Source organism: Linepithema humile, chromosome 6 (assembly GCF_040581485.1).
Source record: "Linepithema humile isolate Giens D197 chromosome 6, Lhum_UNIL_v1.0, whole genome shotgun sequence".
Classification (NCBI taxonomy): domain Eukaryota; kingdom Metazoa; phylum Arthropoda; class Insecta; order Hymenoptera; family Formicidae; genus Linepithema; species Linepithema humile.
The window spans coordinates 13,345,236-13,462,666 of record NC_090133.1 but is presented as its reverse complement, the minus strand read 5'-3'; the positions used below and the strand labels follow the sequence as shown (position 1 = coordinate 13,462,666).

Genomic DNA, 117,431 nt, shown 5'->3' with positions numbered 1-117,431 from the left:
TCCAGGTTTTCCACAATCCATTCGCGCAATGACCGTAACTTCGTCATGCGCTCCCCCCATTCTGCGGTATCTTTACTCTCAATTTCGGTAACCTTATTGTCGCGACGCTTTAGCGAGTGCACCGGCTCTAACTCCCTTCCTAAGTTAAGGAACGCGGGAGATGTCCCTAAGGACGAATGAAACGCGGTGTTGTACGCGAAGCGAAATTCGGATAAATGTTCGTCCCACTCGCGATGGTCCTTTTCTATAAAAGAAATGACCATTGTCTTAAGAATGCGGTTTACTCGCTCTACGGGATTAGCCTGAGGATGATAGGGCGGCACCGTTGTGTGCGTAATATTACGCCCTTCGGCAAACGCCTTCATAGTTTTATTGATAAATTCGGTACCGTTATCCGTCAATAAAAATTTTGGAGCGCCCCACCGAGAGATTACTAAATCTTCGAGGGCCTCTTTAATTTTGATTCCGGTAGCAGATCTGAGTGCCTTGCACTCCATCCATTTTGTGAACAAATCCTGAATAACAAGAATGTACTGAAATCCCGATTTACTATGCGGCAATGGCCCTATGATATCGGCAGCTACGGTTTTCCATGGGCCGTCCGCAATTCGGCGACCCATAAGACCTGCTGGACCCGTTTGTTCGACCTTGGTGCGCTGGCAAATATCACACGCTCGCACGTAATCGGTAACATCCCGAAACAAATTCGGCCAGAAATAAGAAACGGCGATACGCTGATAAGTTTTCTCTACGCCCAGGTGACCTGCCTGCGGCGCGTCGTGCGAGTCTTTTAAGGCTTCTCGGCGCAATTCTTTCGGTAGGACTAATTTCCACCGGTCGAGGTCTTCGACTATCTCGGAAATCACGCGTTTCGGCCTTAAAAAGTACAACTGCCCGTCCACGACCTTCCATTGCGTGTATTTACTCGGACTTGATATCACCTCTTTATATCTTTTGCGGTACCAATCATCCTTTGTATCTATCCCCGGAGCGGTATCGGCAGCGGCAAGCGCGCCAGCGGTATCAGTTTCGGTAACCAAATTAACGGTATCGGTAACGGTATCTGAATTTTCCACGGTAACTTGAGTTTCGAACATGCGAGAGAGTGCATCAGGCACGTGATGTAAGGCACCTTTTCTATGAATTACCTCGTAATCGTACTCTAATAATTCGAGAGCCCATAGAGCTAATCTACCTGTTGGATTTTTTAAATTATGTAACCAGCGTAGACTGCTGTGATCGGTAACAACTGTGAATTTATAGCCTTCCAGATATGGTCTGAATTTCTTTATCGCCCAAACGACTGCTAAGCATTCCTGCTCGGTAACTGTGTATCTTGTTTCGGGGCCTGCCAGAGCTCGACTTGCGAAAGCTATTACCCTTTCATCGCCATCAATATTCTGAGTCAAAACGGCATCTAATCCTACAGAACTAGCGTCAGTCTGCAATACGAAAGGTTCTTCAAAATCTGGACACGCAAGTGTTGGTGCGGTAACTAAATGGTCTCGAAGCTGATCGAAGGCGCGAACCTGATCACTCCCCCATTCCCAGCGCTTGCCTTTTTTCAAAAGGCGTGTCAATGGCTCGCTAAGAGTGGCAAATTGCGGAATAAATCGTCGATACCAGGACGACATGCTTAAAAATCGGCGCAATTGCTTGATATTTAGCGGCGCGGGATATTCAAGGATCGGTCGCGTCTTTTCAGGGTCGACCATTAGCCCTTCTTTTTGCACGAGAAATCCCAAATATCGCACCTGAGCACGGCAAAATTCACATTTGTCGGGATTCATGGTAAGACCGGCAGCGGTAATTCTATCCAATACTTTATTCAGCCAGATCATATGTTCCTCAAAAGTAGGCGTTACTATTACAATATCATCGAGATATGCAAACGCAAAAGGTTCCATTTCGGGGCCTATTAACCGATCTAACAACCGTTGAAAGGTTGCAGGAGCCCCCGTTAAACCGTACGGCATCCGCGTAAATTGGTAGAGTCCTTTACCCGGAACACTAAACGCGGTAATTTCTCGGCTGTTCTTAGCCAACGGTACCTGAAAATATGCCTGACTCAAATCTATAGTTGAAATGTATCGAGCTGATCGCAATTTGTCCAGAATTCCTGCCATATTCGGTAACGGATATGCATCCTTTTTCGATAAACTATTCACCTTTCGAAAGTCTAAGCAGAATCGGTACTTGCCATTTGGTTTTTTGACCATGACCACCGGGTTCGACCATTCGCTAAACGAAGGTTCTATTATTCCAGCGTCTAACATTTTATCTACTTCCGAACGAATGGCTTTTTGGACCTTAGGCGACACTAAATAACAACGCTGCTTCACGGGCGGATTACTGCCTATATCGATCTTATGTTCTGTTAGGCTTGTAATACCGGGATTCACAGACGGTTCCGGGAGGGTTTTCAAAAAAGTATCTAACGTATGCTCCTGTTTTGACGTTAATTCCGTCAATCCATAATATGAGCCTTCACGAGAAATTCGGTTGGTAGCGAGACGGTAGCGAACGTTTGGATTTTGCGCAAAGTACCATTCACCTGTTGCGAAATCCAACCCTATACCAAATTTCGTTAAAAAATCCACCCCCAAAATGCATGGCACTGCCAACGTCGGCAACAATGCAACGGTAACCTCACGACACTGACCTTCTAATTCCAACGGTAACTTGATTTCTTCGTGAATGTTCGCGATCTGTCCATTCGCTGTGCGAATTTGTATGCCTCTCCCCTTAGAAGTCACGAGTCCTAACGTACGAATAATTTTTATTCCCTCTCGACCAAGCAAGGTTCGATTGGCTCCGGAGTCCACGAGGGCCGAAAGTGTATAATTATCTATACGGATCGTAAAGTATCGCAGAGGCGGCAATTCGTCTCGCTCGAACGTAACGTAAGAATGTAATAGTGTTTCGGTATCTGTTAATCTAGTTCGGGTCTCTCCCTGTGGATCTGGAGTCGTAGGGACCCTACCTACTGGCTCCGGTCCGCGTTTCCCGCACACGTAGGGCAGGTTCTTACGGTAACATTTGGTTTGCCACACCGGTAACAATACATGCGGCGCTGCTCGGTACATTCGCGTGCGCAATGTCCGAGTTTAGTGCAGTTCCAGCATTTAACATTGCTGGCCGCAGCGGTAGCGGAAACGGTAACTTTAGTTGACGAATCGGAAGCGGTATCGGTAGAGGTATCTTTATCGGTATCAGCCTTCGCCTTATTCGCGGTTTTGGCCTTCTTTTTCTTCTCCTTTTTAGTGGAGGCAGCGGTAGCAACGGTAACAGGATTCTTCGGTTTTCTTTTCGGAGCGCGGTACGCTAAGTCCGGGAAAATAGATTGTTCCGGCGGTAACGGGGGTCGGTAATTTTGTTCCGCGAGGTAGCTTCTTTCTACGCGGCTTGCTAGATATTCCAAGGTGGAAAAATCTCCGAATTCTTGCCGGCGGATCGCGATTTGCAAACGCGGTAGCATATTGCGGTGCGCAAAATTAAGCTGTTCCGCTAAGGGCCAGGGGGGCGTCATTCTATTTAATAACGCGCGTAAGCACGTCAGGTAATCGGCAGCTGTCTCGTGCTCCCCCTGGGTACGCCTGAAAATTTCGTCACGCAGCGCGTACTGAAAATCGGGATCCCCGAATCGCGCTCTCCATCCGGCCTCAAAATCATCCCAATTTCGCCAATTTGCGCTCTCTAACCTCACCCAATAAAGCGCCATGTCCGATAAGAACAGCGGTAAACACTTAAATAAATCCGAATCCGATATCGGCACGATCGCACGAGCTTCTTTTATCCTTAACAGGAATGCTTCCGCGTCGCTACCCCGCTTTCCCGAAAACTGTAGGTTCCACTTACGCATTAGATTGTATGCCTCCGCAGTGGACGCGCGTGAAGGACGCGGTTCGTAGATTTGCGGGGGAACCTCCGGAATTTTTGGGGGACGCGTAGGATACGCTCCTCCCACCGCGGCATCTTCCTTTTCCTCCCCAAATGTGAAACAGGGGTGTCCCGGGTAACTTGGGTCTTCCCTTCGGGGGGTGGATTCACCCGACATCGCGCCCTTGTCAAGCGACATCGCGGCGTCCTCAGCCGGGCTAAGTGCCGGAGACGGGGGAGACTTTTCCTGCTGAGCGTTCTCGTACCGCGTAAGTCGCGCTCGTAAAACCGGCAAAATTCCCTGAATACTTAATCCCCTATCCGATAAGTGTTGTCGCGCTTGTTCGATAATCAGTTCGTAAATCCACTGATGAGGATTACTATCCTTCCTCATGTGGAGAAAGAAAAATTATCCGGTACTATTCCCTAAACCCACTTGAATATTCGTAAAAAAAAAAAACGTAGTCAAGACGCAAAACAACTCTCAAAAAAAAAATTATAATCTCAGTAAGAGACGGTACGAACGAGAAAGAAAGACGAGAAAGAAAAAAAACGACGCTAAATTGATTCGTACTAACCAAAAGTACTTAGTTACCGAACGAGAATTCGCCACAATAGAACGCAATACCGGAAAACGCACACGCAACAACAAAAGAAGAAACCAACGATATATGATAAAAGAAAAGAACGAAAAAGAAAAGAAAGAAAAAAAAAAAAAATAATTAACGCCACTAACAAGACGAGAGGAAATCGAAGATACGAAAGAACACCAAAAATAGAAAGTAAGCTTAATTTATTACTCTCAACTGACTCACGAGACGATAATCGCCGACAAACGAAAAGGGACACGGAAAGAGAAAGAAATCACGCCGAGAGCCGATTCTCGACGGCGTATTCACAAATCTCCACGAAATTTCAATAAGTCTCCCGAAAGAAAAAAAAAAAATTAAGGATAATAATAATGCCGCTACTCTTGCGCGATCTTACTGCAATTAAGCTTCACGTATGTTTCCTTCGTTATTCGTACGCGAGAAAGCATAAAAGAGAAAAGGACATACAGAAAAAAGGAACGAGAAAAAGAAATGAAAAGGAAATTAATAACGGTAGCTTAATCCAAAAAAAAAAACAACACACGAAAGTGACCGTATGCTCGAGTAACCGACACGAGAAAAAAAAATAAATCATAAACACAATTGATACGGTAACGAATAAATACGAGAAACAAACAATTTCAAACGACACGAAAACTGTACGTTTCAACGACTTTGATACGCCAAATCAGCCAAATTCAATGCGAGTCCGTTAAACCCACGATCGAAATTTTCATCATGTGGCAATATCAATATAATAACGGTAACGATATTTTCAATCCGACCTCCGTCAGGCAATCTATTGCTTAAAAAAAAAATATTATTTGGTATGACTCGAGAGAAAGAAGAGGAAAAAAAAAACTTTTTACAAACAGAGAAAAGAAAGTTAGCAGGCTAAGGTTGCTGTCATATAATTTCAAGATTAATATATCGGAAACGAAGCGTTAATTACTAGCGTTATCGTGAAAAGAAAGAAAAAGGAAAAAGATGAAAGAAAGAAAGACGTTTTTAGTTGCGGAATACGGAACGCAATAATCAATCCACGAATGTTAACGAAAAAGAAAGAAATAACGAGAACGGGCAAAAAGGAAATAATTGATTTTGAAAAGACAATAATTATGCACTTAAAAAAAAACGAAACGAAAAGAAGGGCAGATAAAAGAAAAAAAAAGGTAATTATGACGTGATCACGCAAAGCTGAATTAACTAATTCCTTAAGTAATAAAAATCAAAAGAATACGTTGAGACGGAAGTTTAAACGCAACGAATATAAACACGGCCTTATACGTTGAGGCCTAAGAGAAGAGAAGTAACAAACAAAATCCAAAAAAAAGGTAATACATGAGCTATCGACAATAATCAAAAGAAAGCAGCTGAGATCAACGGTATCAAATAATAAACAAGTTTGTCAAGCAGTCATAATACCGATTCTCTTATCAAACAATATTATACGAATGATTCGTTATAACGGAAATTTACGAGATTAACGAAAAGATCTCGAAAATCAAGCCTCGCGTATAATTAATATCGGAAAGATACGATAAACGGCTCTCTATAACACGCTCGAAATCAGTCAGGCGGAAATAATGCCGAACAGGTTGAGACTTTAAATGTCTCCGTTTTTCTATTGATCTACTTAATTTCTGCGAAATCGGTCTAGACGGTATTATATAAGCGAGCGCGTGTATGAGTGTTTATGTCGCGTTCGGCCGCGAGCGAGCGACGGGTAGAAAAACTCTACAGCTGAGCGGCACGCGCCAACACAGCGAGCGGTATCACACGTATACGCGACGGCACACAAATTCCAGAGTCCTTTTCTTTTCAATAGGCCTTAGAATATACTTATTGCAACTTACTTGCATAGGACAGCATATAGATATTGTGGACGATACGTACATTTGTCATATACACAGACGGAAGAACATGAACTGTAATAAGTGGATTAGTACATTGACAAAGACACAGATATAACTAATTGAGTTACGCTCTCTCACTCTTCAGATTTTGCTTTCTATTAATTTTTCGATGATTTTTTTTTTTCCGGCGTGGGCCCCACGTTGGGCGCCAAAATTTGCGACGTGAACTGGCCTCGGAATCACGCCAGATCCGAGGGAGCACGCCCAATGGAAATTGGTAGCTCGCGGTATCGGCAATAAATGCTCGATTCGGTAACTTACGGTATCGGAAGCAGATGCTTGATTCGGTAACTCGCGGTACTCCACGCTCGTCGGGAGCAAGGTAACTCGCGAAATCGGCAATAACTGCACGATTCGGTAACTCGCGGTACTCCACAAAATTCGGGAGCAAGGTAACTCACGCGATATCGGTAACCGGAAATGGGCGCCAGGTGCGAGTAATCGCACCGCGGTATCGGTAACTTTAACTGTTCACAAAATTGCTCGGCCGCTCCCCGCTCAGTATATGGCAGAGGGGCGCAGTTCTTTTACTTAACGTTAGATATCTGGAGTGAGAGGCTAACGCAAGGATAACTCAATAATTAACAGTTAACAATGATGTATTTCAGTGATTTAGTTTACAAGGGTAAAGATGCTTAAACTATTCGGCCGGAGCCGATACGGCGGAAATAGGTTGATACGATGGTAGGGCCCTTCGCCCTATAAATTCGGTAACGAGAATCGAGTTCGATGCCTACATCAAATCTCGGGAACGCGATTGCGATAATTCGCCGCTGATCCGACTATATACAGCCAACGAAGGACTTATGTTTTGATCATCTGATACGGCCGGTGAAGGCCAAATAAATATACTCTAAACGACGGTAACCTAACGGCCAGAAATAAAATGCCGCGGAACGGCTATTTTTCGCGGGTTTTCCCGTTTCTCGCCGAGACGCTAACTTTACGGTAACCGCAATCTCGCGGAGAACGTTCCCGAACCAAAATCCGCCCGCGGACATTCACCCACGGTACTTCCGGTACGGTAGTAATGCGACAGAAAGACGGTAACAATCGGTAATTTCAAAAGAACGGTAACGGTAGAACGGTACGGTAACGAAACGAACGACAAACGAAACGGTAACGAGAAGAGACTGTCGGCACTTAATTCCCGCAAGTCGGAGAGACTTTTTACGCGATATCCGGAGCCGGCTGGACATGCGGTAATTGAGCGTAATTGAGCGCTCACGGTATCAAAACTATGGTTAATGTTGTGAGAGACACAAAATACAGAAATAACTCACGCTACCAGCCATAACCGGACGGAACTCTACGGCTACCCGAGAGGCGGCTTACAATGAGTGGACGTCTTCGGCGTCTTCGGTGTCGTCGAGCTGAGTCCTGGGTGTCGTCCTCACGCACTTGCGGCACACCGAACAGTGGCTCTTCTCGGCTCTGCACGTAGGTCCTCTCCAAATCCGCGTCGCCTTTCTGCGCATCCTGCCGATTTTCCGAAAAGGGGGGCCCCTGAGAACCGCCCACAGTTCATCCAGGGCGCCCCCCTCCGCTCTCTGTGGTTTCCTCAAATCTTTCGGCCGTTAACGTGTCGATGAGTCGATGTTCCCAGAAGAGACTGGTTAGGCTGGCCGGGCCATACTCCGGTCCTTCCGGGTGCAGCATCTTTGGGGTCCCCGGCGCCGTCTGCAGCCGGGCGAGGTCCGCTGCTGCGTGTTTCTGCGTTTCTTAGACTCTGTGGCTGAAACCAAAGCGGAGTTAGATAGGGCTTGGATGGCGGAGGCGACGGGATCGCGGTACCTGACCTTATGCCGTGGGGTCACTGACGCGTGACACCCGTCGATGATCCCTCGGCGTCCGGTCTTCCTGGCGATGCTGCATCTTCGCCCTGAGGCACAAAACACGCAACGCCGCCCGCACGGAGTCTCGCCTTACAATTTAAAAACGATATTAATGACATAAAACGGGAATGACAATACAAACAACGCGTACAAATTGTGGAGTCTCGCGGGTTGCTCTCTCCACGCGAGGAGCAACACCAGGACTCTTTGCTCCCTCGGCCGGGCTATCGCCCTTGTGACGGCGCTCGAAAAGCGTCACGTCACAATATGGTCTAAGATTTTCATGATGACATCCATTCATAACCTAAATTTCTTCTTATGCTTTATATAAAAAGTTGATAGTAAGGTATTTGATTACCAAAAAGCTAGTAACTAGTACGAAAAAAATGGGACGTGATGGATTTTTCATTCGAACTTTCTATTTGAGTTTTGCATCCAAGTTAAGTGTATCCATGATCCGAGTTTTAGTAACTTTCCCTCGATTCGAGAACTCGGACCGATTTCTAGCATCGTGGACATTGGCCTTTAAGAAATACTTTCTTTACACCTATACCAGAGAGAAACCTGAGAGGGGCCACGCTGCCGTTTTTCGTACGACGCTTTTTCTAGGCCATACAGTACCAGGACTCGATTTAATAATGATTTTGGTGGAAAGCCGAACGGCGAATACGCTGCCTGATGGTGCTCAGCGCTCACGGAGCTATCATTGGCGGCGTCGCATGTTTTCTAATAAAATGCATATTTCCGCAAATTTTCAATAAATCGATCTAAAAATTTCCAGAAACCTTCCTTCAATAGTAAGGAACAAATGTCTCACTGGAGGTTGTTTCGAATTTCAAATTTCCTCGATACTTTTTGTCAGCAAAACTAAAAAAACGTGGTACCGACTGGCCTCAATTTGCAATTAATTATTATTAAACAATAAGCGATTTTCAGCTTCTTTATTGTTTTGTAGGCATCGCTAGACTATACTGCATGCATATACCGAATTTCAAACAATTTCAACAAAATTTGACCAAATTACGACGATTTATATCTTAAAATCTTATTGAATTTAGAGATAAAAATTTTTCAGTTTTTTTATTTTTATTAAAAATAAGCATCAAACAAAAAAAAACTGCAAATAGAAAAAAATTCCGTTTTGTCATTCTCTATAAGCCTATATTTAAAAAAAATTAATTTTGCGACTTTCAAAATTTTCATGCTCTGAGACGTTTGGACAATACTTTTACAGGACTTTGAGCGCTGGGCGAATTCTTTGATCCGAGCCCTCAATTGTTAATACAATATTGTGAATTATTTTTGGATAAAGTTTCAAATAGGTGAAACGCCCGATTTTTTTGAAACTGCACTATTTTATGTATTTTGGCGCGCTGATTACGAATATGATAATGAAAATCGCCGACAAGGTCATTTTCAAGGTCAAAACTCCAAAAAAAGTGAAAAAATATTACTTTTTTGAGATTATTTTGAGAAATAATGATGTAACGAAAAAATGTCTCAAATAAAAGTTGTAGTTCTTGTAAAAATACATTATTTATACACATATAATGTAAAGGCTCTATAAATTCAACAAATATAATAGAAGGGGCGTCCAGAGCTGTCGCAGGATGTTAGTGCTACATTTTTAATTTTAATTTTTTAAAGAATTATTTTAATTTTATTATTAATTTTATTTTAATTTTATTATTAATTTTATTATTAATTATTATTTTAATTTTCCTAATATATGAGAGATGAAGTGTTAGAATCGTGGGGTCTGAGTAGTTTAGTGGTCAGAACATTCGCCCGGCAAGCGGAAGACCCGGGTTCAATTCCCGGCTTAGCCACTCGCGCCCTGATATTTTTTCTCTCTTCCTTTCTCTCCAATAATTCCTATATGTAAGTAAATGTTTCTCGATATGAGAACAATATACTTATAATTTCGTACACATTCGTATCTCGATGTGAGATCGGTGTACAATTTAACTGTCTCTTGTAGATTAATTTATTAAAATAATTCTTTAAGAAATTAAAATTAAAAATGTAGCACTAACATCCTGCGACGGCTCTGGACGCCCCTTCTATTATATTTGTTGACATTATTTATGTTCTATGCATTTTTTGTGTAAAACTGATAATTTTCGAGAAAATTGACGTTAAAGATTAAAAACTTTGGTAAACAGGTAGGCCTTAGCTTGCATACGCATGCCGTTCAAGAATGTAGCGGCGCGTGTGCGTATACAATTTATGTATATTTATTAAATCTTTGCCTTGCTAAAAATCTAATGAGTCTACAATATACTAAAAATACTAGATACTGAAAAGATTAGCAAGACCCCAACGCAAGGTGTGTGCGCGCAGAAAGTTTATATGAATTAAATCTTTGCCTTACTAAAAGTATGATGAGTCTACTATATACTAAAAATTTTAAATACAGGAAAGATTAGCAAGACCCCAACGCAAGGTGTGTGCGCGCAGAAAGTTTATATAAATTAAATCTTCGCCTTATTAAAGGTATGATGAGTCTACAATATACTAAAAATATTAGATACTGAAAAGATTAGCAAGACCCCAACGCAAGGTGTGTGCGCGCAGAAAGTTTATATGAATTAAATCTTTGCCTTACTAAAGGTATGATGAGTCTACAATATACTAAAAATATTTGATACTGAAAAGATTAGCAAGACCCCTACGCTAGGTAGAGAGCATATTGTGTTTCAAAGTTATTTTCTATAATAGACACTAGCTATATAATAGGCGGGGGGAGAGGCTCCGCCCCTCCTCCCTGCACCCCCCTCCCCGCCTGCACTCATTTCCACCTCGGGGGGCTTCGCCCCCCGAACCCCCCGTGTTTCATCCTACTTACCAAAGTTTTTAATCTTTAACGTCAATTTTCTCGAAAACTATCAGTTTTACACAAAAAATGCATAGGACATAAATGATGTATTTTTACAAGAACTACAACTTTTATTTGAAACTTTTTTTTGTTACATCAATATTTCTCGAAATAATCTCAAAAAAGTGATATTTTTTCACTTTTTCTGACCTTGTTTTGACCTTGAAAATGACCTAGTCGGCGATTTTCATTATCATATTCGTAATCAGCGCGCCAAACTACATAAAATAGTGGAGTTTCAAAACAATCGGGCGTTTCACCTATTCGGAACTGCACCCTTATTTTTAACATGCGTTCTACGTTAACAGAAATTTTATTAAATGAAAAGCGTTTATAACTTGGAAAGGAAGCATTTCCGTAGCCACATTTATAAGATTTTTTTTCATCCTTACACCTTGTATATCTCTCTTTTGTAAACATAGAATATAATAAAATGTGGTATAATAGGGCTACAGGCGAAGATCCACTTTAAAAAAATCTAGCGCGCTATTAGTGGCACCTCATGGGTGGCGTGGAAGACCACTATTAGTTATTACTAATTAATTATTCATAAATCTTTCTTTTTTCAGTTGATAGAGGTAAATGCCAAATAAGGCGAGTCGCTAGAATATTGAAGGTATCGTATTTGAAAATTGCTTCTTACAACTTTTTTTCCGTTTTTACACATTAGTTTCTAACAGTAATCGATTAAATTATTAAATATTTTTGACCAAAAAATATTATTTTTTTATTTATTTATAATACTTGTATATGTCAAACTTGCATTTTATTGCAAAATTGTAAAATTATTTTTTATTTTTCTATTGACAATAGCAAGTATTCAGTATTTCTTTCTAGAGTTATTAATTTAACATATGCGAATATTTTCAATAAATATAAAATAATATATTTTAGCAAAAAAACATTATCCAATCATTTATTTGATTGTGCACAGTTAGAAAGAAAAGCGGAAATGCGGAAAAAAGTTGCAAGAAGCAGGTCTCGAACGCGTGATGTAATATTCTAGCGCAGGGATACGCAACTGGCGGCCCGCGAGGCTTTCTAATCCGGCCCTCGATCAAAGCTGCCAGTCTCGCAACTTTGCCCGTGACGTTCAAGCTTGACCTCCAGAAAGAAAGAATAATAAACTGAATTATTAAAGCACAGCGCCGAATTGTTTTTTTACTTTTACATATAAATTATTTTTTATCGGAGCGTATTTTCGAATGACAAACGTTACGAGAGAAAATACTTTTTTATAAAAAATGTGTGTATGTACACAGTAAAAAATAAAATGTTAATTTTAACATTTTTTGCATGTCATTTTTTGCACTACATAAAAGAGTAGTTACAATAATTCATAGAAAATGTTAATAGAACATTTTCGTTCGTATAATATGAATAAAAAAATTGATTCATTTTAACATAATTCTTTAGTTATCTAAAATAGTAACATAAATAATATGTTAATATTTTAACACAAAAAATATGTAAGTTTTAACATATATATATATATGTAACATATATGTATATGTTAAAACTTACATATTTTTTGTGTTAAAATATTAACATATTATTTATGTTACTATTTTAGATAACTAAAGAATTATGTTAAAATGAATCAATTTTTTTATTCATATTATACGAACGAAAATGTTCTATTAACATTTTCTATGAATTATTGTAAATACTCTTTTATGTAGTTTTTAAATAATTTATATGTAATTTTTACATCACATTTAAAGTCACAATAACAAAACTAAATGTAAAACATTGTGTCAATTACTTAACATTTTTAATTTGTCAATAAGTAACACAATGAATAAGAGTTATTTTAACTTAAAATTTAAAGTGGACTTTCTGGGACATGCAAAAAATGTTAAAATTAACATTTTATTTTTTACTGTGTACTTTCCCTTAATATTTGGATATTAAAATATATAAATTCAACTTTATGCAAGTATTTTAGAAAAGGATACTATAATAAGAATAAAATATACTTTTATTTTTATTTTTTTTATTTTTATATTGCATAAATCTTTACTATACATGTACATACAACCTTATATAATCTTGTACATGTACATACAACTTTATACAACCTTATACATATACAATCTTATATATGTACAGACTTAGATAGCTAAGGACACAAAAAATATTCTGTAATTAACATATTTGTATTTTCTATTTCGTACATCTTGTATGATTTTAAATGTTTTAATTGTAATAAAGAAAAAACAAAATATTTATTATCATTTTCTTTTAAAATTATGTACCCTAAATATTTTTTACAAACAGAAAAAGTTTTGTAACTTTGACACACTGCATAAGGTTTTGAATCAAATACAAATAAAGAAACTACCTTAGAAAAATTAGGCAAATGCTCATGAAAAGAAGTACATATAAAATTATTAATTTCAATCTCATTTCCAAATAATTTGACAGAATTTCCAAAACATATTTTTACATCAGATTTTAAATTTAAGAACTTTGAAATAACATTAAAATATGTGGTACTTCCTATTGTAGTAACATTACATTTCTTAAGAAAAGGAAAAAGTTCAAAAATATTGCAATTGTTCCATTTAAATAGCATATCTTGTTGATGACGGAAAGCAAGAGTTTTGCAAACATTTTTAAAATTTTTTAATTTGTTTGAAAGATCTTTCAAGTAATTATGTTTGCTTTCAAACCTCATAGTCCAAAAATGTCTTGGAGGACCCATTCTTTTAATAACAGTTGGCAAGTGTGTAATCATGTGATGTTTTGGTCTTAAATGAGTATTATATTCAGTTAAAAATAATTTATGATGATTTTCGATTAGATTTTCAAAATCAGTCATCAAAATATTATGAAGTATAGGAGCAAATGCTATTTTGACAATTTCTATTAACAAAAGAATTACTTTCCATTTATTGTAATTTGTGCTATGATCAAGTTTTTTTGTAATATCACTGATTATTAAAGGAAAAAATATTAATAAGCAATAAGTTTGGGCAGCTCTTTGACCTATTAAATGGCCTGCTTTATTAAGATAGATTGGACTAGGTTTATTAGCTCTATTTTGAAGACCGTAATCAAAAGTATTTATTTTATCATTAATTTCTTCTATCGAAGTTAATTTTTCTTGTATTAAAAATTTTAGAAACAATTTAAGTTTGTGACGATGCGCCTACCACTCATCGTCCCTAGCGACCGACCAGACGTAGGCTCGACGCCTATGACGCCCACGAGCGCTCGCGCCCATGCGACGCCCCAGCGTGGGGACCGCTCCCACTGCGCGACCGATACTCGCGGGTGGGAGGCCCGAGCCGGGTATATAAGCCGGCTCGGCCAGCATAACGAGACCTGTCCCGATCCGGTATCCGACCAGACCACATCTCTGGGTGCTCCCGGGATATACCTGCTCCGACTTTCCGCCGACAGGGCCGGGTTCTCCCGCTCTGCTGCCAGGGTTTCTCCCGGCGTTCGGTCTCTCCGATTTTCCGCCGACAGGGCCGGGTTCTCCCGCTCTGCTGCCAGGGTTTCTCCCGGCGTTCGGTCTCTCCGATTTTCCGCCGACAGGGCCGGGTTCTCCCGCTCTGCTGCCAGGGTTTCTCCCGGCGTTCGGTCTCTCCGACTTTCCGCCGACAGGGCCGGGTTCTCCCGCTCTGCTGCCAGGGTTTCTCCCGGCACTCGGTATCTCCGATTTTCCGCCGACAGGGCCGGGTTCTCCCGCTCTGCTGCCAGGGCTCTCCCGGCGTTCGGTCTCTCCGACGTCCCACCGACAGGGCCGGGTGCTCCCGCCCTGAAGCCAGGGTTCTCCCGGCTCGCGGCGCGCTAGGCCGTCCTAAAGGAGACGGGTGCTCCCTCTCCTAAAACCAGGGTTCTCCCGGTACGCGGTTGTATTATATAGAGTGTAGTTAACGTTAGTGTAAGTGAACGCCATAGACCTTAAGAGGGAACGTCCGCGCAGAAGCGCACTTTGTATTCTTCACCACAATTGACTGAATAAACGCAGCTTTAATATATTTCATGGAGTGATCGATCAAGCTTCCCTCCTTCTCTCGAATCCTGACTCCGGCGAGCAGATCCGCGGCGTCGAGAAAGGCGAACCGTTACATGGCGCCCGAACAGGGACCTGACTAGAGGAAGCTACGATCGGCATAAGAATCCATGCCACGGTGGATCGACTATATCTCCAAGCGAGAGGCCATCGAGGAGCTAGCCGCGCAAGGACTATCGACCGAGGGAACTCTCGACGAATTGCGAAAGCGGCTGCGGCGATTTGTGGCACAGAACCCCTCACTGTTTGAGAACCGCGTTGCCACGGGATCCGGGAATATGCCGCTAGACACCGCTAGCACAAACCCCGGCCCGTCCACCGTCGTAGAAACACCCATGGCCGACCCAGCAAAGGTCATGAACCAGATAAGGAAATGGGGGCTCCACTTCGACGGAAAGGACCCGCTGGCCTTCCTCGAGCGCGTGGACGAGTTGCGGCAAGGATACGGGTGCCGAGACGATCAGCTGTTGCTGGGGTTGCCCGAAATGCTAAAAGGCGACGCCCTCTTGTGGTATCGAAATAACCGCGATACCTGGACCACATGGAGGGAGTTCTGCGACCAGCTCCGCGGGCATTATTTGCCGCCGGGCTACCAGCGCCGGCTCCGGCGGGACATACAAGGCCGTTATCAACGGCCGGACAAGCCATTTCAGGCCTACGCCACGGCGTTGTTGACCATGATGCGCCGGGCTGGGGGCTACACCGCGCGAGATCAAGTAGAGCAACTACATGAAAACATGGGCCCGGAGTACCAGCTGTACGTTCAGCTGACCGACGCTACCACAGTGGGCGAGCTAAGCACCAGAGCCGCCCAGTTGGAGGCCATAAACCACCGTCGGACCGAACGGACCGGAACTCCCGGCTGCAAGACCGCCGCGGCTGCCGCTTACAGCCGGGATGAATGTTGCTGGCGGTGCAAGCAGCGTGGGCATACACGTCAGGACTGCCGACGGCCGGCCAAGAAGTTTTGTTCCCGTTGCGGGAAGGATGGCGTCCTGACTCGCGATTGTCACCCACCGTCGGGAAACGCCAGCCGGGCCGGGGACGTTGCGGCCGCCGCCCAGCCCGCCTCCGAATGAGGTACCAGCCCCGACCGCACCTCCGAGTTCGGATTCTACAACATACGCGCTGGGCGCTGCTGGACTCAGGTTCCGAACTCTCGTTCGTCGATCAGGCAACGGTACGCCTGTGCGAAGGCAGCCCGTACCACCTAGAAGCCGCGACCGATCGGGTCGATCTCGCCGACGGGACCAGCGTCCCTATCACCGAAACTATAGTCCTGCCCATCTCCGTGCAAGGAAACACATACACTCACCGCTTTGCGGTACTACCCCGCCTGGGTAGTCCGATGCTGATCGGTGTCGATCTGTGGGCAAAACTGGGCATCACTCTGCCTCCTCCTCCGCGAACCGAGACATCGACCACGGCAGCAACCAGCCTGGTGGCCGCCAGCACCCACGCCTCGCCATCAGAAGAGGCGCGTCTGAGAACCTTTCTAGAACGCGAGTTACCGAGCTTTGAGGCCATCAAGGGGCCGACCGATCGCGGGGCCCACCATATACGGCTCAAGCCCGTGACGCCCATCAAGCAGCGATATCGCCCCCGAAACCCGGCCATGCAAGCTATTATCGATCGGGAGGTCGAAAGCATGCTTGCCGAAGGCATAATTGAGCCGTCCAACAGCCCGTGGAGCTCTCCGGTTGTGGTCGTACGGAAGCGGGACGGATCCCACCGATTCTGCATCGATTTCCGCAAGCTCAACGCCGCATCAGTAAAGGACGCCTACCCGCTGCCACATATTGCCGCAACACTGGACAAACTCCGTGGGGCCCGGTATCTGTCCACACTAGATCTAAAGAGCGGGTACTGGCAGATTCCACTCACGCCAGAGAGCCGACCAGCAACCGCGTTCACGGTCCCGGGAAAAGGATTGTTCCAGTTCCGAGTTATGCCATTTGGCCTGCACTCCGCACCGGCTACTTTCCAACGGCTACTCGACTCCGTCCTAGGTCCGGAATTGGAACCACACGTCTTGGTGTACTTGGACGACATCGTGATCGCAAGCCGGACCTTCGAGGAACATCTACAACACCTGGCCGAAGTTTTCCGGCGCCTACGCCAGGCCAAGCTCCGCCTTAATCCCGCCAAGTGCCACTTCGGACGGGAGAGCCTGCGCTATCTTGGTCATATCATCGACCGAAATGGAGTCCGCACCGATCCGATCAAGGTGGCCGCCATAACCGGATGGCCTGCCCCCACCACAGTCCGCAAGGTCCGCCAGTTTCTGGGGATGGCCTCGTGGTATCGGCGATTCATACCGGACTTCTCGACGGTCACCGCACCACTGACCCATCTCACCAAGAAGAATGTACGGTGGTCTTGGGGGCCCGAGGAAGACCTCGCGTTCGGACGGCTCAAGGCAGCGCTGACTTCGTCTCCCGTGCTAGCCTGCCCCGACTTCTCGAAACCGTTCCTGCTGCAAACTGACGCCAGCTCACACGGCCTCGGGGCCGTTCTGACCCAACAGCTTGCAGAGGGAGAACGGGTGATTGCCTACGCTAGCCGCACTCTCAATGGCGCCGAGCGTAACTACAGCGCCACCGAGCTCGAGTGCCTGGCCGTAGTTTGGGGCATTCGTCGAATGCGGGGATACCTGGAGGGATACCGGTTCGTCGTCATCACGGACCACCAGGCCCTCAAGTGGCTGCAACAATTAGAGGCCCCGACCGGCCGACTGGGCCGCTGGCTGTTCGAACTGCAGCAGTTCGATTTCTGTATACGATACCGGCGCGGGACGCAGAACCAGGTGGCCGACGCCCTGTCACGCGAGCCGCAGGTCAGCGCAATTACTCCACGTCCCGCCTGCCCGTGGTACCGACGACTCCTCTCGCGGGTGCGGAGTCAGCCCGCAGAATACCCTGATTACGATATACGCGACGGACAGCTGTACCGGCACGTGCTACACAGCCTGGATTTCCACGACGCACCCGCCTCCGACCAGTGGAAACAATGCGTCCCTCGAGACCAGAGGGAGGACCTCCTGCGGCGCCTACACGATGATCCCACGGCCGGACACCTGGGCGTAGCCAAGACAGTCGCCCGCGTCGCGTCGCTCTATTATTGGCCTAGAATGTTCCGGGAGGTCGCGCGATATGTCCGCCGCTGCCCCCCCTGTTTGGCATACACGCCACCGCGGCAACGACCAGCCGGACGGCTACACGCCACCCCCGTCACCGAGCCGTGGCAACAGGTGTCCGTAGATTTGGTGGGTCCTCTACCCCGGTCTGCGAAAGGGCACACCTGGCTACTGACGGCCCAAGACCGTTTCAGCAAGTGGATAGAGCTAGTACCCCTGCGACAGGCCACGGCTCCCACTCTCGCCCGCGAAATTACAAGGCGAGTTATCTACCGGCACGGGTGCCCGCAACGCATCATATCGGACAATGGAACGCAATTCACATCGCGACAATTCCGGACCATGCTCGACTCCTTCGGGATACGACACCAGACCGCGCCGGTGTACGCACCGCACTGCAATCCGGTGGAACGAGCCAACCGGACGATCAAGACCATGATCGCGCAGTACGTCCAGGAACGTCACCGAAACTGGGACGAACATGTCGACGCTCTACAATTCGCCGTAAACACCGCGCGGCACGAGGCCACCGGATATACGCCAGCCTTCCTTACTCATGGCCGAGAACTGGCCAGGCCGGATCCGCGTGACCGCCGGATACCGATCAACTCCAGGAGCCCGGAGGACGTCTGCCGACAACTCGACGAGGCCTTCGAAGTCGCCAGGATCCACTTGGCCCGCGCCTTCCAGCGACAGGAGCGCCACTATAATCTCCGGCGTCGCGACTGGCGGCCAAAGCTGGGCGACCGGGTGTGGAAGCGGGACCGCCCGCTCTCCAACCGAAGCGAAGCATTTAACGCTAAGCTAGCGCCCAAGTTCATCGGGCCCCTAGAGGTGCGGAGGATCCTGTCACCCGTTATCGTCGACCTGCGGGGCGCACAGGGCAAATGGTACCGTCACGTCCACGTTCAGGACCTCAAAACCGGGCCCACAGACGAGGAAGAACCGTCCGACGGAGAGGGGGAATAGCCGAGCACGCCGACCGACGCGCCCGCCCTACGGCACGACCACTGTCAGGGACACAGTCCCCGTACCGACTCCGGCGCGCTTGCCGTACGGACGAACTACTGCCCGCATTCCTGACTCCCACTCCCGGCCGCTTTCCCAGCGTCGGCACGCCGGCCGAGAACCGACACGTGCCGCATTCCATCCCCACTCCGGCCCCTTCGAGCTTGCCTATATAAAGCCGCCCGGAAATAGAGCTTTTAGTAATCCTTCGCTATGTCCAACGCACAGCAAATAGCGGACGCCCTATTCGGGGAAATCTCCGACAGCGCGAGCGAGTCCGGTCAGACCGAGACCACACCGGATTCCCAGCCGACGCCAGGGCCTCGACCAACCCCGAGCCCCCAGCCAACGGCGGAGCCAGCAGCCAAGCCGCCCGATGCCCCGAAGCGACCTGTTTCTCGGCCGCCCCGACCCGGGGCGTCAGTACAACGCTCGGACCGGGAGAACCGCCGAAAAGCGATCCTGCTCCTCGCCCCGCTGCCACCGCCAAAGCCCAGGCGACGGTCGTGCGTCGCGACCGCCGTTCGCAGCCGACCACCCACCCGGCCGCCCACCGAAGCCAGCCCGGGTAACCCGCCAGGGCCAGCCACGCCCGACTCGCCGCCGGCCTTTGTCGCCGGCCCCGATAAGGCCGCCGTTCCGGCACCCGGGTCTACCACGCCCGGCGCACCGCCCGTCGCCACCGGCCCCAGTCGGCCTCCGCCCAGGCTCATCAGGCGCCCCGTCCCGGCCAGACCAGCCTCAACGCCCGGGCCAGCCATGCCCGACCTGCCACCAGCCAGTTCCGGCCAACCCGCGCTCGCCAGGTCTATCGGACTGGGACCCCGGCAACCTGGGCCCCAAGTGGTGACCGTGACACTGGGCGACGGCACCGAGGTCGAGGTCCCGTTCCTCACCGCCATCCTCGGCCGGAAGTACCGGATCCGCACCGCGACCGGACGGTGGATCATCCGGTTCGACCGCCGTGGCCGTCCCCGTAGCGTACAGCGCTTAGTCTAAGCATAGGTTAAGGAGTACATTGTAAGCCTAGGTTAAGAAAAAAAAAAAAATAATAAATAATAAACACAGAAAATTCAAGTCATTTAAGCCAGAGTCTATTCCTTGCGTTAGCCTAAGAGGGGGGGTGATGTGACGATGCGCCTACCACTCATCGTCCCTAGCGACCGACCAGACGTAGGCTCGACGCCTATGACGCCCACGAGCGCTCGCGCCCATGCGACGCCCCAGCGTGGGGACCGCTCCCACTGCGCGACCGATACTCGCGGGTGGGAGGCCCGAGCCGGGTATATAAGCCGGCTCGGCCAGCATAACGAGACCTGTCCCGATCCGGTATCCGACCAGACCACATCTCTGGGTGCTCCCGGGATATACCTGCTCCGACTTTCCGCCGACAGGGCCGGGTTCTCCCGCTCTGCTGCCAGGGTTTCTCCCGGCGTTCGGTCTCTCCGATTTTCCGCCGACAGGGCCGGGTTCTCCCGCTCTGCTGCCAGGGTTTCTCCCGGCGTTCGGTCTCTCCGACTTTCCGCCGACAGGGCCGGGTTCTCCCGCTCTGCTGCCAGGGTTTCTCCCGGCACTCGGTATCTCCGATTTTCCGCCGACAGGGCCGGGTTCTCCCGCTCTGCTGCCAGGGCTCTCCCGGCGTTCGGTCTCTCCGACGTCCCACCGACAGGGCCGGGTGCTCCCGCCCTGAAGCCAGGGTTCTCCCGGCTCGCGGCGCGCTAGGCCGTCCTAAAGGAGACGGGTGCTCCCTCTCCTAAAACCAGGGTTCTCCCGGTACGCGGTTGTATTATATAGAGTGTAGTTAACGTTAGTGTAAGTGAACGCCATAGACCTTAAGAGGGAACGTCCGCGCAGAAGCGCACTTTGTATTCTTCACCACAATTGACTGAATAAACGCAGCTTTAATATATTTCATGGAGTGATCGATCAAGCTTCCCTCCTTCTCTCGAATCCTGACTCCGGCGAGCAGATCCGCGGCGTCGAGAAAGGCGAACCGTTACAAGTTCAAGTTGGCAAATTCCTTCCAGAAAATCATGCATTATATCAACTGATAAATTTATTCCAAATTTAAAAAATTCTAAATCATTTAAAGCACTGCGTAATTTAATTCCATATACACTATCGTCGTAATGATTAATCGCAAGTTGAATATGATTTTTAAAATTTTCAGGTGTTCTCAAAAGAATATCTTCTTGTTTGCAATTTATTTTAGTAAAATTTTTATGCATGAGACATATTCTACAAAAAAAGTTAGCTTGAAATGATTCAACCATGCCATATAACGTTGCTCCTCCTAAATTGTCATGGCTTAATGTCGCTAAAGTTCCTTTTATTGGATATTCAACTCCTTCAATGTAAAAACCTTCTGTTTCCAAAATTCTTAAATCTTTTACAATTACTTCCAAAACTGAATTTATACCAAAATCTTTTATGTATTTACTATAACACAAAGTTAATAAATGAATATTGTTTAAATTAGAATTGAAATGAGGAGGTAAATTGCATATTACAAAATAAAATCCCCCAATTTTATGAGACAAAGCTTTACTACCTAAGGGATTACAAATTTCAAAGTCGTCAAAAAATATTTCTATTTCAATAGTTAATTTTTCTGAATTATGGAAAAGGTTATTGGTTTTATACATTTCACCATCTACAAGATTATTGTATGTACTACAATTTAAGGTCTTTTTATTGAAGGAATTAAATATTATTTTTTTAAAGGAATTATTTTTAAATAAAAATTTTAAGGTTTCAATAATTGGAACATAAGTAAATGTGCAAGTTAGAGGAACAGTTTTATACATTTTAAATTTTGAATCAAACTTTTGTTTCATGCAAACCCCACAACTTTTTTCTATTGGTTTTACCATACATTTTTCGTACTTTTTTTTACGTTTATGTTTTGTTAAATACCTATCAAAAGTTAAAAAATGTTGATACAATTTCTCAACAGATAACGTTTGATTCATTTACATTATCCAAAAATTTTTCGAATACAGAATTTATCAGTTGAGATAAACATTGCAATATTTTATCAATCGATGTATCAGGTATGCCAAAAGAATATAAGTTTTGTATAAAAAATGAAAAGTTATTATTGATATCTTCCGAAATATCATCAAGAATATTTGTACTTATATCTTCATCTGTATTTAAATTCTTATTAATGTTTGTATTCGACTTATTATTATTATTTATATTTAAATTTTCATCAGTATTACAACTATAATTAGGTGGAATTTCTGTCAAATTATTTGAATCATCTACAGTACAAACTTCTTCAACATTTAGTTTACACTTAGCTAAATGCTTTCTAAATCCCGAATAAGTTTTAAATATAAAAGGACAATTTAAAAAACAACATTTTAAATTTAATTGTGAACCTTCATAGAAAGAATGAATTATTCTTAAATGTCGACATAATTCCTTAATTGAATTTCCAACATAAGTACAATTTGTACACATATAAGGCATCTTAAAAATGAATGTCTCAATTAATAAAACCAAAAAGTTCAATTTTAATCAGTATAACTTATTCAGAGTACCTTATAAGTGTACAATTCAATAATAATACAGTTAAAATATAGAAATAAAATTAATTCATGTATCCATTTGGTTTCGTAGAAGTGTATATACTTCTCTTATACGTGGAGTTACGGGACCATTGTTTATTTTATAAAAATATGTTTCTATAAATCTGTAGAAACTTACCAGATTCGAATCGTATTCTGTATGAAAAACGAAATGACTTTTAAACAAAATGTCAAAAGCCTTCACGAAATTTTGCGCATGAAGTAGAATGAACTTGTTGTCTACGTTTAGAAAGTATTGAGCCACAGCTGCTTTGGTTGAACCTACGGCGACTAAACGTGGTTGAATCTTTTCTCTTGACTCTGATTCCCTTGATTCTAAAGGCGTACCGTTCTAGAACAAAACAAAAAAATGTAGCATTATACCAATATGTAATGACTTTTCTGACATAACTAAAATTATAAAGTATATAAAAATATATAAATAATTATTATTTTCTATATACCTTTTTAAATAAAATAATTTTTTCCAAAACCGCAGTGGATTTTTCTCTTGCAGCTTTATTTTTTCCTCTAGCTGTTGGAGGAAGAAGTCGACATAGTGCTAAAATAGCTCGTGTATGTTTATCCCAAGCTGAAAAATTTCTCAAATTGATAAATGTTGCTTTTTATACAAATTATTAAATAAAACAAATTTACATTAATTGTAAATATATATTATATTAATTGTAAATAAAATTGTATATAATATAAATTAATAAAAATTAATATAAATTAATTGTAAATAAAACAACATTAATTGTAAATATACTCATTACCTTCTCCCAATTTATCTACTGAAGGATGTATTTCATAGTCAGGCTTAGAAAAAATTCTCAAAATAATTTCACAAAAGTTGGTAAATTCTTTTAAGAAGAAGGCATCATATTTGGGAAATAATAGTTTGTATTCTTCTTCAATCTAGAAAAGTCAATTAAATAAAGAATTATTATAATAAAGAATTTTAACTATTTTATTTATATATTATAAATTAGATTAAAAATATAAATATACGATCAAATATATTATATTATGTTATATATTTCATATTTTACATATGTATATAACATATTTGTTAAGAAATTACTTACCAATTCAGGTGTATCTATGAATCTTGGAAATGTGTCGAAGAAATTAGTATTTAAACAAAATTTTCTTCTGTACTGAAATATGTCTTTATGTTTAGAAATAATTTGTAATTTTTGATCCTGTGTGGCACTTTTGAGAAAAAGAATAATATCATCTATTTCAGCTTGGGTTAAGTTTTCATTTTCATCCTGTGTAACGTTTAGATCGTTTCTATTGTTTTCAGAATCTTCATTACACGTTCTTTTTCTTTTTACACCTCTTCTTACATTGGAAAGCCTATTTGCTAAATAGCCTGTTTTAGTTTTTGGATCGTAAAAAGATTCCTAAAAAGCAATAAACAATAAATGTAAAAAAATTTTATCTAAAATTATAGAATATTTCAATACTGTTTAAAAAATGTGCTTTGTATTTACATAGCCTAATGCAGTTTCCGGATCTCGTAATTTTGGGAAAATTTCTACTATAATTTTGGCAAACTGACATTTATCTAATGAAGTTAATGGACGCTTTAATTTTTGTTTCAAAGTAAGCATTTGAGTAACCACTATGTTAATTATCCGTCTTCTACTTGTCTCACTTAAAAATCCCTTCGTATTATATTCTTCAAAAATGTCTTTTCCACACGGATTCTCTAAAATAACTTTTCTGATGATCTAAAAATTATAATATAAGAGATCGTATTAAATAATCTATCTTTAAATATTTTTTAATATATTATAATTATATAAAATAATAATGTTTTAATACTTTTTTTGTAATAATTTCTTCTTTCATTGATTCTTGTTGATGTAAAAATGATAAATTATATATATTTTGCTGAACAGGTCCTGGCGCTTCATCTTCTTCAGAAGTATCGATAGTTAAATTAGAGGAAGAACTTGGTATTGGGGTTGTTGAATAATCTAAATCTATAAAAAAATAGCCGTATATATGAATAATAAGATTTATACATATGCATAACTTATATTTAACATAAAAATAAAGAACTTACCTTGTACAACTGGTTCATCTACTTCAATTATAATAATAGCACCTCTTCCGGAAAACTGAATGTGTTCAATTAAAAATTCACCTGTTAGTAAAGCTTTCTTTTCATCGTAGAATTTAAATTCATTATTCTTTAAATTCGAAAATATTTCTTTTGCTAAAAAAATATAAGAAATAAAAATTGTAAGCAAAAGGAAAAATGTTATCAATCCAAATAATATGAAACGTGTTATATTATTTAAATTGTATAATACCTTTTGCCTCAAACATTTCATAAGTATATGGATAAAGAACTTTTACCCAATGCCTTTGATTTTTATATTCAAAAATAAAACTCATTCCATTTGATGGATTATAATAAGTGCTTTGTAGCAAAGGCTCAGGGAATGAACTGAGATCGTTATCCGCCATTCTAATAATTAATAAATAAGAATTAAAGGCTTTTGAATATTCATACCACTACTGAACTATGACATCAGAGATGAAAAATGATATGAAATTTCCCTGATAGCCAAGCATGTTTTGCAAAATCATGCAACTTAATGCTGAGCATGAATTTTCGACTAGTTGCTGTATATTTGCTAAAAACGTAATGCATAGTCATATGTATTCAACAACACGAGGGCAGATTTGAAACATTTCGTGTCAGCAGATTCAGAGCAAACGGAGAGCAACTGTTGCTCATTTTGTTGCCAACAAAATGACTTCTATTCATGAAAAACATTTTGCTTTGTCATTCATTTTCGACAACATAAGAGCAACATGACGGTGATAGAAAAAGATAATGATGTCTGTGCTTTTGTCGTATATTTGTTAAAAACTATTTAAATATATTAAATTGTTAAAAACTGTTTAAATATGTTAATTGCGTCTTGCAACCATTATTATTATTATTATTTTGTTAATTTTGTAAATGTATATTCTAGAGTGAACGCATAATGTGGAGCAAGTATGGCACAACGACGTATAACTTATTCCTTTCCTCGTCTTCTACTATTATATGTATTGCTGTCTTACTTGTATGTTTCACATTTCTGCCACTAGGAGATGAAGGCGCTACAGATCTTTATTATTAGTACACCAACTAGCAATCCATAGTCCACGATTATATATAACGGTCAAAGGTGTGGCACGTGGCACGCATTGGCACGCATTAGCACGAGATTGCTTTTACCAATATTTTATTAACATTCAAAAGTGATAGTTTTGAATATACATCTTTGAATATATATCTACGTCAACTATACGTTGCGTTATCAATAAGTACGGCCGTACAGGTATTTGGATTTTTAATTGAATATAAATTCCTGCAAGTAAGGTTATGTAAAATTGATATCATATTGTACAATATTTTATCGAAATTTTCCATTATACGCTCCTGTGTAAATATTCTTATCAATATTATTGTAATATTATAATTCTCTATTATTAAAATACATACACTAATCAGATATAATATTGTAGAATTTATATATATTAGTCGGACATTAACATATCTTTAAATATGAGTTTATTTCAAAGACGCCGTAAGCCTATTTTTCAATTAGGGCCAAAGAGGCAATCAAGAGTTCTGTTGCAAATGAGGCGATTTTATCAAACAAGATGTTACGACGAACAGCAGCGTAATTCCGAACAATTAATGTTGTCAGTAGACATGACAGATAATCTTACTAATAATGAAACAGATAATCTTGCTAATAATGAAACAGTGTCTTCTGCTATCGAGTTAAATACGAATGAAAATATTTATGATGATTTAATGCATGTTGAAAGTGAACAAAATCTTGAAGTCAATGACATGTCAATCGTAGATAATGATTATAGTAGTACAATCAATAATGACATATCTTTGGACACTGTAAATCAGACATTTCAAGAATCTTTAGCATCAGCGTTTATAAAATGTAATCTGACCCATACACAGGGGAATATAATCTTAAATACATTACGATCACATAAATGCCATACGTTTCTACCAAAAGATACAAGATCATTACTTAATACGCCGCGTGACAGAATTGCAGTTTGTTCAATGTACCCAGGACAATACCTTCATATTGGTTTTGAAAAAGGCATTAATAATATTCTGAAGAAAACTCCACCGAATCAGATTCCTTCCGTTCTTGAAATAGACTGGAGTACCGACGGCGCGAAATTAAACAAATGTGGGACAATGCAAATTTGGCCGATCCAAATTTCAATAAGCAATATAAGTAACAGCAAACCGGAAATAGTGGGTATTTATATGGGGAATAAAAAACCAGGTGACATTAACTTATTTATGGATGAATTTGTAACTGATGTATTGCAAGTTTTTGAAAAGGGCGGTATAACATTTAGTCATCAACAAATTCCCACTACACTGAGAGCATTCATCGCAGATGCTCCAGCACGTTCTTGGTTATTAAATCATTATGGGCACACATCGAGTCATGCATGCGGAAAATGTAAAGTTGTCGGCATACGATATGAGCAACGAATGATCTTCTTAGGTACGAATCATCGTTTAAGAACCGATGAAGAGTACATTCGGATGACAGACCGCGATCATCATAAAGGAAAAAGCCCTTTATCCCGATTACCTATGGGAATGGTAACACAAGTTCCCGTAGACTATATGCACTTAGTGTGTATAGGAGTCGTGAAGAAATTGTTAACGGCGTGGATTACGGGCAAATATGGTAAAAAGACAAAATTATCAGGCCGAAACCTAGATGTAGTATCAAAACGACTTGAACTTCTTTCCCATTATTGTCCACGGGACTTCGCCAGAAAACCTAGGTCATTGAGCGACTATTCGGATTATAAAGCCACAGAGGGACGACAGTTCATTTTATATACTGGGCCTACAGTAATGCTTGGCATTATGGAAAAACAAACATATATTCATTTATTATTTCTACATACAGCAATTCGTACGCTTTGCAGTAACACATTTTCGAATATGTCTCTGTTACAGTGTGCAGAAGTAGCACTTAAAAAATTTGTTGAAAAATGTCAAGTTTTCTATAAACTTTCTTTTATGTCATACAATGTGCATGCTTTGCTACACCTGGTGGCAGATGTCAAACGCTTTGGTCCGCTTGACAGTTTTTCCGCTTTTAAGTATGAAAATAATATGCAATTATTCAAACGCTCGTATAGAAAACCTCATCAGGCTTTACAGCAATTTGCCCTCAGACAGGCGGAAATAAATAATCATGAGCGGAAAGAACATTCCGCACACAGTAATGCAACAGTTATACAAATGTTCGACCGGCATGGCGAAGGTCCTCTTCCATTAGGATTTTCTCCTACACATTGTCAACAGTACACAAAGATACAAACCGGAAGTATGTATTTTAATGTTACTTCACTTGGCAACAAATGTTGTATTTTAAAGGATTCTTCAGTATGTGTCATCGAAAACATATTAGAAATGAATGAAACGTACCATTTTGTGGTAAAGAAATTCGAAATTATGGAAGATTTTTATGATGTGGGTATTTCATCATCATCATTAGATATTTATAAATGCTCTGCGTTATCAAGCGATTTTTATGTAATACCTATTACTGATGTGCGGGCAAAATGTTACATGATGTTATATTGGAAAACTATTGATGACGAGAGTTCTGATTCCAGCAGTGATTCCGAAACCGATAAGCCGGTTCCTGGTGAATATGTTATATCAGTTCTTTTATAGGAACTTACTTTTATAGGAACCTACAGTAACAAAGAAACACTAAAGGAGATAATGAAAAATAAAAGAGCAAAAACATGAGTATATACACAATCCAATATTATTAAATAAAAGTAATGAATGAATGTTTCCTCGAAATAACTCAAATTATATATAAAACTTGTATAGTATTCTAACATAGTAATATTATTCGTAACACTGTACATATTCCACTCTTACAAGTTCCTTACTGTATTATATTTTATTAGTGTATAAATTATATTACTAATTTTGTGTAAATAAAATTAAACAAGATACGTCTATTAATGCATTGGTCAAGCGTATAAATTACATTGTCAAAATATGATGATATTGATTTCTCTTATCAATGCAGAGATAATCCATTTAAAAATCTGTAATATTTGTACGCAACAAAATGTTTGATAGCTGATAAGAACAGTAGAAATCGCCATTAAAAAGGTGATAAAAGTATTTACTGCGGCATTTAAATGGAATTTTGTGCATAGAGTTTAACTTTTTTAAATTCTTTTTTTTTTATATACATTTAAAGGTAGTGAGACTCATTGAAAGATGAATAACCAACGCAAAACTCATATACGTCGTAAACAAGCATTCTTTTCTAAGGCTGGAGTTGCTAACTATAAGGTTCAGAAGTTGAAACAATTTCGTTTAAGTCAGTAAGTACTGTAGTTGATATTATGAACTATCTTTTATTGATATTACGAAAATTTATTGCAGATATTGGAAAAAATAGTAATTTAAAAAAATTTCTAGTAATAGAATAAAATATTGAATTGCAGAAACATTCAACGTCCTACGAGGAATATTACAAAACCAAAGAGGTATGTGACAACTTCAAGTCAGGACGAAGCACCGTCGTTAAAAAAGAAAAAAAAACCAGAAACAGAGAAACCAATTAATCTCGATAAAGATGTCGATGAAATTCGCAATGCACCAAACGACGCTTCTACAACGATTCTTCCAAGTCAGGAGTCAGAAAGAAGCAACATGTCATCTTGGTCCTTACCGATTAGAGACGACGTAGCAGTTACGAATGAAAAAGTTGCGGTTGACCGCAGTTACACGCAACTGATGTCAGGAACTTCAACTTCCATTACACGTGTTGGTGGTATGTCACTTAATATTCGACATGTGAGATGTAATATGTCTGTAATGATTTATAAAAATATCTTAATTTGTTTAGGAGATCAAATGAAACAGAATCTTCTGTACATTATTTTTCATAAGTCTTGACCTTCCATATGAAAAGCTTTGTAAAAGAAATGTGTTTATAAACTAATTATTTGACTGAAAAATAATGCACTTGAAATTTGAAATGCAATTGAAATCAATTCCTTGAAAACAGAAGTAATTTACGTGGATGTTAATGTAATGGAATGTTGAGATGTCTTAAAATTAATTTTAAAATTTTGATTTTACTGTTTACGTTTGAGAAAAAAGAAATATTTTTTAGGTGAAATCTTTGCAGTCAACAAATGTAACGTCTCTGAAATAGTTTTATATTATAATTATAAAAATCTTTAATAATGAGTTCATTCTTATTACAGGGCAACTCGAAAGCACTAATAGAGCATCCACTTTTACCGAAGATCAAAGCGTGCGTCCTAATGATTCCGGAGCACTAAATCCACTGTTACATTTGCAAAGTCTGCAACAAATGCCGCAAACAAGCGGATGCACTGGAGGATACTCTGAAACTATTATGGGAAATTATCGCTATCAACGGCATGATAGATATGACGGATATGACTATCCGTATCCTTCAAGAGATAATTATCATGAAACAACACAACATGAGCATGCAACACAACATGATCATCAGCATTATTGGAATGCTATAATAGGGCAAGTGATAATTTTTCTATTTATTTATAAAATGTTGAATTTCTTTTGAAATATAAGACTATAGATTTAAATATATAAACGCAGTTTAATAGTTATATCCTTTAGTACATTAGTTACGACTTTTATTCTTTGTATACAATAATTTTTTGATCGAATTAACTGAAATTAGCTGATCTGGTAAACGAAATAAACATTTAAAAATGTTATTAGTGTTCATAAAACAATTAGGGTAGAAACGAAAAAAAGGTTAAAGTTTCAATTATTACGTGTTTTAACATTTATGAGCTATTAATAGTTTTTCTGTGTGGTCTGCGCACATAACTTAAGAGATATAGATATCTTTAAGTTAATATAATATTGACTATTTGACACTTTCAGTTTTCTATTAGCTGGAAAATTCAATTATTACGTGTTTTAACAGTTATGTGCTATTTATAGTTTTTCTGTGTGGTCTGCGCACATAACTTAAGAGATATAGATATCTTTAAGTTAATATAATATTGACTATTTGACACTTTCAGTTTTCTATTAGCTGGAAAATTCAAGTTACATGATCGATATCTGAGTCATTTTGAGTAATGTGATGACGGGATTAGTTTTATACTTGTAGTACATTGAAGAATTCGACATGTATTTGTTCCAAAACCAAAAAAAATCACAAATTTAGTCGTAAATAATTCTACAAGTTACATAAATACTACACATTTTGTATATATGTACATGCAGCGAATGTATAGATATTTTTGGATAAATAGTAGATAAAAATAAATTCTTAGAAATAATATTATTTCTAAGAAATAAAAATAAATATGTTATACGTTTTAGGGAATTCAATAACATGAGAAAGCAGCTAGAAAATATGCCGACGAAAGAAGATTTCATGTAAGCTTTCTGCATATGTATTTTGATAATAATATTAAAGTATATATGTATATGTGTATGAATAATGAAAATGTCTTATATACGGTACATGCGGTCATAGTCAAAATTAATCCGATACTTTTTATACATCCTGTATAATATAATATAAATTTTTATTGTTACTGTAATCAGAGTATTCTTTTCGACACTATTGTGTCCTAAACTTGCCGATTAAACAGTATTTTGCAACGTAACATTATTGCACGATAATGACTAAAAGATGAAACTAGGAAGCCTTCATAGATCAAACTTTATTTAAATCATGTATAGAAATGCCCTTTTTCTTTTTATTTATGCATTTGTGATCGAATACATAGATATTAATGTTATAAAAATACTATAAATGGCTAGAAAAAATGTTAACCGTTTTAATTTTTAAGATGAGGATGTTACTATTATTAATACTCTCTAGGCTATTATACTCTGTTTCAGAACCATCACCCAAAAACTTGATAAACTGTTAAAAAAGCAAAGCAATAAAATGCCAATGAAACCACACTGTATTCCATTAAAATCCGTCAAAGAAGTGCAGAACTTCGACAATATTGACGAAGAACAGTACAACGAAGTGGTAGGTCTTAAAGCATAATATATTACAGTAATCATATTATAGTAATGACATGAATATATAAAGAATCTTTATAGATATTCTAGTGTTTCCCAGAACACAGAATTCTATTTTGTTTCATATATAATTTTTTTTCCTTGTCATTGTGTAGAAATTAAATACATTATCATATTTACATTATCCTATACAATGTATTTTAGGTGACATATCTCAAATACTTGGGAGGACAAACTTTGGACGAAAGTGTAAAATTTTGCATGAAACAAATAATAACGGACGAAGCATTAAATAAATATTCCTTATGGGGCGAAAAGGACCGGAATCTCGAACTTTATAATACTCAGTTATTATATGCAGTATATGGTAATATATTTTTATTTATAATGTTATTAAAATGGCATTAAAAGAATAAAAATTGAAAAACAAATCTTGTATCACTTATTACAATATTCAACTTGTTTTCAATTTATGAAATATTTATAATCACTGGAATATATTCCTTCTTAACGTTTTTTTGTTATTATTCTGTTCATAAATTTAGAAGCGGTAGCAAACAGCCCTTATTTTGCGGTACCTGACCAACAAAAATTTTATGATGCTGTGAAAGAATCCATAAGATTCGCTAAACAACGACTGCGAAATTCTGTTCGTAGACAACCAGGAGAGAAAGGTCGCCGAACAAGGCGGCGCGAGGAAGCAGATGCCATATTTGGCACAAGAAACAGAGAAGAGGAAGAAGAAATAAGCAATAGAGAAGAAGAAGAAGAAGAAGGATGATGATGATGATTAGATAGTAATGACCAGAAATAAAATATTTTTCAATATATATGCATAATTTTCAATTGCAACAATTTATTTATCCTATCATTTCTTATCCCGATTAATTTCACTTAAAAGTTAAAAAATTTTTTATAATTATTTTAGTAATACAAGTTTATATTTGCCGATCGGATTATATTTTCGATATTTTTGCTGTGTGTGTGTGTGTATCCGTTTGAAACCCTTACTCTTTTCAAACATATAAAATAATAAGTAAATAAATCCTTCTTTTTGTTATCACTAGAAAGAAGAATTTACTTATTTATTATTTTACATATCTATTATATATATATATAATATATATGTCAAATAATAAATAAGGAAATTTTTCTTTCTGGTGATAACAAAAAGGAGGATTTATTTACTTATTATTTTATATGTTTGAAAAGAGTAAGGGTGCAAAAAATATATTTAACCGTTTTCGACACGCTGTTGAATTTTTGCTGTAATTTATGACTCGGCATGTGTTGTTGGCAACTTGCTGTCATTTTGCTCTTTATGTACAGCGATAAACCATTGCAGCAAACACATAGCAACTTGACAGCAACACATGCTGAATTCATGTGATATCATACCAGAGGCAAATGACTCACACACCTTGTTCTAAATTTGCTGAAAACTAATGCCCTTTGTTTTCGGCAACGTGGCAGCAACAACACAGACAGGTGGCTATCAGGGTTTGCATACAATTTTTAAATAAAAAGATATTTTAATAAAAATATAAACTATAAATTGCTTAATAGTCGAAAAATGAGAAAATCGTACACACAATATATTTCAATCCACAATACTAACTTCAATGACACCTCAATTTTATTTGTTTCACTTTATTCGTTTCACGAGTAATTGCAAGTAAGTTGCCTACTAAAATCACGAGATAAAATGCTGCCGAGAATGTAGCGTTTCTTCTTCTTTTAATTAATACCTTCCCACAACGAGCGAGATATGGCCAGAAACAAAGTCTAATATAAATAGATTCACAACTAATAACGTTGCCCACGAGGAAGAATGTAGCGTCGTATGTTATCCTGCTTGATCTCACACGGAACAAAACAAAACAGAACTGACGAGTCGTTAGAGACGATACGGGCAGACTAACGATATACACAACTGCCATCTTTCGTAGACCAATGTATCGAATAAATAAAATGTTGTATTAAATATTTCACCTGTTAATATTACAGCTTTTTATGTTAATATATTTCATATAACTTTTTTTAGTGTAAATTAATACATTTTATTTTGAGTTATATTAACATACGAATACTTAAAAAGAAAAAAAATAACATTTAGTTTTTATGTTATATTAACACAAGACAGTAGTTATTTTAACTTAAGCTATTTTTGATAGAAACATTTGATTTTAGTAAATCTGTTTACTTTCAAATATATCAAATAATCATTTTTATAACATTTTTATGTGTTACATTTATGTCAACTTTATAAATTAACACTTTGTGTATGTTTCAAAAATGGAATATTTTTGTGAGTACTTTTAACACAATCATTTTAAATAATTAACATGTGTCAAAGTTAATTTAACATGATTATTTGAAGATTTACTTCAACGTCTTTTAGAATGTTAAATTAACTTTGAGACATGTTGATTATTTAAAATGATTGTGTTAAAAGTACTCAAAATAATATTCCATTTCTAAGAGACATACACAAAGTGTTAATTTATAAAGTTGACATAAATGTAACACATGAAAGTGTTATAAAAATAATAACATATCAGTGGTATGTTAATTTTACATTGAAATAGTAATCAAAACATGGTAACACAAGAAAATTTTAACATATGGACGCACAAATTTTTACTGTGTAGGAAACAGTATTGATATTGTTGCATCTTCAAGATCGTTTAGGTAGTTGAGTTTCTTTTTTTTTTTTGCTTGCCGATCTCTTTGTGGCCCGCTATGTTACCTCTAATTTGACATTTGGCCCCCTAAAACATCTAATTACGTTTCCCTGTTCTAGCGCGACTCGCCTTACTCGATTAGAAACGCTTGATTCATAACATTTATCGTACGCTGTGTCGACCGACCGGCCGAATACACACGGACGCGTGACGTTCTCACTTGTGTGGTGCTCGTAACTATACGAGGGGGCTCTGCCCCTCACGTTGCCTGTTGCACGGAACTCGAGTTCGCATCTCTCTGTGCATAAGAGACTGTATGAATCCCTTTCTAAATTAAAATTATCATTTGGCATTGCTCTTTATGATTAATACTTTTGTTTTAAGAATGGAAACAGAAAAAAACAATTTTTAATGCAGATGTCTTGTAGATACATTATATATTGTCACGTCCCGATGTGGTGGCGGTAACACGTAGTGTTCGCGCCTTTACGCGAGACTCAATCGGTAAGATTCACGGACCAATAAAATAGTAAAAGATCAGAGAAGAATATGAAAACATGAATGTTGTAATTTAATATAAATATTGTAACCAAAACCGCCTTCTAATGGATAGCGAATTCAAATGAGAAATCGTAAGGAAAGCAGTATCGCGTTGATATTTTGTTGCTCCTTACGCGAGCAGTGTATATGAACGATAATTAGGACCGTTTTCTAATGAATAATTCAAATAATAAATTCAAATAAAAAATTCAAATAATAAATCGTAAGGAAAGCAGTATCGTGTTGATATTTTGTCGCGACCCTGCAAAACAGCGTGTATAATAATGATTAGAACCGTATTCTAATGAGTAGTAATTCAGATAGAGACGAATAATGAATCGGAGTAAGACCACAAGAATATAAATATGATAATAATACAGAAACGTAATATGAAATAGTAATCAACCATTGTGACTAACGTGTAGTTATTTAAGTTTTGCTATCACGCAATCAGAATAAAAGAATCGCCAAATACCATTAAATAGACATTGACCAAAATTTTAGGGGAGTAACATTGGATCTCGTTGATCATAGAAACTTTCTCCGTTCTCGGCAAAAGTTTGCATATAATTAAGATACCTGTCTTCGCATTCGTAACACTCGGAAATCGGTTGAATCAACGCGAGATAACAATGGCAAATGATGCAATGTAATCTTGGGCGGCGACGGCCGACGGATGCGTAATGCCTTTCATTCAAAATCACAAATAAACTTTTATATTTAATCGGTTCGCTAGCAATACATTCCTTGCAAAGACGCTCTTTTGCCGTAGGATTCACGTAGCTGGTTTTGCGAACGCAGTTAGCTAAGGAGTACCTATAAAGATATTCTAATCGAGGCGACCGACAAGCGTAGCGTTTCCCCACACACATATCAATTATTTAGGCGTTAATTAATTAGACGATTGATTTAACAGGCTGGTTATAACTAGAGTACGTATTCCCGGCCCTCCGCCAAGTAGCACGCTGGTAGGATCGGGAAGATTAACAATGCTTTGTCCTTCTCGAGTCAATTGATTTGTTAGGCTTATAAAATGATTGAGACACGCGAGACAGTGACGCACTGGAAAAGGTTGAGATACGTTCTGGCCACAAACACGACACTTTGCTAATGGAACTATAGAACCAATATTCAGATGATGTCCGAGGACGTGTTTGAAATTATTGCGTGTTGGTTTCGACAAATCGTGATAACAATTGAGACACAATATCGTGCCAGTATTCTTATTCAAGCACGCGTTATCCAAGATACAGTATACGAAACGACAATTACAATTCGAGTCTGGACACGGAGATGTTATTTCAGTATCTGACATTGTTTCTCCCTCAGATTTTGATTTTGAACCTTCTCATGCAAATGAATTTGGAACGGACTCACCGGTGTTGACTTGTATGGTACCTGAAGCCAGTGATGGCTCAATTTAATCGTGAGGGGGCCGATCGACTCAGGATCGATCTTCCAATAGCAGGCTGATAGTCATGTAGAGATGAATCTTCAAATGCATCATTGTTGCTGGTTATTGTTATTGTTGCTGGTTATTGTTATTGTTGCTGGTTGCGGAGGGAGTGTCTTTCCTATTATGTTGTGGTCGGAGAATCGCTGCACTAGAGCTATTTCGGCACAACACGTCTTTACCTTTTATTGTTCATTGAAATTTAAGGATCGCACACTAAGTTGGAATAATGTTTAAGGATTTGAAATTAAAGATAAAATTCTCAATTTTACCAAATAAATGTAATTATAAATGAAAATAAGAGTACACTGTTTATTTTTTTCTGTCTGTATCGCGAGAATAACATCCTACACATATATAAATACATATTAAAATTATTTCATTAATAACATACATTAAACGAAATTACTCAAATGGACTTATAAAATAAGAATTCTTACAAACATATAAGCACTTATGTTCTAGAAATGGAACGCGCAGTTCGCGGATTAAGTACTTGAACGTATAAATTGATGAACCAAACTTAAACTAACCGTACTGAACTAGGACGAAACTAGAACTAGAATTGGACCGAGACTGAGTCAGAATTGAAAACTGCAACTGCGAATAAGACGAAACTGACGACTTGACCGAAACTGACTCTCTGACTGACTCTGACTCTCGGCGGCCTCGCAGGACCCGTATTTATACCATTCTGGATCTTTAGAGACAAAGGTGTGTCCTATGCAATAGGACCGCACATGGATCTAATCGCGCCTTTGAATATTGAATGTTCGAGGCATGGTTTGTATAAAACTGCAGGCGATACCCGGGCCTAAGTTTTAAGAGTGGTATGGTTAACATAAAACCGTAGGTGATATCCGGGCCTAGGTTTTGAGAGTGACGACAGATAATTTACAGTCATACGCTTTAAGAGGATGCTGGAGTGCCTGACGAACTCCGACGCGAAAGCGCCATCATTTCGATGGAACTAAAAATGAGAGTAATATTATCGGCATAAGTCATAATCTAAGTATGAATGTATTGTGTATGCGTATGTGTGGTGCGTGTATATATTCGCATATTATTGTATAGCGCCTCTCTGATATTATCCTGGAACTAATCTTCTGTTATTTTTTCATCTGTTATACCTGTTCGCGATCGAAATGAGACTCCGATCGGAACAGAGAGGTGCCGGGTGCGCTCAGAGAGAGCGAAGGGTAAGATTAGCGGCAAGGAAAGAACGGAGCAGCGAAAGGAACGAGAAGGAGAGAGACCGCTGGCGGTCGCACGAACCGGCAACCGAGCGAGAGAAAGAGAGCGAAATGGAATGAAGTAAGCGAAAAGTGAGGACCCGCAGACGCGGGGAAACGGATCAAATCGTATGAGCGCGATAAATGTTTGTAGAGCGATGATACTTGCAGAATAATGCACTTTATTGTCAATAATTAATCAAACGAAATTAACAAAAGTTCGCTGGCGATTAAGCCCGTCGATTACGTTCACGCGACAAGCGTCTAAATCTCGCAAAAAAGAAAAGATTCGAGAAACAGCTGATTTCGAAGCCCGAAGTTAAGCTTTCGTATGCTTAAGACGAAAAATGAGAAAACTAATTACTAGCACTCAGCGACTTGAAGCGTCTTCTCACGCGGAATTGAAGAAAGCTTCTGGTTTTGCAAGAATGACCGAGTGAAACGCCTGTCCGGTTGATCGGCTTGCGACCGCCTTTTTCACATCGGAGAGAGGGCCAGATGATCGATGATGATTCGTGCAGATCTAAACTCAAGCGCTAGAGAAGGGAACGCTATCTCTGATGATTTTGAAATTTTCGTCTTTTCAACGTTTCTCTCGTGGCCTTCGCTGTTAGAAGTAAAATAAAAACAATAGCAGCGGCTCACTCGAGATTGTTTACCGAGGCATGTTTTTCCGCGGCGAACGCTAAACATGGTCATATTCTGCCTGTTAATGTGAACTTGTTACAACGTATACGATAACGAATTATAAAGACAAATTATAGAAATATATGACGAAAAAGAAATTATAAAAACGACATAACGCACGCAGCGCGAAGCTCGATCGTTAACATACCGCCCGCCTTGAAATGATCGTTTCGAAAGAATGACGGTAATTATACATCGCAGCAAACAAAAATTTTATAAAAGTTATTTTACAGATAGAATGATCATTTGATGGAGGCGATCAGCTGTTATCTCAAGAACTAGCGCGTTCTAATTTGTCGACTCCATGTCGATCGGTAGAAGACATATTTTTACTAACGGTCGTTTGTACTCGCCGGAGATGGTTTTGACTGTGACAACACGCGTGAGGTTGTCAGGGCCCGCATGGCACTCTAGAATGCGCCCTAGTTCCCATTTGCACGGCGGGAGCAATGAGTTTTTTAGCAGTACTAATTTGCCGACTTGAACAGAATCTTTGGCTACTTGTCGCCACTTCACCCGTTGTTGAAGCGTGTTTACATAGTCATTTTGCCAAATTTTCCAAAATCGCTCCGTCAGCTGTCGCACTAGTTGCCATCGGGACAGACGATTCTCGTTGATTTCCAGTACTGATTGTTCCGGAGGCGTAGTCAAGGCCGATCCTATTAAAAAGTGGCCTGGCGTGAGCGGCTCGTAATCGTCGACGGTATCAGTAAGCGGGGCGAGAGGCCGAGAATTTAGACATGCTTCGATGTTACAGAGCACGGTAGCGAATTCTTCGAAGGTCAGAGTGTGAGACCCAACTATCCTACGGAGGTGGTGTTTTACGCTTCGGACACCTGCCTCCCAGAGCCCGCCGAAATGTGGAGCCGATGGAGGAATAAAACGCCATGTTACATTATCCGTGGCCGTGCGATTTAGAAATTCAGGCTCGCGAAGAGCCGCTCGGAAGGCTATAGATAACTCGCGCTCGGCCCCCACGAAAGTAGTTCCGTTGTCGGAGTACATGGACTCTGGAAGTCCTCGTCGTGCGCAAAATCGAGAGTAAGCTCCTAGAAATGCCGAGGTGGCATAGCCCTCGACGACTTCTAGGTGGATAGCGCGAGTCGCCATACATATGAAAACGGCGATGTACGCCTTGTGTGATTTAACGCCGCGGCCGGACATCGCTCGAATTGAGACCGGACCGGCGTAATCAACACCGCAATGCAAGAACGCGCGTGCGGGAGGCGCGACTCGCACCGTCGGCAAGTCGCCCATCAGCTGCGTTTGCGTCGCCGCCTTTTCTCGAGTGCAGACTATGCACTGATTTATCACCGCTTTTACCACGCTTCGAGCTCGGATTATCCAGAATTCGCGACGCAATGTTGCGAGCGTGAGTTGAGTGCCGGCGTGAAGGGATCGCAGATGAGCGTGATGAGCTAGGAGCGTCACCAGTGGATGCGACGCGAGAATGACGGGATGTTTGCGTGGAAGGGCAATGAGAGCGTTGGACAACCGCCCGCCAACGCGAATTAATTTATCTCTGCCCAGAAAAGGATTAAGAGAGAGGAGTCGGCTCTTTGAGGACAGGGCCTTTTGATTTTGTAGCGCCTTTCGATCTACTGGAAATAATTCCTCCTGAACGCGCTGAAGCCAGAAATCTCGCGCGGTTCGGCATTCGCTCGCCGAAAGGGCGAATGGAGCTTCATTGATCGTTACCTGATGCGTTGCCCGGTGACGAAGCCGATGAGCGAAGCGCATGATGTACGCGGTAACGCGTATGAGTTTAGGCCATGAGGAGTAGCGTTTCGATAGATCCCACGGCTCCGGTGGATTTACTACATGAGCGGCGGCGCAAAGTCGCTGTTCGAGAGGCGCTTTGGACGAAGAGTCAACCAGTGCGGGCCATTCAGATGCCGGAAGACGCAACCACGTTGGTCCCTGCCACCAAAGTTTGTGGGTAGCGAGCTGGCTACCGAGAATTCCGCGAGATGCGCAATCGGCAGGATTGTCCCCGGTTGGAACATGCTTCCAGGAGGCAAATGGAATCCGGGATTGGATTTCGGACACGCGATTTGCCACGAAAGTTTTCCACCTCGACGGCGGTTGATTCACCCACGCAAGCACGACGGTTGAATCCGTCCAGCAATGACATGAAGCTGTGGTGAGACGGAGAGAGTTACGCACGAATTCCATCAACCGAGACAGAAGGACGGCCGCGGCTAGCTCCAACCGAGGAATACTTAATGATTTGATCGGCGCGACTTTTGATTTTCCGACAAGCAACGCGGAAGTTATCTCCCCAGAGATGGATGTGAGCCTAAGATAAACGGCGGCGGCGTAAGAAGTGGTAGACGCGTCAGAGAAGCCGTGAAGCTCGCATTCCATTGTATCGGATCCTTGCTGTATCCAGCGAGCGAGTCGCTGCCCGTTTAGGTCGACCAGCGACGTTTTTATGGACTCCCACTGGCTTACCAATGTTAATGGAATAGTTTCATCCCAGTCCACTTTAAGCTGCCACAATTTTTGCAGAAGGATTTTGGCTGAAATTGTCACGGGCGTGCTCCAACCGAGTGGATCGAACAGCTTCGCGATGGTGGATAAGATCGCCCGTTTTGTGTTTGGAATCGAGAGAGGAAGTGACACGCGAAATTCGAAGACGTCCGACGCCGGATTCCAGCTGATACCGAGAATTTTTATGTGCTCATCATTTTGTAGAATTTTAGAGCAAGCTAACCCGTGATTTTCGACGGCGATGTCGCTCAATAATTTTGACGAGTTGCTGACCCACTTTCGCAATTCGAACTGACCTCGGGCTAACAGTGTGCACAGCTGTTCGCGTATTTGTCGAAGCATCGGAATGTCGTCCGCCCCGAAGAGGACATCATCGACGTAAATATGATCTTGGAGCACCGAGACCGCCAAGGGAAACGCATCTCCTTCGTCTTGAGCAAGCTGACGAAGCACGCGAAGTGCTAAAAAGGGCGCCGAAGCCGTACCGTATGTCACCGTGAGCAACTGATACGCTTGTACGCTGTGGTCGTTATCACGGAACCACAAGATTCGCTGGTAGTCGACGTCGCGAGGATCTACTCGTATTTGGCGATACATTTTTGCGATATCGGCGGCATAAACGTAGCGAAACTGTCTCCATCGTAGAATTACCGCCGCTAAGTCGGTCTGCAATTTCGGACCCGCGAGCAAATGATCATTTAGCGTCGATCCATTCCCAGTGCGGCTCGAGGCGTTAAACACGACGCGCAAGTGCGTGGTAACGCTGCTCTCGCGAATAACCGGGTGATGCGGAATGTAAACACATTGCGCTGAGTCGTGCCCGGGAGACGTTATGGTTCGCATATGTCCCATTCGCTCATACTCGCTAAGAAAATCACTGTATTCCGCTTTTAATTGCGGATTTTCATTGAAGCGTCGCTGCAATCCTTGCAACAAGCGCTTGGCGGTCCCATGCGAGCTTCCGATTTCGATCGGAGGGCCTCGCTTGAATGGGAGACGCACGATGTACCGACCGTTCGAATCGCGCGAGTGCGTCGACACAAAATGCTCCTCGCAATGCTGCTCCTCGGGGCTGAGTAGTGTCTGGCGCGGCAGCTCCTCGATCTCCCAAAAATTCTGGAGAAGCTTATCGAGTGATAGATTGTTTGCGCAATGCTGGACGGTGACGTGACGTGAGTCCTCACGAGTCGCCGTCGAGCCCGAGATGATCCATCCAAAGACGGTATTTTGCGCCACAGGTTGGCCGCTTTCGCCCTTTCGCACGCCCTCGAGAATTAGATTAGCATAAAGATCGGCGCCTAAGAGCAGATCAATTGGATCTGCGCTGAGAGGATCCGGATCCGCGAGAGAAAGATCCGCGAGATGATCCCAATTGACGGGAGAGACCGCAGGCGACGGGGCGTAGCTCGTCAGCGACTTCATTATAGACGCGCAAATCTCGAGGGCCGGCTTCGAGTTGTCGCAGGGAGAAAGAATTATTTTTGCGGCGAAACGACAAGAGCCAGCGTCGAAGCTTCCGACGCCTGAAATGGCAACCGGTGCGCGAACGCGGCGCACTTTTAGGATCCGCGCGAGTCGTTCGGTCATAAAAGTTATTTCCGAGCCTTGGTCGATTAATGCTCGAACGACGATGGCGCGACCTGATGCTGTCCGAGCCTGGACTTTAGCGGTTGCCAGCAACACGTGAGGTCGCGAAAGAGTTTTGGTCGTCATATTTAATACAGCAGCAGTCTCAGCGGTCTTTGCTTGCGCATTGGAATCGAGCGGGCTGGCTGTTTCGACTGACGGAGAATCTGCATTAAGGTGTAGCATCGAGTGATGCTTTTGCTGACACGTGCGACAGGCGTATTTGCTGGGGCACGACTTTACTGCGTGTTTTGCGCTCAAGCAGTTCATGCAACGGTTGCTGCTTTTTATGATTTCCGCACGTTGTATCGGGTTTTTCTTAATAAACTGCGGACACTTGTTGATAAAATGAGCCGATTTGCACAGTGGGCACGAGATTGCGGACGTTGCGGACGCCGTCGCGCTCGTTGTCCTTTGCGACCGTGCTTGTTTCGTAGCGCTTGGAGGCGCCAATTCCTCGAGAGCGCGAGCGCGAGAGGCGATGAAGCGATCGAGATCTGCGTATGACGGAATAGCCGTTTCGTCCCCCCCTTTGAGCTTCCACGCTTTTTGCGTAGCAGGATCGAGTTTTTGAGAGACTGTATACACGAGGAGATCGTTCAGAATGTCTTCGTATGATCGCTTGAGTGTTTTTAGAGACGCGATAGCTTGATTGGCTTTATCTCGTAGTTCGTTTAATTCCGAAGCTGACTCGCGTGAAACACTCGGGAGATTACACAGCGACGCGGCATGAATATCGACCAAGCGACGTTTATTCTCATAGCGCGACACCAGAGTTTTCCAAGCGATCTCGAAATTGTCGGCTGTTACTGGAATGTTCTTAATCGCGTCCAGAGCGCGCCCGGTCAAGCTCGAGGATAAGAAGTGCATACGCGCGAACGCGGACAAGTCCTTATTGTGGATAATGAGCGACGAAAAACGATCGCGAAAACTTTCCCATTCGTCGTACTTGCCCGAAAACGGTGGAATGCTGATGGGTGGTAGATGAGACAGCGAAAAGGCTGATGAAGACTCACTGGCGCGATGATTTGCCGAGGTGGAAGTCATCGGCGGTTCGATCTCCTCGAGACGCTCCGCCATGTAGTCCAGAGTCTCCTGATAGACGTCTTCGTGTGTGTCGAAAAGCTGACTCCGGAAGTAGTCGACCGACTCTCGCTTTGCTTCTGGCACGGCTTGCAGCAACGATGAATGCGTATCAATGCACTGAGCCCATGTCTCTTTCAGGGCGGACACTCGCGATCGTATTTTTGCGGGTGTGTAATTGTTTTTCCCGACCTTTCGAAAATTGTCAAGTGACCGGGAGATTGAATGAAACAATGCTTGCTGTTTCGCTAACAGTTCACTCATGGTGATATACGAATTGTTCCCCTTTGTCCAGTCACTTTAACGCGCCGCACTGATTGCCCTTGATCCGGCTCGAAGGACCAAATTTATGTTCGCGATCGAAATGAGACTCCGATCGGAACAGAGAGGTGCCGGGTGCGCTCAGAGAGAGCGAAGGGTAAGATTAGCGGCAAGGAAAGAACGGAGCAGCGAAAGGAACGAGAAGGAGAGAGACCGCTGGCGGTCGCACGAACCGGCAACCGAGCGAGAGAAAGAGAGCGAAATGGAATGAAGTAAGCGAAAAGTGAGGACCCGCAGACGCGGGGAAACGGATCAAATCGTATGAGCGCGATAAATGTTTGTAGAGCGATGATACTTGCAGAATAATGCACTTTATTGTCAATAATTAATCAAACGAAATTAACAACAGTTCGCTGGCGATTAAGCCCGTCGATTACGTTCACGCGACAAGCGTCTAAATCTCGCAAAAAAGAAAAGATTCGAGAAACAGCTGATTTCGAAGCCCGAAGTTAAGCTTTCGTATGCTTAAGACGAAAAATGAGAAAACTAATTACTAGCACTCAGCGACTTGAAGCGTCTTCTCACGCGGAATTGAAGAAAGCTTCTGGTTTTGCAAGAATGACCGAGTGAAACGCCTGTCCGGTTGATCGGCTTGCGACCGCCTTTTTCACATCGGAGAGAGGGCCAGATGATCGATGATGATTCGTGCAGATCTAAACTCAAGCGCTAGAGAAGGGAACGCTATCTCTGATGATTTTGAAATTTTCGTCTTTTCAACGTTTCTCTCGTGGCCTTCGCTGTTAGAAGTAAAATAAAAACAATAGCAGCGGCTCACTCGAGATTGTTTACCGAGGCATGTTTTTCCGCGGCGAACGCTAAACATGGTCATATTCTGCCTGTTAATGTGAACTTGTTACAACGTATACGATAACGAATTATAAAGACAAATTATAGAAATATATGACGAAAAAGAAATTATAAAAACGACATAACGCACGCAGCGCGAAGCTCGATCGTTAACAATACCGATATTGGACGCACACGTATGTAAAAATAGTCGGACAAGAATATTTTTTACATTAGACTTTTCAGCCCAATTTTAATGGTTCCATAACATTCTATTCTGCAGTCCGGAATTCGGGCTGCTCTTATTCAGCGTCTTAAAACTGTTAAACTTTTATAAAAAACGAAAATAGATAGCTCTATACAATATGTTATCCTAAGAGCAGAATAGAAATTAATAAATAGAAACAAATTTTGTTATTAATTCTTTTTTTTCCAAATAAAGTCGAGCAGCCCGAATTCCGTTTTTGTGTACACTTTACTCCTGCAAAAGGGTTTACAATTCTATGCAACCAATAAAAAGATATTCTTGTTCGAAAAAATATAATGTCCGGCCGGTAACTCCAGCATCCCCTTAAAACGCAATAAGGGGTTTACGTTACGCGAAAGGTTTCGTGTTGCGCCTTTCTGGTAACATGTGTCGGGCGCTATTGATACAGCGAGCGATAATTCCGAGAGGTGATAAACTAGAAAGTTTAAACAAAAATTTATGAGTAGAAATCTACTCGCTAAAATATGGGGACGTTACAATATATAAAATATGTATATTTTATTATACGTAGCCTTTACTGAAGATTACAAGAATATACAAAAAGAGTTATTTAATCTGAAAAATTTTCTAAAATCGTTTTATCAAATAAAATTCAATTTATTGAAATATATCATTTATTTTTTTCTGTCTGTATCGCGAGAATAACATCCTACACATCCTACACATCCTACACATATATAAATACATATTAAAATTATTTCATTAATAACATACATTAATGTTTGTAATATATGCTTGAACGGAAAAAATCACGCGCAGCTAACAAAGTACATTAATTATATCTATATGCGAGACGTATTTCTGTTCAATAAATTGTGGATGTAACACGGACATGAATCAACCATGACTCTTTTACCATCCCGGAAAATGGATGTAACACGGACATGAACCAACCAGGGCTCTTTTACCATCCCGGAAAATGGATGTGGCTATGTAGGCAGACTGTAAAATGGATGTACGCGCCGCTAGTATACGGCCTAGAAAAAGCGTCGTACAAAAAACGGCAGCGTGGCCCCTCTTAGGTTTCTCTCTGCCTATACATATATAAGTAGATGACGAACAATAACCTTAAATACTAAAAAAATTAACGCAGGAAATACAAGATAAAAAAAATGGATAAAGTTCCGAAAAGTCTACATCTCCGACTTGCTCCAAACTACGCTTTTTATTGTATTTTTGCGCGCTGATTACGAATATGACCATGCTGATTGGCGACAAGGTCATTTTCAAAGTCAAAACTACTTAAAACCTCAAAAATTATCGTTTCTTTTAACATTATCTTGATAAATATTGATGTAACAAAGAAATGTTTCAAATAAAAGTTGTAGCTCTTAAAAAAATACATTATTTATGTCCTATGCATTTTTTGCATAGCACCAATATTTTTTTAAAAAAAGCAGATATGCAGATATGCAGGAGTAACAGTATTGAATTTTGATAGACGATCAAAAGAAATACAAAGTTTTTATGAATATCATCTACAATATTTTAACATGTGTCCTGTAATGATATGCGAATAGAACATTCGCATATTAGCAATGAATGCTATTGACAGTGAAGAAATAAAATTATCTTTTAGAAATTTCTTAAGCGCTATTTTGCATCTGTTGGAGGAGGTTTAGCGAAAAAACCAGGAACAAAATTTCCTTATTTTTTTCATAGAATACGAATCTGCAATAAAAGGCGTTAAATAGGCGTTTAAAATCTTAAATAGGCGTTTCCATAAAAAAAAAGTCAACTTGGGCCTTATTGAGCCCAAAGTGGGCCCCGGACCCAAAATCTAGCCCATCTGATGGCTTTCTTCAAACCCTACAACTTTTGTTTAAACATTTTTTTCGAAAATGCATTGTTTTCGAGATAGTGTGGTGTCTAAGTTAAAATGGGACACTCTGTATATTGAATTTTGACCTAAAAAGTGAGAAATTATGTGAATTCTTTTTTGCAGCATTTGTTGAAGTAAAATGATTTTTTCACGATACCATTCGCCTTTAACACATATATCATACCTTTAACACATTAATTAACAAAATATATCGAAAATACATTTTTATTATCCTGCATTTTAATAAATCTTTATATAATTCATGTTTTCAACTCGTTTTCAGTGAAATTAAATTTCTCGATGATTGATTGAAGTTTGTAACTATTTAATCTACAAACCGAAAAAAAGTATATATTCAGTATACAGAAAAAAGGTCATTAACATGACTAATTACTATTTAGTTAAAAATTATTTCTTTATTTCACATATTTATATATTTATGTTAACCCTTTCATTGCGATTGGCGTCTATAGGCGCGTATATACAGGGCTGGGCAAAAAGTATTTGAAATACAAAATACAGAATACTGTCAATCTTAGTATTTTGATAGAAGATTAATAGTATTTTATATTTTGTATTTGATAGAAGATTGATAGTATTTTATATTTTGTATTTCAAATACTTAATGATGTATTTTGCCCAGCCCTGCGTATATATAATGTACAGTTGGTGTCTAAGGGCATCTAAGTTCGGTCATCTTATACTATTGACGTTCAATTAACATCGCTCAATATGAACTGTAAGTGCTTATGACTCCTCCAATTATTTTGCCAAGAACTTTTCAGTACTTAAATATTATTTGCGTTGTTTACGAAGTTATGGCATTCACAATATCAGTCGCTGCTGAACGTCTATCGCCTGTAGTATACGCTTTGCACCGAAGATTTTTACAGCGAAAGGGTTAAACATGCATCAGTAATATTAACAGATTTATATAAAATGATTTGATTTCATTGACATATTTAATTTATTGTTAAAAATATGAAATCATAAATTTCATAATTTATTGAAATTTATGATTTTATATTCCTATTCCTATTTTCTTTCTTATTCCTTTTTAAATTTTATATTCCTAACTAATGTATAGATGATCTATATATAGTGATAATATATAGTGACAACGCTAAAGCAAATAAATAATGCAGTTAATAAGTTGGACTGGTTTAATATCATTTCATGTTTACTAAAACATATCGCAAAAGCAAAAAATATTTGTTTGAATTTATCCTTTTTTTCCTTAATGTATATTTTATTGATTTATGGAATCAAATGTGAATGATATACAAACAAACTGTTTAATTTATATTCTCTCGTTTCGAATCTAGTTATAATAAACTTGTATTAAAAAATTAGAAGTTTAAAAAAAACTCAATTCTAAAGATCATTTAAAAAAATTAATAATGAATTAAAACGTTCAGTAATCTTGAGATATTCTATATATTGGATAATCAAAAAAATGTTTGACACAACTGACTTTAACAATAGTATAAACATATTCACTCGCTTATGTGACTGTGTTACAATATAAGAACTGCAATATGCCCCAAGTGATCTCAATAGTAAAAACAAATCAGAATTATACGGATATTATTACTGTTTTTTAAAGCTCTTCAGAATCGGGTAGATGTTGTCGAAGGCTTCATAAATTTCCTTACGAACCTTTGCACCTAGCAACATATAAAAGCACGAAGTATTAAACTCAAAACATACAAATACAGAAATAATATTTTTGTTAATATTAATGTTTATATCCTAGATTTAAAAGTAAGAACATCAAAATCTATTTTTTTTTTATTTTAGCCCAATATTGAATGTATTCTGCTTAACAGTATATAAGGTATAAAATATATAAGATTGCGACAAAAATGGAGTAAAATATATAAAAAATAATAATTTTTAGTAATTTACAACTTTAAATGCATTAAGAAATCTTTTTCTGCCGCATATATGAGACAGTTAGCAAGTAATACATTAGAATCTTTTTTTCTTATCACTTTTATATAATACTTACTTAAGTGAAACTATCAATATTTATGACAAGTATATATTTTTGAATAAAACAATTACATCTGAATTCAACTGTTAAATGCAACTTTATCTAGAATTTTTAAACAGTTCTTCAATATCTTTAAACTTTAATATACCCCAATATCTTTAAAATCAATTAAGTAGACTTTGACATAATTCTGTATAGATAATCCTATATGTGTCCTCGACTGACGTAGAGAAACTTACGAAAATATCATTTCTGCACGTTTAATATGCATTTATTATACAGAACATAATTCTATCATAAGAGTCCATACTAAAATTTAGAAAGTTTTGAAATTTGACATATACATTCGAGAGAAATATATATTTAATGCATTAAAAATTGAACAATTTCTTATATTATTTTTTAATGTATTTCATGTATAAATATTGCTATTTTTATTTTGTATAATAAGACAATATTATTATAAAAAATATTTTAAAAAATATTATATATTTAAAATATTATTATTAAAGACTCATTTGACATAGCAAAAAAGATTGTTTTATACATATAAGTCTTAAATAGCTAAACATATAATTCCCTGTACTTTTGTCATATACCATAAACATCATACATGTTTAAAAATTGTAAAAAGGATTGAAATTGTTAAATAGTATGTAAATGTTTTCATTTAAAAACTTTTGTCTTATTGTAAAACCACTATGATAGAACAGAATCATATATAAAATGGATATATACTCACCAGTTAATACTACTTTTCCTGAAACAAATATGAGCAGTACAATTCGAGGTTTGACCATCCTATATATTAAACCTGGAAATAGCTCTGGTTCATACGATGAGAATTGTCCATGAGAGAGTACTAAACCCTCCAATCTAATTGGAAACTTTACATCACAGCTGCCAACCATATTTTGGATTTTGAAATCTAAGAACTTTGCCTAAATAAAATCATAATTATATCAAAAAAAGAGACAATATTTACTATTATTATTAATTCCTTAATTGCTAAGAAATAAAAACATTTTGTTATCAAACTTCTATAAAAAAATTAAAATGTAAAGAATTTATGTATTTGATTTTTTTTGTTAGGTTTTTAGGTTTTGGATACTAAATTAAAATATAGAAGGAGATAAAGGGAGCAATCAAGGGATAAGAAAAGATAAGAAAGAATAAGAAAGCGATTGAAATAGATGGAATACTAGGGGAAGTTTGGTAATATAGAAGGGGGTAGAGGAATGGGTAGAGGTCTGTGAAAGGATATAAAATGGGGAGGAATAACTGAAAAAATGGAAAGAAAGAATAATAATATCGAATAATATCGACAGTTAAAAGAAAGAAAGAAAAGTTAAGAATTACAAGGTATGACGATAATGATTGCCCTATACAAGGTGCATCCGATGATTTTGACCGAAAAACTGGGACCGAAGAAAGTAGTGACAAATAGAGACAAAAGAAATATTGCTATGTAATCAGATGGGATTCAGGAAAGAGATGGATACCGTGGACAATACATATATAATAAATTATTTAGTGAACAGAAAACTATATCGAAGAAAAAGAAAAAGCTAATAGTGCTGTTTATAGATCTAAAGGCGGCATTTGACTCAATAGATAGAGGGAAACTGATACAGTAACTAATAAAAGAAAGAGGGATTAGGGAAGGACTGATTAAAAGAAACGCAGGGAGACAAGATCAAGAATTAGAATTGGAGACAGGGATGTCTATTGAGCCCGATGCTGTTTAATATAATATATGACAGCTGATATAAAAGAAGGAATGAGAAAAGGAAAATGGGGAGAGTACAGTTGGAAAGGAAGAAAATATACACGCTAGCATACGCGGACAATATGGTTTTGTTAGCAGAGAAGGAGGACGAGATGCGATAAGGATAATTTTAATTATAGTTATAAGTTAACAAAGAAAAAAGATGCGAAAAAGTGCGATTGTAAAAAATTATAACCCAGAAGGGATTAATTTAATAAACCATTCTATTCTATTCTATTGGAATTCCATGTTGGAATTCTATGTTGGAATTCTAAATCCTAATGTAACAATTTCAATATATTTTATATGAAATTATGTATTTTCAGAAAAAATAATTCAGAATCTTTAATTTAAAAGTCTAAATATAAATTTTTTAAATTAATACAAATTGAAAGACATTTCGAGCCATCGCTGGATGTTAGTGCAAGAATTATTAATATTTTTCATACAGAAAATTGATTCGTCTACTAGAGACATTATTAAAGTGTACATGGTCACACTAATGCCTTAACGCATGAAGTTGCACAGGTGTCAAGGCATATCGAGTCGGCGTGTTCCGACTCTACATATTTTTACATCATGACTGGTTATGAACATAACGGCAATGCTATTTTGGCTATTTCAAAGCAACTGGAGCAATTGACAAATAAAGGTTAATATTTATAAAGGTTAATATTTATAATATCAATCAATTGCTCCAGTTGCTTTGAAACAGTCAAAACAGCTTTGCCGCTGTGTTCATAACCATAATCATGATGTAAAAATATGTAGAGTCGGAACACGCCGACTCGATATGCCTTGACACCCGTGCAAGTTCATGTGTTAAGGCATTTGTGTGACCTGAGGTCTGTTCTTTATAGCTGAACTGTTTGCACTAGTTCAGAGTTCTTCTTTCTCCTTCCAATGTAGAGGAAAAAAGATAAACTCTGAACTAGTGCAGCCAGTTCAGCTATAAAGAACAGACCTCTGGTATACATGATTTCGGATTCGAGATACTAAAGTGTACGAAAATTACATACATTGATCTCATTTTCGAGAATCTAAATATACGAAATGAAGAAAAGAAAGGAAGTTATTAGAAAGAAGGAAGAACGAGAGAAAAAATATTAGAGCGCGAGTGGCTCTCTAGTAGACGAATCAATTTTCTGTATGAAAAATATTAATAATTCTTGCACTAACATCCAGCGATGGCTCGAGATGCCTTTCAATTTGTATTAATTTGATTTATATCATACGAGCCTAGTCTTTATATATTAATAAATAATTTTTTAATTCATAAATTTAAAAAATCTAACGTAAAATATCATTAAATTGAAAAAAATTATTAGTATTTTAATTGTTAATTTAAATATAATATGTAAGTTAAAATTTCAGAATACAATAAATCTTATTTTGTATTTTATAAAAGATAATATCCTCTTTTTAAAATTTTGATGCCAAATTTTAATTAAAAAATCATAAAAACTTATAAAAATAAAGTTTGATGAGAATAAAAGAAAAGCAATTTTTAAATTTACATTTGCTATATTAAATCTGCCATATTGAATTTTGAGCATAGATTCAAATTCAGCAATCCCTACCATTAGGTAAAATTTTGGAAAAATCCTATAAATAAAAAATATTGTATTTCCTTTAAAACGACACATATATGCATCATCAAGATTTAAAAGATTAAGTTATTTATAAATTGTAAACAATGCTCAATTTTGATCAATTGTGGAGTGACAAAAACTTACATTATGTTTTGATAACACAACTTGATGATACTTACAGGAAAACCTAACTTTTGAATAATTCTCGCGTACTTTCTAGCAGCAAGGCGCGAATCTCCTTCACTCTTAGCGCCAGTGCAGACCATTTTGCCGCTACTGAATATTAGTGCAGTAGTTCTTGGCTCTCTTATTCGCATAATAACAGCAGCAAACCTTTTTGGATTATATTCAGCATTTCTAGCATGAAGTGCTATTTTCTTCAACTCAAGCTTACAATTTAAATTGACAGTGGATACAATGTTTCTAAAATAAAAGAAAGATATGTATATGTGTAAAGAAATAAAGTAGAAAAAAAGTAGAAAATATAATACTATACTTAATTTCTTTATAACTTACTGCAATTGTGGTAGTATTCCAGGATCAGCAGAAGCTGGTGTCATTGGCGTCATGGGTCCAGGAGTTGCAGGACCTATCGATACTGGCGTTATCTGATTATTTTGAGGTATTATTGGAGACATCATATTTTGCTAAGACATAAAAAAGTAGTATTAAAATCATAAAATACGTTAATATGTAATACACAATATTGCATTTTAAAATACATTTTGTAAATAATTTTATACATTTTTTAAATTTTTCCATAGCATTGATCCTTTTCAATTTAAAGATCTTAATGTCAAAGTAATTACATCTCAAATTTTTATTAAAACAATTAAATCAATATTTATAGAAAAAAATCAACGTAAAAAAACCAAAATTTAGATGCTTAAATTTTGTCGGATTAATTCTTACATTGTAATAAAGCTTATAATTGTCAATCAATTTCCTAAGCACTCATAATTTAACAACCATTGAAAATATAATTCTGAATTCTTTTGAATTTTCATTCCTTAACACTTTGCCGACGGAATATATTCTGTTTTATTGTGTGCGCATTCAGATTTACTCGCTATAAACTAAAGTATTAGCGTATTAGAGTTTCCGAAAAACAAATTGTTAAGTATTAATCTTTGGAAACAATATAATATGTAAAATATACAGAAGATTTGTATTATGTGTGTGAACTGATAATTCCAATTAAAAAAATTCTACATTGTCTCGTAATATCGTAAATAATATTTTTATTGCAATTATTAGTAATTACTAGAATACTGTAAAATTTTCGAATACTGATGACCATAGATTTCTAAGAAAAAAACTTGTTGAAAAATTTATATTTTGTCAATTTATTCATATTTTGTTTTAATATTAATTTTAATTTTTGTTTTAAATATTTTATTAATTTTAATGATTATTGCTTCACAAAATATAATTACTTTATTAAATAAATCTTTGTAAAAAAGTTTAAGCACATATAAATTGTCAGAATATGAAAATTTTGATACTTCTTTCTTTAAAAACCTATAATTAAAATTTTCAATTAAAATTTTCAATTTAATTTAATAATGGACAGTATTAATTAATTATTAATAAAAAATTCATCTCAATATTGTATAAATATTGATGTCGAGTACTTTCTTTGTAAAACATGGCATATATATTAATATCGCATTACCGGTGTTTGCGGTTGCATAAGACTTTGTGGTGTCGCAAATGTTGGAGTTGGAGCATATGTATGCATAGTCTTCTGTGGCGTTAGCATTAACATGCCACTCTGCATGTTAGGGCTCATTGAATGTAATTGTTGCAACTGATATTGTTGTGATTGCTGTTGCTGTTGCAAGGCATTTGGTAGAATTTGTTGATCCTCTTCTGGTTGATGCAAAGGTGTACCAATGCTGGGTATACTAAATCCAGGACTGGGAAGCATCTGATCCATCTTAAATGTTTAATAAGAAAATCCTTGTACACAACTGATGCTATCTGTAATAATAAATCTTATTTCAAATTATGATCAATTTCTTGAGGTTATGATTGCATCGTAGAAATAATTCATAGTTTACTTTCGTCAGTAATAGATCTAAAACATTATTGATTTCTAAAAACTGCTTATTTTTTACTTGATCAAATTACAAATCATAAGAATTTATTTAAATAAAACTGTGTTGCTCTTCGCATTTCAATATTTAATATTCAATACTCAGATTATTAAGCTTTATTTAGTTTTACTAAGCTAAGTAGCTTCGTTAAACATCTATTTCTGATATCATTATTGATATTAAACTTATTGTACATCAAAAACTCACTTTGCTACAATCCAAATTTATTTAACATATAATTTGTATATATGAGCTTTATTTACCTTTATTCAAAATTATCACGTAGCAAAATTATTACGGTACATTAAATATGAAGAGATTAATGTTATAAAGAAGCTTCTTTTCGTATGTATGTATATATATATATATATAAATTTTGTTTCATCAAAATAAATTTAAATAATTCGCTAACTATTTTTTTAAACGTGTACTGTTTTGTTTACAATCATAATCACTGGCATAGTATATATAGTAGTGTAACTCTCTCAATTCAATGTTAAGGGTCGACAGGAGTGAAACTAGCACCTCTGTCGGAATAGAAGTAAAGCTCGAAATCGTAATAAACAAATTTCGATCATAGGCCGGTATTCATAGTCCGTTCTTATATTCAAGATCGTCTTAAGCACGGACTAAGGAATAGAGGGACTGAGTCTAAAGTCCTAGTTTAGGCGAGAGGGGATGGTAACTCAAGCGTGCGGGGGGGACTGCTTTCCGCCATATTGATGTAGCGATTCTCACACAGAGATTCTGTGTCTGTGACATGGTTACACTCGTGTAGTGGTGCCACTAGACATAACGAGTGACAAGCATAAAGAGATTAGGCGATTTTATTATTGTTGTATTATAAATTTTATAAAATACTTTAACTTTTATTACTCTGAGGCTCTGCATACAGTAGACAAAATATTAGAAATAGCAATAAACATTTAATATTAAAAAGAGAAATTATTTTACATCTAACAAGAGAATAAAATATATTAATTAGTTCCAATCTTATTTCTTAATTTATGCATTAATTTTTTCTATTCTTTTTATTTTTAAAATAAATAATTCCAATTTCTTATTTCTAATATTTAATAATTATTTCTATTTCTATTTCCTATTTTGTTTATTGTGCGCAGGATCTGACTTTCATTTCTCACATATACGCAAATAATGAGTTCTATGTGTGGTGATTACTAAACGAATATGGCGGCCCCCCCCCCCCCGCCGCAAACGTGCTCCCCCGGTACAGCTTGTGCACCGTCCCTCTATTCCTTAGTCCGTGGTCTTAAGTAAGATCTATAGAAAGAAGGTTACCTCATGCGCAAAGAGGGACAAGGGGCAAGAGGGGCTAATGCTGTGCGGGGCGAGCGGCAAGAAAGGCAAATGCTGAGCGAGGCGAGCGGCAAGAGGGGCAATGATGATCTCATCGTCAAACAGTAGCTGTCTCTCTCGCACGCTTTAGTGTTTTCTCTCTCGCTCCTTTAATATAGAAATGCTTTGAGTTTTTATCGAAAAAAATACTTTTATTTTGTAAAATATTGATAGCACTGGAAATTGCGTAATAAAAATTGAAAAGTAAATTAGAAAGGCGCTATAAATTACATATATTGCAAATTATAGCGCTAAATATTTAACGTTTATAATGTTAAATATCGCTGCAACAGATGCATTTGTAATACAAATTGCTTTGTACTCGTATTTAGACTGTAATATCAATGAAAATAAAATATAATTTGGGGATATACACAAAAAACATTATTTGTAAAATAGTAAAATAAAAGAAAAAATAGTACATATTTAAAAATTATTTTTAAAATAATATTTACTGTTTATATGCATTATTTACAAAAGAAATACTATAAAGAGATTTATTTTTTATATTTAATTGTGAAAACCTCAAAAATTGTCAAGAAATTGTAACTGTGAAATTCATAAATGTAAGTACAATTCTAGGGTAATATAAAAAGCATTATACACAAATTTATTATAATACAAACTTAAATAATGAAATTGTAATATATGTTTCAACATTGCAAATGTGAATATTTATGTGATAAAATTTACAAAGTATTAACAATTTTCAAATATTTGCTAATAAAATATTATTGAAATGTTTCTGTTGAAATCTTAAAATAATTCTTTAAAACAAATATGATGGGGTATATATTAGGGATCATTAAATATTCGGCAACATTGTGATTATAAAATTTTATAAGTATCTATAATAATAAAAATACATCTATGTTGTATTAATCTGTGAATTGCGTTAAATTAATTAATAATTTTTTTATATTTATTGGCAACTCTTCTTTGATTATCCTCATCTTTCCTCTTATCACCTACGTGCTTGTGATTTTTTTTGGCAATATTATAAAATTTAATGCGTACAGAGTTAGAAACAGTTAGAAAAAAAAGAACTTTGAAAGAGAGAGACAGCTACTGTTTGTCGATGAGATCATCATGCTCTCCCCTTCCTTCGTCGCCCCTCGCCTACAAACTGTTTCTAGCTCCCTCCTTACTTCGTCGCCCCTTGCCAACAAGCTGTTTCTAGCTCCCCCCTTACTTCATCGTTCCTCGCCCACAATCGGTTTGCCTGAGGTAACCTTCTCTCTATAGATCTTGCGTCTTAAGCACGAACTTATATTCGCTTTCTTCGTCAGACACAATCTATGTGTGACGAAGAGAGCGAATATAAGTCCGTGCTTAAGACGATTTTGAATATAAGAACGGACTATGAATACCGCCCATAATTACGGAGAAAAACGTATAACAATTATGATATTCATAGTCAGAAAAAGTATACGCAACTTAGTAAAAAGCGATTTTTTTGGAAAAATAATTTTAAAAGATTTTTTGCTATAAAAACGTGTACTTTAATTTTTTTTTAATTTTTAAGGACCAAATTCCAAAATTGGGCTCTTTACTAACAAGGAAAGGGACCCAAGTGTCCCCCTCCGATTTTGACGAGCTTTAAATATGTTGTAAAGTAGCTCAAAATAAGAGACACGTATTTTTTTTATGTGCTTTCTCGCACGTTTAGGGTTGAAACAACCCCTACAAGCTAAAACGGTTTTTTTGGTTTTGACTGAATATCGTCAAAACTGTAAGAGATATCAAAAAATGTTTCGAATAAAAGTTGCATGGTCTTTTATGAGCTTTATAACCGCGTAGCTCGATTTTTAAAAAATTTTATATTTTTTAATTTACCCTCACCCCTTCTTATTATTTTTACGAATTTCAAAATTTTTGTTATGACAAAAGTTGTAGCATTTTTTACGCTGAATACAACCATATATGATTTTATTATATTTCGAAATCGCATCTTTCAGAAATAAGCTGTCAATGTCGCACTATATGCGTCGCGCTGCGATATATGCATATATATGCATAACGCATCGTTTGTGCCGCTTGTGTAATCGATGTTTGTCGTGCATGTGTAATTGATAAGACAAATAAAATTAGAAATAAAGATTAGCATGTTATGAAACATTCGGAAAAATGTTCTGATCAAAGAACAAAGTTCACTAAAGTTGTTGCCAAAACATCCCCTCTATTTTACACTTTTATAGTCGCATTTCGAGTGCATTTATAGCGCAGCGCGTTGTCATATCCCGTCAGTGCATATTACGCTTTAAAGTTGTGCGCTTGTAGTGATTACGAAAAAACAATATATAAAACAGCATCAAAAAAAGAACAGCAAATTCACTATAAAGCAAGTATTATTTTTTTGTACACAAATAAGGAGAAATATTTAATTTTAACATATATATATGCATAACGCATATATAACGCATAACGCATATATAACGCATAACGATGTTATACGATAACATCTGAAGAACGAGAAATGGCACATAAAATAGAATCTATGCTGAAAGAAATGCGCGATGAGAGATACAAAATGGAAGTAGAAGAATCTTTAGATTATGAAAACGATAACGATATTCCAACAGCAGAGCAATTCGAACTAAGAGATAAAGAGGAAGAAGGTGAGCTATGGACGCAAATCCTAAAGTTATATGTACTACAGATGGACGTATTCCGTATGAATATAAAAAAAATGCAGTCGAATTTTGGAAAAGCAGTATAACAAGGCCAAGAACATTAGAAGGAGTAAAACAAAGATTTCGGAAAGTATATTCATTACGTCAATTACGACGATGGGAAATTCAAGTGAATCAAGGTGGCAGTAGATTCGAAAAATTAAAACAAATTTCGGAATATACATTAAATAATTTTCATACAGCTTTTGAAAATAGAATTATTGTTCACGACGCTGATTTAGCTTGATGGGCTATTCGGGCACAGGAAAATTTAAATGTACCAGAATTTACAGCTTCATCGCGATGGATACGAAAATTTAAAATAATACATAATATTGTATCTCGTAAAATAACAAAATTTATAAGAAAAACATTTATATTGTCTAACGTCGATTTTGAAGAAAAATGTAACACATTTATTGAAAACGTTAAATATCAAATAATAGAATATGGAGTTGAAAATATTTACAACAGTGATCAAAGTGGATTCCAATTAGAACTTCATGCCGGTCGTACATTGGCATATAAAGGAACAAAAAAGATTGAATCTGCAGTACAATCCGTATCGGCAACTACGCATAGCTATACTATACAACCTACTGTTTCAGCCGATGGTAGATTATTATCGCCTCTTTTTATTGTACTGAAAGAAGTTAGTGGAACATTTGGTCCCAGAGTGCAAGAAACAATGTTTAAGGCACCTAATATTTTTGTTACGGCTTCGAAATCCGGAAAATTAACAGCGCATCATTTTAAAATTTGGTTGCAAGACGTACTTTTTCTAAATGTAGGTCCAAAATCTGTTTTACTACTAGATTTATGGACTAAACTTTGGTCATTGTCCAAATATTATTCAAGAATCTAAACCAGAATCCACAGAAGATATTATTTTGTTGACTATACCAGCTGGAACAACAGGAAAAATACAACCATTGGATGTATATGGTTTTCGTTTGTGGAAGAATTTTATTAGACACTTTTCTGATACTGTAATGCTTTTAGGTCTGGAAGTCAATCTGCATGCAAAAAACACCATTTTAAAATTACAGTCATTGACTCAATTTTCATTGCCAAGATTCAGAAATTTATTCAAATACGCATGGTATAAAAGCGGGTACGTAATAAATAAGCCCGAAGAATTCGAAACACCAGTGGAATTTTGTTTCCATAAACAGTCAAAACCAACATGCGATATTTGTGGCGCACCTGCAATAATTACTTGCGCATGGTGCAAAAAGTCACTTTGTATAAATCACTTTTTTCACGAACATCACCTTTGTGATACGTTTGTTCCATAAATTCATCTGTTTTTAATATATGTTAATATATGTATTATATTCAATATATGTAGTATGTTATTGTTGAAGGTAAAGTTGTAATTGTTTCGACATATATTATTATAAAAGAAATAAAATAATAAACAAACAAATGTTTCTAGTATTGATTAATAGAAAAACTTGAAATTAATTGGATTTTTTTGCATTACCATTAAAAAACAATAAATTGCATTTTAATTGTAAGATTTTTATTTATTTATTTCTTTTTCGATATAATCCACTCTTAAAAAAGGCATGAAAAATCGATACTCGAATGTGTCAAAAGTATTGTTGACGCTTATCCGCGACGCTGATTGGTTATCTCGATTATTCTGACAGTTTGATAGTTTAAGAGCAAAGATTATTTTGACGGTTATTTAAAATTTTAAAAATTTTATTAAAATATTTAGATTTCATAATTATTAAATTATTATAATAAGTGCACGGGCGCAGCGCGCGCTTGTATTGTTCTAGTATAACTATAAAAGTATAATATAGAGGAGATGCCTTGGCAACAACTTTAGTGAACTTTGTTCTTTGATCAGAACATTTTTCCGAATGTTTCATAACATGCTAATCTTTATTTCTAATTTTATTTGTCTTATCAATTACACATGCACGACAAACATCGATTACACAAGCGGCACAAACGATGCGTTATGCATATATATGCATATATCGCAGCGCGACGCATATAGTGCGACATTGACAGTTCATTTCTGAAAGATGCGATTTTGAAATATAATAAAATCATATATGGTTGTATTCAGCGTAAAAAATGCTACAACTTTTGTCATAACAAAAATTTTGAAATTCGTAAAAATAATAAGAAAGAGTAAGGGTAAATTAAAAAATATAAAATTTTTTAAAAATCGAGCTACGCGGTTATAAAGCTCATAAAAGACCATGCAACTTTTATTCGAAACATTTTTTGATATCTCTTACAGTTTTGACGATATTTAGTCAAAACCAAAAAAACCGTTTTAGCTTGTAGGGGTTGTTTCAACCCTAAACGTGTGAGAAAGCACATAAAAAAAAATACGTGTCTCTTATTTTGAGCTACTTTACAACATATTTAAAGCTCGTCAAAATCGGAGGGGGACACTTGGGTCCCTTTCCTTGTAAGTTGCGCAGTTATATAAGGAATATATTTTTAAAAAATCATGACAAAATATTACTTCTCTGAGTCACAGTTTGTTTACTACGAAATCGCTAAATCTGAACGATTTCTATGCTAACATGAGGTTTGTTCTTTATTGCTGACAAGGGAACGTTCACAAGTGTCCCCTCCCGATTTGATTCTCCTTGAAATATGTTGTAAAACATACATAATTTGAGGAGACACGTATTTTTTTATAGCGGCCCTAACTCAAATTTAAGGGGTAAAACACCCCTTTGAAAAAAAACAGTTTTTTTCTTTGTGTGTAACTATCGCCAAAACCGTAGAAGATACAAAAAAATGTTTCAAATAGAAGTTGTACGGCTTGTAATGGGCTTTATAACTGTGTAGTTGGATTAAAAAAAAATGTAATTTTTTTTAATTTACTCCTACCCCTTGTTATTATTTTTTCGAATTTCAAAATTTTTGTAATGACAAAAGTTGTAGCATTTTTTACGCTGAATTCAACCATATATGATTTTATTATGTTCCGAAATCGCATCTTTCAAAAATGAGTCATCAGTATTATTATATTAAACCATTATTATATTAAATATAATAATAGAATTTACTATTATTATATTTAATAAAGTAATTTAAATTACTTTATTAAATAAAATAATAAAACAGCTTTAGTTTATGGTTTCATTCTTTTGCAGTCTGGCATTGTTTTTCTTCTTATGATATCATTTTGTCTTTTTGTGTAATTGTTTAAAAGGATGTTAGAGAGTGTATGCGTAATTTTTATAATTAACATTTTTGCAATTGCCGTTACAATTTGGCACACAACATTTGAAAGGCATTGCTATAAAAGAAATACATAATTTCAATAATAAAAAAGTATGATCCAAATCTAACCTATTATGGTCAGTTTTCTAAATACGTTCATAATTCGGTAAATTAATAAAATTATGACTTACCTCAATAATACAGGCATTCATCAACTATCCACAACAAAAAATTCCTATCAAAACACACTACACTATTAAAAAATTTACGTTAATGTCGCATGAAACACAAGATTACGTTAGAAAACTGAAAGATAAATGGCCTACTAGTGATGACGTCATGATTTCAGTGGAGAGGCCTTGTCTATGGTTGCGTTCCGTTTCGCACATTATGCGCACGAATTACATAGAAAACGTTCCGTTTCACTCAATGCGCGCATGAACAGCGCTTAGAATTCCCTAGATCCCCACCACCTGCAATGCATAATACACGCATCAGCTACCTCAAGTTTGAGTTGCAGCAGCTTATGCGTTCCATTCACGGACTAAGGAATAGAGGGACTGAGTCTAAAGTCCTAGTTTAGGCGAGAGCATGGACATAGGAATATAGGGACGGAGCGTAAACTTAGTTGATAGACGAGGGGAGTGAAGCCAAAATGCGGGGGGGTCCGCCATGATACTGTGCCTGAATCTGATTGGTTATCGTTATACGTATGCTGTTGTTATTATACACTAGGGCTGAGTTCCACTTGGTGATCGCAACGCTCGTGAACATTATCTATCTTTTTTTAACTTTCGATGAAAAACAAAGATAAAATGATTCCACAAGCGTTGCGATCGCCAAGTGGAACGTACCTTAGGTAATGCATTTCGTCTAAGTCGAGTTATCAAACATGTTCTGTCAAAGAATTTCTCTTCAAAGTGGACAGAGCAAATACGAGCTGTACTTGGGATAGATGATGAATTTATTTCCAAAATATCTAACCACAATGTACGAGTTTTAGGATCTTTGGAAAAACTAAAAAAAAAAAACAATATTTTTAACAATTTATACTCTTAAAATAAAATATATAATATTATTTTAAACATATAATATTAACTTTAATATGAATAAATAATTTCAATACCTGTGAAATGTTATTTTTACATTATTTCTGCTATTACTTTGTTTCCAATTTTGATAGTCGGATCTATTTTTACAAGACTGTACAAAACACTGCACCATTTTTTATATTCACAAAATATATTTAAAATAACAATTTTAATTAATGTTTTTTCTTGATATAACTTCAAATGCTCATTATATCTGCCCAAATTGCATAATATTTTTGCGTCGAATAATGACCAACTGCACTTGCGTCAAATAGTAGCCAATCAAAAATGTGCACAGTTTACCTCGTCCCCTTCCTTCAGTGATTTTCCTCTCGCGACGTTACACTCCGACCCTATATTCCTATGTCCATGCACACTGGAAGTCGCACGATACTTACATCGCGCTTGCGCAAACTAATAGCCAATCAAATTTAAGCACACTTTACCTCGTCGCACCGTCCCGCAGTAGCTTCCCCCCCGCAACGATATGCTCGGTCCCTATATTCCTATGTCTATGGGCGAGAGGGGATGGTAACTCAAGCGTGCGGGGGGGACTGCTTTCCGCCATATTGATGTAGCGATTCTCACACAGGGTGTTTACGATAATTCAAGTTCGAGTTAGTTTCACTAGGACCGAAAAATGAGATAGACATAACCATCTAGAATCTTTATGATTTATGACAACTCAACGCTGTCTTGTATTGCTTGAGTTAAATTAATTGAATTTGTTGAGTTTATAGAGCAAATTTTATTGTAATAAAAAAATGTTAACTGCAAATCAGTCTATGAAAGAAACAAATAATGTTGGTATGTATGTTGGTATACCTCTTTAATAGATATAATTATATATATATGTATATAATTATATTTATTAAACTCAACAAATTCAATGAATTTAACTCAAGCAATACAAGACAGCGTTGAGTTGTCATGAATCATAAAGGTTCTAGATGGTTATGTATATCTCATTGTCGGTCCTAGTGAAACTAACTCGAACTTGAATTATCGTAAACACCCACAGAGATTCTGTGTCTGTGACATGGTTACACTCGTGTAATGGTGCCACTAGACATAACGAGTGACAAGCATAAAGAGATTAGGCGATTTTATTATTGTTGTATTATAAATTTTATAAAATACTTTAACTTTTATTACTCTGAGGCTCTGCATACAGTAGACAAAATATTAGAAATAGCAATAAACATTTAATATTAAAAAGAGAAATTATTTTACATCTAACAAGAGAATAAAATATATTAATTAGTTCCAATTCTTATTTCTTAATTTATGCATTAATTTTTTCTATTCTTTTTATTTTTAAAATAAATAATTCCAATTTCTTATTTCTAATATTTAATAATTATTTCTATTTCTATTTCCTATTTTGTTTATTGTGCGCAGGATCTGACTTTCATTTCTCACATATACGCAAATAATGAGTTCTATGTGTGGTGATTACTAAACGAATATGGCGGCCCCCCCCGCCGCAAACGTGCTCCCCCGGTACAGCTTGTGCACCGTCCCTCTATTCCTTAGTCCGTGGTTCCATTCGATTGCGTAATTGCATATGGCGATTGATAGCGATATTGTAAAAAGTGTCAAAATAGGAAGAGTCATAATGGAAGAGTCATTGATGATTCACTACTATTACTGTCACTCATTTCATCAATTAAAAACATTGTCACATTGATAGCGCAATTTATTGTGGAATCCATTTTGATTTTCCGCTTCTAATGCGTTCAATATCGTTCCGTTTCAAAGCATGTATCATGCGCATAATGAAACAAAACGCAGTCAATGCGCTAAGCATTAGCGATGCGAACGATGCGTGCTATGCGCAAAACGGAACGCAACCAGTGCCTTAGTTTTACTGAGGTAACCTTCTCTCTATAGATCTTGCGTTTACACGGCTATGTTAATTGGGTTTAGTAACATCCGTAGTTATAAAACTAGCCAATCATAGTCATTTTATTTTTTAGAGGAAATCTATAGTTTATGTAACGTATATTGTAGATTTTCAGTATTGGCAGTAAGGCCGAATTCCCACTAAACGCGTCACGCGTCGCGTTATCCGCCGCGTCACAAATTAACCAATCAAAACATCCTATTTTATCGCATTATTTGCCGCGCGAATAAAATGGGATGTTTTGATTGGTTAATTCGTGACGCGACGGATGACGCCGACACGTACGCGCTCAGTGGGAATTCGGCCCAAGTTTTGGAACGTAGTTTATTTCAGTTCAGTGTAGTGCCAACTTAGTGCAGTAGTATGTTTTTCAGCAAAGGACACAAGTTGACACAAGTATCTCTCTGTCTTTGTTCGATATTCAATGAGCAACAGAGAGAATAATACTTTTGTGTCGCTTGTGTCTCTTGGTGGAAAACTACCGTAATAAAGAAAAATGTATTGTAGAATGGCCTTTAGCGTTTTTAACCTCTCAAATAATGTTTATTATACTTTCTACAGAGTGTCAAGCAATTATTTATAGTTTTGAAACCTATCAATGGAAAGCGTGAAATAAATTATTATTACTATATATATTTTCACTGATATTTGAGGTGAGATCCGTATTCTAAACTTTTATTTATTGTGATAATGTTTTTTTGAAACTAAATTACTATCATCTTACAATTTGCAGAGCTTTGACCGAAGTACACAAATGAAATAGTTTGTCCTATACATAAGAAATTATTAAAATGAACATTGATAAACTTGTTAAAAAGAAGCAACATGCCAAGCGAGATGGCAATCTTCTTCAGTTGGCAGAAATCACTAAAACTCTTGGCGATATGTATTTTGAGAATGGAGAATCCAAGAAGGCTTTGAAGGAATATACAGAGCAGTTAAGTGTCTGTGAAGATTTACAAGACAAATTGAATTGTGCAATAGCACACAGAATGATCGGAGAAGTTTATACAAACTTGGGAAAATATGAGCAAGCTCTATTGCACCAAAATTTGTATTTGGAAGGCGCTAAAGAGATGAAAAATTTAATAGAGAAACAACGTGCCCTTGCTACCTTGGGTAGAACATATTTTTGTCTGGCTGAAAGTTTAATCAATCAGTCATGGAAACGTAACGAAGCTTTAGCCAATGCAGAAATTGCTTTTGTCCAAAGTATGGAGCTGTGTGATCAATTAGAAACTGAAATTAAGTTAGAAGAAAAAACATTGATGCGAGCAAGACTGTTGCTTAATTTGGGATTAACACTAGAAGCACGAGAACAGACACAGCAAACAATTGATTTAATGGAGAAAGCAATTTTATTGTGCAAATCAAACAATTTTCAAGAGGATCTACATCGAACATGTATTTCTTTAGCATCTATATACGAGCAAAGAAGTAATCATGAATTGGCGTTAAATTATATTGAAATTGCTGCTACTGTAAATGATACACGCTTAAAAGCTGAAGCAAAAGTAGTAAAAGCTGAATTGTTTATGCGAAGTGGACAATGGATTGAGGCACGTAAAGTGCTAATTTCTTTGTACCAGAATAACAAATTACTGAAGGATATTAATCATCAAGTAGAAAAATATTTAAAGATTATTGTAACTCTATGCCGAGTTGAAAATAATGTTCTTGTTGAAACTGATACTCAGGCTAAGCAGAAATTATATGAGACTTTAGGTGATGCAGCAGTTGCAGTACAATGTTTTGACAAAGGCGTGGAATATTATCAGCATATGCTGACGTGTGCGGAGAAAACGGGTAATCAAATAGGTATTGCTTTAATAAGTCTGGCTCGAACGCTCAAAGATGCAAGACGGTACAAAGAAGCATTACCATTTGTACAGAGAGAATTCGAACTTTGCACCAGTTCTCAAGAGAAATGTAGATCGGCATTGTTTCTAGCAGATTTATTAAGAGCAACCGACGCAACTAATGCGAAAATTCGAGAGTATTATACTTTAGCACTAAATTCAGCTAACAGCAGCGACAATGTTAAGCTCCAAAAATCTGTTCTGAAAGAATTTGTTAGTTATTTAGAAAGTATAGATCAGTTTGACGAGGCAAATAATGCAAAACAGGAAGCAGGATTAACATCAGAAATATTAAGCAATACAGAGAGTGAAGCATCATCTGAAGAAAGTGATGAAATCGGCACAGATATCTGTCTAGAGGATTTATCTGATTTGGAAGCGGAAGAAAACATCAAGGAAACCAACGTAACAAAAAGAAGAGCAAAGAAAGCGCCTGCAATCAAAAGGAACGAAAAGGGCGAAACGCAACTACATGTAGCGTGCATTAACAATAACATTAGTGGTGTTGAAACATTCTTGTCATCCGGTCATCCTACAAACGTTAGAGATCATTGTGGCTGGACGCCTCTTCACGAAGCCGCAAATCACGGCTACATAGATGTCGCCGAATTGCTCTTAAAACACGGCGCAAATGTCAACGATCCAGGTAGTCTATCCTGCAAAGGAATGACGCCGCTTCATGATGCAGCCTGCAATGGACATTTTTCGATGATGCAGTTGTTGATGCAACACGGAGCGAACGTAGCACTTAAAACTCACGACGGCGACACGGTGTTAGATTGTTTAGAAGACTGGAGAGATCGCGTGGAAGACTTAAGTCCTGAAGATTTAGTAGAATACGATATAATGCACAGAAAGCTTTCTGCTGTTATTTTAGTAAGAAAGAAAAGGAGGTCTGATAATACTCAGATTCTAGACGAAAAGTCTGTGCAATCTGAGTCTCAGAAAATATCTGCTGGCGAAGATTACAAAAGAACAATAGCAAATTTGAGATCTTTTAACAAAACTAATACAGCTGCCCTGTTTAAAAGCAGTAAGAATACGGTCACACCTTTGGTAAACGAAGAACAAATTCTCATCGATGATTGGCTTGAGGACGATATTAGAAGTACGACGAAGAAGAAATTTACGTCAAACAATTACGTCACTACAACAAAGAGAAAATTTATTGACGAAAATATACAAAGCACATCGAAAAAATTGAGAGTAAATGATACGTTTCAGAATGAAGATTTTGGCATGAGTGAAGATAGTAGCGACGATAATGCTGCTGAAATTATTCAACTACTTGAAAAACCCCAGAGAACCAAAAGAAAACGACAAATGTCCTTGACATTGAGTGAATTCACTATATCTCGCACATTGTCGCCAGTTCATCTTGAATCATCCACAATAAGTTCTAAACATCATGACAAAGAATACGTATGTTTACCTATATTTGTCAAAGAAAAAACATTCGATTTAAAAATAGAAATTTGCGAAGATGAAAAGGAGTTTCTAAGATCCATCACAACGGTCACTGAACACTTGTTCAATAACGAAACTGGTTGCATAGTTAAATTGCAATTACAGCCGATAAATGGAAATATTGCAACAAAAGAAAATGTTTTGAAAATTGCAAGAGAAAGTACAGATGACAAAAAATTGGAGTGCGAGGTAGTCGAATTGCGAATACCACCTATCGTCGAACGGTATAAAACTATTTGTTACACTCACGATTTCACTCCTTGCGAAAATATTCTCAAATGTTTGAAAACTTGCGAAAATACCGGTATCTTTCGTGTAAAATCTGACGATGTCAATAAAGACCAGCTTGTATCATTACTGAAAACTTTAGAATACGAAAGAAATCTCAAGCTGTTAGAATTGTCGGGAATTTTGTTGCTAACAGCGGGAACACACTTGCATCAGTGTCTCTCGAATATATTGTTTCTACAAGAGCTCTATTTAAAAGGCTGTGATATTAATTTTACTTGTTTGCGCGAAATAAACTCATTACCTCCTCAGTTAAAAGTCCTGGACCTCAGTTATAATCCGTTAGGTTCGGATAGTCGTGACGTTCTTCGCAAACTAATCGCACCCTTGAGACACTTACAGACTCTTAATTTGCGTTATTGCAAACTTGAAAATTTTCATTTTCCGCTCGACAATCCTAATCTGACGAATTGTAATATTTCATGGAATAAATTAAGTCGCGATGCAATAACTTCTTTTTTGAGCAGAACAATGTTCGATTTGAATCTATCCAATGTTCTGTCTTCCAACCGATTCATTTTGAATTTAAATACAATGAGCATGATTCTATCCCCAAGCATAGAATCCTTGGAGCTTTCATTCTGCGACATAACGGACTCCGATGTGAAAGTTATATTAGCACAGCTTCCTAGGCTGTTAAAATTAATACTTATCGGAAACACAAATGTATCTGTATTATCTGTAAATAGATTGTTAAGTCGTCAGCCTACCTTAACTTACATAGATGTTAGTGGTTGTAAAAATATCATGAGTGGTCCGGAGGCGCAATTAATTATACAAAATCCCGAAGTTTGTACGTTATTAGCGAACATGCCGCCTGATTTATGCGAGTCATGGATTAAACTGTGGCGTGGCGCAGGTGTTGTAACGAAACTGCCTTATAATTTGGCTATTTTTAAACCAATATAATACTTCTAAAAAATAATATTGAAAAAAGTTTGATTTGCAAATTATTAATACAAGAAAAATGACTTATTCTATGTAAAAAATATTTTACGTTTTTTTCTAAAACAAAATAAATTTATATTTTGTAATTATATATTATATAATACACGCACGCACACGTAAACACAAATATTATGTATATAAATAAATATTATTCTTATATCTTGAATATTATATCTTTCTTCTCCCTCGAAATCTTACAATTTTTGTCCGAAATACTTTTTTTCATATTTCCCTTAATTTTCTAGATATTTGTCCAGGGCATTCGAAAATAAAACATTTTGTGTGCACACACATACATACACAGTTCGAATAACAATTAACAATTATTTGAACTTTACTTCTAATATTCGTAAAACAATTTTTTATCACTTAATACGAGGGTAAGTCAGAAATTATCCGCAATATCCGAATTATGTTTTACTTGAAAAAATTGTAGATATATAATTTCTGACTTACCCTCGTAAATTGTTAATAACGCCATATTTTTTACCTTTTTCAAAAATTAACAGCATATTGAAAAGAATCAAATGTATAGTTCGATTTTTGTTATAATAACAATATCGTATAATTGTAAAATAAAGCTTAAATTACAGAAAATTTATCTTAACTCAAACATATAACATTTATTCCCAATTTTGCATTGTATCTCATTGACATATATAAAAGAGTCTTCCGTATTTTCTGCCAAAAATTTGTTTAAATTGCAAGTAAGAAATGGCAGAAATTTCTGCAAATGAGCTCGCTGATCTCCGAGGCACCAGAAAATGCTGATATGATATGAAGTATCCTGTATAAGAAACATCAAATGATTTAAACTTCTTTTATTACAATATCATATTCAATTATAACATTACAAATAAACAAGTGTATGAATTTTTTCCTTGTACTACACTACAGTAGCTTGGACAAGTACACCATCTGTTGTCTTATTGTCTTATATGCGCAATTTGTGAATATCTTTTTCATTCTCAATAAAAATAGATTTTGTGACTTGAATTAGATTGAATTCAGATTTATACTTATTTATCCATGAATTAAAAAGTCTTGGACATATTTTTTCCATCTATGCTACCAAACACTATTGTGCATTATTATGCAGAAAAACTAGATTTTGATGTGTAGTGCAAGGAAAAAATAACATAATTTCTTATTTTTGATATCATAATCCAACATGAATATAGTAAGAAGCTAAGAACTTTAAAAACAAATAAAATAAAACTTGTTGCTTATGTTGTATTGTATGTGCATTTAATAAGAGTGTAAAAAAATATAATTTTATATACCTTATAAAACGATGGCAATTGATATTCAGCTAATAAACCGTCAAGAACTTTCGTTAGATGCTTCAATGTTCCATCTTTATCTTGACAATAAATTCCAAGAAATGTACGAGTTTTCTCTTCATTACAGTATACTTTTACATCTGTGAGTTGTATAACAAATTTATTAAATTTATGACATAGTAGCTTTAGATCCTCTACAAATGATTCAATCCAATGAAACTTTAAAACCAAAGTACGACTGAGACTAATATGAAAATTAAAAATAATATTGCCTTGAATAGACAATTCATTCAGTACAGAATTTATCCACGTATGAAGGCAATCACTGGTTATACCTGAAATCAATTTAAATTCTTTCTGTCATATTCCAAAGATATTTTACATATTTAACCGTTTTAGAGGGATGGAATTTTTTCCTTGAAAATTCTTGCATATTTGAAATCCAAAACTTGTTTACATATATAACATACATCTTATATAAAGTTATCGTGCAGATTCAGAGTCACTATAGTGGCTAGACCAGCCTTCTAAAGGTTAATATTTTTCAACAAATTATATATTCAACAAAGATAAAGTACTTCTTAATATAAATATACATTATTCTTGCTATAATATATAAATTAATATCAATTATACATTTAAAATCGAAATACTTACAATTTATATAAATTAATGTTGCCCAATTACCACGTTCATGTTTAAAGCTTCGTTTTCGCCCATCATGATTCAATGGATCATCAATCATTTCTTCATGATAGATAACTCCTTCCCATGATAAAATACTGGTAGGTATAGCTAGTCTATATTTGATACCAAAATATATTTAAGATATTTGACATATATGTCATTATTTTTTATTACTGTATTCTATAGATATTTTGAAAAATTTCTGGATTTTTCCAATTTGAAGATTATTTTGCAATGGAAAGAAAAATTTCTAAAAGCAAGCAAAGCTTAAGTAATTAACTTGAGATAAATAATATAATTTATGTACCTGTTTACAATTTTGTCCTTATTACTTTTCTTTTTTTCATCATGTTCGTCTTCCGAGTCGGAGGAGTAAGTTTTTATTAAATCTAAACCAGCCATATTTTGTAATTTTGATAGACAATAGAAATCATTTATTATTGTTTCTATCACAAAATATGACAAAAATATAAATGCGAATTGAATCTTTATTATTTAAAAACTTTAATTTTTAGAAATATTAATGCGAATTAAATCTCTGTTATTAAAAAATTTTAACTTTTAATTATATTCAAAAAACATAATTGCAAAAACACAATCAATATTATTACTTGTCACTTCGTTATCAGAGAGAAGACTGAGAGTGGACATGCCCGCATTTTACGTGTTTCTAGTGATCCTCTAGAGAGTGATCGGAATACGTTGTGATCGATTCTGATTGGTTGCCGCCATATTGGTTTCTAAACCGGAAAAAGAGAGAGAAAGAAATAGTGAAAGAGAAAGAGAATAGATAAACAGTAGAAACAGTGAATAAAGCGATCTTTCAGAAGTAGAATTTATACAAAATTGTTTTTATCAGATTACTTTATAAACGTAAGTAATTGCCATTTTTTTAAATATAAAAATAAAAAATTTTTTAAGTAGGAAAATACGATTTTTTTTTTTATGTTAATATACATACATAACCTATCAATTTGTTTTGAAAATTTCTTAATTTTTATTTGTAGAAAAAAAATGACAGGTTGTAGTGCAGATTATTGTACTAATTCTTCAAAAAAGAGATTCAGAATGTACAAATTTCCAAAAGAAGTAAAACGAAGGAAAATATGGGTAGAAAATGTAAATAGAATAGATTGGGTCCCTGGTCCAAGCGCAATGTTGTGCGAAGTGAGTTTTCTTTTTATGAATAATCAAAAAATTAATTAGATAAATTAAATTTATTTATAAATTTATGTTTATTTTATTGCGAAACCTAATTGTAATTTAACACATTATTACTTTAAAAAATGCCTGTAAAGATGTTATAAATTTTTTATCTGTAAAGAAATTATATACCTTTTTAGGTACACTTTTCAGATGAAATGTGGGAAAAAGCATTAGAACCAAATGGTAAACGTCGTTTGAAAGCAACTGCTGTGCCAACAATATTTAGTGATTGTATATGTCCACTTGACAAGAGAGCAGTTGATTTTTCTCTAGATGCACAACACACAATAAGTTGTGAACAAGTTCCTGAACATCTATTATCAGTAGCAGATAAAGAAATGACAAGTAAGAAAAATATTTTAATAAAAAAATAAGAAATTTTATTTTACAAAAAATTTTTTGTATGTTATTACTTTATAAGTTAAGGCAATCAAAGAATTAAAACTTTATTTCATCAATTTCTTAATTTATTATTTTTGATATTTCTTTCTCAATAATATTAAAATATATTTTTGATAATATGCATTAAAATATTTATAGATTTTACATGTAATTTTTCATTATTAAAAGTAAACATGAGCTAAAATGGTCGTGACACAATAATAAGTTTGAAATGTTGTGAATAAAAAAGTTTATAAATAAGTGATAAAAATTTTTAGCTTTGTCACAATCAGTTGAGGCTCAAGAAAGTGGACAATTTGGCCCAAATGAAAGAAGTAAATTAGAAGAATGTCTTCAAAAATTAAAGAAATTATTTAAAAAAGCTGAAAAAGACAAAATTAAATTGAAGAAAGACTTGAAGACAGCAAGAGAACAAATTAAAAAATTAAATTCAGATTAAAAATTTGTTCAAAGAAAATAAAAACGAACGAAAAGAAGTGTCTCTTACGCTAGTAAAAGTGTAGCAATGCATGAATTTGTTAAATAAAAGTTTTTTTCTTTGTATTATTGTTTATTTATTAAGTTACGAAGCTGCTTTATGTGTTTGCCAGCGTTTGCTCTGCGTGCGTGCGTGCGTGCGTGCGTGCGTGCGTGCGTGCGTGCGTGCGTGCGTGCGTGCGTGCGTGCGTGCGTGCGTGCGTGCGTGCGTACAACGGAGTTTGATGATTCTGGTATCAAAAAGCTAACTTTCATTAAATAAATATGTTGTGTATGTCATGTGCTGGGGGAAACAATGGGAGCATGTAGAGTAAGTTATATGTAAGTTTGGACATAAAACATTGCTATGCGCATTTATAATAGTTTATTAAACTTGCAATAATAACTTGCAATGTATTTTTTGTATTCCAGAAACAACACTCTGCTATTAATATTCACCCTGCATTGAAAGGAAGATTGCAATTGCTATAACGAACTTCTACAATAAATGTAACAGGGACATCATCTTTTTATTTTTTTACATATATTTTAGGATATTATTTATTTTTACAAATCATCAATTTTAAGAAATTATTTTCCATCTACGGAAAACGATATCATCGTGTTTTACAAGATTTTTTACATACTTATATATTTTATTTATATTTTTTATTATTCATCAATTTTTTTTTCGTGCACATATTATATTTTGCAAAATAAAATGATTTATGTCAGAGTGACTATTTGAATTTGTGCGCTAAATCGATGGTTCCGGTTTAGAAACCAATATGGCGGCTGGTATTCCAATCACTCCCTAGAGGTCACTACCATTACACATCTACTACTACATAAAGAACAAATCTCTTGATTCTTGGTAATATATGGTTTTATTTTCAAGCAGATAACCTCTGTTAAGTTTAACGTTGTTTCTTAGAGTAGAAAAGTGGAATAGAATTTAAAAGTGAAAGAATTCAATAGAATTTGTGAGCATTATTATTTTCATATAATTGCTTTTACAAAGTAATATCGTAAATCTCTATCATTTGAATATAAATATATATAATTGTGCACGTGTATATAATTTACTAAAAGTAAATAAAAATAAACATCTAAATATGAACACATATTTAGTGATTAATTATTTATAAAACATTGCAACTGTGTATTAACGTATACATGTTAAATAGAAATTGTTATATATTATTGTATCATTATGAGTGAAATCTCAGAATCACAAAGTAAAGATAGTGCAGTTTCTCTTATAACTGAGCAAGAGCGCGATTTGGCTCAGAATGCACTATTAGAATTTCAAAAAGGTTCCTATATATCATGTTTATCACATTTGAATAAGTTAGAAAGTTTAAGGCCTATGGATCTCAAAGTTACACACAACAGAGTTGTAGTGGAATATTATAAAAGTGACTTGAAGAAAACTGAGCTGATGCGAAAGAGTTTGAATGCTATATGTGGTCAAATATCAATAGATTCGAGCAATGCTTTTGATGATATCGAGAAGTGTGTCATGAGATATAATCAAGCTATATTGTTGTATCACACTGGACAATATAATGCTGCGCTACAAATTATGACCAGACTTTTTGTTTTTATTGAACCAATGGGTAAGTATGAGAATGGTTTTAAGTAGAGATTGGATATAGCAGCAAATAACTAAATATATATTGATATATTAATCATATACAGGGTGAGGTAATAACTATTACCACCTTAAATATCTTTGAATCTATAAGGTCCAGAAGAAGATTAGTATAACTAAAGTTGCATGGTTTGAAGGGAACTATCATATGGCGATAATAATTTTGTTCAAGTGGAGGCGCTTTGGAGATATCAAGGTCATTTACATTTTTTAAATAGCTGAATGTAGCTGAAATGATATATCATATTTTTTCTTTAAGACAACTATGTGTTTTTTTTACACCAATCGATTCCTCTCATTATTTTGTGCGTAAAAGTGTTGAGGTATGATAATTGGAAAATGAATATTTAACAAGATATTTTATAGTTTATGTAAAATTATGTCAAATAAAAATATAAAATATCTCGTAAACTATTCAATTTTTGGCCATCCTACTCTTATAACATTTTACGACAAATATTGTGAGGAATCCATTTATATAAAAATATTAGGGTGGTTTTATTAAAAAACATGAAGATGACCTTGGTATCTCTGCGTCTGTGAAGCGCCTCCACCTGGACAAAAATTATTATCGCCATATGATAGCTCCCTTTGTACCAACTTTTGTTACACAAAATCTTCTGAACCTTATAGATTCGAAGATATTTAAGATGATAATAGTTATTGCTTCACCTTATATATTTATATATATAACTACAACAAAGTTAAGGAAAAAGTGTAATTTACTGATTATGGTTGTGTTTCAAAATTTACTAGCAGTACTGAAAACCTATGTATGTAACATGAATTATAGATTTTCAGTACTGGCAGTAAATATTGAAACGTGATCTATTTTTTTATGTATTTGTATTTATTTATTATGTATTTATTTATTATGTATTTTATATATTTGTAATTTTTCTCTTTTATCAATACATTTATACTAAATTATAAAGCCTGTAGTTGTTTTACAAATTGTAGTAATATTATATTTTGATAAATAATATTGTTAATGTATTACTATTTATAGCAGTATATTACTGCCAATTCAAGTGGGAAAATAATTTATATTTGAATAATCAAATATAATACAATTGATTGAATATAATATAATATAATTGACTGTGGTCTATTAAATTTTTAGAATAAATCCAAAAAATTTTAATTTTATTGAAATTTGTTATTTAAACATCTTATTACAGAAATGTAAAATTTTGAATTTTAGCAGTTTGATACAAAAAACACATAAAATTATTGTTAGAAATAAAAATCTTTTATATTTTTTATTATTTTAGTTAAGATTTTACTTTACATATATACATTCTTAAATAAGAATTTTTGATAAATATTTTAAATTAAACGTATGTATAAATTAGAGAAATCTTTATGTTTTATATACAGGGTGTTCCTTAAGTACGTTGCCATACTCAAGGGGGCGATTCTTTAGTTTATTTCAAGTAAAAAAGTTCATATAAACATGTGTCCTAAACGACTTAGTTTCCGAAATACAGGGATCACCAGACTTAAATCCTTTGGATTTTTTCTTGTGGAGACATCTCAAATCATTGGTTTATATCACCCTTATTGAGAATCAGGATGATTTGAGAAATCGTATAGTTGCTTCATGTCAGGCCATATGCAACACACCTGGTATCTTTGAGCGTGTATGTCAATCTTTGAGAAGGAGGATCGAAGGATGTATCATGGTGAAAGATAGTCATTTTTAACAATTCATCTGTTTTCATTTCTAATTTTCAATTTTCTGGCTATTGTATTTTTCAAATATTATCCCTGATGTGTTATAAGCTTACACCAAGTTTCAATAAAATATCTTAAAGCCTATGTGACATTTACATTTTCCTGAAAATTTTAACACTCTGTATTTCGGAAACTAAGCTATTTAGGACCCCTATTAAGCTGGCACCCTTACCATGAAAAATCGGGTTTGGATTTAGTGCAAAATTAAGTGCTAATTTGTTGCTAATTTATTGTTTTAAGCGCGAATTTATTACTTTTACCCATTAGCAGGAAATAACATTAAAGATGGGGGTGCTGACTTGCCATTAAGCTGGCACCCCCACCTCCAAAAAACACTTATAGCGAGTTGTAAATCAAAAAACAAATATATACCAGAATATATACCAGAAATATACCAGAATTTATTGCTAATTAATTGCTCAAAGATACTGCAAACAGATTTTCAAAATAAATTTAAAAAAAAAACCAACATGACATATCGTGAACATAAAAGTAAAATCATGAAAAATAAGTAGCTAACAATATCAGATTGTTATAAAATTGTTTCTTGCATTAAAGGATCTCAAAATAAACCATTTCCAAATTTATTGTTCGCAATTTAACTAAAACAATCGATCCGAACTTGTGACGGTGCTAGCTTGATGACAAGAGTAAAGTACATGAACGCGATTAGTTGCTGTTAATGTTTTGGTCTTAAAATGTTTCTCTAATTTATTGCTCTCAAGATTTATAATATCGAATTTATTGCTCATTAATTAACTTAGAAAAATTGACCCGAACTTGTGGCGGTGCTAGCTTGACGACAAGAGTAAAGTACATGAACGTAATTAGTCGCTGTTAATGTTTTGGCCTTAAAATGTTTCTCTAATTTATTGCTCTCAAAATATGTAATATCGAATTTATTGCTCAACGTTTGACTTACATACTGTTTGACTTAATTTCGATACCCTACACTCGGTTGGGTCGATTTTTCTAAGTCAAACGTTGAGCAATAAATTCGATATTATATATTTTGAGAGCAATAAATTAGAGAAACATTTTAAGACCAAAACATTAACAGCAACTAATTGCGTTCATGTACTTTACTCTTGTCGTCAAGCTAGCACCGCCACAAGTTCGGATCGATTTTTTTAGTTAAATTGCGAACAATAAATTTGGAAATGGTTTATTTTGAGATCCTTTAATGCAAGAAACAATTTTATAACAATCTGATATTGTTAGCTACTTATTTTTCATGATTTTACTTTTATGTTCATGATATATCATGTTGGTTTTTTTTTAAATTTAATATTTTGAAAATCTGTTTGCAGTATCTTTGAGCAATTAATTAGCAATAAATTCTGATATATTTGTTTTTTTATTTGCAACTTGCTATAAGTGTTTTTCGGAGATGGGGGTGCCAGCTTAATGGCAAGTCAGCACCCCCATCTTTAATATTATTTTCCTGCTAATGGGTAAAAGCAATAAATTCGCGCTTAAAGCAATAAATTAGCAACAAATTAGCACTTAATTTTGCACTAAATCCGAACCCGATTTTTCATGGTGGGGATGCCAGCTTAATAGGGGTGCTATTTAGGACACATCCCAGTAAATGAGAAAGTATTGAAAGTTCAGAAATGGGATTGAAAATTACTGAGAAGAATTAAATAGAATTCAGCATCATCGTAAATGATTTCTTCTCAGTAATTTTCAATCCCATTTCTGAACTTTTAATACTTTCTCGTTTACTGGGATGTTTATATGAATCTTTTCACTTGAAATAAACCAAAGAATCGCTTCTTTGAGTATGGCAACGTACTTAAGGAACATCCTGTATATAAAACAAAGATTTCTGTAATTTATACATATGTTTAATTTAAGATATTTATCAAAAATTCTTATTTAAGAATGCATATGTAAAGTAAAATCTTAACTGAAATATAAAGAATTTCTAACAATAATTTTTAATAATAAGTGTCCTTTGTATCAAACTGCTAAAATTCAAAATTTTACACTTTTGTAATAAGATGTTTAAATAACAAATTTTAATAGAATTAATGTTTTTTGGATTTATTTAAAAAAATTTCTGTAATACGGATTTGGCTATTATAATAGAACTTTCTTCTGAATGTGTCAAAATGTCACGTGTGTTGTTATATGTGCCGGTTATTGTGAAAGTGGCCTAAGTTATATATTTCTCGTTTCGAGATATTCAAACTTTTGCGTTTGACCATATTAAAAATATTTTTCCATCATGGCGCAAAATTTATTAAAAATTATAATGTTCTCCTGATGTTAAATTTATGTAAGATCATTAAATTTTATGAATAACTTGCACGAAACTGTGTGTTTTTAACCGTTGAATGACTTATGCTACTTTCAAAATTAATAGTAGTTCTAATTGATGATTTACGATAACAAAAAATTAATAAATTTAATTGAAAAAATAACTTAAAAAGAAACAAATTTATTTACTTTTAGAATTGTATTAACTATTTTAATTGTATTAATTATTTTTTTAAATTATTATTTTATCCGTTTCCATTTCTTGCAAACATTATTTCGTGGTACTAAGTCTATGAAACACAACGATCAAAATAATCTCAATTAGTAATTTAATGTTTCGCAAAATTATTACGGCAATTTAATTATATTAAGCATTATTTACATTATTGATATTACATTTATAAATAAATATGAAATATTTTTGTAAAGTTAAATTTACCTGAACCGCTGTCTGACGACATAATAGAAAAATATGTTGAAAATTATGATAATGTTACTTTTTCTATTGCAATGTAGAAAAAAAATGACTTATGCCACTATCAAAATAAGCATGCAATTACACCTGATAATAATAAAAATGACAACTTTATTTTATTGCTTATTTTATGGTAACTTTGCAAAAATTCTTCCATAATAATGAAATATAGTTGATATAATATAATACTAAATAAAATTCTCATTTTTTTTGGTTTTGTGACTTAGGCCATTTTCATAATAATCGGCACATATTTACAATAATACTGAATTGGTCGAATATCTGTAGACTTTTTAATTTGCTTCTCCCGTAACTAAAATAATTTCTTATCAATATTAACAACTAATTCTCTTCAACGCAAATAATTAACATTTTCTTGTCGTACAAAGAACTCATTCTCGAATCGAATCGGTACACAAAAAGAAATCTCTCTAGATATTAAAAAAAATCTTATTCATTGTCGTATATAGATGTTTATGCATCATGCAATTCTAATTTTATAATTATGTGAATGTAATTGTAATTGATCCTATTTTAGTTTGCTGTTGAAAGTATCTTGAAAAAGTTTAACTTTATTAAAAATAAAGGTGTTGGCTCTAAATCCTCTTTATTATATTTGTAATTATTTTATCAATAAAAAGTTTATATATATTTATGTTAAAAATTAAAATGTTTTGAGAATTTAGTGTTTTTTATGTGTTACAGAACGAAATTTATTAGTTGTCATATAAGTTTAAAAATAATGAAATAGCTATACGCAAAATGTATTTAAGACAGTTTTATACTTACATAGTATTTTTAAGCTGTATTTTTTAACTTGAACATTGAGCAATAAATTTGGGATTTGGATATTTTGAGAGCTATAAATATAAAAAAATATTTTAACACTAAATCGAAGCTAAATTAATTAATTTAATACAGTTTATTCTTAAACGAAATCGCCATACCTATGACTTGTATTTGTCATCTTAAGCATTGAGCAATAAATTTATTTTTGTTAACTTGACAAAAATTAAAAATTGAATTTGGATATATAGCAAAATTAATCTGGAAGTTTGTGTTCCAACTCATTTGTAGAAAATTAATATTAAAAATGAGAGTGTTGATTTGACGTTAAGCTACACTTATACCTCCGAAAACTATGTTTAAAAAAAGCAAATAGTAAAATATATGTATCAAAATTTTGTGTTATTTTTGTGCAATTTTTGTGCTTTAAACATTGTGTAAAAAAATTGAGAACATTGTGTACAGAAAATTAAATTTAAGTTAAAAAATACAAATACAGATAATAGACGTGCCGCTACCAGCCAGCTTCCAAGAGTAAAGTATGTTAAATTAATTAATTGCTCCAAAGTTTTCTACTTTAAAATGCTTTTTATATTTATTGCTCTCAAGATATCCTAGTTTCAAATATAGTGCTTAACGTTTAACTTAAAAAATACAGGTGACAGAAGTGTAGCGGTACCAGTTAATTATCTGTATTTTTTAACTTAAATTTATTTTCTGTCAATTTCTTTACGTAATATTAAAGCACAAAAATAGCACAAACTTTTGGTGTATTTATTTTTTGTTTGATTTTTTCCTAAACATGTTTCTCGGAGGTGTATATTAATGTCCTGTGAATGGGTTGAAGCACAAAATTCTGGATTAGGACAATAAATTAGCACAAAATTAGAACTTAATTTTGTCATATATCTGAATTCAATTTTTAATGGTGGGGGTGCTTAATTGCGTCAGATTTTCGCAAATTTATTGTAATAAAGCTGTTTACTTTTTTGGTGACATTATACATTAAAATTTCCCATATAACGTCTTTTTACAATATTTTTACAATATTTGTCATTTTTAATTTTTTTAATAATTATACTGAATAAGAAATGGCGTACTGCTGCAAAACCAGCAGTCCTGTCCAGCAGATGATTTGCAACTGCTATGCAGCGCTTACTTCTGTTGAATGTGACTAAGATTTAAGCATGAATAACTGGCAATGGCTCCCTTTATTCTTTTTCTTTATTTTAATTTTTAAAGATTTATATTATGCGTAACTGATGCAAAAATAAGTATATAATGTGATATAACTTTCTTATATACAATAATCTTAATTTTTCTTTTTATAATAGCTTGATATGCTTTCTTTCTGATTATAGAGGAAACTCTGGCCCACAAAGTTTGCCTATTACTGATCGAGTTATATATAGTAACGGAACAACCAGATGCAGCTCTAACTGTATTAAATTATGTAGAAAGTCAATTAGTATCTGTTGATAATTCTAAAATATCATCCGTTGACAAGGATGGAGTAATAAAATCTATTAAGGAACAAAAAGAACAGAAGAAAAATGTTAGTGATACGCATATAATAGACGCATTTAAAATTAAACTCTTAAAATGTAAAGCAAGAATATATCTTCTGACTCATCAACTGAAACTCTGCAAAAAAGAATGGAAAGCATTAGTTTCATTGGGCACACCAGCGGTAATATAATTATTTATTATAGTAATATGCAAAAAATACTTTTTTTAATAATTATTATTAACGGATTTATTATTATATGTAGACAGATTTTTATTTAGAAAGTTTATATTGTGCGTGCGCGCGTGCGTGCGTGCAGCCTTTTTAAAACTTAAAATTTTACAATGATATTGCAATAGTTATTGCATTATTACAGTAGTAGAATAAAACTACAAATTAAATTTTTATTAGTACAAACATTAGTTTCTGACAACTGTTATTATAGTAAATGGGAAAAGTATTTGCATACTTGCGATTCTGTAATAATAAATTTACACGTATTAAAAAAATTACAAATATGTACAATTGGTACATTTTTGCTAAAGAAAAATTAATTTATTGATTGTTTTAACTAACTATTTCCTAAATTTACTTGCATATTTCATATTTTTATCTTCACGATTTCAGTGGACTAATATTTTTCAATAAACTTTGTCTTAATGCGATTATGCATTTAATTGCTTTATTATTTTCAGAATACATCAACAATTTTTTTAAAGGCTAATTTGGAATATTTACGAGGAAATTATAAGAAAGCAATAAAGTTACTGAATTCTGCAGCGACAGAAAATTTAGATTTCAAGTACGTTACATATATTAATTAAAGAGTAGGTACAGAATGAAGCACTAATATTGTTCACTTTTTCTAACAATTCTTTTTTAACATGTTAACATGTACAACATGTTATATGTACAACTTATTAAGTTATTTTTTATATAGATTTATTTAAAAAATTTAAAATTAAAAAACTTATACAAACAAAAATGTGAACGCAAAAAATTTTTGGTTTAAATATAAATTTTCAGAAAGAATATTTTTTACGCATAAATTCAATACGAAAAATATACAATACAATCTAATTTAGTCTAATTTAATCTTATAAGTATTAGAAATTATTTTTGTATTTTATGCTTATACATATGTAATATGATAATAAATAGCAAATATAATATAGTAAAGTATAATAGTAAAGTATAATATAGTAAAGTACGATGAGTTGAACGTTTGAATATTGATATAAAATATTAAATATTTTATAAAATATTCACATTTTATAAAATATTTACAGTTTTTGATAACCATTTCTTCATATTTTTATAAGTAAAATGGTGAAATAATTCGATTTATGTAAATTAAAACAAAATGCAATTGCATTCTTCAAGTGTTTGATCTTATACTTGTGAAAAAATTAAAATATAAAAAGTAAAATCATTTATTAAATCAAAACATTCCGCTATAACCATTTCTTCATATTTTTATAAGTAAAATGGTGAAATAATTCGATTTATGTAAATTAAAACAAAATGCAATTGCATTCTTCAAGTGTTTGATCTTATACTTGTGAAAAAATTAAAATATAAAAAGTAAAATCATTTATTAAATCAAAACATTCCGCTATCATTCTTTGTATCTTCATTTAAAAGAAAGTTACATTCTAGATCTTATATAATCACTCTGTACAATATCTCTCGCATTATACTGTGAATCTGCCATAAATATTAAACAATATTTTAATAGCGTGTTCCGAACTTTAATTAAAATTGAAAGTCATAATACAAAAATATAATTTTATAATTATGTTATTATATAACATATATATAATATTAAATTTTATTACATTATTTTTATAAAAACTATTTTATAAATTATTTAAAATAGCGGAAATGTTTCACGTAAAAATTATTGCCTATTTTTTTCCAAAATATATTGCATCTATATATAATTTACAGATTATGTGGCGAATCCTCGGCTGTCTTATATTATAACAATATAGCATGTCTGCATCTTGCAATGGGCAAGCCAAACTTGGCAGCTTTTTATCTTCAGAAAGCTTTGTATGAAAACAAATCTGCAATGGAAAATATACAAGTCAAAGACATCGGTAATTTTTACAATTGTTTTTAGATATACATAAGTCGTATCAATCTGTTTGAATCGATTGACCTATTTTTATTTTTCAAATGCAAGTATTCTACAAGTCATTGTTTCTAATACATATTTTTAACACATTCACGCAGACTAAATCTACCAACCGGTGGATCATGATATATGTTAAGTATTTGCTCGTTTGTGATGATCGAATCATTATTATTATTAATTACGACTGCATTGAATAAAATATGTATAATTTTATATGTAGATGTTAAAAAATAAATTCATGTAATTTTATAATTGAAATAACAAAGATAATATATAAATAAGGAAAAATATCTAATAATGCGCTGAGTGAATGTGTTTTAAGTATCATAATGTTCTACAATCTTGTATTTTGAAACATGTATTTGCCTCTTTTTTGCATTTCGATAAGCACAAAAAGAGGCAAATATATATCTGACTAAAATACCTTGAATCACCTTGAATAACTTATAAACTATGCGTTGTATAAAAAATTGTTGCATGAAAGAGATTATTACATAGTATATATATATATATTTTTTATAAATGGAGATTTATTTTTATTATTTCGGAGATTTGAAGGTCATCTTCATTTTTTTAAATGGAACTTTTAAATGGAACCCTGATTTTTTTATATAAATCGATTCCTTGCAATATTCGGCGTAAAAAGTTATAAGGGTAGGATGGTCAAAAATTGAATAATTTACGAGATATTTTATACTTTAATTTGACATAATTTTACATAAACTATGAAATATCTCGTTAAATATTCATTTTTCAATTATCTTACCTCAACACTTATGCACAAAATAGAGGAGGAATCAATTGAGAGGAATCAATTGGTGTAAAAAAGACATATAGTTGTCTTGAAGAAAAATATGTAGCTGAAATGATATCATATCATATTTTTTCTATTTAGCTTATCTAGACCCTTATAATCTAGTAGTGTCAAAATATTCTGTCTTTTGAGTCTCTTGAATTCGATATTGTTGTTGGTTAATAAGTTTAGACACAAGTTTGTTTGGATGATAGTGTGGCCTTTTTTGGTATCTTTCACTATACTTATTGACCTCTTTTAACTGTATTAATTTTTCGATTGTTGAGGATATATTTGTTACTTATATAATATGGTATGTCTATATAGCATGGTTTTAATAGTTTTTGTTTGGAATCGTTCTAAGATTTCGATATTACTGGCTGTACCCCATAACTGAATACCGTAGGTCCATATTGGTTTCAGGATTGTTTTATAAATTGCTATTTTGCTATTTGACAGCTTGGATTTCCTTCCTGTTAACCAATACCACCATATTTCTTGGGTTCCCATATATTTAGCATCATTGGTCTGAGATATTATTTGGCTATTTATTAGTTTGGTGAAAGTCTTTTTGTTTTCTAGCGCTACGAATAAAACAACAATTTCTCAATGGTAAGTCAATGGTAAAGAATTTATTAATCGATAATATAATTTCCGTCATTTCTTATAACATTTTTACTGTAAGTGAAACGACCGGCACTGGTAAATCAGATAGGAAATGGGTGTCCCCATGTTGCAATGCAAATCATCCAGAAATTAAATGAATTTGGCTGGGAAATCCTTACTCATCCCCCATACTTTCCCGATATTGTCCCATCAGTCTACCATTTATTGCGATTTATTCTTTGCAAAATTATTTAGATGGAAAAAATTTGAATAATTTCGAAGATCTCAAAATGTGTCTCAATGGATTTTTTTGAAGGTAAACCAACAGAATTTTATAAAAATGCAACAGAATTTTATAAAAAAATTGTTTGATAAAGGGAAAAATATTATAAAAAATGACGGAAATTATTGATTAATAAATTCGTTACCATTGAAAAATTGTTATACTCATAGCATTACGCATAGCACTAGAAAACGAAAAGACTTTTTCACCAACTTAATAATTGAATTGACGGACAATTCTCTTTCCGTAATATGAAAGTGATCTGGACCGATTTGATTTCATTGGCTTTTATTTGCCATTTTGGTACCATTTTTCCATTATATTTAAGTTTAATTGTAGGGTTCTTGAGGCTGAGACAGGATTCTCGTGAGCAGAGAGAATGACTGTGTCGTCTGCAAATGTAGCAGTTGTAGATTTACCTTAGTGGGAATGTCGGCTGTATAGAATATATAAAGTATTGATCCAAGTATACTTTCTTATAGGACTCCTGATTTGATGGGGTACAATTTGGAAATATTTTAATTGAATTTTACTTTAAAGCACCTGTTTTGAAGATGTGATTTTAGGATTAAATAAAGACTGGTTGTGGAAAGATGTTCTTAATTTTGTACAGCAAAACTTCATGCTTATACTTTATCGAATGCTTGATTAATGTCTAAGAAAGCTGCAGTACAGTATTTTTTGTTTTCTAGCGCTTTGCTGACAACGCGGTATATTTGTACTATGTCTTTCTCTGAATCCAAATTGATGATTAGGAATTATATGCATTAGATATGGTTTCATTCGAATCAATAAAAGCTTCTCAAACATTTTAGAAACTGGGAGGAAACTTATAGACCTATAAGACTTGTGATCATTTGGGTTTTTGCCCGGTTTAGGAATTAGTATAATCTGCGCAATCTTCCATTGATCAGAGTAGCGACCTGTTCTTAATATTGCGTTAAAAATTGTGATGATTTACATTATTGTTTTGTTTGGTAATCTTTTCAGGATTGATGCAGTAATAAGATCATATTCTGATTCTTTTTTGGAATCAAGGGCTGTGATAACGCGCTAGATTTTTTAAAGACTTATCGGTTTTATAGGCAGGTCCAGATAGAGGTGCGTCTAGGAAATTTAAGATTTTATTTTTTTTTACTTTGTCTGTTGGATAGGGTTGAAATACTTGTTGGAGGTGTTTGACAAATAAGTTAGCTTTTTCTTGATCGCTCCTCACCTATCTACCGGCATCTGCACGTAGAGGCGGAACATGATTTGTTAGACGTTGAAACTTTTTGGTGTATAGTATTGTATAGTGTATAGTAAATCATTAGTAGCCGCAGTATGAGATAGATTTATTAGATAGATCGGCGCAAAGTTTCTTCTTTATAGTTCCTTATTATAAGTTTATGTTCTTATGAGCAAATTGAATTCTTGTTTAACTAATGAAAATTTAGATTGTTGCCATATTCGCCTGAGTTTACGTCTTTTCTCTATTTTTTTCCTAATAATCATGGGATATGTATTTAGCAGCTTAATTTGTTTCGTTGTTGAAGGAATAGCTTTTTAGGCAGCTGAGTGGATAATACTGTTGAGAAGTTCAACTCCTTCTTCAATATTCTTTTCAATTTTGAATGGTATTTTGAGATTGATGTTATTATTTACACCTTGTTGAAAAATGATCAGAGGACAAATTCAAGCATGATTCAATTTTGTTATAATTATCCGGGATGCCTTTAGTTATGGAGAAATTCAACAGATCTGACGTTTTGTTTCTATCAGTGGGCCAGTAGTTTGCCAGTGGAATGGCATTGGAGACTATTATTCTGTATTGAGTTTATTGTTTGCCTCTTGGTAACAAGCCTAGATCTCTAATATTGATGTTTAGCATTTCAGTCTCTTCTGGAAACAAATTTAGGTCCTAAACTTAAGAAATATTCATTAAACTGCCTAGTACTGATTGTGTGCCTTGGTGGATAGTAAGTGGCTAAGATTGCAATAGAGCCATTAGTTCTCTCTGCTACTATTGTAGTTGCCTGTAAATATTTTTTATCAAAGTTTTTGTATGAATAATGTTTAATTATATTTTTAATTAGCTATCCCACCATGAGTGTTTCCTGAAGGATGATTAGTAAAATAACATGCATAGCTTTTTAATTTAAAATAATTTTTGTTAGTGAATCTGATTTCAGATATTAGCATATCTATTTTATTAGATTTGATGAAAAATTCTAAGTCTTGTCTTTTATCTAACAAGCCGTTGGTGTTCTATTGGGAAATTTGACTGAATTTATTTTTGATGTTGTAAGATATTGCTGATTAGTTGAATCATTCGATCAATTATTTTATTCATGAACTTTTCCATTAATGTTTTGAATTTGTTGAAAGTTTTTTCTAATACTTGCGTTATATCTGTGATTTTATGTGTTGGTTACTTATACATATATATAATAATGTTGTATTTTATCTTTTTTTTTAATTTTTCCAACTCTTCTAATTTTTTGATTTTTTTTTCAAATTTTTTGCTTCCGCTGCATCTGTTAAATCATCCATGTCAACATCTTGTAGAAGTTCATCTTCTAATAGTTCTTTGTCAGAATTTTTATTGAGACCGAGCTTTGCCATTCTAAAAAATATTTAAAAAATATTAAAAGAATTTAAAGACGAGGATTAAGAGCCAAAACAGGATGACAGTAGTTTATTGTAATATTTACTTACTTTTTTTGAATTTCTCTGTTTTCTTTTATTAGTCCTCCTTTGGGTTTTAAGTTTGTGCCTTGAGTTTCCATATTGATATAAACAATGATGCAATATTATATTTTTCTATGACAACCGATCGATATAAACAAAATCGTTTACGCGAATTTGACGATAAACAAACCGATCGATAACCATCACGATGACAACGAAAAGAGGCTTCAAAGCTAAATAACATGCCTCTTTTATGGTAGGATTGAGATATTAATTAAAAAGGATTGACGAATAATCGCGTTGCGCGTGGCTAGACTATTGTGTATTACTCCTGCTCTCGCCATGTATTGTTATTTTTCGTTGCCGTGCGATCCTCATCGCTGTCACATCTACAGCCCATGATCTAGCGCGACGCGCGATTATTCAATATTTTTAAATTAATATCTTAATTATTATTGCGAAAATTGCAAAACAGTAAAAGACTTTTTATTCAGTTTACCGCACTCTACGCGCACATGAGCGTTGGCATGAACATTATGAAACACCCTGCATATACTGCTTTTAGTACGATGATATCAGCGTTTTGTTTCACTGCTTGTCTGTTTTATTCTTTTTGGGAGGAGGAGTGTTTGCTTGTTCGTTAATTTCTATATTTTTTATGGGCATTCTCTTGTTTGTTTTCGGAATGATTTGGTTTCTATACTCTTTATATTTGGTACAGCCTTTATAACTCGCTGGGTGATTTCCTTGACAATTTACGCATGTGGCTGTTGTGTCTAAAGTTTTTGTGCAGGATGAGATTAGATGATCTTTGACATATTTGATGCATCTGTGTGGCCTGCTACAAAAGTTTTTTATGTGTCAACTAGTATCTTTTACGTTGTATCACGTTTTTCTTCTTTTGTAATTGCTCAATGGTGATGATTGTATTATTTTAACCTTGTGTTAAAGATATCTTTGTTGTTAGGTTAAGTTTAGTTTCCAGATCTACATAGAATAAAGAGAATGACTCCTCTGTGCTTCTATGTAACACAGAGATGGGAATTAGTTGCAACTTTCGGCTCGATTTTCTGATTGACGCCTACTATTCCTATCTTGTTGCATTTGTGATATGGACATTCCTGAAGCTGAATATCGCGCACCTTAGTTACGTGCGTTATTAGCGCGTTTGACGACTCGTTGCTAGCATGCGAGCGGCAAGGAGGGGGCAGGAGGCGTCAATCAGAAAATCGAGCCGAAAGTTACAACTACCCGAGTAGAAAATGAAATACGGCCCTAGTATGGGCCTGTTAGCTTTTGCCTTATTGCCTCATCAGGCTCTATTAAGGCAGCCTGATAAGGCGCCTGATCCAAAATGTAACGATACGTTCTATATGGCCCTGATCAGGCATTTATAAGGCCCCAATAAGGGCCTGTGAAGGAAAAGGAGAAGAAGGTTAAAGAATTGATTTTTAGACTTTTTTTATTTACATAATATATTTATTTATATAATATATAAAATGTGTGTAAGTTTCAAAATCACAAACAAGTATTATTGACACACATATGATAAAAAAAAATATATTAAATATAATATATATAACATATATTAACTGTATAATATTATATATAAGCGGCAATATACGTTAACAAAAATAATCAAAGAAAATTAACGAAAAAAACATAATATTTAAATAAAAAAATATAAAGTTCTTACTTTTGGAACATATTGCTTTGTCCAATTTATTAAAAGTATTTATATTTATTAAAAGTATATTTAAAAAATATTTAAAAAATTTTAAATATATCTAATTTTATATTAAAAATATAAAAATAATCCAAAATAAAAATATAAAAATAATTTAGCAACAATTACTAACTGAAAAAAAAAATTATTGAAATTTAAATATAATAAAAAATAAAATAAAAATTTGGACAATAAAATATGATAAAAAGCTGCTAAGACATCTAGTTGTCTTTATCTGATGAAGTATCCTCCGTGTTTTTTGTTGTACTGCCTTTTTTGGCTCTAAATAGCCGATGGCCCTCCCAATCTTTTGCGCTATTAATTACCGCGGCCACGCTTTTGCAAATACATTTCTCAGTGACTGGCGAAGCTTGTGAATGGTTATTTTTGTATTCAGCAACTATAATATCTGGAAATAAATTTAAATATATATCAGTCATCGTTGATGACAAAATGACATCTTTTTGATAATACTAACATAACATATATCATTAACCAGGCCCCTCACAAATTTAATAATTCAATATAAATAAAACAATTAAAAAAGAATGTAGAATTCAAAGCATGAAACGTGGATATTATTTCGTAAAAGTCTTTTTTTTATTTTTTAATCATTTCGGTCAATACATAACTATATCCTCAGTACATATAATCTGAATAAATTGATTAAAATATATAATTGAAAAATCCTTTTTCATAGGGCCTTTTAATTATATGTTAATTTTAAATATAAAAATTGAAATTGAAGATTAAAGATTAAAATTTGACTAATCAGGACGAAGAACTTTTACATAGCACAGTCTAACAGTATATTTTCGATTATTAAAAATTACCTTTATAGCAATAAATATGATAATATAAAAGATTATCTACCAGTATTAAAACGAGCTTTTATAAGATATAACACATAAGTGCCATCTTTAACACACGTAGAATGAAAAAAGCTGAAAAATAAAGATATATATATATATATATTAACTTACCCAACGCTGCTGTCAATTTCATTTATATTTTCTTCATTAGCACTTCCACTTATACAGGGTGTCCGATAATTGCTGAATCACCTCTCGGGTGCAGGTAGAGCGGGTTAAACCGAGTAGAAAAGTCCTCTATCGTTTTGCGATTTTTGCAATAATTAATGAGAAATTAATTAAAGAAGATCGGCCAATTTGCGCGAGTCGAAGCGCGCGGCAAGAAGAGACAGCCCGTTGTTACGTGGTCGCTAGGATGCAAGGATCTAGCGTTACACACCGCTCGTATGTGCCGTTGTCATTCATAGAGCGCTCCTCCCAACGATTTATCGCGCGCCTAGTAACCAAATAACAGTGGGCTGTATCACCACGGGTCTCTTCTCGCCGCGCTCTTAAACTCGCGCGAATTGGCCGATATTTTTAAATTAATTTCTCATTAATTATTGCGAAAATCGCAAAATGATAGAGGACTTTTCTATTCGGTTTAAACCGCTCTACCTACACCCGAGAGGTGATTCAGCAATTATTGGATACCCTGTATAAGGCATCTGACAGTTCTCTTGACTTTTATCAGAGCTTTTATTTGTATCAAAATTTTCCATCGATAAACAGCGTTTTTTTACTAATCGTAGATGTCGATGGTTTTGATATTGAATAATTTGTATCTAAAATCAATTTTTGTATGAATAATCCTTTAAATGATCTTTGCGGTTAACTTAAATTGTTTAAAATTGTTTCTCAAATTAAACTATTATAATTTACATTCAGATCCAATAAAACGGATTCAAAATATTCGAATATATGTTTCTAGATTTGAGAACAAGTTTACAGCTTCAGAACATTTATAAAAAAAACAGTAACTTTATCTACAAATAATAATATAGTATATGTACGTATCTTGTTTCCGAATTGCACGAAATCTTTTAACACGCATTCGTGTTAATTTCCGATTTCTTTCTGTATGATCCATTCTGTATGATTATTACTTTATTTCAAACACAATATACACGATACGCACTACACAATATTGTAACGTAACTGTAAATTAAACTGTTTATTAAACTCTTGATGTCAACTAGCTTAACCATCATATAATGGTTAGGTTAGGTTAGGTTCATAAAATAGTCATGCGCACATTCGATAAAGAATTTTAGAGAAAACCTGATCAGGCCAATGTTAGAATTGCCTGAATTTGGCGCTAATAGAGCAGCCATTATCCGGCGTTGACAAAGCCGGATCAGGCTTTCCACAATAAGGCATACCGGAAAATTACCTGATAGCGCCCGGAATAAAATTCAGGCAAACCGTAACCATTTTCTACTCGGGTAATTTCCATCTCTGATGTAACATATTAGTTATGTTTCTATTCTCGTGGCCGAGATTCTCTATTTCTGATAAAATCCTTGATAAGTTGATAAAGTCCTTGCTTTCTGAATTATGTATTTCTTTTATTACAATTTGGTAAGCTCTTTCATGCTCGAGTCTATATGTATGTATGTATAATGACTTATGTTTTTATTGACAAAGTTCTTTCTAATTACTTTATGCGTGTCTATGTCAATGGGAGGGGGGGGGGGGATGATTTTGATGATGTGTCTGGATGCTAGTCATTTGATATTTATTATCTTCTCCTAAAAGTAAGTTTAAATACGATGTTAGTTTAACTGTTTATAACTCCAGTGACAAATATTGAGGGTGTACTTCCGAATGTCCCCTATTCCCGATCGACTGAAATTTTACACATAAATACTATTCGATGTGAGGAATAAAGTACGCGTGATCCCAACTTCGGCTTTAAAAAAAAAAAATTTTTTTTTAAATTTTTTTTAATTGTTTTTTAAACATTTTGATAAATATTAATGTAACAAAAAAATGTTTTAAATCAAAGTTGTAGCTCTTGAAAAAATACATCATTTGTGTCCTATGCATTTTTTGCGTAGAACCTATATTTTTCGAAAACAATGAAATAATGGGAAAGATACCCCCCTCCCCCAACCACCACGCATACACTTTACAACGCGAAGCGAGGTTCAACATGAGCTTACAACTTTTTACGCAAAGCGAGATTCAATCCAAACTCTATGTGTATAGTTTTTTTTATGGTGGAGCCAAAATTTTCTATTATCTTATTTTTTTCGAAAAATATTGGTTCTATACAAAAAATGTATAGGACACAAATGATGTATTTTTTCAAGAACTACAACTTTTATTTGAAACATTTTTTTGTTACATTAATATTTATCAAAATAATGTTTAAAAAAAAAAATTAAAAAAAATTTTTTTTTTTTATTTTTCAAAAGCCGAAGTTGGGACCACGCACACTTTATTTTTCACATCGAATAGTATTTATGTGTAAAATTTCAGGTCGATCAGAAATAGGGGACATTCGGAAGTATATCCAATATTGATTCTGATTTTAGTGATCTTGTGGGTTTAACAATGTTTATCATTGTCTCATCGTCATTGTCAAGGATTTCGAAACGATTTGAAGTTGAAATGGCGTAGTGCGTGGTTTTAGTCTTGATGCGTCTTGAGTTCTTGAACTTGTAAGGACTTACTTTGTCTCTTTTTCTTTTAGATTGAGGTATCTTGTCTTTTTGTCACATTATTGGTGTAGATGTACTAGTTTCTTTGTAGTTATGAGAATTAACGTTCATATTATTGCAAGTAGATGATGAAAGTACGCTTACAAGGGAACGTTCACAAGTGCCCCCCCCCCCCCGATTTGATTCTCCTTGAAATATGTTGTAAAACATACAATTTGAAGAGACACATATTTTTTTATAGCGGCCCTATCTCAAATTTAAGGGGTGAAACACCCCTTTGAAAAAAAAACGGTTTTTTTCTTTGTGTGTAACTATCGCCAAAACCGTAGGAGATATAAAAAAATGTTTCAAATAGAAGTTGTAGGGCTTGTAATGGGCTATATAACTGTGTAGTTGGATTTTCAAAAAATGTTATTTTTTTAAATTTACCCCCACCCCTTGTTATTATTTTTTCGAATTTCAAAATTTTTGTAATGACAAAAGTTGTAGCATTTTTTACGCTGAATTCAACCATATATGATTTTATTATGTTCCGAAATCGCATCTTTCAAAAATGAGTCATCAAGTATCACATTATATGTGTCGCGCTGCATGACGCATCGTTTATACCGCACTTGTGTTGTGCAATAGTCGCAAAATAAATATAAAAATGACATACAATATGTTATCACATATTTGAGGAAAAAAAGTTTACTAAAATTGTTGCTAAAACATCCCTTCCACATTACATACTTATAGATAATCACTGCATTTCGTGCGCAGCGCGTTGTTATATGCAAGTTAGCTATACATGTGTATATAAAATGTGAATATTATTTAATCATAAATTAAGAAAAACGAGTATAAATATATTATTAATTTGAAAACATCACGTTTGAGAGACGTGATTTTACACGAAAGATTAGATTATGTAATCATAAGTTAATAATAAACAAGTGTGAATGGAAGCTATAAATGCGTACAAAAGGCCTACGTTCATAGTCTGTGAAACGAACTTGGTAAAATCGTATCTGCAACTGTTTTTCTTTTCTTAAATTTAATTTTCGGGAAAAGAATTATTAATTAAAACGATTATCAATCCACTCAACGTTGCTAGATTTTTACTAACATCAATAACTACTATGTATCTTATGGAAACGCCAGTAAATAAAGCCGAAATAGAATTAAAAGAAAATATTCAGAAGTTAATATTGGAGAATATTCATCAATTCAACGGATTAGAAGTGACAGAAGAAACATCACTTGATTATGAAAAACCTGATAAATTGCATACTTTTGAAATTATTGAAGAAAATGAGGAAGCATGGAATGAAGATAATTCAAATTCTCACAATTGGCAATGCCATGATAACGACAATTTTGATATTTCTTACAAAAGGCGAGCTGTTGAATATTGGCGGCAGTCGGACAAAGAAAATCGTCCTTTCAAGTCAGTACAACACACATTTAAAAGAATTTCATCTGTACGTCAATTGAGGCGATGGGAAGAACAGTTAGAGCACGGTGGAAATCGTCTTGGAAAATTATCTTATATTTCCAAAGCTACTCATGATAAATTTAATGTAGCTGTGCAGACAGGACTAATAGATTTTCGGATATTGTTCTATTATTGAATTATGATATAAATTTACATCAGCAAAATAATATTATAAAATTGCAATCTTTAATACACAATCAGTTATCATTTCCTTGATATTAAAATTTATTTAAATATTCATGGTTTAAAAGTGGATATACGAATGAAAGACCAGAAACATTTAAAAATCCAGTAGAATTTAGTTTTGAACAAACATCAAGCACATGTGACATTGAAGATTGCAATGGTATAGCTGTAATACAATGTTCTTGGTGCGGAAAATCATTATGTTTAAAACATTTTTTTATAGAGTATTATTATTGTAACATCTATAACGGGTGTGACTAAATTTAATATATATAGCTTTAATAACAATTTTAGTAAACTTTTTTTCCTCAAATATGTGATAACATATTGTATGTCATTTTTATATTTATTTTGCGACTATTGCACAACACAAGTGCGGTATAAACGATGCGTCATGCAGCGCGACACATATAATGTGATACTTGATGACTCATTTTTGAAAGATGCGATTTCGGAACATAATAAAATCATATATGGTTGAATTCAGCGTAAAAAATGCTACAACTTTTGTCATTACAAAAATTTTGAAATTCGAAAAAATAATAACAAGGGGTGGGGGTAAATTTAAAAAAATAACATTTTTTGAAAATCCAACTACACAGTTATATAGCCCATTACAAGCCCTACAACTTCTATTTGAAACATTTTTTTATATCTCCTACGGTTTTGGCGATAGTTACACACAAAGAAAAAAACCGTTTTTTTTTCAAAGGGGTGTTTCACCCCTTAAATTTGAGATAGGGCCGCTATAAAAAAATACGTGTCTCCTCAAATTGTATGTTTTACAACATATTTCAAGGAGAATCAAATCGGGGGGGGGGAACACTTGTGAACGTTTCCTTGTTAGTGAATTACTTTTGTTTCTTGACACTATGTTGTTCAAAAATGGTCCGTCATGAAGTGTTAATTGGATAAGGGGTTTCTTAATTAGTTGTTGCTTTTTATTTTGAATCCCACGAGTTGGGTCGAAATATGAGGTCACTTGCAGGGCATCGCCTATTTCTAGAAGAAGACATTGAATCGATGACGTTCGTCAGATGCGTCAAAGTTGGCCGCTAGCGACTGGATAACTCTTCAGCCATACATTTCGTCGGCCCAGAGCTTGAGATTGGGAGATTTTTTGTAGGGGTTTTTTTTCTCGCAGGTTAGTTAGTGAAGCTAGAACCCCTTTTTCAATGAAACGTGTGGAAAAATTACGATGTGGAGTTATCCTTTCGGATTACGCACTAGATTTTTTTGTAAGAGTTGTCTCTCTTAGCCAGTTTTTCCCGTTTAAAGCGTCGGAAAATTAACTTGCGCTCTCCATCTTCTGCTTCATCTATTGCGGCCAATCAATGATGATGGACTGCAGCATTGTTCGGAGAGGACGACCTGGGACGTTATCCCGGGTGGAGAACGTAGGACTTATTGGCTCAACTTTCTTGAAGCTGATTGTTATGTCAACTAGTTAAAGCTTATTGATACCCTGGCAGAAGCGGTACTGCTAATCCTTAGTCAGCTTTCCCTCCAATAGATAAAATGACGATAGATGAAGAGTTTTCTTTGTTTATTTCGGAGAGCATATCTAATTGGGATCCTCAAACATGGTAAATTTCATGCAGGGTTTGACGGGTTTATCACCTAGAAAAATTATAACAATTAACGGTGGATAACATTTATCACATGTTTATATGCTATGCTATTTCAGTTTGTTATGTTATTTCGAATAGAGATGGTGATATCTTGTGATAGTAATAGAATAAAACAAATATATATTCGAGAAAGTCATTACATAAATGATACTGAAGAGAAAGGAAAGTGGAAGCACCTTAACATGAAAAAATGTTTTAAAAAAATCATTAACCAGTTGAGTGGTAGACTTTTCCGAAAGATTTGTGCCAAAAGTGATAAGAGCCAAAAGTTAAAATTTCGAAAAACGGTGAAACATGGGTTCAAAGTTTTTGAAAAAGCAACTTTTCGGAATGGGTGTGGATCCCCCCCCCTCCCCCCACACGCCCTGGGGGCGGGGGGCAGAATAGGGATGGAAAATGTTAAATGGCACTATGGGTCGAGTAGGGATCATTTGAAAGAGCGTTTCAAGACAAGAACAATGATTTTTGAAAATGTTTACTACGACTTTCCAGTCAAAAGTGGAGGTCGATCAAAAAAGGAGTATGGACTTCCGAAAAGCTATCTCCGATTTGGCTTATATTCAGCCTAAATACTTATTTTATCTAGTAAATAATATTCCCAAATGGATTTTTGGCGCAAATACCCCCTCCGTCCCCCAGCCCCCCCTCAAAGATTCAAAAATAAAACTGTTTTTGTTAATTATTTCAGAAAGTATTTATTGTACGAAAAAAGTTGTCAAACAAAAAATGAAGCTCATAAAAAGCTCTACAAATAAGGCCTTATACATATTTTACCTAACTCTAATATTTTAGTCGTTTTCACAATTAACAGTCGCCATATTGGATCCGCCATTTTGAATTTTGCAATTTTGACAACAGATTCAAATTTAGCAGCCCAAAAAAAACCTTAGGATATCAAGTTTTATGCAGATCTGTTGAAAATTAGTGGAGTTATTTAGAAATGTACATATATGATACATTACCACGTTTGGCACTTTTTTTTTGTACATATATGATACATTACCACTCAACTGGTTAAATTCATTCTTTAAATTTTTAAAAAATTTAATTTGTTTGAAAGTCCTACCTGCAACAAATACTACTACTACCACTACTACCACTACTACCACTACTACCACTACTACCACTACTACCACTACTACCACTACTACCACTACTACCACTACTACCACTACTACCACTACTACCACTACTACCACTACTACCACTACTACCACTACTACCACTACTACCACTACTACCACTACTACCACTACTACCACTACTACCACTACTACCACTACTACCACTACTACCACTACTACCACTACTACCACTACTACCACTACTACCACTACTACCACTACTACCACTACTACCACTACTACCACTACTACCACTACTACCACTACTACCACTACTACCACTACTACCACTACTACCACTACTACCACTACTACCACTACTACCACTACTACCACTACTACCACTACTACCACTACTACCACTACTACCACTACTACCACTACTACCACTACTACCACTACTACCACTACTACCACTACTACCACTACTACCACTACTACCACTACTACCACTACTACCACTACTACCACTACTACCACTACTACCACTACTACCACTACTACCACTACTACCACTACTACCACTACTACCACTACTACCACTACTACCACTACTACCACTACTACCACTACTACCACTACTACCACTACTACCACTACTACCACTACTACCACTACTACCACTACTACCACTACTACCACTACTACCACTACTACCACTACTACCACTACTACCACTACTACCACTACTACCACTACTACCACTACTACCACTACTACCACTACTACCACTACTACCACTACTACCACTACTACCACTACTACCACTACTACCACTACTACCACTACTACCACTACTACCACTACTACCACTACTACCACTACTACCACTACTACCACTACTACCACTACTACCACTACTACCACTACTACCACTACTACCACTACTACCACTACTACCACTACTACCACTACTACCACTACTACCACTACTACCACTACTACCACTACTACCACTACTACCACTACTACCACTACTACCACTACTACTAATTTATTTAAATAAATAAGTCGTAGCTTTGTGAAATGCTAAATTATCTTTTTTATTTTTATTTTAAAATTAAACTTTGGACAATTGAGATAGCCGCTTAATTGAACCAAAATATACAGTCCCGATGTGTCTTAATTAGCCGGAATCGACTGTATTAGTATGTCGTAAACATATTGATTTAATTACATTTTTACAGATCCTTTATCTTCTCAACCATTATACACACTTGGTGGCAATAAACATTACGAATTAATGTATAGTTTGGGCGTATCGTTCCTTCACGCTGGTCAAGCATCAAAAGCTTTTGATTGCTTCACAGAAGCAGCACAAAGATTGCACAACAATCCTAAACTCTGGCTCAGAATGGCAGAATGTTGTATTTATAGTCACAAAAGTGTAAGTTATATTGTAATATTTCTAATTTATATATATGTAAATAGAAAATTTTCTATTTATATTTGTAGTACAAAAGCGCTATGATATATTTTCCAAAGAAAATGATAGGAATTTGTCGTGAAACTTAAACATCTCTGAATATCATAATTTTGGGAAATAATATATGCCAAAAATAATTTATTTCTTTGTATTATATTTAAATATAAATTAGATATAAAATATTTAAAATTTACAAATTTTTCTCTATTAAAATATTAAAATCTTTACCATGTGGTTGTCTTTATTATCTTTACATATTGAAGAATATTGAGACATATAGAATATTGAGACATATTTCATATTTTATACATTACATGGATAAAAGAAATTAGATATTGAATAATATAAAATTTTCAGCTTTTAAAATAACTTTGCACGACTTTAATTCTATGTTAAATTAAAATAATTTTTTATTTTATTAAATTAAAATAATTCTTTATTTTATTTTTATTATAAAACAGGAAATCTGGAGAATTTTAACCCTTTTTTACCTCTTTTATATGAAACTAGCAGGACCAAATCGGTAGAATTAAATAGGACCTATTGGAATATTTAATACTTATTTTGTATTAATTTGTACCATAAAACATAATTTTGTACCCCATGTCATTTAGAAGAAACTTGTGGTCCTGCTAACTTTACATGAAGCTAGCAGGATCACAAGAAAAAAAAGAAAAAAATACAAATAAAAGCAGATATGATTAGGACTGATTTTGTACTAATTTGTACTACTCAAGATAAATTAATATTTTAAATTTAATTAATATATTCATCTTCAGAAAAATTTACACCTCTCTCTTTTAACTAGCTCCAAGAGTAAAGTACTCTTTTCCCTTAGCAGAATCACACGATACTATTTTTGCTCGATGTTTGGTAATTTGTACCACTAAAATGAGAATTTGTATCCCTGCTCTTTTTCTCGAAACCATCTCTAACTGTGATGACCTCAAAAGCAAAGTACTCTCTTCTTTCAGCAGAATCGAACGACACTACCTTTGCTCGATGTGTGATAATTTGTACCATTAAAATATGAAATTTGAGATTTTATACTCTTGTCCTTCTTTTCGAAATTACCCTTAACTTTTGATGACTTCAAGAGTAGGTTTGCTCTTGAGGTCATCAACAGTTAGGGATGGTTTCGAGAAAAAGGGCAAGGGTACAAATTCTCAAACTTAATATTTTAGTGGTACAAATTACCAAGCATCGAACAAAAATAGTGTCATTTGATTCTGTTAAGGGAAAAGAGTACTTTACTCTTGGAGCTAATTAAGAGAGATATATAAATTGTTATGAAGATGATTATATTAATTAAGTTTAAAATATTAATTTATCTTGAGTGTTACAAATTAGTACAAAATCAGTTCTAATTATATCCGCTTTTATTTTTATTTTTTCATTTTTTTCTTTGCTTCATATAAAGTTAACAGGACCACGAGTTTCTTCTAAATGGCATGGTGTACAAAATTATGTTTTATGGTACAAATTAGTACAAAATGAGTATTAAATATTCCAATTGGTCCGATTTAATTCTGCCGATTTGGTTCTGCTAGCTTCAAAGAGGTTTCTTTTCCACTTCCGATCCTGTATTGTTTTGTATAACAATAAATAAACATATTACTCTTAATTAGTAAGAGATTATTTGAATTAAAAAGTATTATTTTTGGAAGTAAAGAATTATTGAAAATACATTTAATTTATTTTAGAATTTATATAATAAATGTCCAATTTTGCTTTCAAACTATATTTTCTAGATAACATAAATTAAAAAAAAAAGTGAACTGTGCACTACAGTCATACTATTTAATGAATTTGTATAACTATATCACATGTATGCTGTTAAGTAATAATAAAATTACACATTTATTATCTATTTTTTTCAGTCAAATGAAATCGACTTCAATATTCCAAAGCGACGCAAAGATTTGGTGCAAAAATTTATAGGTTCTGGTATGCATAGGAAGATTATACTAACCACATCTATCTCAAAGAATGTTAGTTATCATTCGGAAGGCCTGTCTTATGCAATCCCACAGCCAACATTAGAATTTGGATCTTTATGCCTAAAGAATGCATTATTTTTATTACCAAATAATAATGAACCAAATATGTCTGTGTCCACTACAACGAATTCACAGATATTGTCACTATCATTAACATCTAATCATAGTTTAGGTACAGATTTACAATATGATTATTGTGCAATATAATTTAATTTATGCCTTATACAATTATTTCATTTTATATAATTATTTTAGGTGTCCAGCATACAACGTTAACTTCTCAAGTTACTATGCTTGAATCTTTTAATTTGAAAATTAGTGTTTTGGCCGCTTGCGCGTACGTGTCATTATGTCTCGGAGATTATGTACTTGCTTTCGAATATGCAAAAATCCTACTAAGCTTTAAGAAATTACCTGGAGCATATAAAATGTTAGGCAATTTATATGCTGCTGAAAGTTTGATCTTTATGGATAAAATCAGTGAAGCTCTCGAACATCTTAAGCTAGAAAATCTTCAAGATTTAAATACATTTATGTTTATGTCAGAAGTTCAAGAAAAGGATAAAGAAAAAATGGAAGAAATTATGACGAAACCTATAAAAAGTATGTTTAAAAAATAATATTATTATTTTAACAATTAAATAGGAAATTTTTTCATAATTTCTCATAAAAAAATTAATTAAAAATATTTAAAAAAAATATAATTCTTTGTCTTCAAGAAAATTTATTTAAACATAAATATGCGTAAATTTTAGGTCACACCTCACCGATTTTGTCGCCATTTAGATATGTTGTAGGGGAAGTTGTTCTGACAATGAGTAATTCCCCGCAAAAATCAAGTGGAGGACGGCATTAGTTTAGGAGATATAACAAATTAAAGTTTCACAATTTTAATGCTCTTTTGATGTTATAAATTGATATTACGAACAGTGAAGTTTATATAGTATATATATGTCGTAGTTTGTGTACAAAGTAAGATATGTAAAGTTTTTGTTTATATTTTTTAAAGGATAATTACATGGTCCTAGATATTTTGTCAACAGTTCAGTTTTACCTATTTATCGCAGTTTATTAATAGCTTTCAGCATGCGACTACACGAATTTCTAAGTCTTGTTGAGGATAGCAATAAGTTATTAGCTTTTCTCGTTGATCAAAAAGTTATTTACGGACACATTAAATGTCCATGATGTGAAGCAGTTGTCGATTTAAATCGTGAGCGTAAGGTTCCTTACGCACTGTTGACTGAGTCGCACGGCGACTTGGTCGTCGGCGATCACTGAGTATATTAGAATTTATAAGCGCTTACGCACGTAGTTACCGCTGGTCGCAACTAGCCTTTGTTTCTAGTCTCTTGGCGACCAAGGGTGCGTTCGGGGAGCTCGCTACCGCGCTATCAACGCTAACGCTACTAGCTAGCTCCATTCATGGAGCCAAGATAGCGCTAGTAAATGCGAGCTCCGTGAACAGCAATAGCATAGCGTGGTAGCGTGTGTCTGCTAATAAAAATGGAACAAGATTGTAAAAAAGCAATATTAACAGCAGTAGCACTTATAATGCAAGAATTAATAGATTCATCGTCTGACAGTGATGATGCATCTATTCGTCAGTCTCGCAAACGCTAACGCTACCAACACACTACCTCGGAAGGAATAGCGTTGATAGCGCGCAGTTATGACGTAACACACTACCATTAATGACGTCATAATTGCGTTTGGTAGTACTACCAGTTAGCTCCACGAACAATCGATAGCGCTAAATAGCGCTAATAGCGTCTTCCCGAACGCACCCCAAATCGCTGGCGACTAAGTTGACAGTGCGTAAGGGGCTTGTGTTTTTTATGTGTCACACTGTGAAGTTGGACAACGCGGACACAACGAAAATGTGGTGTAATTTTACTCTCCACAATTTCAATTAACTGATTAGAATTAGGTTTGGGTTAGATTAGAGTTAGAATTTTTTGAGATGTAGGTGCAGAGGGCTCTGCCCCTCCCACGCCCATGCGTAAAAGTTGTAAACAAATTCTTTTAATCAAATAATAACAGATTATTTACTTCATTGTTCGTAATATCAGTTTATAATACCGAAAAAAGCATTAAAATTGTGAAACTTTAATTTGTAATATTTCTTAAACCAATGCCGTCCCTCATCAAGATCTATAGAGAGAAGGTTACCTCATTCGCAAAAAGGGACGAGCGGCAAGAGGAGCAATGATGATCTCATCGGCAAACAGAAGCTATAGGTCTGTTCTTTATAGCTGAACTGGTTGCACTAGTTCAGAGTTTATCTTTCTCCTTCCAATATGGAGGGAAAAAGATAAATTCTGAACTAGTGTAGCCAATTCAGCTATAAAGAACAGACCTTAGCTACTGTTCGCAGATGAGATCATCATGCTCCCCCCTTCCTTCATCTTCCCTCGCCAACAACCGGTTTTACTGAGGTAACCTTCTCCCTATAGATCTTGGTCCCTCATTTGATTTTTGCGGAGAATTACCTCAAAACAACCTCTTCTACAACATATCTAAATAGCGATAAGATCGGTGAGGTGTGACTTAAAATGTATATTTACCTTATTTATTAAAAAATTAATTTTTTTTAAATAAAAAATATTTTTCTGTTTTTAAATAATTTTTAGTATTTTAAGTAATTTATAGTAATTTAATTATTTTGTTCTTTACTATATTTAATACAAAACTATCAGAGATTATCAAATTTTACAATATAAAAAATATTTTTTCTATTTTACTATTTTATCTCTATTTTTCTATTTTATTTCTGATAGTTTTGATAGATAGAATCTCTGATAGAAAGAACAAAATTATCAAATTACTATAAATTATTAAATTTTTATAAAAATTTCAAATTTTATGATTAATTATACAAGGTATATCTAAAAGTTGGAACCAAATTCATACAGTGTGTTAATAAGATACAGTAGATGAAAAAATTGAAATAAACGTATGTCCAAGAATGTTTTATTAAAAAGTTATAAGCGTGTTCAAATATTCACGAGTAGAATTGTTCTCTATAACACATCAGACGAAATCGCTGACTCAAAAACAAATAACTTTCAGTTATTGTTTACATATTTTGATTTGTGTGTGACATTTAAGTTCTGTGACAGAAATCGAATTATCTTTGAAAATATCAATCAGAGATTGACAGAGTTTGAAACTTTCAAGGGAAACCATCACGTTGAAGAAATCAAATTATCAAAGTAAACAAGAAAAAAATTTTACAAATTGTAAAATTGTAGATGATCCGACTATTAGTGTTCGACGGGTAGTTGCCATTTTTGATCATTTTAAAATAAACATGGAGAGCATTAAAAAGAAATGGATTACTTCCATTTTATCTTCAAAAAGTTCAAGAATTACAGCCATATCACGAATCAAATTGAATTGCTTTTTGTCAATGGATACTACAAAAATGATTAATAAATCTGCAATTCTTTTGCACGATATTATTTACTGATGAGACATGACATGGAGTATTTAATTTTCATAATAGTCATATGATCACAAAGATGAAAATCCACATACTACACGAACTTTGTACCAATTTTCAACAAATGTGTGGGCAGGAATCATTGGCGAACAATTAATAGAACCGTACAGAATGTCAAGTAGACTGATAGGTGAATTTAGAATTTTTGGAAAATAATCTTCTCGTCTTAGAAGTTATCCCATTGGAAATGCATTTTAAATATTTTTACACGGTGCTTCGTCGCATTTTAGAAAGAATATGCGTGAATTTTTTAATTATCAATTCCCTAAGCATTGGATCGGTCGCAGTCAATCATTTGACCTGCAGGTCATTAGATTTAACGCCACTAGATTTTTTTATGGGGCCACAGCTGATTTATGATAAATTAATAGAAATAACGGAGCTTTGGGAATGTATTTAGAATGCATTTATCATAGTTTTTAACACGACAGAAATATTCGAAAGAGTTTGGCAATCATTAGTTCAATGAATAGAAGCCTGCATTCTTGCAGAAAGAAGAATGCGTGACACAGGATCTGTCGCATAGATCAAGACATGTAAATAGTAACTAAAAATTATTTGTTTTTGAGGCAGCAATTCTGTCTAATGAGTTATGAGAATAATTCTGCTTGTTAATCTTTGAATTTTTATAATTTTTTAATAAAGCATTTTCAGACATAAGTTTATACAAACCTTTAAGCATTTCCTATTGGACACCATTAATATACTGTATGAATTTGATCCCACCTCTCTCTTTAGGGACACTCTGTACTCACACATATTTTATCTTTTACATATTTTTAATTTTATTTATAAATTATTCTATAAATATAAATATATTAGGTTTTAAAAAATATTTAGGTATAATCTGATAATAGGTTTTTTATATTTGAATTAATTTAATTTAATTTTTCTTTATTTAGATTCAATTTTATTCTTTTACGTAAGATGTTACATCTTTTATTTGCATTTTGATTGCTACTATTTTAAGAATTCAATCTATAGGACAATCTATTTGAGGATTATTTAAACTTAAAAGAAAAAAAACAATATGATTAATACTTAAATTCTTAAAATTATTTTTTAATAGAAAAATTGTCAACAAATTTTTTGGTTTCTTTTATTAGTAATTATTTTATTCTTTGTTATACTATTTTTTAAATCATTTCCTAATAATTTAATCATATCTTAAAGGAAATGCTCACAAGTATTTTCTTCAGATTTTTATAGGCTTGGAGTATGTTGTGTAGAGCAGGCCTCGGAATTATTTCATCTTTTCAGCCGATTCTCTATACGCCTCCTTTCCTCTCTTCACCGCGCGCGCAGCAGCCGCTAGGGCCAGCGCCGCCGAGCGTTAGGAGCGGCGCTATCCGATTAATGTTAAAAAAAATTTATTAAAAATATTTTTTTCCTCAATAGCAATAATACCTCATGGGTGACGTGGAAATCTATTGAAATATTTTCACATAATAAATTTAAAAATAAAAAAAATATTTTTAATAAATTTTTTTAACTTTTAATGATCAAGGGAGAAGAACCCAACATTTATCGGATAGCGCCACTCCTAACGCTCGACGGCGCTGGCCCTAGCGGCTGCCGCGCGCGCGGTGAAGAGAGGAAAGGAGGCGTATACCACAAGAATCGGCTAAAAAGATAAAATAATTCCGAGGCCTGTTGTAGAGTAACTAAAAACAAAAGACACATCTATTTTATGTGCACATTCTTGCATGTTTAGGGGTCGAAACAACTTTTAGCTAGCACAATATATTTGATTCTGAGAAAATGCCATAAAAATTATAGAGGGTAGGGTAGGGATAGAGAAAACAGGTGATCCTTTTGCAGACTTTGTTGTTATCCAAAACGTGATACTCTTTTGTAACTCCCTGCTGATTTTTAAGGCTAAGCTCCAACTTGCAGTCCGGCTTTTTTAGTGAGGCTGATAAAGTTGCTTAATCTTACTTTGGTCAGATCCTCAAGTGTCAGAAACGCATTGCTTATGGATCTGTATCTACCACACTATGCCGGGCAATGGTAGAATGTGCACATTATCTTTCTTCTCGGTCGCATAGAGTTGGCAGTTTGTCTGGTCTCCCAGCTCAAATTTAAAGAGGTACTCGTGAGAGCCGTACGGCCTGTTAAGAGGCTTATTGCGGTTCTCAGTTTTTGCCTATCGCTAGTAATTTATTTGCTCTACTAGATGAGCAGGTACGTTCATTAACAGTTTCAATTGACAGTAAGTCTTGATAGTTTTTCATCTATGCAAGTGCTTTCGGCTCAGATATTCTTTGTTGGCTTGTTTGTCAAAAATTGTGGTGACCTCGACTGAGTGAGTCCGCTTGAGTTCCCAATTGGAGCAGCCTGTCGGTTTTTCGTTACCTGCCATACTTTGGTGTCCAGGCACCTAGATTAGGATTTTATTTGCCTCCAATTCTTGTAGTGCTTGCATGCAGTTTCCAACAGCAGATTCCATAGTGAGCTTTGCAAGCACTAATATGACTGCACTGCTATTTGAGCAGATGCATATAACTTTGTTTTTGATTTTCTCAGAGAGAAGAATTTTGGCACACTTTAAGATGGTCAGCACTTCGGCTTGAAAGACCGTGGCTAATCTTCCCATTAGAATGCTTTTCCTATGCTTCTGGACATTTTAGCCTGTATGCCGTAGTTTTGGCTATAAAGGCAAAATCAAGAAGTAGAAAGCTGAAGGTTATTTCTAACCATTTTCAATCCCTCAATTGGTGTAATCTTCATTGCAGCTCTAAGGTAGCTACCTTGTAGGCTTTTTAATAGGTTCTTAGATACTACTTTTTCCACTTTGGTCCACCAGACTACTAACGCATACATGAGTCTAAATAGTAACACCGCCTTATAAAGCCAAAGCAATTTTAAATTAAGTCTCCAAGTTTTGACCATCGTTCTTTTACATGCCTATAATGAAATGTGAATTTTTTTCTTTTTCTCCTCTAGACGCTACTTCCAGAGTAGTTTATTATTTAAGAGGATTTCCAGGTATTTCACAGTTGTGATTTTCTTTCCCCAGAATTTTAATAGCTCTATGCGATCTAATTTTTATTTCTTGGTGAAAATTGTTCTTCGACTTGATCGTCAGTCCTTTTGCCTCACACCAAGTTTGTACCAGGATGTCGACCATCAAATCCCTGAGAGTATGTACGAATCTATTTCTTACTACGATAGCTACACCATCCGCGTAGTCGTAGATGAGGGCTTTTACAGTTTGCAGTTTCTCTAAGAGTTCATTTACTACCAGGCATCAGAGCAGAGGAGAGAGGACTCCTCCTTGCAGACAGCCCCTTTTGAGCCGATTTTCTAGAGTGTTCTGAATGTTTCGATGCGTTATCGACAGTTTTCTGTCTATAAGCATGCTTTGGGTTCAATCCACAAGAGCTTCTAGAATCCTGTGTCTGATCATTGCTTCTTTGATAACCAAGTTAGAAGTGCTATCGAAGGCACACTCTATGTTGAGGAACATTCCTAGGGCATAGCCTTTGACGACTAACTTCTTTTCCACCCTGCCCACAAAGTAGGGTAGGGCAGTATCAGTTGATCTACTTTTCTTGTATGTATATTGAGAGATGACCATTGAGCGCCCGGATAGTGGCCTTATTTTTATAAATCTTTTAACTAGCCTCTCCAAGGTCTTTAAAAGAAATGCGGTCAGACTGATACGTCTGAAATGCTTGGTCACTACATGGCCATTCCTGTTAGGCCTAAAGTTGAAGGCTTTAAGAATCCTCAAAGTTTTGTCACTAATGAGGACAGAAAAGTGTGTACTCTTGGTTCTGTTTTCACTGCAACCGTCAGCGGATAAACTTTTATTTTGCCTGGCAAATAGTTTGATTGCTTCCTCTGCAGACGGCTTTGGCTCATCTATGTGCACTATGACTCGATGACATTCGGACAGTTTATCAAATTCTGGCATACGCAGTCGGATATCTTCGACAATTGTCGTTTCCTGCGTCTGATTTTGAGTCATTCGTAGGAGTACTTGTCGAAGCAGTTAATAATAACTACTCCGTCCTTCTCTGAGGTGCCCTTGAAAGTAAGGACTTTTGCATCCTTCCCTGAGATGAGGATGCGCCTCATAAGGTTTCTCTTTTACAAGAGTGTTGTCCAATTTTCTATCAAGGTAGGCATTATGGCCATTCTGATGACATCAGAAATTGCATGGACAAACATAAGATTTTGGGTTGCTTCAGGGCAACTCTTAGCTTTTTGCCTAATTGTTTACTCGAGAGGCTGGGTGTGCTGAGATCTGATCCGAAGTGCTTTTTGGTCCTAGCAGTTCCTTGCTTCCCCGCTCCAGGAATGCTAAAAGAAATGACGCTTAAGTTTGGAGTTAGGTTTATCAGCTGTTCTTTCCTCCATCAGCATTTGTTTTTAAAGCGGCGCTTTACAGCTGTATCTTATCCGGATCTTTTTGGTCTGTGATTGAGTTTTATTCAGCCCCGCCTTATTTGATGTTTTGTTAGTGGTGTTCATTTTTGTTCCACGAGTCACCGCGATATCACTCGGACAGAGCCGCAAGTGCTCGGGGCTTGGTTTTTTTTACTCCTGGAGATTACTCAAGATACAACACTCCTTGCGCCACGCAGCCCTCAACATGCTCACACCTTGGCTTAGGAAACTCCTCTTTGTGGGTCATGTCCAGTAGCACTCCTGTGAGGGGATAATCCTGCTTGCGATTGTGCGATCACATGAGCGCCCACCTTTAGAGCGATCAGTGGGCTTCGTATGGTCAAGGTCAGTGATGCAAGATCGAGTATCCTGCATCAAGCACCACATGAGGGGAAGAGCCCCCACCATGGCGGCACCACACAAGCGAGCATCGTTGACGTCACGCGTCCGTGTGCGCTCACCGTTCCAATAGCGTATGAGTCGTACGCTGTTGGAACGGCGAGCGCACACGGACGCGTGACGTCAGCGATGCTCGCTTGTGTGGTGCCGCCATGGTGGGGGCTCTTCCCCTCATGTGGTGCTTGATGCAGGATGCTCGATCTTGCATTACTGGTCAAGGTTTTGTCTCGTTGGTTTGGTTTAGCTCGTGAAGCATCAGACCAATTTTCAGTCGGTTAAGTGATGTCTCACACTAATTCTAACCATGAGACATCAGATCATGCACCTCGAGGTTTTTCGTGTGATGCACACCTGCCGTCAAGGTAGAAAGAAAAGGGAGATTAAAATTATAAGATATATAAAAAAATGTTTTTGATAAAAGTTTTATAATATTTATTATAATTATTTTTTACATTATAATGCTTTTTATAATCATGCATTAGATTCTCCAAATGTCATGTTGTTAATATATCTTTACCTATTGTTATTATTTTTACAAAGTTTAAAACTTTTATAAGAACATAAAGTGAATAATTTTTTGTGCTGATATTAATATATTAATATTAATGTTTTTCAAAATTGCATTTTTGGAAAACAAATCGTAAATGCCATACTGTACATACGTCGCGCTCCATCGTGTTTCTGTTGCACTTATATTGCACAATTTGACAAGCATTTGTTTTGCATCTTTTCTGCATATCTTTGATTATAAAGTAATAACTAATTGTAAGATAAATATATACAAGTACGTAGATATATGATAAATTAAGAATAACGCATTTGACGATGTTAATTTTATTCCAATATTATCGATAGATAATAATTTTCGATATATAGATAATTATGCATTATAGGGGTAGCAGCTCCAATAATCTTGACCTTGACATAGGTCCAGGTCACAACTTTGAATAATCACCAAAAGGTTTTAGATGGCGCTCGTTTATTAAGGAAGTATTCTGCTTTGAAACGTCGTATTATAAGTGATTTTTAGGAATTTTTTTGAAGAAATCATGAAAAAATGTAGAATTTAAAAATTTTAAAAACATATTTATCGATAATTCAACAACAATGTGATGACAATGAAAAGTGGTAATTAAAAAATATGATCTATTTGAAGAATCTATATATACGAATATATATAAAAAGCATTAAATATTATAAAACTTTTATCTAAAACATTTTTTATACATATATCTTACAATTGTGACGGTATTTTCTCAAAATAAAATATATCGTATTAACTTGTAAGAATGATTTCAATCTTCAAAATACGAGACCGTATAAAACAATATATATTTTTTGTTTGTAGCTATTTTACAATATATTCGAAGTCCATCAAAATCACGGAAAGAGATTTGCGTTTATTTTTTTCTTGTTGAAACTATATTTTCTGTTACACTTTTACTTGTAGCATGGTATCCTACAACAGTTTCTACAGGCATAGCTGTAGTACGTTATAACTTGGCCGTGGCTTTTGCCATACGAGGTGAACTAGACAAATCTGGAGAAACCTTGAAGCAAGTGAGTATATTTATCAAGATTACTATTACTTAGAAAAATATAAATATAACATAAAATTATATCATAATAATATATAAAACATAATTAAAGCACAATTGTTTTTATTTTTTGAGGATCTTAATTTAATATACTTGAATTATTACATTTTTTAAAAATAATTATTGCACGCACGTTATTGTTCCAAGAACACTATTGTAATAGTATAATATTTCAACTTTTATTCATAACGTATATATTTTTCAAAGAATTTGTTTGTCAGAAGATATTAACAAAAGGGTACTATTAAAAGCAGAATAGCGTATTCTCGAAATAAAATCATAAAGTCTTTTACTATTTTTTTTTTCTGACGAATAGTTATCATTAGCTCAATAGTACTAACTCAACTTTCATTTAATGTTCAGCATATCTGTTTATCTTATTGTTATTTACAATAGTTTTCAATTTGTAAATTCAAATAGCCCCCCATATCTCTATAACCACAGAAATTTAGACACATTTATATAAATTTTTTGGGGAAAGGTCCCAGTTGCGCACAAAATAAATCGGACACAGCAGGTTGAATGAATCGGACATCGTGCCAATCGGACACAATAAGAAACGGACGGAAAGTGGCAAACCCGTGCAGAACCGTGTAATTATAGATTTGTATTGTAGATTAGTTTTGTATCTGAACTATTTTTTTACGCGTGGGCACGAGATGTGTTCGATTGTAACTACCGTGTGTCCGTTTCCTATTATGTCCAATTCCAACCACCGTGTGTCCGTTTCATATTGTATCCGATTTATTCTGTGCACAATTGGGACTCACTCACTTTTTTTACTTGTGTTGACTGATACTATCATCTTCCAAAACACTGTCCCTTCCCTTCCTCCAATCACCCTATACATTGATTAGTAAAATAGTTTTTGTTGATTTTGTACTTAAAAAAATTGCATTTTATTTGTGGGATATACAGGGTGTCCCAGACCTACCGTCAAACCTCTTGAGGGTAGATTCCTGATGTTATTCTGAGACGAAAGTTCCTCTTGCAAAATGTCGTGGGAGTCCTAGTTTTCGAGTTATAACAGGTTAAAGTTCACCAATAGATGTGTTGAATTTTCGCGCGCTCAGGGACGTCACACATCAAAGAATTCCGTGTATTGTATAACGATTGATCGAGCGCGTTTCTCGTGATTATTCATTATTCACTATTCACTGTTTTACAGTATTCCACAGAAAAGGTGGAGTAAGATCCGGAGATCTCTGGATAAATATAATAAATAATTAATATTAATAAATAATATTAATAAATAATTACTAATTAATAAAAATAAATAAGTTAAAATTAATAAAAAATAATTTAATTTTTTAATAAAAATGTAAATTTTATTTTATTTTATTTTATTTATTTTTTTTAAAAAACATCGTATCTTATATCGATTGCTCCGTATCGACCGGCGAGATCTTATGTACGAGTTCGGTACAACGGGCAAACAGGGACACGCAACGTATAATGAGACTATCAAGTGTTTACTATCGTTTCATGACGCATTGCACCGTCCCTACCTGTCCATTGTATCGGACTCGTAAGTAGCAAACTATTTTCAATTAGAACTCGAAAACTAAGCTTCAGACAAAATTTTGTAAAAGGAAAAATCGTCTCAGAATTTGCTCAAGAATATGGCATTGCAAGGACATCAGGTTATTTTGAATCACCCTGTATATATGTTTTTAAATTTCAGATATGGATGTCAAAGGAACCGGATTGTGATATACCTATACAAGTGATAATGTTGGCTTTGTACATAGAATTACAATTAGGTAATATTTGTTTTGTTAAAATTAGTATAAAAAATATTACTTTTTTTTAAATAAAAAAATATATAACAGATACTTCTATTATCGAATATCATGAAAAACTACGAAATATATTGTTCTTTTTCTAATTCCAGGTCATACAGAGATTTCAAAATCTATAATAAAACAGCATTGTCCACAATATCGTTAATAATTGAGGTATATGTTGATTATAAAAATTCATAAATAATTATACTCTTCTGTTTATGTGTGCACGTGTAGTCAATTTCAATTTTGATATGTGATTAATTAATATAATTAAACAATGTTAAAGAGCTACTTTTGAGATTGAGACCTTAAATTTATCTGTTTTAATCTCCATATTTACTCCAACAAAATAAACAAACTCATATCCTTGTATATTTGCTTTTTTGCTCTAATGTAAGCACATTTTAGTGGGTATTATTCACGGTATTATCTTGTCAAGAAAGAGCAGGTGTGCAAGTTTATCAAATATTAACTAGAGATTTGTTTCCGAAATTAATGATTATTGTACAGAAATGTTTTAAATAAAAATACATTCACAAGGGGAACTCCAGACATCTGAGTTTCCGATTTTGTCCAATTTTATAAATGTATTATATATTTTATAAATTGTGTAGTAGCACTCTTCCCCCTCCCCCTCCCTAATCCATGATAAAGTTATACGACACAACTCTCAAGAATAAGCGAGAAAAACGCGTTTAAACATTTACGTGCGCGTAATCTACCGAACACTAACAACGAATTGAATTCTAAGTTTATTATCAATACTTCACTTGATTTTAACCAAATCTAACCTAACCAAAATATTTTTATTTGTATTTTTAATCAGTTTCAAATATTATAAAAAGGAAACCTATATATTTCTTATTAACATTAATCTAGAATTAAATATTTATATTTTTTCGCACTAATATTAACATTTCTAAAGAAGTAAAACTCTTATTACAACTGGGTAACAGATTTTGCATGCCTTCTTTAGAAAGACATAAGGATAAGTTGTTAATAGATTTCATTAAATCACAATCTCTAAGGTAATTTGCATTCTTTTTATCAATTTAAACAACTCATGTAATGACTTAAAAAGTGCGTGGCGTTAGTTTATTAGTTGTTTTTTTATTTTAGTATTGGACACAAAATTAAATTATATGGACTTTTGTACTGAAGGTGGTCATAACATGACCGAAACGTTTACTTGTAATTAAATCTGGATCATTAACAAGACTTTAAAAAAATAAGCTATCAACACCTTGCTTTGGCTCTCCATCCCAACCTATTTATTGCGAATTATTTATATTTTAACTTAACCGAGTTTATATTTCATTAATAAGACCTCGCGTTCCATTTCTTTGAAAATCGCACGCGGTTTTGCCCTTGGTAAAAGGAGTTAGATCTCTTGACCAAAAAGGAAACCTTGGGCGATTGGCCTAGAAACAGAATAGTAATAGCCTTTACGGTTGTTGATCTGTTTCGAGCCGAAACAAAATTGTTCAACATGGTCACCTTCTCTGTACCTGACCGGCATTTACGCATTATACTTAGCACGCCGTCCACCTAACTCTAACTTCCTCAGGTAAGGATATAACATACATGAAAACAAAAATATTACTACAATTGCATGTAACTAGTTGCTAGAATTTGAACTGGATCTAAATCTTGTGCAATCACTGCAACCAAATTACTTCAAAAAATTATGTAGTATCATAAGGTTGCGGCAATTTATCACGGCAATCGAATTGCTGCAACCACCCAGTCAACAAAATGTTAGCAGCCTGCCGGCAATTTGCTAGCAAATTCGCTCAGAACTTGGCAGCAGATACGGTGCCATCTGTGTCCGCATTAAGCTCGTGTTCTGCCGGCAGAACCTGTCGACATAGCCCATACAGCACACAAAGGGCTTGTTCGTTTTAGCTACACTGGGGCTGCTCTGGGTCTGCTCTACACAGGATAATACAGGACAGATAAATAGTTTGTTCTGTATTATCTTGTTTAGAGCAGACCCAAAGCTGCCCCAGTGCAGCTAAAACGAACAAGCCCAAAGATTGCATACACATTGCATCAATCTTTCATCGCAATGTTGCAATATTCAGGGTTGGGAAGTAACTCGTTACTTGTAACGAAGTTACAGTTACAGTTTTTTTTTTCGGTAACTATAACTTAACTTCGTTCCTTTTTCTTCATCTATAACTGTAACTTAACTTAGTTACACATTTATGGTAACTAATAACTAATTTAACAGTTAATTTAATATTCTATATACGGTTGTATCAATTGTAAGAATTAGGGCCTATCCAGACAAACTTGCATAGTCGCATAAACATATGCATAAGGAAAGGAACAAAATTGTCATGGAATTTGTTATATTAAGTGTAGATTCAATATTTGTTAAATAAATAGACTGATAAACGTATAGATATTAATTATGAAATTCAACAGAAATAAACAAATTCTCATTTACAGAATGCACTGCCACTCAGTAATAAATTATCTTTGAGGATGATTATCATATAAGCATAAAGTTGAGACTTTAAGAAGAACTGAAACATTTGTCTACGATTTTTTGGAAAATTACGACTGTTTGTGTGAAATTCGTGAATTTTTAAACTGAAAAATCTGAATCCTATAATTTTTATTCTAAATGTATAATAATTTATTTTAAATTATTAATTAATTTAATATTTTAAATGTATTTTTATTTTAAGTTTAAAACAATTGTGATTTATTACATATAAAATAATATAACACAAAATTAAGTACCTATGTAGTATATAATAAGTTAATAAATCTTGAAATGTAAGATTCTTATATTTAAAATAGTAGTGCACATTTATTGCAAAAAAGTAACTAAAAAGTAACGACTCGTTACTTTTTGAGTAACTATAACTGTAAAGGCCATCACACACAAAATGACATAACTGCATATGCATAGCATAAGACCGACTCGACCAATGAACATCTAGCATAAAGGCGCCATATTGATTTACATAGCATTCTCATTGGTCGAGGCGGTCTTATGCTATGCATATGCAATTATGTCATTTTGTGTGTGATGGCCTTAACGTGTTACTTTTCAAAGTCGGTAACTGTAACTAGTTGTTTTTTCAGTGAAAAGAACTGTAACTTTAACTAGATACTTTTACAAAATAACTTTCCCAACCCTGGCAATATTGCAAATTCACTGCAAAATGTTGTTGCATCATTGCTGTGGGATTGCAGCAACGTTAAAATGTCCGTCTTTAAGAAGATTGTAACGAAATATTACAGTAATATTGCAATGTAATAAATTTGCAATAATGCATTGTTATTGCAATCTTAGAATAATGTTGCATATATTTTTATTTATTCAGACATTTATCTGTCCGATTTCTGAACAATCAGTTCAATATCTGAATTCCCTGTGTTAGGATCGTATCAGAAAAATTTAACTGATAAAAATAGTTACTATGTCTTTAATCTTATTAGCCACTCTTTGGAAGTTTTATATTATCATGACTAAAACTTAAATACGAGATAGAGTTTGCAACGCGCGTCGCATAGTGGTAAACGAACGAACTACTCAGGGAGAAATACAGGTCGAAGAAACGTCTATTAGATGTCTATTAGACTAGATCTAATAGACATCTAATAGACGTTTCTTCGACCTGTATTTATTCCTGGGTAGCGATTACCGAATATTACTCTTGTAATGTTCTTGCAATGTTGCTGTCACATTCTCATGAAATATTACAATTCAATGTTCCAATAATCTCTCAACAATATTACATTGCAACTTGCAAGATTGTAACATTGCTGCAATGTAAATGCAATGTTTTGTGCTGTATGGGAGGTTGACAGCAGATTGGCGGCAGAAAACGAACAGGATCTGTGCAGTGTAATTTGATATCAGATTATCGGCAGAAATCGAGCAGAACCTGCCGTCACAATTTAAATGGAATAGCGGCATTTAAATGCTTCATTACAATTTTACATTTCTCGTTTCACTTATTAAAAGTAGTGAACGAGATATGCAAAGTATGTAATATATATTTGCTTCATTGGGACAAAAAAATACTTATGTTTTAATAAATTTATTAGGCCAAATCACTGCAATATCGAATCAACTTGCGGCGGATTTTCAGTTTCAAAAATCAGTTTAATATTCTGAATTTCCTATGAAAATTGCATCAGATTATTGTATTAAACTGATAAGCTTAATTAAGCCATTCGTCACACTTTATATGCACTGTAGAATCTTGAGTACGAGTTTATGGTATATATGAAGAAACACGCCGCATAGCGGCAAACATCAAATTGCATTGCGCAAATTTTGCTCGATTTCTGCCGCCAATCTGACATCAAACTGCGTTGCACAGATTCTGCTCGATTTCTGCCGTCAATCTGACATCACACTGCGTTGCGCAGGTCCTGCTCGGTTTGTGCTGCCAATCCTGCTGTAATAATTCCGAGTAAATCCTGCTCGGTTTCTGCTACTGATCTACTGTCAAATTATGTCAGCAGGTTTTGTAACATTTCTGCTGATATTCTG

General features: G+C 35.0%; 8 protein-coding genes, 1 long non-coding RNA gene and 1 pseudogene across 17 annotated transcripts; 5 read left to right on the top strand and 5 right to left on the bottom strand.

Annotated features, from left to right (window-relative positions):
• Window positions 1-19,482: 19,482 nt before the first annotated feature.
• Window positions 19,483-20,268, top strand: LOC137000712 (uncharacterized). The gene has a single exon (XM_067358054.1). The coding sequence runs from the start codon at window positions 19,483-19,485 to the stop codon at window positions 20,266-20,268; it is 786 nt and encodes a 261-aa protein (XP_067214155.1).
• A 1,144-nt stretch (window positions 20,269-21,412) lies between these two features.
• LOC105667966 (uncharacterized) lies at window positions 21,413-25,403 on the bottom strand. Its single transcript, XM_067358315.1, has 8 exons — window positions 25,172-25,403; window positions 24,922-25,074; window positions 24,678-24,838; window positions 24,344-24,583; window positions 23,933-24,253; window positions 23,621-23,762; window positions 23,309-23,436; window positions 21,413-23,196 (listed from the first exon to the last, which is right to left on the bottom strand). Exons 1-8 carry the CDS (start codon window positions 25,326-25,328, stop codon window positions 22,873-22,875), a joined length of 1,626 nt encoding a protein of 541 aa, XP_067214416.1. The 5' UTR covers window positions 25,329-25,403; the 3' UTR covers window positions 21,413-22,872.
• Window positions 25,404-25,943: 540 nt separating this feature from the next.
• On the top strand, window positions 25,944-32,780 carry LOC137000818 (uncharacterized). 4 transcript variants are annotated; one of them, XM_067358318.1, is made up of 9 exons: window positions 25,981-26,194; window positions 29,026-29,058; window positions 29,150-29,276; window positions 29,400-29,728; window positions 30,168-30,465; window positions 31,291-31,347; window positions 31,819-31,957; window positions 32,155-32,317; window positions 32,496-32,780. In XM_067358318.1, exons 3-9 carry the CDS (start codon window positions 29,170-29,172, stop codon window positions 32,729-32,731), a joined length of 1,329 nt encoding a protein of 442 aa, XP_067214419.1. In that variant the 5' UTR covers window positions 25,981-26,194; window positions 29,026-29,058; window positions 29,150-29,169; the 3' UTR covers window positions 32,732-32,780. The 4 variants fall into 4 exon arrangements, with proteins under 4 accessions (XP_067214420.1, XP_067214419.1, XP_067214417.1 ...); XM_067358316.1 differs by having other exon boundaries at window positions 28,973-29,058; XM_067358319.1 differs by having other exon boundaries at window positions 25,944-29,058; window positions 32,608-32,780.
• Window positions 32,781-38,834: 6,054 nt separating this feature from the next.
• On the bottom strand, window positions 38,835-44,012 carry LOC137000711 (uncharacterized). Its single transcript, XM_067358053.1, has one exon. It carries the CDS (start codon window positions 44,010-44,012, stop codon window positions 38,835-38,837), a length of 5,178 nt encoding a protein of 1,725 aa, XP_067214154.1.
• A 4,351-nt stretch (window positions 44,013-48,363) lies between these two features.
• On the bottom strand, window positions 48,364-61,982 carry Tbp (TATA binding protein). 4 transcript variants are annotated; one of them, XM_067358320.1, is made up of 6 exons: window positions 61,824-61,982; window positions 53,977-54,284; window positions 52,818-52,948; window positions 52,481-52,724; window positions 49,684-49,882; window positions 48,364-48,612 (listed from the first exon to the last, which is right to left on the bottom strand). In XM_067358320.1, exons 2-6 carry the CDS (start codon window positions 54,238-54,240, stop codon window positions 48,536-48,538), a joined length of 915 nt encoding a protein of 304 aa, XP_067214421.1. In that variant the 5' UTR covers window positions 54,241-54,284; window positions 61,824-61,982; the 3' UTR covers window positions 48,364-48,535. The 4 variants fall into 4 exon arrangements, with proteins under 4 accessions (XP_067214421.1, XP_012215537.1, XP_012215536.1 ...); XM_012360114.2 differs by lacking the exon at window positions 61,824-61,982 and adding an exon at window positions 54,664-54,868 and having other exon boundaries at window positions 53,977-54,298; XM_012360113.2 differs by lacking the exon at window positions 61,824-61,982 and adding an exon at window positions 54,664-54,868.
• Window positions 58,369-60,927, top strand: LOC137000819 (uncharacterized; annotated as a pseudogene).
• Window positions 61,983-64,981: 2,999 nt separating the features above from the next.
• LOC105667697 (tonsoku-like protein) lies at window positions 64,982-69,357 on the top strand. The gene is made up of 2 exons (XM_012359661.2): window positions 64,982-65,282; window positions 65,363-69,357. The coding sequence occupies exon 2, from the start codon at window positions 65,421-65,423 to the stop codon at window positions 69,150-69,152; it is 3,732 nt and encodes a 1,243-aa protein (XP_012215084.1). The 5' UTR covers window positions 64,982-65,282; window positions 65,363-65,420; the 3' UTR covers window positions 69,153-69,357.
• Window positions 69,358-69,788: 431 nt separating this feature from the next.
• Window positions 69,789-71,801, bottom strand: LOC105667692 (U6 snRNA phosphodiesterase 1). Of its 2 annotated transcripts, none has more exons than XM_012359656.2 (4): window positions 71,469-71,801; window positions 71,132-71,274; window positions 70,475-70,614; window positions 69,789-69,978 (listed from the first exon to the last, which is right to left on the bottom strand). In XM_012359656.2, the coding sequence occupies exons 1-4, from the start codon at window positions 71,561-71,563 to the stop codon at window positions 69,790-69,792; spliced, it is 567 nt and encodes a 188-aa protein (XP_012215079.1). In that variant the 5' UTR covers window positions 71,564-71,801; the 3' UTR covers window position 69,789. The 2 variants fall into 2 exon arrangements, with proteins under 2 accessions (XP_012215079.1, XP_012215078.1); XM_012359655.2 differs by having other exon boundaries at window positions 70,475-70,809; window positions 71,469-71,800.
• Window positions 71,802-71,899: 98 nt separating this feature from the next.
• Window positions 71,900-113,498, top strand: Not10 (CCR4-NOT transcription complex subunit 10). Of its 2 annotated transcripts, XM_012359660.2 has the most exons (13): window positions 71,900-72,034; window positions 72,169-72,328; window positions 72,505-72,712; window positions 73,658-74,844; window positions 81,504-81,832; window positions 82,345-82,451; window positions 83,600-83,751; window positions 98,990-99,189; window positions 101,109-101,400; window positions 101,484-101,831; window positions 110,978-111,087; window positions 112,810-112,888; window positions 113,020-113,498. In XM_012359660.2, exons 4-13 carry the CDS (start codon window positions 74,439-74,441, stop codon window positions 113,073-113,075), a joined length of 2,079 nt encoding a protein of 692 aa, XP_012215083.1. In that variant the 5' UTR covers window positions 71,900-72,034; window positions 72,169-72,328; window positions 72,505-72,712; window positions 73,658-74,438; the 3' UTR covers window positions 113,076-113,498. The 2 variants fall into 2 exon arrangements, with proteins under 2 accessions (XP_012215083.1, XP_067214110.1); XM_067358009.1 differs by lacking the exons at window positions 71,900-72,034; window positions 72,169-72,328; window positions 72,505-72,712; window positions 112,810-112,888; window positions 113,020-113,498 and adding an exon at window positions 112,044-112,803 and having other exon boundaries at window positions 73,686-74,844.
• Window positions 87,637-89,296, bottom strand: LOC137000675 (uncharacterized). The gene is made up of 2 exons (XR_010890947.1): window positions 88,169-89,296; window positions 87,637-88,076 (listed from the first exon to the last, which is right to left on the bottom strand). It is a non-coding gene; the product is annotated as an uncharacterized lncRNA (long non-coding RNA).
• Window positions 113,499-117,431: the final 3,933 nt, after the last annotated feature.

Bases quoted from the DNA above. Each gene is read 5' to 3' on its own strand.
- LOC137000712 (XM_067358054.1), top strand. From the start codon at position 19,483: ATGTCCAACGCACAGCAAATAGCGGACGCCCTATTCGGGGAAATCTCC.
- LOC105667966 (XM_067358315.1), bottom strand. From the start codon at position 25,328: ATGGCGGATAACGATCTCAGTTCATTCCCTGAGCCTTTGCTACAAAGC. The intron at 24,254-24,343 runs GTAAATACAAAG...ATTGCTTTTTAG, and splicing joins CGGAAACTGCATTAGGCTAT to GAATCTTTTTACGATCCAAA. The intron at 23,763-23,932 runs GTAAGTAATTTC...TGACTTTTCTAG, and splicing joins TCATAGATACACCTGAATTG to ATTGAAGAAGAATACAAACT.
- LOC137000818 (XM_067358317.1), top strand. From the start codon at position 29,170: ATGAATAACCAACGCAAAACTCATATACGTCGTAAACAAGCATTCTTT. The intron at 29,277-29,399 runs GTAAGTACTGTA...ATTGAATTGCAG, and splicing joins AAACAATTTCGTTTAAGTCA to AAACATTCAACGTCCTACGA. The intron at 30,466-31,290 runs GCAAGTGATAAT...TATACGTTTTAG, and splicing joins TATTGGAATGCTATAATAGG to GGAATTCAATAACATGAGAA.
- LOC137000711 (XM_067358053.1), bottom strand. From the start codon at position 44,012: ATGAGTGAACTGTTAGCGAAACAGCAAGCATTGTTTCATTCAATCTCC.
- Tbp (XM_067358320.1), bottom strand. From the start codon at position 54,240: ATGGATCAGATGCTTCCCAGTCCTGGATTTAGTATACCCAGCATTGGT. The intron at 49,883-52,480 runs GTAAGTATCATC...GATTTTATTTAG, and splicing joins TTCAAAAGTTAGGTTTTCCT to GCAAAGTTCTTAGATTTCAA. The intron at 48,613-49,683 runs GTGAGTATATAT...ATATGTTGCTAG, and splicing joins AGGAAAAGTAGTATTAACTG to GTGCAAAGGTTCGTAAGGAA.
- LOC105667697 (XM_012359661.2), top strand. From the start codon at position 65,421: ATGAACATTGATAAACTTGTTAAAAAGAAGCAACATGCCAAGCGAGAT.
- LOC105667692 (XM_012359655.2), bottom strand. From the start codon at position 71,563: ATGGCTGGTTTAGATTTAATAAAAACTTACTCCTCCGACTCGGAAGAC. The intron at 71,275-71,468 runs GTACATAAATTA...TATCAAATATAG, and splicing joins AAGGACAAAATTGTAAACAG to ACTAGCTATACCTACCAGTA. The intron at 70,810-71,131 runs GTAAGTATTTCG...AATTGATTTCAG, and splicing joins AACATTAATTTATATAAATT to GTATAACCAGTGATTGCCTT.
- Not10 (XM_012359660.2), top strand. From the start codon at position 74,439: ATGAGTGAAATCTCAGAATCACAAAGTAAAGATAGTGCAGTTTCTCTT. The intron at 82,452-83,599 runs GTACGTTACATA...TATAATTTACAG, and splicing joins ACAGAAAATTTAGATTTCAA to ATTATGTGGCGAATCCTCGG. The intron at 99,190-101,108 runs GTAAGTTATATT...TATTTTTTTCAG, and splicing joins GTATTTATAGTCACAAAAGT to TCAAATGAAATCGACTTCAA.